Below are 110,654 nucleotides of genomic sequence, written 5' to 3'. Positions count from 1 at the left end.
GGGAAATTACCAAAAAAAGTATTAAACTTATTGCAATTGTGCCAATTCAATCCTAAACATTTTAATTTGGCCAATTTAGTCTCAAACCTTTTGACAATTTGCCAATTCATTCTATCTAGCCAATTTTAGCTGAAAAATTGACAACGTTGACACCAGTCATCGTACGTGATGCAAATGTGGACAACTTTCATAATTTTTTAAAATTTTATGAATTATTATTATTTTTCTATTTTTTTCCTTCTTATTTTCCTCTTTTCAATTGTGGTCGGCGACCTCAACCTTGCCAGAGGCCACGAGGGCGAGCCTCGCCAACCCGGCTGCTAGCGAGGTCAACTTTGCCCATGTCACGACCTACCTCTTGAGGGCCGAACTCGATGAAGCGGGTTTAGAGGTAAGTATTCATAAAACGGTCTGTATGGCATATCATAACAGACGGCTTACCGAAACGTCAATCTTTTGGTCATCCATACGGTCCATTGATCATGAATGTGGATTTTCCCTAAATTCATACTTCGCGTGACAACGGATCGACTTTATCTTTTTTAGGAGTTGCCACTAGCTAGGTCGGGAGTCGGCTAGAGTACCCAATCGAAACGCTGGAGTTTCGTTTTGGTTTCTATGAAAACCAGAGATCATGGGTTCGGTTTATCCTTTCAAAATTTATTTTATGCAATTAAACCCGATTTACGCTTCGGAGACTAAATCGCAAAGAATTTTTGCCCTATTAGCCAATTTGTGAGCCAAGTTAGAATAATCTAGTCAAACCCGGTCGATTAAGCTTGGCCCAATTCATTCCCGATGTCCAATTGGTTTAGTTTGTCCAATTTTCAACATGGGTAATGCCAATTCCATTTCAATTGACTTGTTTTACACAAAATTGGGGATTTTCATCAATTGGTACAATTTGTGGAATTTTTATCCCTAATTGGCAAAAATTAATTCTAATTAAACCTAATTAATTCTAAGAATGATCAATTGGTTCAATTAGATAAGCTTGAAACCTTTCAATATGCTCAAATTGAGGTTACCCTCAAATTTTGGCATTTCCGCATTTATTTCACGGTCATGTCCTCGCACCTTTTTTTTTCTCCTATTGACTTGGTAATCGGAATCACTAGAATCACCTCCAATGTTGTTAGATTCATCATTAGAGTTTTGAGGAGGATATGTACTGTCAAGGCGTGGTCAATTAATAGAAAGTATTGGTGGCGGCTCTTGCCTTGCCTGATTCCCCAGGAGGTTGAAGATTCTTCAATGTCGTTAGATTCATCATCAGAGTTTTGAGGATGATTTGGATCGTCATGGCATGGTCGATTAATATGAGATATTGGTGGCGTCTCTTGCCTCGCCTGATTCTCTAGGAGGTTGACGACTCGCTCCATTTGTTGTTGGAGATCCGTTATGGCACAGTCACGCCTTCCATTGTGTGTTTGCTCCGAAGTTAAGTCTCTTGGAACCTAACCGACCATTTTTATTTATGAGAGTATGAGATAGGATGGCAAATGGGTAACAAAAGGAATCACTCAAAACGTGTTCAACCTTGAACTCTGATACCAAGTTGATACATATGTAGGGTGGGGAATGTGTTTTGAGTGATAATGGATAGATTACGATCACCACTAAGGTATTAAGCACGTGCCACCAACTAAGGATAAAGATCGGGATAGACGATATTCACCACCACCAATGCTTAGAGGATAAGCTTCCTGCCAAGAATAAAAGATTTTGGGATAAAAAAAAGTTCACCACCAAGGCCGAAAGGAAAATAACCAGTCAGGAATAAAGGACTTCTTGATTTATTACCAAGGATAAAGAACTTGGATAGAATTTCGCTCTCTTGAGAAAAATCTCATATATTCACCAAATTTAAGTCTTCTGTCATACAACTGATATTGCAACTCTATTTATAGAGTGATTTTAATAACAAAAGAAAAGACTTCTGAAATCTTAAAAACTGAAATGACTCTTAGAGTATTCACATAATAAAGACTCTTAAAAGCAACATCGAAATAAAGACTCTTAAAACTATGAATTAAGACACTTAATAATTTGGACTAAATGTATTTAACTAAAATTAGAAAAATTCAAACTTGACTTGATCCTCCAAATTTGCGCACCAGCCTTGGAAGCCAAATAGTCTCCTTAGAAGGTGAACAAACAGCAATGGAAATCAATTAGAATACCTCCGGTTGCTAGGTAGTCAAATTAAAGCCTCGAATTAGAAACAAAATAAAAATAAAATTAAAGCCTCGAAGACGACAACAAATCTTGAAAATTGATAACTATACTGCGTAATTGACAACTTGACCCTCGGGCCCATCTAATTAAGTCGTAGCGAAGTCAGCTTTTGCCTACATGAATAGCGAATGAGTTGGTCCGATCAATGAAACACGAGTTGAGCTCAAAAGAAATGGTTAGCATAAGCCTCAATATGTATTAAATTGTAAGTTTCTTTTGGTTAGTTGTTTAAACAGCCATTTCCTTTCACATTAGGATAACGATGGAGGACCAAAAACAAAGATAGATAACACTATTGTTATAGTAATTAAATATTAAATAACGTATTCATCTAATAATTTAGGCTTTTACAACAATTGAGTTCTATCAAAATCTCATAATTATTGTGGCAAATATTTTTCAACTTTTCGTAGTGGGGACGTTCTTTCCCTGCTCAGTCAAACTCGATCGATATAGAAAATTGAGAATACATGGCCGCCCGTCTTCAGCTCACGTTAATCACGGCGAACGAGGGTCTAGGAGAAAGAACATCATAATAGCAACATGGTCTATTGCTGTTCAGTGAACTCCACTATCAATAAAGACAGCCCATACAAATGGACAAGAAAAAATGTATACTATTAATATAAAATTACGGTCAAATATTCAACAGCCTCAGGTTGAAACCTCTACATCTTCGTGCCGCTTACGTTGGGTCAAGCCCGCTTTTTCCTAGTACCTAGTCTAAAAAATTTCTGGCGATAGAGTTCCCCTAGATTCAAAGAGCTTAGAGTAGTGATTATTTCGTGGTTGAGTTATCTTTTTAATTTTGAAAAATAACATAAATGCTCTCTGAATTTTTTTTTAAAGTATAATATGGTCCTTGAATTTTTAATTTATTCAATATAATTTTTGAATTTTAGCTTAATATATAATGTCATCAATGAATTTTCAATTTGTTCAATATGGTCATTGAACTTTTAATACATATTTAGCCTAGTCTCTATATTGTACAAAAATATTCAATATTATTCCTAAATTTAAATTAATGAAAAGACAATATTGAATATTTTTGTACAATCTAGAGACTAGGCTAAACATGTATCAAAATTTTAGGAACTACATTTATGGACAATTCCTCAATATCTTGCTCATTCGCAACAAAATAATTTCTTTGTGCGGTGGTAAAAAAAATATAACAACTTCATCAGTCGATGCCGCCACCACCACCTCCGCCCGACTCCTCGAATTTTTTAACTTTTTTTCCACGCTATTTTGCTTCAACATTAGCGTTCATTGTCTCCATGCCACAGCCCATGTGTCATAAAAATTATGAAAAAGAGCCGCATCGAATTCTTCCGTCGCTCGACCGAGCTAATGGAATTACTTAATTTGCTATTTCGTGCAAATTTCAAAAATTAATTGCGCTTTGTTTAAAAACTTCTAAACTTATTATCCTTTCGAAATTTTAGGACTTCTGGCGTTTGTCAACATAAAAAATCATTGCGGGCGGACGAGAAGAGGCAAAATGATGCCAGAAGCGGTTCTTGGTTTACGTGCGGAGTTCAATAATTGTGCAAAACGTACAAAATTACTCGAGTGCATCGACAGAATATTTTGACTTTTTCGGCTAATGATTCGATCCAAAATCAATTTTTTGGGCACATGAAGAACTTGTATTCTCAAATCATCTTGGTGGGATTTGCAGTCACAGTGGAAATTCCATTTTCCCCATGATTAGCATCTTCCTTATAAATAATAAAAATAACAAAATCTCATAATTTTTTATTAATTCATTTCATATTTTCTTTTTTATATGATAAATTTTCACATTTAGATTATGTGTTGGATGTACTGATACCTTATCACATTCGTCTGGAAATCTTGATCGAAACAGTAGGAGCAAGATTTTCTAGGCATGTGTACTTTAAGTCCACCTACTCCCATCAAACCTGCGAATACAAACAAATTTATTAATATATTTTACATATGTATATACTCATTGGTTGATATTTAAATTGTGGGGGGGGTGGTTTGGTACATAAAACACTATGAATCTTGGAGAACTTCCAATTCATATCAGAAGAACAATATCAAGAACCGATCCTGTCATATGGAGCATCGCTCAGGCCCTCTCAATCTTTGTCATGTCCTCACAAAATCAATCATCATCAACCGCACGCACATGCTCGTTCATGCCACAGCTCTATCCACTCTTATCTACTATAGAGCTTCATTTTTCTTCAATGAAAACAACTCGAGAGTCAAATCCACAACTCTAGCATGGCTCATCATTTTTCTTGCCGAGCTAGTGCTATCTTTCCAATGGCTCCTCAACCAAGCCTTCCAGTGGCGGCCCATCTCGCGGGCTGCCTTCCCCGAGCGGCTGCCGGAGGACGGGAAGCTCCCGGACATCGACGTGTTCGTGTGCACGGCGGACCCAGACAAGGAGCCGACTGTGGATGTGATGAACACGGTGGTATCGGCGATGGCGCTCGACTATCCCCCAGAGAAGCTCCATGTGTATCTCTCGGACGACGCCGGCTCGCCGCTGACGTTGCACGGGATGAGGGAGGCTTACGGTTTCGCGAGATGGTGGCTGCCCTTCTGTAAGAGGTATGGAATAGAGACGAGGTGTCCAAAGGCATATTTTAGGGAAGAAGAGGATGATGAGGGGATTGGTATGAGCTCTGAGAATGAGTTTGGCTCGGAGAAGAAGAAAGTCAAGGTACGCTTCCCCTTTCGGTGATCTTATGTCCATCCGCCTGCCCTTCCTTTTTCTCTTAAAATGTTGGCTTGCTATATTTGTCTCGCTTAAGTGTCTTTGTCATAAAATTAGTCGTCGGATCGTATTTTAATGGCTTCAATTTTGAGAGAGAAGGGATTACTTATTCAATTTCATGTTGAAGATTGGTGCGACGTGATGGGCACAACTATTTGCTCCCGACAATTTGATCAATGTAAAGAGTGTCAGAAAAGTTTTAAAATTATTGCATTGATGCCAAATTAGTCGCAAATTTTGTAGTGCCAATTTAGTTCTAAACATTTTGACCTAAAATCAATTCGGTCCTTTCGGATAATTTTAGCTTGATATTGTTGACGTGAATGCCAGCCGGCCTACATAGCATAGTTGGTGCTGACGAGGATATTTTTTAATAATTTTCAATTTTTTTGTTTTTTGTTTTTTTATTTTTCTTTCTATTTTTCCTCCTCTTTTCTCCTGTGGCTAGCATGGCCATGGCCGGTGAGGGCTGCCCTCGCCTGAGCGACCGGCCAGAGGTGAGGGCTAGCGAGGCTCGAGCCCTTGCCAAATCCGGCAAGGTTGCGACCTTTGACCTTGTGGCCTTTAGCGAGGGCTCAACCCTTGCCTAGCCATGGAAGGCTTGCCGGCCCTCGCCTCTGGTCGGTTGCTGAGGCCCAGCGACTAGCTAGAGAGGAAGAAGGAAGGGAAGGAAAAAAAAAAAGAAAAAGAAAAAGAAAGAAAAGAAAAATGAATGAATAAATAAAAAATTTCGAAAAAAAAATTAAAATATTATTAAAAGTTGTCTACGTCAGCGCCGATCGTGCCACGTAGGCCAGCTGACGTCCACTTCAGTAATATCTGGCCAAAATTAGTCGGAATGACTGAATTGGCACCATTAAAAGATTTATGATTAAATTGGTATAAATACAATAGGTTTATGACTTTTCCAATACTTTTTCCTTTGATAAGCCATACATTGTTTTATAGATTTAGATTATAGCATGTTATACAGCGTTATTGTTTACGGCGAAGGAATGCAATAATAGGGATGGGCACGAAGAACCGAAAATCCGTGCCTTGCCGACCGGTTAAATATTGGCTACGTACGTGGGCATTCACCTTAGGCGTAGATGGAGATTGGATTATAATTTTGAAGTTCGTTTTTCTATGCAACCGCCAATTCACTATCCACCATGGGGGTACACTTAGGCAATGTTTAACTCACGTCATAGTCCGGCATCTTCGATAGCCACATCAGCTGGAATGGGTCGGATTTTATCTAGTAGAGACTAGATTAGACATTTTGTATAAATTGAAAGACTTGATTGAAAATTGAAATTGCCGTAGCTCTTATTAGAAAAATAGTGAAAACTTAGAGAAAGAAAGCACAATTTCTCAATTTTTTTTTCTGCATAGTTATTGGTTGTAACTTATGACGCAAGTTGCCAAAGACCGAGGACCATGATAGTAATTAAATTCAATGCATGGACATAATCTTAATGTGATGTAACTTGCTTAGATTGATCTAACTATTTTTCTTCTTTTAGGAGAAGTATGAGTTGTTCAAGGAACGAGTAAATGAGTATCGAAAGAGGCACCGAGGTGACTCTAGCCACACTGGCCGAGACCATCCGCCTACCATCGAGGTAATTCTAAATTTAAAATTGGAATTTGCAATTCCTAAGGCTTTAACTGGTTTAAACAAATTTAAATAAGTGAGCTAAGAATAGGCTCTAGTAAGGAAATTTTCAAAACATATGTCTCGATGAATATAACAAAAATCGATGGATGCAAAGAAAGGAGCTTTCACTCCTACGAGAGCTTTTGTGACCTATTCCATCTTGTTAGGCGGGCACCGCGGATGCTTTCTTTATTTTTAAGGTGTCATTGCCTGCACACCTCACACCCTCAATTCCCTTTTTGTGTTTGTCTTTTCTGAAAAGAGAAAATACATTCTAAAAGCTTTACATCCGATGATTCCGAGATTCGGATGAGAACCGAGATAAAGCCTTCCAAGGACATGTTTAAGTCCCAAGCTAAGAACAGGCTCTGGTAAGAAAATTTTTCAAAACACATGCCTCGATGTATATGACAAAAATCAATGGATGCGACAGGTGGTCGGAGGAAATGTCCCCGATGAAGTTGTGCAAGCACGCCAAGACCCCATGCCTCAGCTTATATACGTCTCAAGAGAAAAGAGACCTGCTCATCACCATCACTTCAAAGCTGGAGCTCTCAACGTTCTTGTACGCCATTTTAAATTTCAAATCCGAATCAAGCATATCTATATTCTTCTTCTATGTACAGCGGATAATAATTCGCTGTCGCTAAACCCGTGCAGCTTCGGGTATCGGGAGTAATAAGCAACTCGCCTTACATTTTGGTGCTGGATTGCGACATGTACTGCAATGGCCCTTCTTCGGCTCGGCAGGCGATGTGTTTCCATTTGGATCCGAGATTATCTCGATCTCTCATGTTGGTTCAATTTCCTCAAAGATTTCATAATATCAGTAACAACGACATCTACGACAGCAAGATCAGAAAGTACTTCTGGGTAAATGAAAAGAATCATATGGAGTTTTTCAATTGCGCATTCACAGATTCCTATCTTATAGAGTGCAAATTTTCTTTTGTTATCTAATGATTTCTGCTCTGTTTCAGACATGCTGGTATGGAATGGATGGATTGAAGGGACCTATTTTATCTGGGACTTGCTTTTACATTAAGAGAGAGTCCTTGTATCGTAAACCCACACAAGAAGGCAAGTAGATCGATCCATATAACTTTTTTGTTTTCAAGAAAGTACGGTAGAAAAAGTAAATGCAGTAACGAATTAATTCACTCGTTTTCCTGCGAATCTAGCAGGTTCTGATCTCATGGATTTAAAGAAACTCTTTGGCCATTCAAATGAATTCATCAAATATCTTTGGCGAAAGGAGAAGCCAAGCCAGAACACCATTGCCGGTGGCTCTGCAGCATTAAGGAAAGAAACCCAACTGTTAGCTACCTGTGGCTATGAAAATGGCACAAAATGGGGTCAAGAGGCAAGCGTAATTTAAAGAAAAATTATAATTAGTCCTTGTTATTTGCTATAAATGACCACATTTGTTTTTTTATTTGAGTTTTGTTGACATGATCTCAGGTGGGCTTCATGTACTATTCTGTGGTAGAAGACTATTTCACAGGCTTGACCTTACACTGCAAAGGCTGGACTTCAGTGTATTATAACCCATCAAAGCCGCAATTTTTAGGCACCGCGACAACAAATTTGAATGACCTGTTGATTCAAGGCACGAGATGGGGTTCCGGGTTGTCAAAAGTCGGTGTCTCAAGATTTTGTCCTCTGATCTATGGCTCATTGAGGATGTCCATTCTTCAGAGCATGTGCTATGCTGAACTTGCATTTTTTCCCTTCTATTTCTTGCCAATTTGCTGCTTTGCAACTATTCCTCAGGTCTGTCTAGTAAATGGCATCTCTATATACCCGGAGGTAAGTTGACTCGTGGCTCTACAACATAACATTCCTATTTGCCTTCATCGTATAAAATATGCTTCAATTTTGTTTCTCGATTTATTTGTTTGAAAGACTTAATCAATGATTTCTTCATTATCAGGTTTCAAGTTCATATATCATGCTATTTGCCTTCATCTTCCTATCATCACTTTTGAAGCATCTCTATGAAGTTGTCGCAAGTGGCCATTCAGTCCAAACATTCTTGAACGAACAACGAATCTGGATGATCAAGTCAACAACGTGTCATGTATATGGAACCATAGACGCAATTATGACACAAATCGGCATGAGAAGAGCTAGCTTCTTGCCTACAAATAAGGTCGATGATGATGAGCAATCCAAGAGATACGAGATGGGGATATTCGATTTTCAAACGTCAATAATGTTCCTGGCTCCGATGGTGACCCTAGTGATATTGAACATGGCTTCATTCATCATGGGAGTCGCTAGAGTTCTTACTTTGGGAGGCTGCGATGAACTGTTTATGCAGATTGCTCTATCATTTTTCGTCTTAGTGATGAGCTACCCTGTGTTTGAAGGGATGGTATTGAGGAAGGACAAAGGACGCATTCCACGATCAGTCACTATACTGTCAGCCTTTCTTTCCTTGGTATTGTTATTGCTAGGTTCAAGTTTTCTCATGTAATAATCAATGTTGTGCATAGGAAGTTATAAGTCATTTCATATCAATTCCTCAATTATCATAATTGTAGTACATTCTGCACAATATATTCAGAAGTGATGCTTGATTATCAGGGACTACAATTGTGTAAGCTTTAAATTGACTTTCGTGACAATTGCAGCAAGATGAGTTGTTCAACAAATTGATATACGATTGCTTGGTTTGTAGTTCAAAAGATAGAGTAGCAAAATGGAGTCCTCGTGTTGATGCAACTTGCAAATTATGCAATGCTTCGTTGGATGAGTCAAGGGAACATCCGTTCTTTGGGTAGAGATCTTTCCTGGCTTTCATATCAGTAGGCATCGTCAAGGCCGAAGCTCAAAGTTGAACAGGCTATTTGACAATTAAGTGGCAAAAGCATTCCATGCTTAATCGTTCAAAATGGCAGGGATTACTTTTGACTATATGACTTAGAGAGAGTTTGCAGAGCCTAATAGTTTAAACTTTTTTTATCATCCTAGCAATTCCTCACCCTATTCCCTTGTCGGGTAGGCACAAACCATTAGAATCGGTATGTTCACATGAACAAGCAGTAGAGGAATTCCTAACAGACGAAGAAGCATAAGACAGGGTGCTAAGTCAGAAAAGCGACAACTACGATATATGCAGCAATAAGAACATGGAAAAGGATTGAGACCATTTACTATTTCTTGAAGCTCGATCTCTCCCTTCCTTTCTTGCCCAACATCTTCTCTTTGCTTTGGTTGAGCTGTTTCGCTTAATTTATAATCGACTTCCTTTTTTAGTACTCTACCCCTGGGGGAAGTCGAATCCCCCACCCCTGCCTCCTTGAAAGAGAGATGTCCTAAACCACTAGACGACGGGGGCATACTTGTCCAAGCGAGACCAGCCGAGCCAAGGAAAGCAGATCTTAGAGTGTGACGCCTTCGGCATTCAGGGATTGTGGACCAACCATTCCAGGAGTATTTAGCCTTGCAAGGTGGTCCTTCTTGATTCACACAGGATTCCACGTGCCCCCAAGACATTCCGTAGCTGCTTGTGAGCTAGACTTGCTTGTTTGATCCCCGCATCTTCTCCTTGGCAAAGAGAAATTTAACCATTCGACTCTATCTGTGTTTTTTTCGTTTCTCACTACTGCAACTAATGTGGAAGCGCGAACAAACGAAACAATTCGAGCAAGAAAAAAATTGCAAAAATAAAAGCCGAACATTGTTGATTTATGTGGTTTGGCTGCGTGCCTACTCCACGAGCAGAGACCGACGAGATGATTTCACTGTAATAAGCAAAGATTAGAATCGCTCAAACGCTCACACCCAAGTGTTTTCCTAATCTACAGTCCTAGATAACGTCTGAACTCACAAGAATCAATCACAAAAGAGGAATATTATCATGCTCTCAACTCTCTTAGACGGTGGCTCTCGAAAGCACTCCAGAAATCTTGTAAGTTTCTCTACTTAAATAAGTTTGAAATATAGAATTTTAACAAGTCTGAATCGAGGCCCGGCTAAAGCACCGAAGAACATCACCGCTATTGGGCACTGTTTGGGAGCCCGACTAGCTTTGCTGGCGTGCCCAAAACTAGCTGGCAGCATGGCCATTCCTTAGCTGTGCGCTTTCCTGGTGGTCTAGTTCTTCCAGGTGCCAGTCGGCCATTTCCTTGCATATCCAGTCGTTTGCCTCTGTCTCCGGGCCTTTGCAAACACTCCAAGTTCCCGAAAATCATGAGCTTGTGTCCACCAAAAGTCCAACTTTGGCTCAGCAGGCGATGTGTTTCCATTTGGATCTGAGATTATCTCAATCGCTAACATAGGTTCAATTTCCTCAAAGATTTCATAATATCAGTGAGAACGACATCTATGATAGCAAGATCAGATCTTACTTTTGGGTAAGCAAAAAGAATCGTTTGGAGTTTTTTAATGGTGCATTCACAGATTCCTATCATATAGAATGCAAATTTCCTTTGTTATCTATGATTTTTGCTCTGTTTCAGTCATGTTGGTATGGAATGGATGGATTGAAGGGACTTGTTTTATCTGGGACTTGCTTTTACATTAAGAGAGTTCTTGTATCTTAAATCCATACAAGAAGGCAAGGAGATCGATCCTTAATAACGATTTTGTTTTCTAGGAAGCACAGTAGAAAAAATAAACGCAGTAATGAATTAATTCACTCGTTTTCCTGTGAATCTAGCAGGTTCTGATCTCATGGATTTTGAAGAAACTCTTTGTCTATTCGAATGAATTCATCAAATATCTTTGGCGAAAGGAGAAGCCAAGCAAGAACACCATTGCTGGTGACTCTGCAGCATTAAGGAGAGAAACCTAACTGTTAGCTTCTTGTAACTATGAAATGGCACAAAATGGGGTAAAGAGGCAAGTATTGTAGCTAGTAGAGACATTATAATTAGTCCTTGTTCTTTGCTATAAATGACACCATTTCTTTTTTTATTTGACTTTTGGTTGCCATGATCTCGGTGGGCTTCTTGTATTATATTCTGTGGTAGAAGACTACTTCACCGGTTTTACCTTACACTGCAAAGGCTGGACTTCGGTGTATTATAGCCCATCATGGCCGCAAATTTTAGCGACCGCGACAATGAATTTCAATGATCTGTTGATTAAAGGCACAAGATGGAGTGCCAGGTTTTTGCAAGCCGGTGTCTCATGATTTTGTCCTCTGATCTATGGCTCGTTGAGGATGCCCATTCTTCAGAGCATGTGCTACGCTGAACTTGCACTTTTTCCCTTCTATTGTTTGCCAATTTGCTGCTTTGCAACTATTCCTCAGATCTGTTTAGTAAATGGCATCTCTATATACTCTGAGGTAAGTTGTCTCCTAGCTCTAGAACATACCATTCTCATTGCCTTCATTGTATATAATATGCTTCAATTTGTTGCTTGATTTATTTGTTTGAAAGAGCGAATCAATGATTTCTTCATGGTCATGTTTTAAGTTCATATATCATGCTATTTGCCTTCATCTTCCTATCATCACTTTGTTAGCATCTCTATGAAGTAGTAGCAAGTGGCCTTTCAGTCCAAACATTCTTGAACGAACCGCGAATCTGGATGATCAAGTCAACAACAGGTCACATATACGGAACCATAGATGCGATTATGATGCAAATTGGCATGAGAAGAGCTAGCTTCTTGCCTACTAATAAGGTCTACGATGATCAGCAACCCAAGGGATACGAGATGAGGATATTCGATTTTTGAACGTAAACAATCTTTTGCGCTCCGATGGTGACTCTAGTGATATTGAACATGTCTTCATTCATCAGTGGAGTTGCTAGAGTTCTTACTTTGGGAGGCTGCGACGTACTATTTATACAGATTGTTCTATCAGTTTTCGTCTTAGTAATGAGCCACCCTGTGATTGAAGGGATGGTATTGAGGACGGACACAGGACGCATTCCACGATCAGTCTATACTGTCAGCTTTTCTTTCCTTGGCATTGTTGTTGCTAGGTTCAAGTTTTCTCATGTAATAATGAAAGTTGTGTATAGGAAGTTATAGGTCATTTTATATCAGTTCCTCAATTAGCATAATTGTAGTACATTCTGCAGAAAATATTCAGAGGTGATGCTTTCTTATCCTGGACTGCAATTCTACAAACTTCTAATTGATTTATGGTACTATTGCAACAAAATGTGTTATTCAACAAATTGCATGCTTTACGAGACCAATTGTTGCTTGGCTTGTAGCTCATTGATAGAACAGCAAAGCGGAGTCCTCGCATTGATGCAACTTGTGAACTCTGCGATGCTGCGTTGGAGAGTCAAAGAAACATCTTTGCTTTGGGTAGAGATCTTGCCAGGCTTTCATATCAGTAGGCATCGTCAAGGCCGAAGCTCAAAGTTTGAATACGCTATTTGTCATCTAAGGGGCAAAAGCATTCCATGCTTAATCGTTGAAGATGCCATGGATTACTTTGGAATATATGAATTAGAGAGTTTGAAGAGGCAAATAGTTTAGTTTGTTATCTATTAGGACTAATGCAGAAGCACAATCAAACGATATGATTCGAGTAAGAAATAAATTATAAAATCAAATCCGACCACAACGGATTTACGTGATTCAGCAATGTCCTTACTCTGCGGGCAGAGGTTGACAAGATGGTTTTATTGTAATCAAGCAAGAGAAGATTACAATTGTTTGAAACACTTACATCAACTATTGTTCAATCCTAGATAACAACTGAACCTTCAAGAACCAATGACAAACTAGGAGTTTCTCATGCTCTCAACTTTCTTGAGCAAGGGATGGACTAAATTGGCACTAGCATATGTTCGACGTCAGCGCCCGTGGAGTAAGAAAAATTGTGGGCAAATTACCAAAAAAGTCTTAAACCTATTGTAATTGTGCCAATTTAGTCCTAAACATTTTGACAATTTGCCAATTCATTACATCCGATCAATTTTAGTCGAAATCAATGACGTGGATGCCTACTGTCATACATGGCACTGCCAGCACTGACGTGTACAATTTTTATAATTTTTAAAAATTTTGTGAATTATTATTTTTCTCTTTTTTTCCTTCTTATTTTCTGTTTTCAATGTGGCCTCGCTAGGGCTGGGCGAGGTCGACCTCGCAAAGCTCACCCTTGTGGCCTCTAGCAAGGGCGAGGTCGACCTCGCCTAGCAGTAGCAAGATTGAGCCTTGCCAACCTAGCCTTGATGAGGTCGAATCTTGCCGGCCACAATGAAAAAACAGAAAATAAAAAAGGATAAAAAGAGAAAAAATAAAAATAAAAAGTAAAATATTCATAAAATGAAAAAAATTTCTACATCAGCGTCGGTGGTACCACATAAGATGGTTGGTGTTCACGTCATCGATTTTCGGCCAAAATTGGCTAGATACACTAAATTGGCAAATTGTCAAAAGGTTTACGACTAAATGCGTTTATTAAAAGGTTTGTGACCTTTTTGGTAATTTTCCTAAAAAATGTTCATGTCAACGCCAACCATGCCACATAGGACGGCCAGTGTCCACGTTAGCAATTTCTGGCCTAAATTGGCTAGATGGACTCAATTGGTACCAATATGAAGATGTTTAGGACTAAAATAGTTCAATTGAAAGGTTTATAACTGAATTGGTACCAATATAATAGGTTTATAACTTTTTTGGTTTTTTTCCCATTTGGGGAAAAGATGTGCAACACTAGCATAAGAAACAAGGGGCATATGTCCCTGATCTTCCTCTGACTAGGGTGCAAGGTTGGCTAATAGTTTAAGGTGGCTCACACAAAATAGGAGTCGTGCCCTTTCCACAAAAATTATGCCAAGTCATGCATGTTAAAAAAATTGGCTTGCACGCAACAACAGTGTTCAGTAAAAAACTTCCACTTCGCTTAAATACGCGGTTATAATATATCTTATCTATATGTTATCTCCCTCAATTTTTTAGTCCAAGTTTTTAGGTTGAATATTCCAACAATTCACACAAATACGGTCGATCACCGGACAAGTGTAAAGATTCGGTTGCACGTATACACTGTTCAGAACCATTTACATGTCGGGAGATCGACAATGCATATATTTAAGAGAGATCACTAGTCTGGGTTGAATCAATAGAACAAGTAAATAATTCCAGTTCAGACGAACAGTGGGCATCGAGTATCTACTCTCGATCATATCGAGCCGTCGAGGATCATTGCTTTGAGAAAGATGAATCGGGCCAAGCCCCAAAATTACGCAAGAGGTTTGTGCTTCCTTCAACATGCTTCGGAGGCAGTCGACATGCTGCTGTACTCCAGTACTAGTTCGGTGTTAACAAGGTTGATGTCGGGAATCTATGTAATTTGTCCAAGCAGCCCCGGAAGAATTCTCCACCTTGAAAGATGCCCCCGAAAATCTTTGAACTTGTCATGTACAGCTGATTCTCTGTGGCTAATTATACACGTACGTCTCAACAAAGTGATTTTAAAAACAACTCCATGTCGTCGTCGTCCTCTTCGTCGCGATATTTCTTCTTTAATCGCAGGTTTCTTGATGAGTACTTGGACGTCCACGTACAAAGACCATAAAAGTCTCAAATGCAGGCGATACAAGTTATTGATACATACATGACTGTAGTGATGATTTTTCAAGAACTGGGTCAAAGGCATTGATCTAAACTTTCTTTATGCAGAGGAAAATAGGGTTTGCGTTCCAGGGTTCAATTAAGAATGAACTGGCAGTGGAAGCAGTTACAGCACTCATGTTGCTGTCACCGACGATGCGCTCCTCCTTCCATTTGTCTTCGACATAACCCCATTAATTACGAGCTTGATTCCATTTGAATAACATTATCAAACTCGAAATACGCAGCAGCCGTCTTCTCTCTCTCTCTCTCTTTGTGTCGCCATTGATCGAGGACGTGGTCAAAGCTCGAAAAAGAAAGGAAAATGTTGTACGAGATAGATGCCAAAAATTCTTTGAAATAACGCGTTTTGAGGCCGTCTAGGTCTGATATGTCCATGCACGAAGAACCGGTAAAACCCCCCTCGCTAATTACTAATTGGCACACAACCAGACACCAGATAATGGTAGTGAACAACCAAATGATATGGACACAAATGTCTTACGTCAAATCATTCTTTTGAACAACTCCTCCTCGAACCTTATGCATGCACTTTTCTCTTCTTTTCTTTTATAGCCAGCAGACGCTTTACTAATGAAGTGTGAGTTGTTCATCAGTTGAAAGTTTCTTGCCCCTTAATTAAATGATAATAACACTAATTAAAATCAAAAGGATGGCAAATTAAGGACCAACGAGGGTTTTCCAGAAGTGGGTTAAGATAATTATTCCTCGAGTCACAACTAGAAGCAAATGGGTCAAGAGGTTTCTAGGGATATTATGTTCTGTAAATCAAATTACCTATGTACAAATTATCTTCTTTTTGTAGAAAAGATGTACGCTTCAATATTGGAAAGTGAAAACGAGTTGATATGCAGAATCTCCTTAGCGCAAAAATGGACATTTGAGTATGCTGATTGTTGGCAACTTTGGCCAAAGAAGAAAATGTAGCTGATGGTAAAATTCCCTTAAGTTTGTCTGCTTGTGCACGAGAAGTAAGTAATACTGATTTTTTTTTATAAGTTATTATTAGACTTATCTTTGGCACAATGAAATACATAATGCTGCCACGCATTTTAGAGTATAATTTGAATCGGATCATTTTAGAAATTCCCAGTTAGGAGTGTGCACAGAACTAGACCGAACCGTAGCGGGCGGTTCTGGGCAGTTTCTAGTTCCAATTTTTTTCGAATTGGGAATAATCGGTCCAGTTTCACGTGCGGAACCGAACCGTCCGGATTGACTAAGACTGAACTGATATGATTTTTTTTTTAAAAAAATTCCTTTTCTTTTAAAGAGTAAAGAAAAGGAAATTACCAAAATCCTAAACCAGACCAATCCAACTTGAGAATTGGACCAGGATAGGTCCGTTCTTGGCCCTACTGTTCTGGTTCTTGGTTCTAGGGTGGAACTGGCCTAACCTGGAAACCGATCACCTCTACTTCTGGTTATGTTTCAAATATAAACCCCTCAAACTCTTAGTTTTATTTCGACCGAAAAAAGAACTCTTCGTTTTATCGAGTTTGATTTTGAAGCAAAAAGTAGAGTGAAATGTGACGAGAATGACTTAAAATTTTCGATGAACCTCAACATTTGAGTGAGAATACAATTCTCGGAGTGCCTAGTTAGAAATTGATTAGAAAATCTGCTATTTTCAGATGGCGATGGCCTCACATTGGATGAATGAGTACGTGCTCGAACTTAAAAGATTGCTCGCATCACCTCCAATGCTAGAAAAATAAATCATAGGAATCAAACTAAAAATGGGTAGGAATCGTGACTTCATTCCAACATCAAGAGCTTGCTCTAATAGACCGTAGAATAAGAAGGCCCTTTTCTTGAAAAAGAGTGTGAACAAATTCTACGGAGATCAGTTCACATGCAAAATATAGGACTCTTCCCTCGTGCATAGGATTACCATTAACAACACTAGTAGCTGAACGTTGTGGACTACTATATTAGTGTCCTCTCCAAAAAACGATAACTTACACACAGTCACTTGCCCTTTAACTACTGCGTTAAGAAAACTTGGGTTGAAAGCTATATGACAACGAGACGCTAGTGGGGGAGGATCTTCTTCTTCTGTACATGCGAGAGAGAGAGAGAGAGACCCCATCAAAGAGCCGGCCAAAAGAATGGTTCTCGGAACAAAGGCCAAACTTTATGTCTCTATATATACAAATCCGCTAAATCCACACTGGTAATGCCAATGTCTTCTAATTGTCGTCATTTCATACATCCCTCCTCACCTTTTTCCTTCACATAAGAACCCCCTCTCTCTCTTCCTCCCCCTCAACCCACGCCTCTCCTCCCACCCCCCCCCTCTCTCTCTCCAATTGCTATCACCCGTCACCATATTCTTCATCTCCCCATAAATTCTTTCTTGGCGGTTTTGGGACAGCAAATTGCAAAAAAATTGCTCTTGAGAAAGAGAAGAGGGTTTCCAATGGAACCGGGGAAGCTGAGCTCAGAGTCGTCAAGCGAAGAAAGTGATCCGATCGAGCAACCGAAGGAGGAAGGGAGCGTCAAACGGTCCTACGAATGCACGTTTTGCAAGCGGGGTTTCACGAACGCTCAAGCTCTGGGTGGTCACATGAACATCCACCGGAAAGATAGAGCCAAAGGAAAGCAAGCTCCAAGTGCTTCTCCCACTATGAGGAAGATCTACGATCCTTATGTCATCTCATCTAATCATATTGGATCGAAATCGGGCCGAGTACCCCCGGATTACGACCTGGGCAAAGATGACGAAGCACAAAGAAATTATTGCCACAAGGGTCTGCAAGCATCTGCTATGAACCCTAACAATTATCTTGAAAGCTTGCACTCTTTGCAAAGAGGAGATGACATTATATTGGATGCTAGTCTTAGCCTACGAATCGGCCCGTCGAACATGGAGCGCACCTGCGAAGTGAAGCGAGATGAGAATCGGGAGGAAGTCGACTTGGAGCTTCGACTCGGCCGCGACCCGTAATTTATTATGCTTTGATTTAGGTTTGAGAAATTTATAATTATTGAACAGATGATATTCTTTCAGAGTTGCTATATATTCTATAAGGAGTGGGAATGTCGATTTCAAGGGTTTTATGAAGGAGGCTTACAGCATACCATGAGTTGAATCTTGGCTCTGATTACCGTTTTATCAAGGTAATGAAAATGTGACTTTTTTTTCTCTAATGAGTTTTTCTTTTTCATGCTTTGTCTGCAGCACAAGTTAAAAAAAGCGACATACATGTGCTGAGTTTGTTTAACTTATAGAGCAATTTCTTTTTTCTGGCGACACAACTTATAGAGCAATTGACATGATAAGAAACGTGGCATATTTTGATTAAACCAGATGCATAACAAAGATACCCATCAGAAGTTGATTCTTATTTGAAATGGCAATTAGCATCAGACTAAAGTTTGATCTCTTGTTGTGCGATTGCCCCTTTATTTTCCTGAGGGTTATAAGAAGGCTCTGCACTTGAGAATTAAACTACATCTGATTACCTTACCAGTTGCTGCTGATCCAAATTTATGCCAAGTTTTCCAAGAAGAAAAGGTGAAAATCGATGCCGGGTATTCGATCGTTTGCATTCTTCTGTTCATCAACAGACAAGATCAATATTTTGCTTAACGATTTTTGAGAATGCATGTCATTCTCTTGTTTTAAGCATCATGTGGCTGTTGGTCGATCAAAGAGAGATGATTGTTTACCAAGAAGAAAGTGTAGATGCAAAGTATGAGTTCTTAACTTAATCTGAAGTATCTCTTATGTTTTGGCATAAGCAGCACTCTTTATGTGAATGCTGGGAACGTAATAATGACAAAAACAGAAAAATTCACTTTTTTTTTCCTTCGAATTTTCATCCGAAATTCCTTTTTCCCTCAGATAAATTGTTCAAAAATCCGCGTGACTTCCCTTGCATATATAATTTGCTTAAAAGAAATCATATTCTCATTTATGGTTGCATGATTAGTAAATTATGCTTGTGAAAATTTGATGATCGCATGCTGACAGAGAAGTATTTGAGAAAGGTCGATTTCTTCATATTCTCCTAGTAATAAACGATGTAATGGTGTTGACCATGTCTTATGTAGCCGATATTCCTGGATGCTGGCAACTTAATTAATACGTGATAATAGTGTTTCGACACAATATACCAGCTCCTTCTTAAAATGGTAAACCGAAAGTATGATTAAGCTCGTCCTACATTGTGTAGCGCGCGTTAGTGTTGCACGAATGTCTATGTGCAAAATGAAATCTTCATGTTTAAGTTATGAACTTCCATGTGCATAACATTGTAACTTCATTGGATTTAGTCAATGATTATGGTTTTTTTAAGTTGTTACCGAAAGTTGATCAGATAATTAAAGTGATGCATAGAACATGAAATTACTAATTGAGATTAAGATAGCTAGCTAATACCTATGTGTCATCAAACTTTACTTTTAGGGAACCTATAGAGGGGCTAAGATGAATTGATTTTGCTCAAACCGTCATGCCACCAATGTGGAGTTTTTCTTTTCCTTCTTTAATGTGCAAAAAGTGAAGCTATAACTAAGAGTGTGAAATTATGTACGAGGAAACTTTGGCAAAAGTGGAATTGTTCATGGAAGTAAATTATAGTATCTAAATAATATTAATAGAAATAAAATTTGAAGATGAAAACAAATGCCCAACATTTGCCCTTTCTAGCTATTTTTATTTCCCCTTTATTATACCTCTCTTCTTCTTTTTTCAAGTTCTTTACCTATAAGTGCTTTTCATTTTTTCTTGGATTTTTCTTCTTATTGCTAGTTTCAAAATTTCTTAGGACATTCAATTATCAATTAAGAAAACAAATTTTTTTAGGACTAATCCTACTCCAAGCCCACTTCCTTAATTTTGGGCAAACTTAGCTCCACTTTCTCAAACTTGTCATAAGTTTTCATTTTGAACATATATATTTGGGATATCATTCTCCTTTTGATTCCATATTCTACTCCTTTTCCCTTTCAAGAGGGTATTGTGCCAAATGAAAGGATTAAAGATTTTAATTAAAACACTCCATGTTTATCTATTTATTGATTTCTTTTTTCCTTCCATATTCCACCTGAAAATTTTAATCAAAAAATTAAAAAAAAGCTTCATTTTATTATTTGTCCGCTCTTCAAGCAGTATATGGCGAGATACTTGTCCAAAAAGTCCTAAACCTATTGTACGGCGGTCAATTCAGTCCTAAATTTTTCAATTGTGCCAATTTAAATTTATTCCCGAACCTTTCAAATGTGCCATTTTACTCCTAAACCTTTTGAAGATTTGCCATTTTAGTATTAAAACTATTATTTGGATAATTGGCCGGAAGGACTACATTTAACTACATTGGCAGATCGTCAAAAGGTTTAGGACTAGATTAACACAATTAAAATGTTTATAACTAAATGGGCAAATTCTCCAAATATTTAGGACTAAAATTACGCAATTGAAAGTTTTAAGATTGAATTAGCCGCCAAACAAAAGGTTTATGACTTTTTGAATAATTTTCCCGGTACATGACATTAGTGTGCGATGAGAGATATCGGTGCTGCCCAAATTAAGAGTTATTTAGGGTTTTTCGAACGTCGTCGTAACAAAACAAATAAGCACCCAATAATTATCGATCGGCAAGGAGTAATCTGTCCCGGAAGATCAGAACCGGTCAACTTTTCTTCACGGGTCAATGTTGGTAGAGGTCCACCATCGTGACTTTTGCTCTCTCTTAACCAAATCAACCTCAATCGCCAAAAGAGTTATTTAAATAATGCATGTTAATAGGTACATGACAAAATACTAGTATAACCTACTTTTGAATGGGGCCGAGCATAATTTGGCTTCCATCGTCGACTCGAACTGAACCGAATGGTTGAATTCGCTCTAGGTAGGCGATTTCAATAAGTAGATTTATATATTGAACCTGAGTGAAATTTGACAGTTTAGTTCAGTTTGGGATTTTTTTTTTCCAAAACGAACCAAATCGTCAAGTGAATTTTTATTTTTTTGCTATTTTTCTTACTTAAAATCAAGCTTTTTGTCACGACGATGTTGCTTTCATTTTTTTTTCGCTTGGTTTCTATTGGCTTGAGACCTTGACCAATTCAAAACTGACGAAAGTAGATGAAAATCAAGAGCACTAAATAAGAAAAATGAAGAAAAACGCGAAAATGATAAGTTCAATCCGATTCCATTTCAAATTGAACTGCACTAAAAAATTCAATTCAGTTCAATTTCAAACCCCTATTTAGTTTAGTTCGATTTTTCATCCACACCGAACAGAGCTGAACTGTGCTCACCTTGAGTTGTAAATTGGCCTTTTCATAGCGTGACCTGATTTTGTATGGGATTGGGGATTCTTTTCTTCAATTTAAAGGGTATAATTTGTCCACCAATGATCACAATGAAGAAGGCACAAACAGCTTCATTTCTGCAAAATTAATCGAGGAGAAACTACTTGATAGACATTGAAGAGATCGAATGCTTGGAGGATTCATGTTTTGGGGTCACTCAAGCATAGCCTTACCGTATTCGGCCATGCATATATAAGCATTGATTTAAGGATGCTTCCCATTATGTTTTATGTTGTTCGTAAGTTTAACACATTGATGTGAGTGCCTTTGTGGACATACGGTCATATGTAGTTAGAACAACCACCCCAACACCCTCTCTAGATAAAAAAAAAAATTGCTGGAAGACGCAATACCAAGTTGGTAATATCTGATTTATCTTGCAACCGAAAATCGACCATTAATTTAGTGGTAGAGCGCACTATTGATAATTACGCCATCGTGCTTGGAGACTATCGACTAGACACAATGACTTGACCCACCCGAACGAACATCTACTATGCTCCATCTCAAATGGGCTAGCCCTAACTCACAACCCATCGTGCCTGCACCATGACCCTTTCGCGTATTGTTAATATAAGATTGTTCATATTTCTTTAGGAAAGTGCATCAAAAGGGCTTAGGCTCTGTTTGGGAACCACTCTCTCAAGAGGCAGGAGAAAATTTGGAGTGTTTTGGCAAATTTTGTTGGAACCTCTTTGGCAAAATGCTGGTCTTGGCAAAACTAAAAGCCTAACCTGTTTTGGGTTTTTAGCATTTGTGGAAGGCCATTCCTAGGGTAAAATAATATTCCTTCTTCCAAAATTACCCTCACTCATTTTTTCGTTTACCAATTTTTCCCTCGGTATAACTGTTCGTCTTCTATGCATAGATTGCCGGTGAAGCTTCGTTAATAGTTGCGTGAGGCTGGCTGATTACCGTCAATGGTCACGCAACCCCAAGCGGCTCCTCATTAGGATCGCGTGACCTCAAGCGGCACTTGCCTGGGGTCGCGCGACCCTTGCTGGGGCTTACCGAGGGACGCCTAAGGTCGTACAACCTCAAACAACGATTGCCAACACCAAATCTGGCTTGCGGCGGCTTGAGCCCTTCGCTGGAGCTAGTGAAGGGTTTGAGTTTTTTTTTTTCCTTTTTTAATAAAAAAATAAGAAAAGCCCTTTGCAAGAATAATTTTTCTAAATACTATTTAACCCAAAATTTCTTTACAATGGATCGTTGAATTACAATTTAACAAACACTGTTTAGATTTGGAAAACCCCTCTAAAAGTCCTCTATATCTCCCAAAAGCTTTCCTCAAAAGTTTAACCAAACGTAGCCTTAAAGATATATAATTTGAGCGCATTTCAGTCGCAAATTTACATATCACTTGTGCCAGTCGAGTGTCTCTGTTACACCGATTAGTTTTAGGCGACGTAAGAATTTGATATGACCTTTCTTATATAGTTTTTTTTTTCTTTTTATTCTATTTTATATAATTTCAAGACGCTTCGCCCTAATGTCTCGTCAAAAGAGTGCAAAATCAGCCTACAAGACTCGTACCTAATAGGCTTCGTACTAATTAGTCTATACTCGCAAATTCATTATCACTAGCACGAGCTCAAACCGGTTCGACAAGGCATTCGAATCGCTTTGAATTGGAGCTTAATTGTCGCACCACTTCTAGCATTGATGAATACTTCGTACCTACCATCGTATTTTTTTTGGGGGGGCATGACGTCATAATTCTCCTCTTTCTATTTTCCACAACAATACCCAACTACCCAAAAAAGCCATAGAGAAATTCGCCCCATCCTTCGCATAATATTCAACATCGATCGATCGCATCCTCCTAGCACGCAAGCCCAACGCCTCTTCCTCCCCTTCTTCTTCGCCGCCGCCGCCGCCGCTGCCGCCGTCGCCGTCGCCGTCGCCGCCATGTGCACGCTCGAGAAACGCGGCGACGTCTTCTACCTGACCCTGACCGGATCCGACGAGCACCGGCTCAGCCCCACCCTGATCGCCTCCCTCCTCTCCGCCCTCGCCGAGGCCGCATCCCAGTCCACCCGCGGCTCCGTCCTCGTCACCACCTCCGCCGGCAAGTTCTTCTCCAACGGGTTCGACCTCGCCTGGGCCCAGTCCGCCGGATCCCCCGACGAGGCCCAGCGGCGCCTCCACCAGATGGTCGAGGAGTTCAAGCCCGTGGTGGCGGCGCTGATCTCGCTGCCGATGCCCACGATCGCCGCCGTGCAGGGGCACGCGGCGGCGGCGGGGCTGCTGCTGGCGCTGAGCCACGACTACGTGGTGATGAGGAGCGACCGCGGGGTGCTGTACATGAGCGAGGTGGACATCGGGCTGTCGCTGCCGGACTACTTCGGGGCGGTGCTGAGGGCGAAGGTGGGGTCGGCGGCGGCGAGGAGGGAGGTGGTGCTGAGGGGGAGGAAGGTGAGGGGGGAGGAGGCGGTGGCGATGGGGATCGTGGAGGGGGCGCACGACGGCGAGGAGGGGGTGGCGGGGGCCGGCGGGCGGCTGGCGGAGGAGCTGGCGGGGAGGAGGTGGGACGGCGAGGTGTACGCCGAGATAAGGAAGGGATTGTACCCGGAGCTGTGTGGCGTGTTGGAGTTGACCACCAAAGTCATCGCGACTCCTAGGCTTTGACGAGTTGGTCTGGTCTGATGGCAAAAAGTTGCAAGTGCTGGCTTTCCTATGTATGTCGTCTCTTACGTTTTCTTGCAATGTAATGTCGAAACTATGTTCACGCCGATCTATCTATCTCATCAGCTTTGTTGCTTGCTCATGGAGTGATAAGTGTTCATGTTGATACATTTCTCCTGTTTCTTCTTGGGTGGTATTCTGAATCGACCTATGCATCGATTTATCTTTCGATCAGGTCTCTCCTATCAGGTCGGTACCTCGGTGATCGTTTTTGCCTCATGATCTGTGCTCCAGCCGGATCGATGACCCGAACCTTCCATTTCGGGCTCTCGAATGTTTGACGACTCAAGTTATCCTCATCTCGATCTATCATCGTCCCAGCAGGCACATGGATACTTTCCTCGATGCACGGAGTAACCGTACTCGTGGATAGGGTATTAGCTCAGTAATTCGTTAAGAGGGCTTGTTTACACCAAGCAAATGCATTCATGCTTTTTCTGGTTCCCACGGCTTCTCTGGCCCATGTGCTCGAGCAATGGTGTTTCTTCAAACCCTGCTTCTCTCTGGAGGTATGCCGAATTCGGGATCCTGCCCTCCGGCATAATTTGATTTCGCTGCTAATGTTTCTCACAAGGATTTATATTCCTCAAATCTAGAGCACCCTAACTTTTACCAGTCAGGTTCGAGTCTTGCATAAGATCCGTCAAACACAAACACAAACAATTAAAAAGAGAGACCTTTTAAGAATCCTGAACATCTAATGATAAATTCAAACCCTTTGAAGAGTAAGCCTTCGTGAACCGACTGACTTAACCAAAATGACAAAATATCATCATTCCCGTCACTCGAGAATCATCCTAACAACCTTTGGAGTCGAAAAATCACAGCAATGTGTACCAAAAAGAGTAGCCCGAAAATCGTTTTATAACCTGGGGATGCTGCAAGAGATGCCATAACATACCAACTCAAAACCCCACCACCCATATGAAGACCCCGCCCCACTAACTGGAAGCGCTCGAGACCGTTCAATGCACCTCCACTTCTAATTTGCTTTCACTTTTGGGCTCTTCTTCTTGAGTTGCCTCCTTGGAATCGAATTCTTCATCCCTATGAAGAACAGAAGGGCACCGAAAAATGCCATGTTCTAGAAGGAGAGCAGGGGAGAAAGCATCGATTTTAGTGTCTGTCACAAAGTGCAAAAAAAGTACATCAAACAGCCGACGAAAAATAGGCGAGATCGAATGCATACCTGTGTGAAGACATTAAGAAGACTCTCGAACTCGGGCTTGGTTGGGTCATAGTTGTAAAAGTCGTAGAGAATTGGAGTTGTGAGCACCAATTGAAGAAGCTGCGCACAAAAGTAAGTTAAAAAATCGTCTTCAACTTTCACCAACTCTAAAGAAGGAAATCGTATAAGAGACCCACCAGGAGATAAGCCCCAAAGGAGCTACCGAACACGAACAAAATGCCTCCGAGGCCTTTAAGAACGTAGATTGATGCGACCACGTGTCTAGTCTGCATGAAATCCTGAAAAATCAGGGTGTATAAAAGTAAGATAATGCAAAAGGAGGAATAAAGCTAAATTTAAGCAAAAAGGAAGATGAATGGAGCACAACAAAACGACAGAAAACCTACATCAACATCAGGCGTCGCAACTCCCAATTTGGAGGACAGATGGTGCAAGGCAACATCTAACTTAGGGCGCAACTCCTTAGCCGCCGTGGCACCCCCATCAACAGCAAACTCATTGTACCTGCCGGACAGCAAAACATGTTCGATAAAAACCCATTACTACCTAGTAAAACCAAAACATCCAAAAAGAGGACTTTCCACATAGTAAATTAGGCAGGTGAATCCGATTAAACAACCAAAACAAATATCATGAAACTCAACAGTAACAAATTAGAGAGGATTCGTTAACTCCACAAATATGTTGCTTCACGACAAATTCAGATAAAAGTCATGAAGAAGACAAGGGAAGAGGATGACCATGTTCTGGATAAAAGTTGCATTCCTTCGTGAAAAGTAGGGAGAAAAGGCTACAGAAGCATTAAATCAATAGATTTGAACTTGAAAGCAAATCAATAGACAGAATTCCAATTATGGAAAAAAGAGTAATTAGAATCCTCCATGTTAGACATATGGCTACCGCCCAAAGCTACAAAAAAAAAGGTAAACTACCTTAAAGTTCCCTAAAAGCAACTCCATCAGTTCTCAGTTAACTTTCTCAGTGTTTCCTTGTAAATAAAGTTTCAAAATTAAGGGCACTCATCACAAGTATCATGCACACAACACACATTAAGGCCAGGGAAATCAACAACATCCCATAATATGCTTCACAACCTCAAGATCCTGCAATGAATTACATAAACTGTCTATCCATTTGCAGCAGTTAGCTCAATGAGAAAGCAAGCGCAAGTTTAAATTGAATCCTGTCGGTAGGCAGATGAATCAATCTGAACTAGAACAAAACTGACCACTCTTTGTATCGCAATAGTTCTCACCATGAATTATGTAAGTTATGCATGAATTGCATAACCTGCCCTCCTTAAAATGGCGGCTCAAAGGGATCCTCAAATGCATATCCCTAGTCCCATTAGAATATTTTTACGCAAACTGAACAATAGTCTACGCAATACAGGCATCTATTTAATCTACACGTTTGCTTCGAATCCCCCACACCAAACAACCCAATCATCTGTTATCAAGCAAGAAAAGGAAACTAACAGGATCTCAAAATTATCTTTCTGTAATTGAATGTCATCTCTGCATTGTAACTGTCCCTCTGAACGGTCACCCCAAGCCCTATCTACTTGGCAAAACTGGCATCATATTTTTTTCAAAAGGAAACGCAAGCTCTCTTCCATACAATGACTAGCCCCCAACCCATTTCCATGAGTAGTTAAACCTCATTACGAAGCAAAGCAAAACCACAAACACCAGTCACCAAGGCATCGAGTGCAATTTAAAAAGTCATCACAAGAACAAGAAACGCACAAATGTCCCGCCTTTATAAATTTAAACAGCAAGTAGTGCAGACTAACAAGAACCCAGAAACCCAAAACAGGCAGACATCGCGGAAGCGCGAGCAGTTACTACAAACATCACATCAACCCGAGATTCAAGATTCCTTGCGCATCAACTCGTCAAACGGAGAGAAAAAGCGCAACCGCCCACGAAAACCCGCTAGATCCAGCACAGAACCGCAGATCTCGACACCAGTAATGAAGCGAATCCGACCGAGAATCACACAACCCAAAGGGGGGAAAGACGAAAGAGGCAAAAGCCCCGCTCAACTAAACGCTAGATCCAGCAAGCGCGAGCACGCAAGGACCCCGGGCCAGAGCTCATCCCGCCGCTCCGCTTCAGCTGCAGCAACACCCAGAAACCCGAGAACCCCGAATCCATTCGACGGATCTAGAAAGAGCGCGCGCGAGAGACAGAGAAAGAGAGAGAGAGAACTCACATCTGCCATGCGGAGAGGAGGAAGACGGACGCGAAGAGGACCCTTCCGAGGAACGAGAAGAAACCCATCTCTTCCTCGCTATTCCCGCACGCACGGAGAGAGAGAGAGACACGCACAGAGAGAGGGGAGAGAGAGGTCTGAGGAGCAAATCTCGGGTGGGTCTGTCTGCGCGACCAAGGGAAGAGCGACAGAGCGACAGAAGAGAGAGCGCAACGAGGAGGGGACTTCGGAGGAAGAGAGAGAGAAAACGATGGGCTTTGTGGTTGGTGGAATTGCGTGGAGGGCGGTCAAAGTCAACGCCAAGCCTCTTCTTCCCCTCTTGAACTATCAAAGTATATCATTCGAAAAAAAACCAGGACAAAAAAAAAAATTGATAAAAATGAGAATTGCTAAGAGATGTCCTTTTTTTTTCTTTTCTCTTTTTTTATGGTTGTCAAAGAAGGTGCTGAGAACCTGCCTAAATTGTTTAGAAATTGAAGTTGGACAGTTTGAGGTATTTGGGATTTAGACGGCCTAAATTTCTGCTCTTGACAAAATTATATTTGGCCTAATTTGATTTATAATGAAAGATTTACAAGTTATAGGAGGCCTTTCTTTTTCACGACAGCGAAACCCGTTCTAGGTGACCGCATATTTTTTTATCTATCTGCAAGACACGGATATTTTACCGTTACAGTAAAACATGTAATTGGATCTTTGACTCTCTTTTTTTGGGTGGAATGGATCTTTGACTTTAATGTGCTACTAAGTTCTTTAATTTCAATTTGGTCGAGTTATCCCAACGATTGAGATGGCTAAAATAGAATTTTTGAGAAATAAATAATTTGAAATATGGAGGAGAGCATTTCTTAATGTAAAGGAATAATGACACAGATGTCCTTAAACTTTGGCTGAACGTGCAATGTGATCCCTAGACTTTTAATTTGTTTAATATGAATTTAGAATTTTATCTCTATATACAAGTGGTTCCTGAACTTTTAATTTGTTTAGTGCGGTGCTTCTGGACTTTTAGTACATGTTCAATGTAATCCTTGAACTATATGAGAATGCTCAATGTTATCATTCCATTAAATCAAATTTAGGACTACATTGACTATTTTCATATATTTAGGAACTAAATTGAACATGTATCAAAAGTCCAAAGATCACTTTGAACAAATTAAAAATTCGGTGATGACATTGCATATTGGGTTGAAGTTCGGGGACCACATTAAACAAATTAAAAGTTCACAAACCATATTACACGTCGGCCAGAATTCATGAACCGTTTGTGTCATTTTTTTAATGTAAAAGAAAAGGAAAAAGAAAAAGGAAAACCAAAAGAAAATGAAACAAAGAGCAATGAGACAACCTCCGCCTCTTTGTTTTACATGTTTAGAACTTTTGTACTAGTATATTCGAATTTTCCAAACTTTTTATAAACATCTTCGATAATTGCTTCTTTAGAATATTTATTCTTGGCCTTACACTATTGTCGAGAACAAAGGTCCTGTTCGAGATTAAGGATCCTATTCTTTCAGCAAATATCTATTTGCACTCGTCTCATGTTGATGAAATCATCTGCGATTTCTCGACACCATTTTCTTGCCCTAACTTACCAATTCAATTTCATAAGGCCCTACGTACACTACACGGTACACATGACTCGGGTCATAGTCAGATTTAATTGAGACTAGACTCCAAATTCTCTGTGGAAATTAATATGCTTTAAAAATGGATTTTCCGATATTTGGTTGGACTTTTCAAATGAGCTAGAAACCATTTTCATATGTTTACTACTGAAAATTTAAAATGAGGAACCTAACTCCCAAGTCTAACACCCAAGGGTCAAGGTCCCATGGCCAGGGCCGGGCGTCCGGGTGCTCACTTCAATGGCCAACGTCTCGGGGCGGAATGCTGGGTCCCGTGTCTGGGCATCGGGGACTCGGGTCTTAGACTTTGGGCGTAGGGGTCCGAGGACTCGTGAACCTAGCGTTGACTTGATTGACCCTGCGGCATAGTTCCCTGTGAACAGGGTCTCGAGTCTTGGAGTCGAGATCTTGAGGTTTGGGTCCACCCCCAAGTTCCCTTCGCTAGTTTGGGCTCCGTCTGAGAATTGTATTCTCAAGGGATGTTGGGCTCTAAAGTTTCTTAGGCAAATGTAAATACCGTTTGATAAATTTTTTGGAGGATTTTCGGAAGATGGAATTGGAGCAATCTCGACTTTAAGAAATTGAGGTACGATTCGGCGAAATGCAAAAGTTACCGAATGTATTAACGTCACTCATCCATTCCAAGGTTATTCATCATTCCCGTATTCATTCCCACCTCCCCCATCATGATTTTTCCATCTCAGATCTCACTATCCGATCCCCCTTCATTCTGTGCATCCAAACATGATCGCATAAACGGGAACATGGATCTTAATTTTCACGCCCCTAGCTTTACTCACGATCGATAACCAAAACAAGGTATTAGATAAAGGAAAACGAAACGTATTGTTCATAACACTTCCGTTAACTTCGGCCGACACCGTCCAAAATCTCGCGAAACCAACAATGATCATCAATTTGTATCACGTATCGATCAACTTCGTCAAAAGTCTCTCAATCATTCATAAAGAAAATTGCATTGTCCCGTGTACATTTTATAAGCTAAAAAGAACTAGCTTTCCACTCCCCGACATAACGACAACTTCTGCTACCCGTAGCATCTTCCTTAGAACAGCTCGAGGCATATACATTCCAACGTTATCTTCCTTTCAAGTGCATGCATGAATACAAATCCTGAGACGAATCATTGCAGCTATTATAATGTCCGAGATACCCCATCGGAAGGAGACAGTATGCTACTGCTTCTCCCTCTGTCTTCAAGCCCCACATGAAGCATCAGATCGACCGTTATATATGTTTCCAGTTCTCGTTCATTAGTTCATTCATAAACTCTCTTACTTACACTCTTCCCCGGGAGCTTGTTTCTCTGTGTTTTAGGTCTCTCTCCCTCTCTCTCTGTCTCCTCTTTAATCAGTTTATCTAGCTGCTTTTGTCGTTAACTTCCCCGACGCAATTTCAACTCCAAATTAGGCGAGGAAGATGGTTGTCGACGCTGCCCTCGAAGTCGAACGGCGACTTCCCTCGAAAGTTGAGCCGGACTATGACCGCTTGAGCGAGCTGAAACCGTTTGATGAGCCGAAGACCGGGGTTAAAGGCCTGGTCGACACGGGAATCGGGAAAGTGCCACGGATCTTTATCCACGAACCCGAGAGCTTCGACCGGAAATACGGTCGAGGGAGCCCAGACCTCGTGGTCCCGGTCGTGGACCTCGAAGGCGTGGCCGATGATCTGGTGCGGCGTAAACTAATTGTCGATCAAGTTCGAAATGCCTCGGAGGAATGGGGGTTCTTTCCGGTGGGGGTTCATACCTGTTTGCTTCAGTTTGGTCCCTGCGAAACTTACTAACAACCAAACTCGGAAATTTTCTGTTAGATTTGTCTACGGCTGAAGAGAGAACTATATGTTTTGCCTCGAGTCGATGTTGTCTAAATATCAGAGTCGTCGTTTGTGTTCAATCTGTTAAGTTGAATTATAGCAATCTGCATCAAATTTATAACTGAAGATGTGTCATCAGTGAAAAACTCTAGTAAGTAGAAGCATGACTACAGGCATGGAAATTCATTCTAAATGAGAAAGCAAATGAAGATTTTCGATTCGCATAACCTGCTCCCACATATTCTAAAAAAGAAACTGTTCAGATGTCGATGCCGATATCAAAGAATGTGGAGATTTGGGAAAAACATTACGAAATGCTTTCGACTATGAGTGAAAGCAGCTGAGCAGCTTTGGCTTTGAGAAAAGGGCAGGATCTGAGCTCATACTGTTTCACAATAATTCCACCCCGCGACGAACATTCTAATATATAAAGTATGATTAACAAGTATGTTCACTTGTCTTCAGGTGATAAACCATGGAGTGCCAGAAGAGATCATGCAGGAGATGATTGCTGGGGCCATAAGGTTCTTTGACCAGGACCGAGAGATCAAGAAGGCCTTGTACACGAGGGATACGATCAAGAAGGTTGTGCACAATAGCAACTTTGATCTGTATCAGTCCTTGGCAGCTGACTGGAGGGACAACATGTATTGCCTTCTTGCTCCCAGCCCTCCCTCATATGAAGAGATCCCAGCCGCTTGTAGGTATGTGAAGGAATTAATTAAGCCCTAATTTGATGTAAAAGAAACAGTATGTGATGTCTTTCTCTGACATCAACAATGATCATGGGTCATGAAACATTGCAGGGACATCATGCTAGAGTACCAAAAGCAAGTGACCAAGGTTGGGCTCTTGCTGTTTGAGCTGCAATCAGAGGCCCTAGGGCTCAAGCCAAGCCACCTCAAGGACATAGATAGTGCAGAGGGGCTTGCAATGCTCTTGAACTACTACCCTCCATGCCCTGAGCCTGACCTGACCATGGGCACAAGCAAGCACCAGGATGATTACTTTCTCACTGCGCTCCTCCAGGACCAAATTGGTGGCCTCCAAGCCCTCTACAAGGATCAATGGGTCGATGTTCCTCCAGTTGCTGGAGCCCTTGTGATCAATATCGGAGATCTTCTTCAGGTGAAAATCCTTTCTTTTGTTTCATCAAAAAGCGCAAGGAGCTCATACCTATCTCTTTGATACTGTCTTTTTTTGCAGCTTATATCGAACGACCAATTCAAGAGCGTCGAGCACAGGGCCTTGGCAAGCCGGGTTGGCCCGAGAATCTCGGTGGCCAGCTTCTTCACCACATACATGCAGCCATCATCGAAAATCTACGGGCCCATCAAGGAATTGCTGTCAGAGAACAATCCTGCCAAGTACAGAGAAACCACGGTGAGGGACTACACATACTACTTCAACATGAAAGGGCTCGACGGCACTTCGGCTCTCCCGCACTTCAGGCTTTGAACTTTGGATCACTCTTGTTGTGAAGGGCCCTATGATTTTTCATCCCTATCCAATATAGCAGAGGGTCATCAAAACTGTGATTGTACTAGCAAGTGTACTCCTATGTCTTCATGTTCATCGGTGTTCTGTTTGGCTTGTGCTTCAAATGTTATAAATAAATAGTCCTCTTCCAATTTCTGGTGTTTCACATATGATTTGCTGTACAATTCTTCTTTTGTTTCTGGTTCTGCATCAATAGCTACTATTAAGCGATTCATGACCGACCCTTCAGATAGTAAAATGACTTTAAAATTAAACAAAAAATAGCCCAATTTGTTCGTCAATCCTTATAATCATGTCACAGGTGCTGTCTCGCGACACGTTAGGCTTCAGATGTTCTTTAATTGCACAGATCAAATGAGCAGCCGACACAATCTCTCTAGTTTACAGAAAATGTTTGTAGTTTGTACCGTGACCCTGTGGTTATAAGATTACGTACTACCAATTCAATGATATGTTACTTAAGATTTTTTACTTTGACTGATTCAATGAGATTTTACTTATGATAGGCATGAGATTACATGAATGTGTAAAAAATGATGCGGAACTTCAACAGCAGTTGAGCAAAGGCACTATAGTCTTGATCTTTGGGCTCAAGAAAGAAGGTTATTGGATCTAAGCAGTAGCATTTTGAAAACCGGGTGTTTTCTTTGCTTGCCAACCAAGTAAAAAAAAATGTGCATGAGTGATGCATATAAGAACAACCTTCTGATAAATCATGCACATCTCTTAAACCCTAATCAAATTGTCTTCTTAGTGGTACACGTATCAGTCATAAACCCCACTTTGAACCACAATGAAGACTTTCGATTCCAGCGGGTCCAACCGAAAGAAGGAGCTAGAGGACTTTGACGCCAAGAAGGCCGGCATCAAGGGCCTCCTTGACGCTGGAATCACTAAAATCCCGAAGATCTTTGTTAGGCCGACTGATGAGAGAGCTGAAGACGACCTGAACCGCACTCTAAGCGATGCTCAAATACCGCTCATCGATCTTGGCCAAATCAAAATAACCGAGAGCCGTAAGGAGATCGTTGAGGGAATCCGTTCCGCGTCGGCTGAGTGGGGATTCTTCCAGCTGATCAATCACGGGATCACCTCAAGCTTGATGGAGAGCATGTTGAACGGAATCTGGAGGTTCAACGAGGGAGACCCCGAGGTGAAGAAGCAGTACTACTCAAGAGATAGGACTAAGAAGGTTATATTCAACTCGAACTTCGATCTCTATGCTTCGACAAGCGCTAGCTGGAGAGACACCTTGACTATATCTTTGTGGGACTCGAACGATCTCGACCCAACTGAACTTCCATCTGCTTGTAGGCATTTGCGAAATCGAACTGATCACACTTGCCTGAAGCCACTGTTCTAGCACGAAGATTTGGGACTAATTTATCCAAAGTCCCAAGAGATTAGTATAGTTTCCTCTGTTTCCTTACTGTGGTTCTGGTTTATTTATTGGATATTGTAAAGAACAGGTCGATAGGTTCTTTATGTGTAGATAATTGACCGATATGGCCATTCCTTTTGAGCTTGATAAATTCTTGAATCAGCAATTTATTGATGCATTATGGAAATTTAGTTTTCCGATTGTTCGTTGCTACTTGTCTTGAATGTGAGTCTATTTCTAATGAGGTCAAAATACTTTCAATTTTCTGATTTTCATGGTTCTAGACAAACTATACATTATCATTAGAAGGTTAATGCCATACAAAAATCTCAAACTGGTACACGCATGCCCTATTAACCCAAAATTAATTTTTTTGTCACAGAAAACTCCAAACTGGTATATCCGTACCACATTTACTCCAAATTATTCTTTGTCGCTTTAGGGAAATAAACTAAAACCGGGAAAAGATTGTTGATTTCCGAGTTAAGTTTAGGGTGTTTTGGTTGATTAAGCAGAGAAGCAGCTATGGAGTACATAAAGCAAGTGAGAGAGCTTGCCAATTAGCTCCTGGAATTGCTGTCAGAAGCTCTAGGGCTCCAATCAGGCAATCACAGCACCTGATAGAGATGGAGTGCGGCAAAGGATGCAACTTTGTGTGCCACTACTATCCAGAATGCCCAGAGCCAGAGCTGACTTTGGGAGCTAAAAAGCACAGGGACCCTTCTTTTTTCACTATCCTCTTGCAAGACCAAATTGGTGGCCTCCAAGTTCTGCAGCAAGACCATTGGGTTTGTGTCAACCCCATTCCTGGAAACCTTTTGGTCAATGTTGGGGTCTTTCTTCAGGCGAGAGGGTTCACACAATTCCTTTGCCTCTTAATTCGGTCTTTCCTATTCTTGAATTGTCTTTAGCATCATTATTAAAAACTGACCTCGGCATCGGATCGGCAACTCGAGGAACAATTTGGCAACCTTTGAGCCCTTGATCACCTCCTCATCATGCCCCCTGGCCCCCATCTTAAGAATCGAGTCTTAATTGTAGATATGAGTGATGCTAGGTGTACTAAGACTGGTGTACCAAATTGATATATTGAGAGATGTGGAATACTGCAATTGAATCTTTAAATAAGTGAATCGTATTCTGCATTCAATACAAGTATGTTCTGCTACTTAATACACCAATTAACCACATAAGTTCAGTATATCTAACATCATTCTAGTGGACAGAAGGAATTTAATTTAGATATACCCACTGAATCTCTCTCTCTCGATCTCTCGATGTGCAGATCATATCAAACGGCAGATTGAAGAGCGCTGAGCACAGGGTGTTGGCGAACCCAACGGGCCCGAGAGTTTCTGTCGCTTGTTTCGTGGCGGGAAGGATGGGCCCATCGGAGAAGGTCTACGGCCCGATCAAGGAGCTCGTATCGGAAGGAAGCCCGCCTTTGTACAGAGAGTTCCGGCCCAGTGACTATGTCTCCTCGTATCAACGGAAGAAGCTTTTCGAAAATTCTGGCCTAGATCAACTATTGAAGATACAGTAGACAGGGCACCGGATTTATGAAGCAATAGACTTGAGATATATGGAAAAAATGCAGATAATGATGCTCTAACAATTTGTGCTTGTTAGAGAATTAAATAAGATTTGGTTGATGTTGGTGTGTCATGGGGTTCTATATACATCATCTATTAAAACCAACTTGAAAATTGGAAGTTAATCTAGTATTATTGTATTTGCTTTTATCTCGGATTATACGTAGCTTGTGATTTTTCCTAAAGTTGATGCTTGAGTTTCTATTTTCACCTTCCATTTTGTGGCTCCGGTATGACTTTCATTTATATTCGACTAACTGCATCAACTCCCCGTGACACCAGGGAGGGTCGCCGGCCCTCGCCGGCTAAGGGCCGCCATCCTATGGCCTCTTTCCCCGATTCTCGACCTCTCTCTTTCTCTCTTCTATCTTTTTTTTTTTAATTTATATCTTTTTGGCCTTTTTCTGATGTGGCGTCACACTAAACACCAAATTTGCACCATGTATTCTCAAAAGAAGGGAAAATATAAATGACTCGTAGATTTTTATCCACTCAAATCTAACGGAACTAATAGAAGCACTCTCGTGTATGGACTTTGCAAGTTTTTAAGATTCAAAATGAACGGAATAAGAGTTTTAGAATTCAAGTGTACTATCATAAAAAAGTTTTATGACTTCTTATATAATTGTCCCTCGTTGTCGCAACCCTCCCTTCGTAAAGGTGTAGGGCGACGGTTAGGACGGCGGCTTGCCAAGTGAGAGTGGCTAGAGCCTTGAGCGAGGTTGTGTTAACACTTGGTGTAGATTCTCCCAAACTCTACCAATCCGCAACACTTTGGTTGACTTGGTTCATTATGAATAACATGCTTTTCATTTTGGGAGTTGCCCCTAACCCATTTGAGATCAATTAGAAGCCAATTGAAGCTTGGGAGGATGATTCACTTTCCACAAACCAGAGTTTCTGGGAGCAGAAACTTGATTACGCTAATTCGAATTAGCACCCTTTCAGTACCTATTCTCGTTTTATTGCAAAGACATTAATCATGGGATCTTGTCAATTTAAGCCCTAGGCACATCCACTATATGATCATGCATGGATAATTTGCACATTTTGCGTTCAATGATCACATGACCAAAACATAATAAAAAAAAACATTAGGTAGTAAAGCAACCACATAATTGAAACATCATAACAAACGAAAGTAAAGAAAGGACGAGAGGTAAAGTGCGAAAATTTAAAACTCGATACGATGTCAGGCAAAGAACATACATCGCCACATTATTAAGCCCTAGGACAGGACTCCCATAAGCTTTACCTAAAACTAAACGTGCATCTATTTTTCACATATAATTTTTTTGTGCCAATCTTTGATCAGTCCTAAAGATAGCATGATTAAACATTGAACTCACAATTAGGGGTGAGCACTGGTCCGGTCCCAACCCAAGAACTGAATCAAACCGGCGGGTTCTGGGTGGTTCCCGTAGAAATCAATCCGGTTCCCGATTCCTAAAATTTGGAACCGGTGATAATCGGTCTGTTCCCAGTTCCAAGTGTAGACCAAACCATGCAAACCGCCAGGATCTGACCGATAATTTTTTTTTTACAATTCTTTTTATTACAATTCCCAAAAGATGATTGAGGCCAGATGCGTTTGTGGAGCACCCAGACAAAAGCAACGTTCATTTGGATATCCATGAGTTTATAGAAAATGAACTCGAGACCCTGTTAGGTTTGCACAACTAATTCCTTTTACAAGGCTCACTTCTGTTCATATGTTATGTTTTAGCAATCCTTTTGCTGAGGTTTATTAGTTTAATTTCATGTCGTGAATCATGAGGAGGATTAGTTGCCCAAGCATTCGGGCTAACTCTATCAACTTAACCTGAAAGGAAACAACAATGTAATCTTTTCATGGTATAGGGGATACCAACCAAGATATGCAAAATTTTCATGTTAATATTCAAAGATGAAGAGAAAATGAAGCTTTCCTGTATATGGTAAGCCGAATCGATCAGTGAACTTGTCCAGTATAGATGTATAAAATGTTAAGATAGCAAATGGACCCGCGAAGTCATGAATCATAAGGAGGATTAGGTGTAATAGTCCACGTGATTCTTGGATGACCTGAGGTGAATCTCGAATATATATACGAGATATATACGCACATACACACGTATATATATACACACAATTTTCAAGAGATATTTAAGGGCAACTGAAGACTCCAAATCCATGCCGACGACATCGGTGATGTTTGTTGGTTGTGTTTCGGACGTTTCCTCATTCCACAAATTCATCCCATCGTAAATATTGTCGTAGAACATTAAGATAGGGTCTTAAGTCAACAGATGTCGATCAACTCTTAAATTCGGGTGCGCAATAGATTGGAGTCATTTTTAGCCCGTTTCTTAACGGTTTCACTTTTTGTGAGAAATGGTTTGTCTTAGGGCTGTGCAACCGAACCAGACAAAGATAGTAGGTTCTAGGGTTAGTCTGAAGACATATAGGATTTCAGATTCCAAAAATTGAGAACCGGTTCCTACAGAGCAGGTTCCAAGTTTCAAATCTAGAACCTGTCCATTTTGAAACCGATCACCTCCAGTTTGTCTAACTTGGTTGAGCCATTTCCCCGATTTTCTTGATGATTCCGGCTCAGGCTTTGCCAGCTTGCAAATGGTATTATCTTCTTGTTATAGAATCGGCCGTATTTTTGCAGTGGAAGAGACATTTCAATTCCAACATTCTTCACCCGCTGTTGGAGATTTCCTTTCGTTTTCTTTAGAACGAATTGCATGACTTTATAAGACATTATTTGATATACTATTCGCTACTTTGTTATCTTTATGAATTGATAATCTATTCTCGTGTGTGCCTTAATAAACCACTCAAAATCGTCTTGCTATAAACCATGCATCTAGCCTATTTTCCGCGATAGAAAAAGCTTACGTGATATGCTACATATACATTTTTTGCTCATTTCCTAATAGTTTAAACTTATCAAGAAGATCATGTGTCTAAAAATTAAAATTAGTGGGATATTTCGAGAGCATATAGAATTTATCCACTTAAGGTAAAGTTGCACGTCATTTAATATATTTTCCCCAATCATTTAACAAAATTTTATATCTTTTCCCTTACGAAAGAGATTTATCGGAGCAATAAGAAAGAGAGTTGAATAGCTGCGCAATTGCTGGTAAACATGAAATTCACTATAAAAGCAAGCTCCCGGATAGATGTTTTGGCATTGTCTTCTTTGATCATAATTTGCTCTTTTATAAAACAGCAGCACACTCACTTGTCACCGCCTTTCCTATAACACCACAATGGGCATCCTAGATGCTAATGAGTTCGATCGAATGGAGGAGCTAAAGGACTTCGACGACACGAAAACCGGCGTCAAGGGCCTCGTCGACACTGGGATAACGAAAATGCCGAACATCTTCATCAGACCAGCCGATGAGCTCGCCGAGGACGACATCAGTTTTTCTTTAGGCGACGTCCATCTTCTGGTCATCAACCTTAGCCTAATTCAATCGCTCGAGAGGCGCAAAGCGATCGTTGACGAAGTCAAGGCCATGTCGAGCGAGTGGGGGTTCTTCTGGCTGGTCAATCACGGGGTCCCTCGAGGCCTGATGGAGGACATGCTGGAGGGGATCCGACAGTTCAACGAGGGCAACCTTGAGGAGAAGAAGCGGCTCTACTCGCGAGACACAACGAGGAACGTGATATACTATTCCAACTTCAGCTTGTACCACTCGCGGAGTGCGAGCTGGAGGGACACCTTCGCCATGTCGTCACAGGTGTCCGACCCGCTCGAGGTCCCAGCCGCTTGCAGGTATTGAAAATTATTTGAACTGATCAACTCAGGTAGTGATTTTCTTTGCTAAAACGCAGTTTTGACGACCAAAATTGGGTTCATCGCTTAATCTTCATCGCTAAACCCTGGTTTCTTGTGGTGGCCGTACAAGGAAATCTCTCGTAATTTTTGCAACGAAAATAATTTTTGCTCCACGATTACTAATACTATTACCTGCGCTGTCATTAGAACTCGTTTGAAACGACAGAAGTTGCGACGAGCTTAATTTGATCCGTTTGCTTGAACAGGGAGGCAACATTGGAGTACATGAAGCATATGAGAGAGCTTGGAGATTTGCTCTTGGAGTTGCTGTCTGAAGCTCTAGGGCTCAAGCCACAGCATTTGATAGAGATGGAGTGTGGCAAAAAACACAACTTTGTGTGCCATTATCATCCACCATGTCCAGAGCCAGAGCTGACTTGGGGAGCAAGAAAGCACAGAGACCCCTTTTTCTTGACTGTGCTCTTGCAGGACCAAGTTGGTGGCCTCCAAGTCTTGCACCAAGATCACTGGCTTGATGTCAAGCCTGTTCCTGGGAGCTTTGTGGTCAACATTGGGGACTTTCTTCAGGTTTGCAATCGATCCGCACACAACTTTTCTTGAACTTTAAATTGTGCTCCTGTTAGATAATCCAACTCCAAAAAGTTCTGAGATTGGCTTTGCGGTTGAGGTATGGACTTGTGTGTGTAGATTACTGAAAGTGTACTTCCTCGTCATGAAAAAGGAAACTTGGTCAGAATAATTCCCATTAACAATCAACGAGTAAACAAGGCAGAAATACGTGTATTTCTGACCTAGCTGAAAATGCAGATCATATCGAACAACAAATTCAGGAGCGTAGAGCACCGGGTACAAGCGAGTCGAGTGGGCCCGAGAGTTTCAGTGGCCTGCTTCATCACTGCAGGATCGGGCCCATTGGAGAAGGTCTTCGGCCCAATCAATGAGCTCGTGTCTGAAGAAAGCCCTCCTTTATACAGAGATTTTCGACCAAGTGAATATGCTTCCTTGAACTACCCAATCAGCAACTCTGTTGGACTCTCTATTAACATGGGCTAACTTTAAATCCTTGAAAGGCTTGAGGAGCGAATGGGCTTTTTTGATAAGGCCTTGTACTTCCCAGCCGATTTGCGCTCCGCCAGTAAGTGCGCTTATCAGATCAAAATGGTCTGACTCCACTGTAAGTGAGACTTCAATTCGTGTGGAAAAATAAATGAGAGTTTCCACCATGGCTTGCGCCTCTGCCTGAGCTACTGAAGACGCCCTAATAGATCTCGCGAAGCCATCAATTAGTTTCCCAGAGTTATCACAAGAGACACCTGGTCACCGCACCTTCATTTGTTCCAGGCAAGTAGGCTCCATCGATATTAATTTTTAGTTCTTCCGGTTACGGTGGCCGCCATTCGTGGAGGCGGAAGCTTGCTTCTTGTTGTAGTTTTCTTCTTCCCGGGAGCCACCGATCATGATTTCGTTTCATTACGGTTGCTTCACCATTACTTCCTCCGGGTTTGGCTTTTGCCCTCGAAAAAGCAGTGGTTTCGAGTTTTCCAAATTTGCCAAAGAACAAACGTTAGAAGCTCAAAAGTTACCGAGGTATGTTTAAAGTCAGCTAACCACACTTCGAATCGCGTCAAACCTTGAGCGGAGACATTGATGTTCAGAGCTGTATTTTTCCAAATTTTCCTCGTCCATGGACAAAGAAGGAGAGCGTGTTCTACCGTTTCAGGGCATTGATTACAGAGACTACAGAGGGGGTGTGGTAAGATCTTCCTTCTGAAAAGGTTATCCTTGGTAGTAAGAGCATTTTGGCAAGCGCTCCATAGAAATTTTTTTTATTTTGGTGTATGTGTGGGATTGCCTTATCTTCATCCACAGTGATTTGGGGATTTGATAAGAGGAATATGCCTTTTCTGAAGCTTGGTTGGTTGTTTCCTCTCTGCTACTGTTATATGCACTCTTTACCGTAAAACATCCTGATTTTGAATGTGTCCACGCTATTCTATCTTCCATTTCCTGGCTCCCCAAGGCAGTAGCTAAGATTTCATTGCTGCTATCTGGATCAAAAAGTTCCTTTACTAGTTGCTCATTCCAGCATTCCTCTTCTTTTATAATTAGATCTGACACCAATCTAGGGTCGTTTATGTTCGAGGGTCCTCCAATCAAACCTCGTTTAAGCCATCTGTCTTCTCTAATATTAATCTTTTCCCCATTACCGACTACCCATCTGATCGATGGTTGTATGGCATCTCTTCCAATAACAAGGCTTTGCCATCCCCAAGAAGGTCTACTTCCTTTCCTAGCGCACCAAAAATTCTCCCTTGGGAAATATATTCCTTTTAGAAAACGACTCCACAAAGATGAAGGATCTTGTGATATCCGCCACGCTTGTTTTCCCAACATAGCCTTGTTGAAAGTCAACAGATCTCGAAACCCGAGGCCTCCGGCATCCTTTCTATGCTTCAAGGTTTCCTACCTTTTCCAATGCAAACCCGTTTGCTTTATGTTGTTTTTCCATCAAAACGCAGCTATCTTTTTCTCGATGGCTCGGCAAATGGAGACTGGAATTTTGAAAATGAACATCGCATACTGAGGTAGTGCTTGTACTACTGATTTAATGAGGACTTCCTTGCCCGCTTTCGATATCAGATTTTCCTTCCAACCTTCAAGCTTCTTGTTTACTCTCGCGGTAATCCAAGCAAACATCTGTTTTTTCGATTCCCCCCAATCAGATGGAATGCCTAAATATTTGCCCATTTTGTCTATCTCAGAGACTCTCAGTTGTTCTACCATATTTCTTCTTAAATTCTGTGGGCACTCCTTACTGAAAAAGATTCCCGACTTGTTTAAATTGATTGCTTGGCCTGAAGCAAAACAGTATTGGTTCAGAACTGAAGCAATATTTTGGCATTCAGTGATTGTTCCATCTAGAAAGAATATTGAGTCATCTGCGAATAACAAGTGGGATAAAGTGGGGCAGTTGTTGAAACGAATTCCTTTGATGTGTTCATCCCCCACGGCTTTGTTCATCAGCACAGACAGTACATTGGCAACCAATATAAACAGATAGGGGGATAACAGATCACCTTGTCGGATACCCCTCAAAGGTTGAAAGTAGGGCAATGGCTCTCTATTTAATTTAACACTGAAAGTCACCGTAGAAACACATTGCATTATCCAGTTTACCCATTTTGTGCAAAATCCAAATTTCAGCAAGCAAGCTTCCAGGAAATCCCACTCTATTCGATCGTAAACTTTTTTCATATCTAGTTTCAGCACCGCCTGGAACTTTCTCTTTCTCTTTCTCACCCTTAGTTGATGAAGCACCTCTTGGACAATTAGAATATTGTCTTGGATTTGTCGTCCACTAACAAAAGCACTTTGCTCTTCGCATATCAAATCTGGTAGCCAAGGCTTTAGTCTGTTAGCCAGGACTTTTGAGATGATTTTATAAATAAAATTGCACAAACTTATGGGACGATACTGTTCCGGTGTCTCCGGGTTAGGTACTTTGGGAATAAGGACAATATGAGTCTTGTTTAAAATTGGATTTAACATTCCGGACGTAAAGAAATTTTGCACCTCCTTGAATACATCATGCTGAACCTCTTCCCAAAAGTGTTGATAGAATTGCCTATTTAGTCCATCCGGCCCTGGTGCCTTAGTGGATCCCAACTGGAAAACTGCTGCCTTTACTTCCTCTAGTGTCACTTCAGTTGTTAGACAGCAGTTTATTTCTTCTCCAACCAAGTTGTGACAATTTTCTAACACTGGTTGAAAATTGCGAGAGCCCTCTGAAGTATAAAGGTTCTTAAAGAAATTCTCCGATGATTGCTTTAATTGATCAACATCTCGTATCCATTCCTCATTTTCAGATTTCAGCATTGTAATTCTGTTTCTCTGCCGTCTTTGTATGGTGGTAGCATGAAAATACCTTGTATTTTTGTCTCCCCACTTTAACCATTTTATTCTCAATCTTAATCCCCAGTACATTTCTTCCTGCCTCCACAATTTTTCGATTTCTTCCGTCAGCGATTGAACTCTTTGTCGAGCTTGTCCTCCACTTGAATGGTTTGTAAGTTGCTGGATTTCCTTCTTCAGGCTCTTGATTCGTTTATGAGCATTTGTGAACTTGCTTTTACTCCAGGCTTCTAGTTCACCAGAAACTTTTTGTATCTTTGTCAACAAATTCTGGTTTGTATCTTCTGCATTCAGCCAAGCATCCCTTACTATTTCCCCACATTCAAACTCTTCCAGCCAGAAAGCTTCAAACTTAAATTCCTTTCTCCTTTTTGCGTGTCCCGGGGATAGAGAAATTAATAGCGGGCTATGGTCGGACCCAATAGCCGGTAATGCATAAACCTCTGCTTCCGGGAAAGTGACTCTCCACTCCATAGAACATACCGCTCGATCTAGTCTTTCCTTCACATATGCATCCCCTTCCCTATTGTTAGCCCATGTATATGCACACCCTTTGCTCTCTAGGTCCATGAGGCAGCAAGAATCTAAGAAATCCTGAAAAGCCTTCATTCTGTAATTCTCCGCCATCCGCTTTCCAACTATTTCCCATAGGTAAAGAACTTCATTGAAATCCCCAGCACAAACCCATGGAAGGTTGTTGGAGTAACTTATCTGGTACAATTCTCCCCAAAGGTGAAGTCTTGCTTGAAAGTCATTTGGTGCATAAACAAAGGTGATACGCATTCTTCGCCTACTTGCTATCAGCTCCCCAACCACATCCACAAAATGTGGAGAGTGAGACTCCACTTTAATCGATATTCTATCGTCCCAAATGAGTGCCAACCCCCCTGCGATCCCTACTGGATTCACCACAAAAAAGTTCTGATACTGTAAACGTTGCTTTAAATGAAATACCACTTCTTCTTGGTTTTTTGTTTCCATTAAGAACAGCAAACTGGGCCTCTCCTCAGCCACTAGGGCTTGGATGGCTTGAATTGTCAAGGGTGTGCCCAACCCCTGACAATTCCAACACAGAAGTTTCATGTGTAACCCGGTGGCTTGTTTGTGCTAGCCACCAGAGCCCATTGTTCATTCCCTGATGCCAATTGGACAGGGGTATCAAGTAACTGGGTTTCGTCAAGTACCGACATGTTAGATTGTTGAGTATTGTAGGGTTTGTACCTCCTCGCTTTCTTGCCAACTGGACTTTTCTTTTCACAAAGCTTTTTCTTCTTATAGACTGGGACTATGGTCTTAATTGCCTCTGTTTGTGCAAGATTCGTGACAGAAGGTGCGATTACTTCAGTCATTTGGCTGTCCTGCACTTCAAAATTGTAATCTCCAGTAAGTGCCTCCTTTCCCTTCCTCACCTTGATGCTATTTGGTTGCTTCGGTTGGCTGGAGGTCCCTGGTTCATATAGCACCATCTGTCCTGGGTTTGCCAGAGTACCTGGGGCCTCTTCTTCTTCACTGCTAGCTTTATCCTTTCTCCCATAAAAAATCTTCCAGAAAGGGCTATTTTCTTGATCTTCGGATAGATTACCACGAAATTGGCTTTTGAACCCCCCTTCACCCCTCTTAGAGCTTCTTTGTTCTGAAGCAAATGAAGTGTATCCACGTACTTATCTCCAGTAATGAAAGTCGATTCCTTTTCTGACAAAAAAAAAAAGAATATGCTTCCTTGTACCAGCAGAAGAAGATTTCTTAAACAAGTCCAAGAAGGCAAGACCAAGAGTAGAAGACTTTGAGAAATTAAGTCTCCAAATAAATAAACACACATATATAAAGAGTGCAGGGGTCAAGTTCTAATAAGGTTGCTTCAGTGCAACGTTAAAGTTTAGTAGATTATGAGGATGGTTACTTGAATGTATTGATTCTTATAGCTTTTGTGTATTATGAGGTTATTATGTCCTATTTCCTTCCTATTTAATGTGAATAAAGTGATTTGGGCAGCTCATTCACCCCAGCATGATATGCTGCGGCCGGATGAGGTCGCCCAAACCCAGCAGGTGGTACAGTCATGGCTTTCACCTGCTGCTCCACCCTTTCTTTATCAGCCTTCAACGAAAGTTTCTCTGCTCGAAGCTCATTTCTCTCGGCCTGTTATGAAGGAGAACAAAGTAGTAGAGGCCAGCCAGCACAAGTTTCAGATCTCGTAGTAGAAATACAGTCGATGAGATTCTCATTGAGGCCATATTATATTCACCAGTATTCAAAATCGCAAATTGCTATGCTGCTTGCTGCATGAGCTCAAGTTTCAACTTATGTCAGGACTGGAAAAACTTGAACTTCTAAGTGCAGGCCTCCAAGCAGTCAGGAGTAGTTGTCAACAAGACTCGGTTGTAATTTATTCTGCTTTCTATTCCTTAACTATTTTTCTGGATGGAGCATACCTTTGATGACCGTTCAATGCATGTTTAAGCCCCACCCTCAAAAGTTTCTTGGGTTTAGGAAATGAAAATGACGTGGAATTCGACATGTAACACAATTAACAGGTTTTTGCTGATGTGTAACACAATTTGACATGTTTAAGCCCCAATTTTGGCTGGATTTTGCTGACGTGGATATCGGCCGATCACCGGCACTGACGTGGACAATTTTTAATAATATTTTAATATTTTTTGAATTTTTATTTATTTATTTTCTTTTTTTTTTCCCTCTCTCCCTCCCTCCCTCCTTCCTCTAGCTGGTCGCCGAACCGGCGACCGGCCAGAGGCCGGCGAGGCTCACCCTCGCAAGCGACAGCGAAGGCGAGCCTCACTAGGACCTCTTCGGCCCCTGGCGAGGCTCGCCCTCGCTAGCGACGGTGAAGGTGAACCTCACCATGGCTGGGTGAGGCTGGACCTCACTAGATCTGGCGAGGTCGTGCCTCGCCCAGCAGAGGCGAGGCTCAACCTTGCCAGATCCGGTGAGGTCGGGCCTTGCCCAGCCTCCGGTGAGGCTCGACCCCTTGCCAGAGGCCTTCGTTGCGGTATCCGGCGAGGGCTCGAGCCTCACCGGTGGCTGGGCGAGGCCCGATCTTGTCAGATTTGGCAAGGTCGAGCTTCGCCAGTGGCCGGCGATTGGCTGGAGGAAGGAGGGAGGGAAAAAAAATAGAAAAGAAAAGAATAAAAGAATAAATTAAAATTCAAAAAATATTAAAATATTATTAAAAATTGTTCACGTCAGTGCCGGTGACTGGCCGGTGTTCACGTCAGCAAAATCCGGTCAATTTCAAAGACAAAAAAGTTTAGGACTGAATTGGCATCAATGCAAAAGGTTTAAGACTGAATTAGCATAAAAAAAGATTTAGGACTAAATTGGCACAAATGCAAAAGATTTAGGGCTTTTTTGACACTTTTTCCCATCTACAAAGAGTTAATGGGACAGATTTGGATAGGAAGTGAAAGTTTGTGACTTTTACGAGGCAAAAAAAGATTTGGAGTAGAATTGAGATCTGAACTACCGGTTTTTAAGGAAATTAGGAAAAATGTTGGTTGAAGTCGGGGTTCTATATTTGTCGTGTATTGACACCCGTTTGAAAAATGGAAGTTAATCTAATATTATATGTAGCTGGTAAGTTTTTCGAGAGTTGATGCTTTGAGTTTCTTTTTTCGTCTTCGGTTTCGTGGGTCTGATAGGACGTTTATTTTATTCAACTAACTACATCAATTCGTCGTGAACTTGGATCGGGTCACTGGCCCTCGCTAGCTAAGGCCGCCATCCTATGGCCCTTTTCCAAACTCTCAACTTCTCTCTTTCTCTTTATTACTCTCACTTGATCTCACGCTCGCTCAATTCGCACTCTCACCTCAGTTAAACATTATCACTCATCTTCCTTACTCTCTCTCTCTCTATCTCTCTAAATTTGCATTAATGAAAATGAGTCAAAACAAGTTAAAATGGTCAATTTGACTCAAACTCAATCCAATCCACCCGTTTGACGTTTGATGGGCCTAGGCGTAAGAAAAACTTTCCTAATATTGTATAACACAATGGCACCGTGCAACGAAAAAAGAAGGGAATAAAATTATAGTAAGACGAATCGATTGGTGAACTTGCCTTGTATACAAAGTATAAAAATGATTAACACAGACCGACAAAATCGTGAGCCACGAGGAGGATCAGGTTTAGGAGTCGACAAGATCTTGGCATGACACGAGGCGTATCCATTTTAGGAAATTTTTTTAAGTCTTCTCCTATTGATGTGCACATTGTACACCACCAAGTTGGGACCAGTGCTTCACCCATGATTAATAATCTTTTCGTAGATTTGATTAGGCAAAATTCACTCTTTAAACTCGTCAAAGAGAGATCATGTAGGCGGCGATACTAAATGAGTGAGCGCTAATAACTCCGAAATGAATTCAACGTTGTTCTGCCGAGAACCCAGACTTCTACGGGTGGATTAAGTGCGCGTTATAGATTCGATCCATCCGACCATGAAGTGCAAATAATCTCATATGCGGATTACCCTCATTCGAACATCGGTACCGTCTTTCTAATACCAAGTAGATGCGATATATACACCACATTTTTAACCCGTTTCTTAACAGTTTAAACTTACTTCAAGCACACGATTCCATCTCATTGTCGTGTTCCTTTGGTTAGACAAGGTATGCGCTCCACATGGGGGTTGAGCTTTCTGTAACGCTTGTCTTGACCATTCCAGCTCAGCCCATTGTTGAAGATTTCCTTTCCCTTTCCTCTACACCGAATTGCATGACCTTACAGATATCATTTGATATGTTAATTGATGTTTTGCTATCTTCTAGGAATTGATAATTTATCTCGTTTGACTTTATCAGCCACACAAGATCATATCATTACAAGTCATGCATTTACCCTATTTTTTTTGTAACGTGACGTAGTACCATCTACATTATTGGCTCATTTCCTTATAGTTTAAACTATTGGAAAAAAAAAATCACGTGTCTAGAAAATAAGATTATTGGGATATTTCCATAGTGTATACAGCTTGTCAACTCAAGGTAAAGTTGCACGTTATTTAACATATTTTCCCTAATCCTCTTGCCTTGTGAAAGAGATAATTTGCTCTTTATAAAACGGCAGCACGGTTGCTTGTCAACGCTCTTCCTGAAACACCACAATGCGCATCCTAGATGCTAATGAGTTCGATCGAATGAAGGAGCTGAAGGACTTCGACAACACGAAAACCGGCATCAAGGGCCTCGTCGAAGCGGGGATAACAAAGATACCGAACATCTTCATCAGACCAGCCGATGAGCTCGCCGATGACAAGATCAATCTCTCTTTAAGCGACGTCCATCTTCCGGTCATCGACCTTAGCCAAATCCAATCGCCCGAGGGGCGCAAAGCGATCGTCAATGAAGTCAAGGCCGCGTTGAGCGAGTGGGGGTTCTTCCGGCTGGTCAACCACGGGGTCCCGCTTGGTCTGATGGAGGACATGCTGGAGGCGATCCGTGAGTTCCATGAGGGCGACCCCGAGGAGAAGAAGCGGCTCTACTCACGAGAGACAACGAGAAACCTGATATACTACTCCAACTACAGCTTCTACCACGCGCGGAGCTTGAGCTGGAGGGACAGCTTTGCCGTGATGTCGCATATGTCCGACCCGCTCGAGCTCCCAGCCGCTTGCAGGTATTGCAAATTAATTGAACTATCAGCTCAGGTAGTGCTTTTCGTCGCTACAAGGAAATCCCTAGTATCGTTTCGCAACAAAAACAATTGTCACTTTGCAGTTACTAATATTAATTGCCTGGGCCTTTATTCGAACTCGTTTGAACCGAAAGAAGTCGCGACGTGCTTAATTCGATCCGATGCTCGAACAGGGAGGCAATATGGGAGTACAGGAAGCAGATGAGAGAGCTTGGAGATTTGCTCTTGGAGTTGCTGTCTGAAGCTCTAGGGCTCAAGCCACGGCACTTGATAGAGATGGAGTGTGGCAAGAAACACGACCTGGTGTGCCATTATCATCCACCATGTCCAGAGCCAGATCTGACTTGGGGATCAACACAGCACAGAGACCCCTTTTTCTTGACTGTGCTCTTGCAGGACCAAGTCGGTGGCCTCCAAGTCCTACATCAAGATCACTGGGTTGATGTCAAGCCTGTCCCTGCGAGCTTTGTGGTCAACATTGGGGACTTTCTACAGGTTAGGCATGATCATTACACAACTTTTCTTGAACTTTTTTTGTTTTGTCCATGTTAGATAATCCAACCCAAAAACTATGAGGTTGGCTTAGCGGTTGAGACATCAACTCGTGTGTGGATTACTTGCATGGTACAGATTTGATTACTCATACTGTCAAGGGCAAATGTGGAGGTTTATATGGGTTTTGACTCATGTCTTACCTAATTCGTGAAGTTAGCGAGGGTACTTTATGAGCTCAAAGTTTACCTATTAAAAGCCTACTTCCTCGTTATTAGAAAAGGGTACTTTGTTGGGATGATCCCCATAAACAAGCTTATGTGAAGTAAAAACATGTGTGAAGTTAAAGAATATGGAATAATCCACGCGACTAATGAAATGTCAAATGTGACATGAAAACTTAAGTCCGATATTGTGTTAAAAAATCAACCAACATCTTGAACTTTAACATGAATATAAGATCATGATACCCTAGAAGCAAGTCATGCGGGTTCATTATGCGTTTTGAGTTTTGCATCTTCCTTAAAGAAGATTGAGCTCTTGGTCAGATAAGTGGCTCATTGAAATTGGGAAATAATTCCATAACCAATCTAGGCTTTGATATTTGGACCCAAAAAAAAAAATCTAGTATTTGATATTTTGATGTTGCAGCGTCGAGTAAATATTGGTACGAACATCATCAAAGTAAATGACGCTTTTCTTTTGTTAACTCGAAATCTACAAGTAAACAAGTGTCGCGACCTCCCCGAAACGAGTAATCAAAATTTATGTGTCAACAACAAGACACAGATGCATGTATCTTCTGACCTACCGAAAAAATGCAGATCATATCGAACAACAAATTCAGGAGCGTAGAGCATCGGGTGCAAGCGAGTTGAGTGGGCCCGAGAGTTTCAGCAGCCCTCTTCATCACCACAGGATCAGGCCCATCGGAGAAGGTCTTCGGCCCAATCAAAGAGCTCGTATCCAAAGAAAACCCTCCCTTGTACGGAGACTCCCGACCAAGTGAATATTTTTCCCTGTTTCAGCAGAAGAAGATTTCCTAAATAAGTCCAAGGAGCAAGAGAAACTCTGATAAGGTTGCTTGATTGTAACGTGAAACTTAAGTTGAGGATGGTCGCTGGAGTGTATTGAATTGAATGTTATAGCTTTTGTGAATTACGAGGTTATTTCGTCCTATGTTTTTACTATTAAATGTCAAGATAGTAATACATTGCGAGGAAAACTTCAGAATTCCATACTCTTTCTTTTAACACATCCTTGAGAGCCTTGCGATGATAAACGATATGTCATACACGCCCTGTTGAAAGTGTGAATAAATCGTGTTTCAATAGTATTGAAGAGCCATCCCATCATGGTATTTCGGTTAAAGGCAGTTCAGACAACGATAATTTGCAAGCAAAAGAGTCTTCATTTCTGAGAAGGATGAATCAATTGTCCATGCAATGAATGACAGGAAAACAGAAAAGGGGTGGACAAATCCATTAGATGTCCTTTGAACAAATGGATGCCTCACAACTACCAAAAATGGGGCACATGAAAACTTGAGCAATATATACATGACAGAATACGATGGGAACCACGAGTTTATTGTACGGCGAAGAAACAGCGCAACAACCGACGACCTTAACTAAGCAGCGGGAGGCCTCAGCTCATGATCGGATGACGTATCGCGGGCAGAAGGGGGCATGTATTGCCACATTGGAATGAATCCGTAGCTGGGGAATACGGGCATCTTATTCGCCCCAGCATGATATGCTGCAGCCGGATGAGGTGGCACAAACCCGGCAGGTGGGACAGTCATGGCCTTCAAATGCTGTTCCATCCTTTCTTTATCAGCCTTCAATGAAAGTTTCTCTTCTCGAAGCTCATTTTTCTCGGCCTGTTATAAAGGAGAACAAAATATCAAAGGCCAGTCAGCACAAATTCGACCTTTTAACTTTTCAGTTCTTGAGGAAGAAGTACACTTGATGAGATTCTCATTGATACCACATAAAATTCATGACTATTGAAAAACACCGATCGCTCTGCCACGTGTGCTTAGAGTTTCGACCTAGGCCAGGATTGAAAATACTTAAAGAACTTCTAAGTGCAGGCCTCCAAGCAGTTAGGAGTAGTTGTCAACAAGACCCAGTTGTAATTTATTCTACTTTCTATTCCTCAACTTTTTTTCTGCATATAGGAGAGATGTCTTCATTGACCGTTTTAACGTATGTTAAAGCCCCACCTTCAAAAGTTCCTAGAGATGAGGCTGTTCATGTGAAAGGTGAATCACTTAGCGTCGTAGTTTCAATTCAAAGACTTGTTTAAGTTTAAAGGCAAACAACCCACAAAAGATAATGCAAGTGAAATTAGTGCCTCATTAAATAAGCTTTGCCTTGAGGTTCTTAAGGTTTTGTGAATCAGAGTTACAAGTGACAACTTGGAGGATTTGTGTCGCTTAGCTAACTGTATTCCATCATATATCAGTTAGAAATCTTGCCATTGCATTTTCTGCAAGAAAATTGCCATAGCGGCCATAACGGCTTCGTATGAGCTGGAAATAATATTAGAAAATATATCACAGTTCAGCCCAAACTCAATCCAATCAGAAGTAGTTAGCTGAACCATCCAATTGTTCTGGGTTTGCAGAATCCTATAGAATCTCTGATAAATAAATTAACAAACAAGCTGACCTGCATGCTTTTTGACTAATTTTATGCGAACTCCTTTGAGTCTTTCCCTCATCATCAGTAAATTGACAGGGAAAAAGGAGAAAAGAGCAGAAAGAAGCTAGTCTCATACAAAACAGAGTGGAGTACTTCTTTTTTTTTTTTTGGTAAAGCGAGTGGAGTACTTTATATTCACTAAAACTAAACTCTAGGGTTCCCAGCACTAGTATGGCCCAAACTTTTGAACATAAAAATTGATCACATATGTCGCTCTAGCCAACAGTGATCGTAAAACATCATATGCAATTTGACCATGCTATCTGCTCACAAAGTAACATTAGACATCTGTTGCTCTAGCCAACAGTGATCGTAAAACATCATATGCAATTTGACCTTGCTATCTCCTCACAAAGTAACATTAACTTTTGATTAGTATTAAAACTTCAGGGGACTAGGCACTAAATTTCCAACCTCTAAAATCTTAGAGCATCTGTAGCTCTAGCCGACAGTGAGCATGAAATGTCATAAGCAACTTGACTGTGCTCTCTCCTCACAAAATCTTTTGATTAATATTAAAAGAAAAAAAAAACACGCTAATTTCTTCCAGTACCATAGCATCTTAGCTGACTTCTTCAACTATGTTATTTGACAGGGCTCATAGATAGTTTTGTCTCAGTATTTTAGCAAACCTAACCCCATGAGAAATTTCTAGCTCATTTGACAATAAATATTTAGGTCAGCAATGATAGAACAGCAAATACCAAAAGGAAACACAAAAGTAGACGTTTGCCATTTTTACATGCAGATCACATTGATAAGCATTACCAGGGAAGACAAGCATGGATTAACAAAAACATTAAGAGAAACAGAAGAGACACTGATCAAGGTTATATCATCGCCGTTCCATGTTAAATAAAAAAAGGTGACCCTTCCAGAAATTTTCAGACCAACCTTCAGGCATTTTATCTCTTCTTGCAGCTTTTCATTTGTTTCTTTGAGCTCCTCAGACTCAGCTCTAAGCTGGGTCAAAACTCTAATAGCATCATCAAGTATGGCCGGTTTTTCAGTTTTGACTGATCTTCCAGGTTCCAAGATAGAGCTCAAGTCTAGAAATCTGCACACCATTGCCACCATATCTTGGAATCAACCACATAAAATACTTGGAAGAAGAGAGGGAGATGCAATATGACCCTAAAAGGCACATTGTACACAGTGGTCAAATCATTGCTGCTATCCGGCATGAAACATGAATAAAAAAACCAAATTCCTAATTGAATTCCCCTAATAGACACATACATATCCAACACTAAAACCATTCGGAATTCTCTTGACTATCGACACATACCACGCAATCCATACACGAAAGTCGAGATTCAAAATGGCTCGGCCATCAGCGAGAACTCGGAGAAAGTCCATCATTGCACATAAACACGAACGCCAATACGTAGAAGTAGCAGAAGACATAGCTTTCCGGAGAAGTACATTATAAAAAATAAAAAAAATTTATTACAGGCAATCGCACACAACAATTCGAAGCGAAACCTGTCGTTCAGTCTCTCCCTCCGCAATTTCTCGCGGCAAGCTTTCGTGCGCGGCTGGCTGCACGCGTCACCGCGTCCCCTGCGGATCAGACAGAGGCAAACAGTTACGGTAAACACAGCTGGGAAGACGAAAACTACCATAGTAATCAACAAAACCACCCCAAGAGTGGAAGAGAGAGGGGGAAAAGAAGAAAAAGAGGAGAGGGGCTAATTTCCGTCAGGCACTCGAAGCAAAAGCCGAGAAAACACGGGTCCCAATCCAATGCAGCAGTTTTCACCCCGTACCCACCATCAACACCGACGAGCTGCTGCAGCAATCACTCGACAAACACAGCGAAACAACACTCGCAGGGAGAGACGGAATTACCTCTTCCGGGGACATTGCGTCCCGCCGAGCTCGTCCCCCGCCGGGAAATCGACGCCCCCCGCAGCGGCGGCGGCGGCGGCGCTACAACCAGGAATGGCAAGACGGGCGAAATCAATCGAAAAAGCTGTCAAAGCGAGAAGGGGAGAAGTTCGGAACCCTAAGAGAGGCGGGGAGGGAGCGTGGGACGCCGTACCCGGAGTCGTGGGGAGGCCAGAGCGGCGGCGGCGGCGGCAGAGGGGGAGCGGCGGAGGGGGAGGAGGGGGAGCCGCCGACGCCGCCGCCGCCGAAGAGGGAGGAGCAGTCGAGGAAGTCCCAGCAGCTGGGATCGTCGCCGAGCCCGAGCTCGAGATCCGTCGAATCCATCCGTCGAATCGGTTTTCGCCGCACAATGATTGACCACGCAGTCCGCCAATTCCTCTTGTTTTTTTCCTGTCTTCTTTATTTCACTTTCCTTCCGTCGCGTCATTAAAAAAAAAATATATATTTTAAATTTGTCCCCAGGAAAAAAAATAGATATTTTTGGCCTTTTCCTTTTCGCGAAGGACCAGCGCGGCGGCGCCACGTGGAGTTGACTGGGGTGAGGTCGTCTCGCCACGTGGCGGCTCCGGGATGGTGAGCCGACGAGCATGTCGTGGGCCGGGGGCGGGGGGGCGGTTTTGGAAGAAGCCATCGCGGGGTGACGATTTCGGATTTCCCTTTCTGTTTTTTTTTTTGCTTTTTTTTTTTTGTTTAGGATGACGGTATTCATTCATTTCTCAAGTCTTAATTTGCGAGTACACCAATAAAGCATCAACGCAAAGTAGACTCCATAGATCGGGAGGGGGGTAGAGGGTACAATTCTGTGGCAAGGAATTTTTTCTTCGAGCCTTAGCTATCCAGTCTGTCACTTTGTTGGATTTTCTATCACAATGGGTCAACTTAATATCAGAAAAAGTTTTTCAACGGATCTCTGGTTTTGAGGGTCCGTTTTTTCTAACTTTTAAATAATTTTATTTTTTAAAAAAAAAAGTCTCGTGATTTTTCAAATTTGGTTTTTATTATAATGCGAAATGCTTAAGAATTTAATTTAGGAAAAAAGTCATCAAAAACCGCAAACTATACCCTGTGACACATTTGCCCCGAACTTCTCTCCGTGATATCAAAAATCTCAAACTTGTGCATGCGTGACATATTCACTCTCCGTTAAGATTATGTTAATGAATATCGTTAAAAACTTGCATGTATAGGCGCCGGAATACAAACCGTAATAAAAATGACGTTATTTTTGGCTAAAATCATCTCACGGAACCTTGACGGAAGTTAAATGTGTTACATGGGTATAAGTTTGAGATTTTTTATGTCACAAGAAAAGTTTAAGATAAATATGTAATAATGTACATAGTTTGGAGTTTTTTATTCGCCATTAACGGATTCATTTATTATCAAATGCCATAGAACCAAAATTTTTCAACTTGTTTTCAGCCCAAACAAAGGCTATAACACGGTATGCTTTTTTTGAAATTAAATTACATGAAAACATTTTTTAGCTACAAAAAGTTTTCAGGGAAACAAACGCAACCTATTGTAAGTGTATTTTCCATCAAAAAGGCCGAAGCAAAATGAGTTGTTTTGTAACACTTTGCTTTGCACCATGAACGGTATGAATTAGCCGTTGTATCTACTTAGATAGCTGCATTTAAGAATGCTCAGACCATGGAAATTGTATGGTGGTGAGTTTGAAGTTGTGCTTCCTGCAAAATCTTTTTGATTGCCCCATTGTCAATAGATCACTTCCAAATGAAGTCCACTTTTCAGACATATAGATGTTCCTTCTATCTCCTGTGGTTCATCAGAAACAATTCATCACTGCCCTTTGCAAAAGCATCGCCCTTGCCGCTCTTTAACTGACCGAGACATCGGCTGTGCAGACATGAATATCCCACATTTTGAGGATCACTGTAAAATGTTGCTTGCTGTAAGAACTGGCCAAATTGGAGGTAAGAATGAATATGTCAAAGATTGAACTTTATTAAACTGGAAGCATCATCCAATGAACAGATGACATACATGTTGGTGTCCCTTTCACGAAGGGGTTTTGACATTTTCGTTAGAATAACTACAGCAGCTGTTAAACTAGACATATCAGATGACGCGAGCTTCGTTCTTAAGCTTGTCGATTAGCTCGTCGACAGAGGAGATGATGACCCCGGCTTTCCTCTTGGGAGGTTCCATCACTTGAAGGACCTCCAGATCGGACTTGATCTCGACATTCAAATCTTCTGGGGTATACTTCTTTATGACCTTGGATTTGGCTTTCATGATGTTGGGAAGCGTCGCGTACCTTGGCTGGTTCAGTCTCAAGTCGGTGCTGCACAAGATACATGATTCAGAGGCTGTTAGCTACCGGAGATTGAGCACAAATAGGAAGTCCAATAAAGGTCAAAACCATAATCAAGAAGAAACCCATTGGTTTCCCTATCTCAATATTATAACTTCTATTGCAAAAACGATCTAGCCCCCAAACTAGTAAAAGGTTTGCAACCCCTATCTCAATAAGTTGAGAGTTAGAAAAAAAGGATTTGTGTTCTCATTGAAAGCGCAGAAACCAAACCATTGAGTAGGTTCTATGTATACTAAATGAAACATGACATTTAAACATTGCAGTTGCCAAGCTAAATATAAAATTGGCAGACTTTTAGGAGCTCCTAAAGTATGAAATTTTTCCCATCCACCCAGACTAATCTCCGCATGGGAACTTTTTCATCTTGAAAGAAAACGAGGAAATCCATGTCGCTAGGCATATGGTGATTGGTCAGGGTAGAGGAGGACACCTTGCTCAGAGAACACCTACTAATTTCTCAAGATTTAGAAGGACTAAAAAGTATAAGAAAAGCGATGTTCTCACGTAATGACTGCTGGCAAGTCCAAAAGCACAGTCTCGATGCCACCATCCACTTCCCTATCCACAGTCGCAACCTGCTTTTCTTTGTCCAGGGTAACCTACTAAAAGGGCAGACACAAATCATCAACCAAGAAAAAGCACCCAAATGCAAACGTGGAAAAGGACAGACGGCAAGAGAACATAAAGGAAGATGTGATCAAATCTTGGATAAACACCAATAGGAGATGTAACTCGGCAGAAATCAATTATCAGCATACTCAAGAAATCTTATCAACTGAAGTGTAAACTATATCAACTCCTGGATAACATTAGATATCTTTCTTCTTGCCAAACCCCAAGAGAGATAGTTAACTATCATTAGCTGAAAGTTAGAGGACGGTATGAGGCACACATTTACAAAAGCAGAAAAAACAAAAAATCTCCCAAAACAGCAAAATCAGTGCCAGAAGTTAAAATAAGGATGACAAATGGGAGCATTCAAAACAGAAGCCAAATTAACCCCCTCTAGAACTAAAAAGATTAACTGCCAAAGGCAAGTTTCAAGACAATCAAAAGATTCATATCCTTTGGCAGTTTCAAGACAATGAAAAGATTCATATCCTGTGACCATATCCTGTGGCCATACTTTGTTCAGCGGGAGGTTACTGTTCAATTGACTGATACATAATAACCTAGAGTCATAGATCCCTCTAGACCTAAAAGATTGACCGGTGAAGGCACATTGCAAGAATTTGAAAAGATGGATACATTAGTGACCTTAAACCACGCCCTCGTCACCACAAATTAAACACTTAAAGACAGCAGAAGGGGGTTCACGGAAGGAAGTGTGGAAACAAGAGATATGAGACTATTACTAAAGAAAAGGATATAGAGTCCTGAAGATCAATTTGTACTTACGGGACAAAGCCCCAGGAATCTTACACAACCAAACGAAGGATCAGAATCATAGCAAATCTTACCTTAGAAGCAAAGGTTCCTTGTGGCCATTTCAGCAGCCCTGCAAGCATTTGCCCTGTTTGATTGCAGTCATCATCAATGGCCTAATCACAAATCATCATCATTAGCTCATACAGGATGGAAAGCATTATACACAAAGTGAAGGAAGTACATCAAATAGGTAAATGGCTCAAGACTAAACTCTAAATTGATCATTATAACGGGTAATCATATGAAACCAAATTTGGATCCAATAACAACAGAAAGTATATCAATTGATTGAGAACTACTTGGTATCTCCAAATTTTTGCAACTTAGTCAAGATAAAGCAGTGACAATTGCATCTCAATTTTCAGAAATTAATGCCCCAAGCAACATCGTCCTAATAGTTTTAGGGAATGCTTCATGCCAATCATTCAGACACTTTAAAGCTGAACCTGACTCCCTTCTACATAAACTCTTCAAAAGCTGGAGGAAGATCTCAAATCCATGATGATATAACAATTTTAGGAACTAAAGCCAACAACAACTCCAAACATAAAGGACTTCAGCAAAACCAAATAAGAGCTACAATAGAAACAGCCAAACAACATCCCATTCATAATCTTAGCCTCAATTTCTAGATAAAGTGAAGAGCTTGTGAGTGGTCGAAAATGCTTTCCAGACAACATTTTGTCTTCTAAAACACAAGATTGAAGCTTTCGCTTGCTAAGTTGTCTATCAGACACTGTTCCATAAACCGAGCTAAAAACTGTAGCATACCAACAGACAGCCTCAGACTAAATTCCTTTCGTATGAACACCCCGTGCAAAACCCGAAAGCCATCTCTCTCTCTCTCTCTCTCTCTCTCTCTCTCTAAGAACATTTCCTATCCAACACATCATCAATTCAAAGGAGACCATCTTCCTACCCAGCACCATGTCATTCTAGCAATCCATCAAAAACATTTCTTTATTCAATACGACACAAGCTTTTAGCACAGTCGTTCATCGTCAACAAGCACACCCTCAATCTCTCAATTCCCACTTCCCTTTCGATCTTTAGACAAACAACAGCAAACAACAGGGCAAAGAAATCCAAAAACCTGCTTGCCCAGAATGAGGAGCCCGGGCTTCTCGGCCTCCACGAGCGCCGTCAAGACCTTGGCCACAGACAGCGGGTTCAGACCACCCTCCTCCTTGAACTCCACGTGGATCCCCCGGTCGGCGCCCATCGCGAGCCCCGTCCGCAGCGTGTCCACGCACTGGGCGGGCCCGACGCTGACGGCCACGACCTCCGAGGCCAGCCCGGATTCCCTGATCCGGAGGGCCTCCTCGAGCGCGATCTCGCAGAACGGGTTCATCGACATCTTCACGTTCTGGGTCTCCACGCCGGTCTGCGAAGAAATTCACGAGATTAGCAAACCGGGTCGATTGAAGAGGAGGAGGAGGAGGAGGAGAAGAAGCAGAAGCGGAGAGGGGAGTTACCTTGTCGGGTTTGACTCGGATTTTGACGGCGTAGTCCACGACGCGCTTGACGGCCACCATGATCTTCATGGCCCTCCTCCGGCGCTTCGCTCCGGCGAGAGAGAGAGAGAGAGAGAGAGAGGGAGAGAGTTGGAAGTGGAAGCGAAGGAGCAGGAGATGACTCAGAACTCAGAAGAGATAAACACAGTACTAACAAAGAAAGAGATCCGTGCGCGCATTAGGTGGATTAGTTTTGTCCTTTTGTTCTTTCTTTTTACTTCGACAGGACTCCACGTGGCGCCACGTGTGCGCCCAAATTGCTTCGGAACTCGACAACCTTGATTATTATTGTAAGGGAAAAAAAGCCCCAGTGCCTCGCTCATTTATCTTAAATTTTTTATGAGACCACAAATCACAAAATATGCTCATTGCGACACGTTTTATTCTAAATTTTTTTTTTCGTGACATAAATAGCCTCAAATTTATACTCATGTAATACATTTAGCCTCCATTAAGGTTCCGTCATATGATTTCTCAGCCAAAACAGCGTCGTTGTTGTTTTACTTAAGTCACGTGAGCGCCATATCAACAGTATTGCAGGAAGATTTTAGCCGGTCTCCATTGAAGGTAAATATGTCACGTAGATATAAATTCGGGATTTCTGGTGTCACAAAAAAACAGTTCAAGGTAAATGTGTCCTCATGAATATAGTTTGGATTTTTTTTTTGTGGCTTTTGTCCTTATTGGTTAAATATATTGCGAAAGGTGAAGAAAGGAAATATAGAAAATTGAGAATGGTAGACAAAATGATCGTGAAATTAAATTAATAGGGGAGTACTGTATGTTTAACTGGAAGTTGGAGGAAAACTTAGGAGGATTCATGAGCTTTTAAATTTGATGGTCACAAAAATATTTTGATGGTCGATGTGGATGAAATTAGTTTTTTAAACAAGAGAATAGGGATTGGGATTGGGATTTCAATTGACATATTATGGTTGCAATTTCGGGTCGTATTCTAATTCACAACCTCTCAAGTACCATAGCGAAAATCGTGAATAGAAGAAGTTCACGATACCAATGAAGAAGTTGCCACATGGACGATCTAGAATTTTAACCTTGGAACGACACATTTACTAAGGGAAAATGAAATTATACGAAAATTATCCAATAGCATGCATTTGTACCTTTGGATTTCTTTCCTCAAAATCAACCAAATATAATGAAATGAATAAGTTTAATAAATTTAATGTAATGATCCGTGAAATTTTCAAATTAACTTTATTCTAGTAAAAGGTTATTACAAATTAGTAATGAAATAATTTACCTGACAAAATATTTATGCCCGTTTACAACAAAAGTCACGGTTACCGCAAATATTCATTAACTAGCTATGTGATTAGAAGTTATAATTAGGAAATTTCGTGACTATGATTTGCATTAATTCTTTTGGATTATGGACAGACCCAACGAATGGCCATCACTTAAAAGGAAGCATTTGTTTGAGGAAAAGTGTTTTCCCGAAATTAGTTTTCTGGACTTCCACCCGTTTGGTTCGCTAAAAATGATTAGTCAATCAAAAATACTTTCAGGTCAAGGAAAATATTCATACATAAAGGTTGTGTTCGTTTGGCGGAAAATGTTTTCTAGGAAAACATTTTTTCGGGTTTTCTGGTGTTTGGGGGCGGAAAATAAATTAACCCCAGAAAATATTTTCCCCTGAATGAGTGAAAACATGATGAAAAGTAAGGAAAATGTTTTCCGCTTTTGAAAAGCGGAAAACATTTTCTACCGGCCTCCTTCTTTTCCCGCCAGCCATTGGGGCCATTGCCGCTGGCAGCTGCTGCCGGTAGCCGCCGCCGGTCGCCGAATACCGGAAAATATTTTCCAAAACTTTTTTAGATTTCAGCTGAACACCGGAAAATTATGCCATTTTCCAGGAAAATGACTTCTCGGAAAACATTTTCCAAAAATGTCATATTTTCCGTCAAACGAACGGAGCCAAAATTAGAAAAATGAATTCCTATTTTTAAGAAAGTGAAAACAATTTCGATAATTGCTATTCTTGAATTTTTTTAACATTTTTTTCTTTTCGTTTTCTTTTCCTTCTTCCTTCTTCACGGCAACTGGCCATAGGCACGAGCCAACGAGAGCTAGCCTCGGGCGAGGTCGAGCTCGAGCCTCGTCGGGATCTGGTGAGGTTGAGCTCGCCCGAGGCTAGCGAGTTTGAGCTTCGCCAATATTTGGTGAGGTCGAGCCTTGTTGGTCCTAAGGCTGGCTAGGTCGGTCCTTGCTAATGGCTTGTCGCAGCCGTTGCAGAGGCCCAGCAACCGACGGAGGAGGAAAATAAAAAAGAAAGAAAAGAAAATAAAGAAAAATAAAAGAAAAATAAAATTAAAAATTATTTAAAATTTAGATTTTTTTTTTGTCTAAGATCAATTCATGAGATTGAAATCATTTTTCAAATAAGATCCAAACAGCAGAAAATGTTATCAGTTGCACATCATCAAACAAAGGAAAAATGATCATTTTTTTTAAAATAATTTTCCGAAAGGTATTTTCCTTTATGATGAAGTTTTCCCCCAAATAAACCACCCCAAGTTTGGCCTGATTTTCATTTTAGTGGAATTAGCATTCCTATCTTATGATATGTCTCGTTTAATTAAGTAATTATCCATCATCACGTTGAGCCTGTGCAGAAATTGCACTGCTAGATGTAGAGAGAGACAAAAGCAAAATTAACAATAGGATTTTTTGTAAATTAAGTGGGACGTCACTTTGATTTGGACACGGGATTTGTTAGATCCAAATCAAATGCTTAATCACTTACTTAACATTAAGGACTCTTATGTTAACAACTACTTGGCTTCTTTTATAAAGTCACCAGGCCAGGTATTTTTTTGTACTTTTATTCTAAACATAGTGGATTTGCCTGAGTGAAATGAATAATCTATATGGTGCTTGAAAGAAAAAGCTAGCACAATGTGTCATATGTCAAAACAAAAGTACTTTATGCGTCTATGATGTAACTTCAACGTCGGACAAAAAGCTTTAATAATTCACATTAGACCCTACTCACATTGGACCTAGTGCCCAGGTCTTAACTAGTATATTAAAATTAGAATAAAATAATATTTCTTAATATAAAAAAATCAATTTATGAATTCTTTATTGTTTTTTTCTTTCTTCTTTTCTTTCCTTTATTTTTTTTCCTCAATTGTGAGCTAGTGAGGTCGCCGACCACAAGCGAGATGTAGGCGAGGGTCTCAGCGCCCTTGCCCGCCACATACAAGGGCGTTGGGCCCTCGTCCAGATCTAGGAGAGGGCGCGGGGGCACTCCCCTAAACCAGGCGAGGGTCATCGGCCCTCGCCTATGGTTGGCGATGGTCTGTCGGTGATCTCACTAACTCAAATTGTAAAAAAAAGAAAGAAAAGAAAAGAAAAAAAAGAAGAAAAATTTGATAAAATAAAAAAATCATTAAAACATTTTAAATTTGTAAATTTTGTTTACGTCAGCGCCGGTCACTTGCCACTTAGAATGGCCGGGCATCTATGTCAGCAATTTTCTGCCTATATTGGCCGAATAGATTGAGTTGGTACCAATGTAAAAAGGTTGGGATTAAATTGGCATACATGCGTGTTTATTTCTTTGATTCACACGCACGTGAAGGGAGAAAAGTGATTTGTTATCAATGTGAAAAGGTTTATGACTAAATTGATCAAATCGAAAGGTTTAAGACTAAATTGGCATACTTGCGCGTTTATTTCTTTGATTCACACGCACGTGAAGGGAGAAAAGTGATTTGTTATCAATGTGAAAAGGTTTATGACTAAATTGATCAAATCGAAAGGTTTAAGACTAAATTGGCATACTTGCGCGTTTATTTCTTTGATTCACACGCACGTGAAGGGGGAAAAGTGATTTGTTATCAATATGAAAAGGTTTATGACTAAATTGGTCAAATCGAAAGGTTTAAAACTGAATTGGTACAAATACGACATGTTTAAGATTTTTTTGATACTTTTCCCCCTTCACGTGCGAGTGCTCGGCTACTCTCATGTGCTTTTATAGCCAATCAAAGAGATGAACGCACATGTAAGCCATATTATTTAAAAAAAAAAAATCTCAACTCAATTTGTTATTTGCAAAAAAAAAAAAGAAAGAAAGAAAGAGAAACACATGGATTTACTTTAACATGATAAATATGATCACTTCTTATGACGAAAAATCAAATAACTGTGCATCTTCAGTGTAAAATTACATTCAAACAATAAAGTACGTAGATCATGATCTAAGTGACCAGAAGGTCACATCTTCATTCGAGTGTTTTCCACAAAGATGTCCCTGCAGAATGTGCTAATTTTCACCCCTTGGGAGGAATGATCTTAGAAAGAACAAATAGGGAGACAAAGCAGGATTAATCGTCCTAAGTAATCTCCATGTCATCATCAATCCAGACATGCCGCTGAAAAGTCCAAACGATTTTGCAGAACTGAAGGGACGCATGGAAGAATTCAAAGGGGGGGGGTGTGGTTCACTGCAGTTGAAAGAGCCGTCGCCTTCACCACACAGCGACCTTTCGGGCCGTCGATGGCTTTCTTTTTAGAACTTTCTTCTAAGGCACGTGCGGCTGTTCTCAGCCACCTCGTGTGTTTACCCGTTCGTCTCGATCGCCTGGTAAATTCAAATTACAGGTGGAGAATCAGATATGGGATGAAGCCAGATTATAAAAGCGTTGCTTCTTTCGACGCAGCCATGCAGGACAAACACAAATGGACGACGAGAACCCGAAAGGATTGATCAAACACGAAGGAGGAGGAGGAGAAGAAGTTGGGGTACCTCAAGTGCGATACAAAGGCGTCCGGAGGCGGCCATGGGGGAAATACGCGGCCGAGATCCGTGACTCCACGAGGCGTGGCGCTCGGGTTTGGCTCGGGACATTTGGCACCGCCGGGGAAGCGGCTCGGGCCTACGACCGTGCCGCATACGCCATGAGAGGTCACACTGCTATCCTCAACTTCCCTAATGAATTCTCTTTAGGATGTACGGCGGCCAGTTCTTTGCCGTTGCCGTCTTCTTCTGTTTCTTCGTCACCGAAGAAGCAAGGCGGCGATAAACGGGTAGTGGAATTTGAGTGCTTGGACGATAATTTGTTAGAGGAACTTCTTGAAAACGAAGAGAAAAAGAACATGAAATGAGATTGCTGTTCCATGTCCTTGTCAATGAAATGTTGGGTTGTCCAAGTGTTTTGTGCTTTGAATAGAATTCAAATTTTGAAATATTATGAAAAAAAGTTCGTATATTGCTTTATGCATCGACTTTTGTCTATTGTGAAAGTTTCAAGTGTTTTGAATTAAAAGCAGTCAAAAAGCGTGAACTACAAGATTTAAGAAAGGCATTAAGAAATCACTTAATAAATGAGCGATTTTGCAAACTAATTTAGTACGTGGAGTATTACTTTATTTTGTTCACTTATTCTTGAAATTTTTTTCTTTTTTGGTTTGATATCATTGCTTTTGGCGATTGCCCCTCATCACGGAGGCTGCTTTAATAGTTTTTTAAGCCAAAAAGGCAAATATATAGAGTGCCAAAGAAGAAGTCAAATTGCACTTGTTCTTCTCTGTGGAAAAGTGGCAGCTCTTAGAAGAAAATATCGTTACGGCAGTTGATGTCCAGATCCATCGCTGATTATTAAAAACCTCGGAGTATTCTTTGAATCTCAGCTGTCTACTTCGACAATCTCTTACAATTCATAACGTCACCTGATGAAGTGTTCTTTCTTGCTACTCAACAATAATACAATATATACCCTCGGAAAGTAGGAACCGCAAGGTTTGGGATCTTGAAATAGAGCAATTTCGATATCGAAAGAAGTCGAAATGCACGGTCTATTAGGCAAATCTACGACATGCTACTCTCATCGAGAGTTGTTTGATGCTTGTGGCATATGATTTTGGAGCTTGTGGTTGAATATTTCTCGTGTATGGTCAACAAATTTGTGATCACATGTAGGATGACCAACAACATGCGTGCTGATAATTTCTCGATTAGTATCATGCTGATCTTTGTTCACTTTTAATTTGCTAGATTACTTATATGATTCTTGGTGTCATCGTTTATTCAGATATTTATGTGAATTTTTAACTTGGGTTAGTTGCCTGAACATATTGAAAATTTATATGAGTTTCCCATGTGAACTAACTAATTTATGAGGATAATTTTAGGGTTTCAACCATTTTCCAATGACCCAACACCAAGAATTACACTTGGAATGCCTTTTTCCCTTAGAAGAACCTGAAACGAGCTTTGTACGGGTAGCTTTGTTGCTAGATTCTTGAGTGAAAAAGTTTAGATTTAGGCCCCATAGGATGTAGCACAGATGAGTGGTGCTACTTCAATCCCACCCGTACGGTGTGAGTGCGAATCCTTCACCTGGCGTTGCACCTTCAACTTCAGCTAGGGGTAGGGGCGATCCCAGCACCCCGTGAGGGGTTTACTTGCCACAACTAATGTAAGTAAGGACGATGCGAATGCCACTCGCGGTTATAAAAAAAAAAGCCTAGATTTAGAAACGAAGAATCGAAGGTTGAGATATAGTCAAAATAACGCATTTATCACAAACACACACACGGAGCGCACCGCGTCCATATACATCCTAATCTCATATCATGTACTAACATCAATGACACATACGCTTCGGGTTGGTATCCATCCGGATCACCTAAGAATTCTTCACTTTTACTGCACCACCGAGATCAAATCCACTTTTGGAAGAGCATCGTGATCTTCGCTTTTGGAAGAAAGTCATTCTAATCACTATAGTGACGGTACTGTAGATTTAAAGCCCAGATTGGCTAGGCAAACATGGAAACAGGTTCTCTCTGAAATCCTACCGCTCTTGCACCTGCTAGAGATTACAATTTTCAGTCATTTTATGATTCAATCTGCCTCACCATCATTAAGATAAAATTTTCCATAAAATTTATCCATGTAATCTTTAGCAGATTTATGTAAACCTTCTTAGCATCTAGTGGGCTCTGGATCTCTATACGTTTCATCTGGACATCTTTTAAACTAAGGTATATATTGGTGATTAATGTAGCTGGGGATGAATGAATGTTTCCTCTCTCTACCAGCTCTTTTAACCCCTACACTATAAGGGATTGACAGCAGCCCTAAGCCGCATTCAAAAGGAATTTAAAGCCGGCATTTGGTCCATCCGCCTGAATTGTGTCTAACACCAGTATTGACTTTACTCAGCTGGAAAGTTGATGCAATCAAACACCAAGAACAAACTACACAACTCTTGTCTGCTGTTGTGCCTAAGATCTTTTGGTAATTAGACTACGTGCGTTGAGCTCCTCTTAAATAACGTTGTCGCTGTCCAACAATGCGTTAATTGTGCAAAATTTATTCTCCATTAATTTGCATTGGCAAAAGAGAAAGAAATGGAAATACATCAATTGTAATATCCTAGATCTAGAGGTTTTTTTCCCCCCTCAAGAACCGGTTAAAAACTCCAACATGATAAAGCACAATAGAGAGAAGATTGCTTTTGCATTTACGGCTTCTCTTTTGACTATCTCCGTTCGAGATAGTATGATAGGTGTAGTCGTATAGCCATCTCCTTCTCCTTTTACTGAAGATGCAGACGTAGTTGTTGTTGGATTGATTCTTCTTAGGACCATGTCCCATTCCTCTGGATCTTTGGATCTAATAAAGCCTTCATTTTATTCTTCCAGAAGGAGATGGCGATACAATTGCACCTATCATACTATCTCGAACGGAGATAGTCAAAAGAGAAGCTGTAAATGCAAAAGCAATCTACTCTCTCTATTGTGCTTTATCACGTATTGAGTATAATAAAATTTTGTCTTGTGATACAGCAAAAGAAATATGGGATAGCCTTTATATCACCTAAGAAGGAACGTATCAATAATTTGCATTGGCAAAAGAGAAAGAAATGGAAATACATCAATTGTAACATCCTAGAGCTAGAGGGTTTTTTTCCCCCACAAGAACCGGTTAAAAACTCCAACAAAACAGCATCTTTCGATGACGAAAATAAGAAGATATAATTATGTCTTTGCAAGATTCAATCTAAGAGATGCAATTAACTCTTCCAAGTAATGCATTATTTAATGCTTAAATATAAAAAAAGCTCATTAAGATTATCTCTTGATGCACCAAAAGACTCTTGCAAGTGGCTTTTAGACTAGGGCATTCCTTCTTTTTTTCTTTTGTTGGTTCCTCAAATTCAGGGGGTCATAATATGCTTCAACCCCACACACAACATTTTGAAATAATTTAGATCGATCCGTTGCTATTTTCCTTCATTTTTGCAATTTTTCCTCACTAATTGGCAGTCACCACCGAAACCCTAATCACCCAAAGTGAAGTCAGAAACAGAATTGGCTTAGCAACACGCCTAAAGGCTCCAACCAGAATCAAATTACTAGTTCATCGATCCAAAACACACGCACACTCCGTTACCACAACTGATATGACCATTACTGGCAATGATCATCACGAAGAAAGGAGAGAGAGAGAGAGAGAGAGAGAGAGAGAGAGAGAGAGAGAGAGAGAGAGAGAGAGCTAAAACTTTACCACTCACTTGCTTTTCCTCTCTTCTTGTTCGAGGAGATCCTCCAGAACCTTATCATCCAAACACTCGAACTCGAAAACTTCTTTCACTTTCTCACTAGAGCTACTTCTCTTGTGATGAGAACTCTCCCCGTGATCCACGGACGAGGGCAATGATTCTTCAGGAGGACGTGCAGATTCTGCACCTTGAGAGTACTCCTCACTGGGAAAGTTAATAATAGCTTGATTACCCCTCAACCGTATCGCGGCGCGGTCGTAAGCCCTAGCAGCTTCTTCGGCGGAATCGAACGTCCCAAGCCACACACGAGCTCCGTGCCTCGACGGATCTCGAATTTCAGCTGCAAACTTCCCCCACGGCCGTCGCCTCACTCCTCGGTAGCGAACCGATCCTTCTTTTTCTTCATCTTCCCTTGCCTTTTGAGGGTTTTCCATGCTGTTTCCCTTTTGTTTTTGTCCTTTAGAACAGCACCGGAGAAACAAGAACTATCAAGCCGATGTTTGAATTATTGGCTTCTTCTTTCCTTTTGTTGGAATTTTTTTTTGTGGAGGAGTTTAAAGATGGAACGCAGTAGCAGGTAATATAAATGATGAGTGGCGGAGTTTTATATTTTAGTCAATGTTGAAGATGTTGATGTTCTCTGAAACGTGGATTGACCATCTAGTACTTTCAACGCAACTGGACTAAGAACCATATTCACATGTGATGATCTGCTTCTCGGAAAGTTCATAAAGGTGGGTAATCAACTCTTTGGGACCATTTCTTCTGTGAATTCAACGTTGTTCGGGGCTGCTCTTTGAATTACTGTCGACCGCTATTAGTGTTTATGTATGGTTAATATCTAATCGTACTGTATGATGTGAATCCAAGGGTCATGGTTCTTGCGAATAGATAATTGCCTCGGTAGAAGGATTGGTAACATGTATGTCACACGACACGTATTACGTAGCAAACTCTGAGCACTTCCCATTATTTATCTACTTCATGTTCCCACATTTGTTGTTGTTAGCTATGGAGTTGGATTTGACTATCCACGATGGACCAACTCGATCTAGACCACCTAGATCATAAATATGCATAGAAAGAGAATTTGACACATGATTTTGAAATTTGTTCTCTAAAGATATCTTTAAAATTATTCCCTGCAAAAGGGACGGGTGATTTCCATGAAAGGCCTTTGCACAAACTCGTACATTTGCCTTTTGGGCTCCTAAGGCAGGTATATATAGGCAAGCCGTTTTGCTTATGATCACCTGCTATAAGGATGTTACCAAAGAAGTAAAGAAAAAAGAGTTGGTAATTTGATGAGAACTTCAGGATTTGTCTATATAGCTTCAAAGAGACATTTAAGATTGCAAATAATAAACTTGAGAAATAACTTGTATTAAATTGTCGTCAACATACACTAGATTAAACATGTAAGAACTTGGTTTATGATTCACTAATTATTCGGGATAAGTACAAACAAAGTCCTAAAACTTATCATGACAATATAATTAAGTCCCAAAACTTTTAATTGATTGCATTTCTGTGATAAGTTTTAGGACTTTATGCTTTTGTCCCTAATTATTATTACATTTTAAACGCTGCTACTCTTGACATATTTCAATAAGAAGATCCTTAGCTATGGTTTATTGTTGTAATCTTCTTGACCTTGAAAGAATATTTAAGATAATTTGCAATCTACACATATGTAAGGATTGCTAAGTTCGGTTAAAAGATAGTTGAAACCATTGTGGATAATGAGAGGAAAACCCAAAAAAAGTTGAAAAGGGATTGCAAAGAATTGAGCTCGAGTCTTCTAACTCAGATACCAACTTTAAATTAAGGGTCTATATGTTTGAAAGATAATTGTTTCTGGGAAATTATCTTTTGATTTTTTAGTATTTGGATGACATAAAACTAATCGATTTACAGAAAACGTTTTCCATGGACTAAAAACAATAAGCTTAGAACAATAAACCACCAAACAAATGAAAACTAGTCATTTTTCTTGAAAATAAATTTCATGGTAAATATTTTTCTTTATCATAAATATCCCAGAATTAGTTTTCTGAACTTTCACCTGTTTGGTTTGTCGAAAATAATTAGTCAATCGAAAACACTTTCTGGTCAAGGAAAGTATTCATGCATAAAATTAGGAAAGCGAATTCCTAAATCTAAGAAGGTGAAAGCACTTTCCAAAATTGTTCCTCTTGAATTTTTTAATATTTTATTTTTTTATTTTTTTTTTATTTTTTTTATTTTTTTTCTTTTTATTTTTTTTCTTTTCTTTCTTCCTCCTCCGCCGGTCGCCGGGCCTCGGCAACCGGCCATAGGCACATGTCGGGAAGGGCCGGCCTCGAACGAGCTTGAGCCTCACCGGATTTTGGCGAGGTCGAGCCCCGCAGGCCTCTGGCGAGGCTGGAGCTCGCCGAGTTCTGGCAATCTCAACCTTGCCTGAGGCCGACCATTGCCGAGGCACGGTGGCTAGCGGAGGAGGAAGAAGGAAAAAGAAAAAGAAAGAAAAGAATAAAAAGAAAAGAAAAAACAAAATAAAAAATTATTTAAAAAATCAAATATATTTTTTTTGAGATAAAGTCATGAAATTATTTTCCAAATAAGATCCAAACATCAAAAATTATTTTTGATCACATATTACCAAACAAAGGAAAACTAATCATTTTCCCGAAAAATGATTTTCCAAAAAGTATTTTCCTTTATCATGAAGTTTTCCCCCAAGCAAACGCACCCTAAGTATGCAAATCACCTTCTTTAAAAGTTTAAGCAATTAATTTGTGGGCTTCTTGCAGTTTATAGCCTAGCAAAGATGAACAAAAGATAAACTTTTGAGTTTGATTGATACATATTATCATGAATTCCCATACTACTTTTCTGCCAATGCTTTCTTTCTCTCGAGAGCACCTTGGCGGTAGCATATGGAATGTAGTCCGACCTTTGAAGCACATCATTGGTGAAAGATCATGTTCATCATGTGTGTACTCGACATATGCTGTGCGCTTTGTCTTTCCAAATAATATGGGGGTACATGGAAAAATGTTTCCCCATCATCGTTTCGACATTGATGGAGAAACTTGTCAAGGTCGAATCTCTAGAGAGTGAAGAGTCCAGAACTATGACGGTGACCCTTTCATACTCCACGAAGGAAGAATGGAGCAACGCAATGAGATGAGAATTCGATTAGATGAGGCAGAACCAGGATTGGAAATTAATGGGCTCTCGATCTAACTAAGTTGCGAAATGAATGTGGATCTATCAAGAAGGATAATGGGCAAATTTGATGGGGAAGGGTCATACACAAGTTTGCTATGATAATCAAGCTACGATATGTGATCAAGAGGTCCAGTTTCTGGCAATCAAGGGCGCGCATGGAATCCATTCTACTCCAGAAATCAAATTCTTGCCAGAAATTGATTTATGAAATTCTTGCCAAAAATTGATTTTTGGAGAAGAAATCTGTTTGATAAAACAGGACTAATTCTGCTCCAGAAATTGATTTCTGGAAGAGAAAACTGTTTGATGAAATAGAAGGAAATTTCTGCTTTTGGAGGTGCCCAAAAATTTAAATTTCACTCAAAGTGGGTAGGTACAGGTATTCTAAGCCATTCTGTGAATTTTTAAATTTTTTTATTTTTGATTTTTTTTTGGCACCACAAAAAATTTAAATTTCACTCAAAGTGGGTGGCCACAGGTATTCTAAGCCATTCTATGAAGTTTTGAAGTTTTTTTATTTTTTGATTTTTTTTCGGGCACCTCAAAAAATTTAAATTTCACTCAAAGTGGTTGGCCATAAATATTCTAAACCATTATGTGAAATTTTGAAATTTTTGATTTTGAAATTTTCTTTTGGGCACCTTAAAAATTTTAAATTTCACTCAAAGTGGGTGGCCAAATGTATTCTAACCCATTCTGTAAAGTTTTGAAATTTTTAATTTTATGATTTATTTTGGGCACCTAAAAAAATTTAAATTTCACTCAAAGTGGGTGGCCACATGTATTCTAAACCATTATGTAAAATTTTTTATTTTTTTATTTATTTTGGGCACCTCAAAAAATTTAAATTTCACTCAAAGTGGGTGGCCACATGTATTCTAAACCATTATGTAAAATTTTTTATTTTTTGATTTATTTTGGGCACCTCAAAAAATTTAAATTTCACTCAAAGTGGGTGGCCACATATATTCTAAGCCATTCTGTAAAATTTTTTATTTTTTTATTTTTTTTGGGCACCTAAAAAAATTTAAATTTCACTCAAAGTGAGTGGCCACAAGTATTCTAAGCCATTCTGTGAAATTTTGAAATTTTTGATTTTTTTTGAGCACCTCAAAAAATTTAAATTTCACTAAAAGTGGATGGCCACAGGTATTCCAAGCCATTTTACAGAATGACTTAGAATACATGTGGCTACCCACTTTGAGTGAAATTTAAATTTTTTGAGGTGCCCAAAAAAATCAAAAAATAATAAATTTTACATAATGGTTTAGAATACCTGTGGCCACCCACTTTGAGTGAAATTTTAATTTTTTTAGGTGCCCAAAAAAAATCAAAAAATTAAAAATTTCAAAACTTCACAGAATGGCTTAGAATACATTTGGCCACCCACTTTGAGTGAAATTTAAATTTTTTGAGGTGCCCAAAAGAAAATTTCAAAATAAAAAATTTCAAAATTTCACAGAATGGCTTAGAATACCTATGGCCACCCACTTTGAGTGAAATTTAAATTTTTTGAGGTGCCCGAAAAAAATCAAAAATAAAAAACTTCAAAATTTCCTAAAATGGTTTAGAATACCTGTGGCCACCCACTTTGAGTGAAATTTAAATTTTTTGTGGTGCAAAAAAAAATCAAAAATAAAAAATTTTAAAACTTCATAGAATGGCTTGGAATACCTGTAACTACCCACTTTGACTGAAATTTAAATTTTTGGGCACCTCCAAAAGCAAAAATTTCCTTCTGTTTCATCAAACATATTTCTCTTCCAGAAATCAATTTCTGGAGCAGAATTAGTCTTGTTTTATCAAACAGATTTCTTCTCCAAAAATCAATTTCTTGCAAGAATTCCATAAATCAATTTATGGCAAGAATTTGATTTCTGGAGTAGAATGGATTCCATGCGCGCCTTTACTAAACGCATTTTTGTTCCAGAATGCAAAAATTGCTTCAGAATGCATTCCGGAAATTTTTTAACAAACGCATTTCTGTTCCGGAATGCATTCTGGAGCAGAATTTCTGCTCTAGAATGGATTCCATGCGCGCCCTAAGTGTGTGCGTGTCCTTATAATGATTGAGCCACTATAACTCGAAAAAGTCCAAATCATATATGACCTATTTAGAAACGTCCAGTAAGAATACACATGACCATGCAAAAACAAAGAGCTGATAATTCATGTAGTGTTATGTTGTGCCATGCCATGCCGTGTTAATTATATAGTGCTGAAATAGTGGTATAACTTGTCTAGACTCATTTCAACACGATTCCGGTTGATTTAAATGAGTGATTTCACTTCATATTACATATAAAGTGTATTATAGAGTTAGGGATTCTAAAGTTCTATGTCTCTTGTATCCTCGGTAGGGATTATTTTACCTCTCATCATTCTTAGTATGTGCGTTACCTAAAAGTTGCAACATTGATCTAAATGACCCACCCAAGCTCATCGGCGGCTTGAATGTTGGCCGGATGACAAACACGTGCAAGTCACTTCACCAGAACCCACAAGTTTCCCAGGGTCAAATTCATTGTAAAAAAAAATAAAAAAGTGGGTGAAACCCATGCCACATTAAGCCCAATTTTCCTAATTAAACCCTCAATCCTCCTTTTCACGAGAGTCGATCTATGTTTTGTTCATTGAAGAGGTCTAGCCCTTTTCTTCCTGCTCTAGGAAAGCAGGGCACCATTTGGGGCTCATAAATTTGAACTAGTAGAGGCATCGGGTCATGTGAATCATTACTAAGGCTTTGTTTATATCGCTCAAAATGACCTTTTTGAAAAATATTCTCCTAAATATAATCGCATGTATTGCTTATAAAAAATGAACGAACAAAAAATATTTCATTGTCAATAAAGATGTATAGATATAAATTGTTGTCGATAATGAAAATTTTCCACTGACTAATTATTTTAAGTGACGCAAGCGATCGTTTTTAAGGAGCCGAAAAAGTCTTAAACGTATTGTAATTGTGCGACTAGTCCTAAACTTTTTTTTTGTCATTTGAATCTTAAACATTTTGTATTTATGCCAATTTAGTCAATCTAGTCAATTTTGGGCAGAAATCGCTAACATGAACGCCAGCTATCCTATGTGGCGCAGTCGGTGCTAACATAGGACAATTTTTAATAATATTTAATAATTTTTCAATTTTATTTTTTTAGTTTTCCTTTTTTTAGTTTCTTTTTCTTTTCTTCTTCCTCTGGCCGGTGAGAGGCGAGGAAGAAGAAAATATTTTATATCGCTTGCTTAAAAACTTGACTCCACTGGTGAGGTCGTCTAGCCTTACAATTCTCTGGTAGCCTTCGGATGCTTTACTCTCTAACAGCTTTTGAATGATAATTTAAACTTCTCTCCACAATCTACACATAGTTCAATCAATCCAACTGTCTCTCTAATTCACATTCTACTTCATTGAAACTCTCCTCAACGTAAATGCAGATCGGTTTCTCGTTCAAATGCAGTGTTTGTGCTGGCTTTGCCTGATTCTGGCGAAAAAACTTGTACCCCTCACCGGTGCATGGGTGACGGTGGTGGCCCCGTTGTCACCTTTGCTGCAGCTACCCCTCCCATTTTTTAACTTAGAAAGAGAAAAATGAGAAGAGAGAAATATGTTTGCTAAGAAACATCTACAAATATGCCAAATAAGAAGTTACTAGCATAAAGAGCGAACCACTCGAATTCAAGTCTACAAAGCATAGAAATATACACGTCTCATGCTCATTAACTTGTCCCAAATCTAGTTCGCTAGACCCACTCAATACAAACCATGACCACATGACTACGAACGACATGAACAAGACGATATCGATATCAAGAAAGCATGACAAAGTGATTAAATCCAAGCTCTTATTCCAGTGCACAACATTCTGCACGAGCCATGAGACAAACTTGGCCACTTATATTTAGTTAGAAGCCGGTGGGTTGTGAGGTGGTTTGCCAGTTGGTGGCTTGTGGGAGTCCTCAACGCCCACCGTCCATGGCGGCCAAGGTTTCGTCCATTGGAGGCTTCTTTTTCGGCGGCGGCTTCGTCTTGGGAGGCTTGCCGCCGTCCAAGGTGGTCAGGGTTTCCTCGCCAAGGGTGGTGTTTTCTTCCATTGGAGGTTTCTTTTTCGGTGGTGGTTTCTTCTTGCCACCATCCGAGGTGGTCAGGGTTTCCTCATCAAGGATTGTGGTTTCTTCCGTCGGAGGTTTCTTTTTCGGTGGAGGCTTCTTCTTGGGAGGCTTGCCGCCGTCCAAGGTGGTCAGGGTTTCCTCATCAATAATGGTGGTTTTCTCCAATGGAGGTTTCTTCTTGCCACCATCCAAGGTGGTCAGGGTTTCCTCATCAAGGGTGGTGGTTTCTTCCATTGGAGGTTTCTTTTTCGGTGGCGGCTTCTTCTGAGGTTTGCCATCGTCGGCGAGAGTGGCAGTGGTCAGCACCACTGTAAGCAGGAAGAGCACTAAGATGGTTTTTGGAGACATATTTTCTACGGTTTTTGCATGGTGAGAAGAGAAGTGGAGGAATTAGGTTATTTATAGGACGATTGGACCTATCTCGTCTTGACACGTGCCGTTCGATTTTCTTTAAAAAAGTTTCGTTCGCATGGCCCTTTATTTCGAAATGAGGACACAGAAAAGTGTAGGGTGTCCCACGCACCGAGCTGAAAAGTTGGACTTAGCTGGCGTCGATTGTTGAAGTTGCAACTGGGGCAGGTAAGTAAGCTTGACAATGCTCTTGATCTCCACTGTGTAGTGTAAAATGTAAACCGGATATGTTTGATCTCAAGGAAAATATGCAGGAGCTAGCAGTATAGAAGGTATCTCACTTTCGAAAGTTAGTCTCGACGATCTTGCTCGGATCGGGTTTAGTCTTTTGCTCTTGATCTCCATCGTGTAGTGTAAATTGTAAACCGGATATGTTTGATCTCAAGGAAGGTATGCAGGAGCTAGCAGTATAAAAGTGATCTCACTTCCGAAAGTTAGTCTCGACAATCTTGCTTGGATTGGGTTTAGTCTTTTGTTGTCGTCTTGAGACCAATGAATGGAAGGGCTAACTATGTATGAAAAATGGAAGCGGAGATTGCGAATGGATGGAGGAGATACTAAGAAAGACGATATAAAGATGCAGGACAAAACCTCCATATCCATATAGGACCGACGTTACCATTTACGAAATGATCATGAAAACCATCTTCATATGCAACCCTTCGTTCCTATACATGTTCGTATTTCAGGCTTCCTTATATGCAACATTGAGGAAGAACGAGGCAAACGTGAGGTCGAGACGAAAGGTCAATCATTTACGGATCATCCGTCTGAGCAGTGTGACTAACTAACTATATTATTCGCTATATTTGTATCTCAATTAATTTTGCAATTTTTTCTTTGTAAACTCTAATACGTGAGTGACTTGTTCCTCTAAGTTTATTTGGACTTATTTTAAATGAAAAAAAATGCCTATTTCTATTTTGTAAAAGTTAAAAGTATAATTTAAGGTCCGAAATAAATCAGCATGTAAGTTAAGAAGATCTAAACAAACATTGAAAATAAAATGAGAGGAAGAGGCCATGGGGAGTATTCGCGAATGACTTCAAATTGCCATCTAAAAGGACAAAAGAGGGAATTGTGGGTCCCATCCCCAACCATATATTTTATTATATTATATTATCCGAAAAACACTAAGGACTATGGACAAGGCCGAGTTTAAGGCTATGAATATCGCGACTGTCGGCCCAAACCTCCCTCTCTCTGACTTGCCAAATAGCCATCTTATCGTGTGATGATAACAACTATGTTAGCCATTTCTCATGCTAGCTTTAGAGGCCCGTGCATGCAATCTTGACGTATTTTTGCAGGAAAAGGAACTCCTTCAAATTGGCAACGTTGTTTCAAATGATCCCCCATCTCATCGACGGCAAAAAATATGCGCCGGACGGCGATCACGTACGAGTCGCACGACTGTTTTCGCTCTCTCGACGAGGACATTTCCCAATCCCGAAATGCATGAAACAAAAGGACCTCGAATTGAGCCGTAAAGCCCTAAGCCACCACGGCGAGGACCACCTCCACCCTCGGCATGCCACAAGTGCCACGCACAGTCTCCTCTTCCTCGGACGGGATGCATCATGAAACCGCCTTGCTAATTGCCAAGATTAGCGAACGCAGATTACATAGTGAAAGTTGCAGCCCTTTCACCTTTAGCACAAAAGATTATACAGCAACTATTGCATGCGATGGGGATCGCTCAACACTTGGGCTTTGCTTATTCCTTAAGCAACATAATGCTCTTGATAATGGTTAATTATTGAAGCTCACCAGATAACATTAAAAATGAGGCCGCAAACACTTGTCGCATGGACTGTTGGTTATCTAGACGTGACGCTCCTGGAGTTGTAATCCCCCCACGTACGTGGCGAGCGGGGAGGAGGAACTTGCAAGGAGAAGAACAAAACGACAACCTCAGTAGCTAATGGCGATTTCGAGAATCACAGATTGCCAGCAACAATGATTGCGTCTCCAAAGTTCATCATGTGAAGCATATGATATTTGTCCAAATGCATCGACCGCTCGAATATTCGACCAGACAGTGCCTGTGATAGTTATGTTAGTGTCTTCCTGCGCGTATCGCGAATACATCGAACCCCACTAAAAACCGTCCATGGATGACCCACAGAAAAAATGATTGCATATGCAATGTCTGTTCTGGTGTTTTTGGGCCATCCATGTCACGTGAAAATGTGAGGAAATCGAAACAAAAACAAAGGGAGTCATAGTTGTTGCTGTTTGGCTTGAATTAGGGTTGCTTGCTTTCGTCCTTAAGTGTCTTTGTTCACGCCTTTTAATATCTGGTCCTGACTTCTGGGTTTGGTCGATTTTATCGGTCTTCTCATTCAGAATTGTTGTTGGTAGTTGATATTTAAGCCAGGAGTCTTGATCATAGCTTTAGGTGTATTGAGCAGATTAATATTAATCTCTGTTTAGAAAATATTAGGATGATTAGGTATCGTTCGACTAGTGGCATGATCTTTGATTGGGTTGCTTGATCATGATGCATGAGGACCTTATAGAAGTCAATGGAATTTTTTACCGTGAGAATGGTAGGCAGTCATGCTCGTATGTATTCTTTGTTGACCGTCGTAAATGGCATCCTTGGATCACCATAGTTAGAAACTAGAAACACAGTAATGGATTAAAGCGATTTGTGCATCTGATTTGGAATTCATCGTTCTTGATGTGAAATGGCAGTGATCCAAAGCACAAGCGTTTCTCCTTTGTAACCCTCTGTATCACTGGCTCAATGATAGAGATTTTGTGCATCATAGTCAGAGGAGGGACTTCAGCTCTATTTATAGAGTTTTCAGTCAGCCTCTCTCATCACAGGCCGAGCTCAACTCGGCCCACACAAGCCAGACCTATATTAGGCTAGTTAAGAATCTTTATATCTTACCTTATTAGACTAAGCTCGTAAAACAGTTAATTACAATCTCAATTAATGTAGCCCACATCAGAAAAACTTTTATATTCTTTTTGGTGAACGAATTGTATTTGCTCTAACTTTGATATTTGATTAGACTTTGTTGGTTTTATTCCCCAGATAATGATCTGATTCTCATTAGACAGAAAAGATAACTACCATGTTTGCTAATATGATCTTTATATTGTTATGATGCATTCCAGCTTCTTGAGAGAGCAGTTGAAGAACGTGATAATGACTTTGGCAGATTAACTGCAAAGCAAGCTCATTTCAATCAAACTCGGAGAAATTGCGTGCTTGTAATTATTTTTAACCAATGCATACGCATTTGTTTCTGTTTGTGTTCACGGGATGTGGAACCTAAACCGATCAATTTCAGATATTTGGATCATTAGAAAGTAGAAATTGGGTTATAGAGGAGGAAGGAATACCTTCATAACTAATTAACCCAAGAGGACCACCTTCTTCAATTTGCCTTGTGGCATGTGAGAGCCAATGGATGGGATGAATCTCTAATTTTGCTTTGACCTCAATTACCTGCTTTTGGGTTCTCTTCATCACAATCTTATGGTGCACCCTTTCTTCTTTTCTTGGCGGGCTGGGGCATGGATTTGATGCTTTCATCCTGGATTCACCTTCTCCTCGGATTTCTCGATGATTACTGATGGTTCCTCAAGATTTCTCGATGATTACTGGGCGTAAACCCTTGCTCTTCTGTAGAGTCTTGTTCTTACAGTTTTATCTCGTGATGCCACGCTAGGTGAACAACTATGCAGTCTAAATGCATCTGAAGCAAGCTCAGCAAAGTTTGCATGTCATGCCGGTAGTCTAGTTGTGCTTGTGTGTAATTGTATTGTGATCCTGAAAGTTGCTTGCACAAATGCAATATCGCTTTTTTTTTTTCTTATAGATTTTGTTACGGGCCTTGCACGGACATTTCAAGAAACTTGGTGAGTAAACCTTGCTCAATCACCAAGCTCTCATATGCTCGCTTCATAACCATTTACCGTCACCAATCGCTGTAACTGTTAGAGCCTGGCTATAACCATAAGGATGATCCTCCTCCATTGAAACAAAAGCTCACAAAATTAGGCAACCAAACAATTCGGACAATATCTATTAGAACCTTGGACGGCTAATAACGTAAGCTTCTTGATTCTACCCGAGGTAAGGCGTAGCAACATTAGCTTTTTATCTGGTGGTCTGCTTTTGATTCTAATGCAAACTAGGTCCACAGCATAAACCAGAGTTAAGAAGCCCTGGGAGAATCAAAACTTCGTCTGTGGGAAGATCCTTGCGTGTTGTTGAATAATTTATGTCGCCATGTGACTGAGTTTTTTCCTATATAAGAGCGTTGAATCAATTATCTTCCTTATCTTCCTATATAAGGAAGATAATGCTGATTTTGTTGTTGACAGTAGCTTTAGAGAATGGTCTTATGCTCATAACTATATGTACAGCAGCTTAGGTCGACTTTGGATTCTGTGGAAGCCATCTATTCTTAGGTTAACGGTGTTGGAGGCTTCTGCTCAAGTCATCCATTGTCAAATTGATAAACCTGGGATGGACCCATTTTTGCTTTCTGCCATCTATGGTTGCAATACGGAAGTGAAGCGTGGGAATATGTGGCGCAACATTTTGAATTTTTCGAACAGAAATCCCGGAAACGTGCCATGGTTGCTCATGGGGGACTTTAATGAAACAAGGGATATCAGCAAAAGGATTGGCTCCACGATTCGCTGGACTGCGGGTAATGGAGGAACTAAACAACATGATTGAGGAGCTTGCATTAATCGAGCCTCCATCATTAGGCCCGGTCTTCACATGGACTAACAAAAGCTCTGGGACAAATCTTAGAGCAAGTAAAATTGATAGAGTACTGGTTAACGCAGAATGGCAGAACAAGTATGAGCACTACTCAGTTGAATTCCTACTTTCAGGGGTATCAGACCACTCACCCTGTTTGGTGAAATTAGACACCACTAGCAGGAGAAGGAGATATTCCTTCAGATTCTTCAATTTCTGGACCTCAAGTCCGGACTATCTACCTATGATTTCCTCCGGCTGGCAAAAAGAAGAAGTTAGAGGATCATGCATGTTTGCAGTAGTGACAAAGCTCAAAAAACTGAAACAACAACTCAAGAGCCTGAATAAATCTCAATTTGGTGACTTACAAGTTAAGGTAAACCAGGCTAAGGAAAGCTTGTATCAAATTCAACAAAAGCTGGTGATTGACCCATTCGATGCCATCTCTCGAGCAGAAGAAAAGGCACATTTGGAGGAATTTCTGGCTTTAAGTAAACATGAAGAAATTTTGCTCAAACAGAAATCCAGAAATCTTTGGCTAAAGGAGGGCGACAATAATAGCAAGGTTTTCTTTGCTTCCATGATGCGAAGAAGTGCTCAGAACAGGATAAATCATCTCATACTTGAGGATGGATCCGTTATCTCTGAAGAGGGGGCTCTTAAGAACACAATCTTATCATACTATCAAGCCCTTCTTGGTAGTTCCAGGGGACCTTGTATCCCTTATGAGAGGTATGTCCTTTTTTTTCATGAAGATATCAATGCTTTAGTTACTTTCACACCACCTCAGAGAAAGGATATTCTTCGAGTCCTAAAGGGTTTCAATGATTTCAAAGCACCGGGCCCAGATGGTTTTAACAGTCGTTTCTTCAAAAGTGCTTGGCCTATCATTAGACACGACATCGAGGAAGCTATACTGGATTTTTTCTCATCCAAAAGATTATTGAAATCTATAAATTCCACTCTGATCTCTCTTGTCCCGAAGGTTCCAAATCCCTCATCCCTCAAGGAGTTCATACCCATATCATGCTGTAATACCTTGTACAAGATCATATCCAAACTCCTTGCAGAACAAATAAGCGGAATGCTCCCCTTGATTGTTGATCTAAACCAAACCGCTTTCATCACCGGACGACAAATCTCAGAAAATATCCTGTTATGCCAAGATTTACTTCACAACTATCATAAGGGAGATAAAGGTAAACGTGTCGCTATAAAAATAGATCTCATGAAGGCTTATGATATGGTCAGATGGGATGCAGTCATTGGGGTCCTAAAAGCTCTAAATACACCCCAGCATCTGGTTGAATTGATAAGTGAGTGCATTACTACCCCGAGGTTTTCAGTGAATTTTAATGGCGAACAGGTAGGGTATTTCAGTAGCACTAATGGGCTGAGACAAGGTGATCCTCTTTCTCCATATTTATTTGCTCTAGTTATGGAAATTTTCAATAGAATTGTAAGAGCAAAAGTTGCTGGTTCTTCCTTCAAATACCATTGGCGCTGCAAAACGCAAAGGATTACACACCTTTGCTTCGCTGATGACCTGTTCTTATTTGCCCATGGAGATGTAGACTCTGTTCTATGCCTGTTAGAAGCTCTTGAAGGATTCGCCACTCTCACTGGACTGCGGTTTAACCCTGACAAATGCCAAATATTTTTCTCTGGGTTAAATGAGGAGGAAAAGCTTCTTATATTGGACCACACACCTTTTCCCGCAGGTACTCTCCCTATCAAGTACTTGGGTGTTCCTCTTATTACTAAAAGACTCACCCACTCAGATTGCAAAAGCCTTACTGATAAGATATTCAAGAAAATTGAGAGTTGGGGAATGAAGCATATGAGTTATGCGGGTCGGTTACAACTAACCAAATCGGTCCTTATATCTATATGCATGTACTGGATGCAAATGTTTCTTCTTCCGAAGCAAACTATCTATGAGATTGAGACAAAGATTCGCCACTTCCTATGGGCTGGGTCTTCAACAAATCGTGGATCGCACAAAGTTGCATGGCATGTAGTATGCTCACCCAAAAAGGAAGGTGGGTTAGGATTGCCTGATTTGAACCTATGGAACAAAGTGTTATTAGGGCGCACAATGTGGAATCTTATCAATCATCCATCTTCTTCACTTTGGAGCTCCTGGGTCCATAGTACAAAATGCAGAGGAACCCCATTTTTGCAGATGGACATGAAGGGTAGTATGGCCTGGAGTTGGCGATGTCTCCTCAAACTACGTCATGTCCTAACCCCAGTCATGTCTAATCCAAGATATTGCCGCCATGATGTCTTGGATGAACTTAGACACGAGAGTCCGGCTGTGGAGTGGTATAACTTAATATGGAGTAACGGCGTTAGCAAACACAATTTTATTGGTTGGTTAGTATGTAGGGATAGGCTTCCGGCAGCAGAGATCATATCACGGTGGATGACCTCAGTCGATGTCCAATGTACCTTCTGTAGGGCAAGTATAGAGAACAGGACTCACCTTTTCTTCCAATGCGAATGGACAAGTAGCATCTGGCGCAATATTCTTGCGCAACATGGGATCAGGTGTAATATATGGGGATGGAATGAAGAGCTTCAATGGATGGTTAGAGCAACAAGAGGCAAAGTTTTGGTAGCGAAACTCCTCAAAGTATCTTTCCTAGCGATTGTATATTGCACTTGGATGGAGCGCAACCATAGGCGGTTTCAAAACAATCCAACTGACATTCAGATTATTTTGGCGAAGGTGCGGAAAAATGTAAGAGGTAGAGCTTCGCTATGCCAAAAAATCAAACCTTCGCAAGCTAACGTTGTTTTAGCTACTTTATGGAGACTTCCTACTTTCATATTCTCGAATTATTAGTACTAGTTGTAATGCTGGGGAATGCCCCTAAGCTGCTGTACATCATCTGTTATATACTACTTACATTTTACACACAAAAAAAAGAACGTTGTTTAGTTATTGTAAATGGCAAGAGGATCGAAATTTGCTTGGCGTTTTGTCCTTCACTGGGTGTGGCGGGATAAATGATTTATCATCTATTAGTTTTAATCTCTTATTGGATCTAAATCTCAGAAAATAAATCAAGAGAAATTACATGAATATTTTATCTTTTATCGACTTTAAACTTGAAAATAAGGATAAATTAGAAAAAAAACGTTTTTAATTATCCTCTATCATCTTACAATTTCTATATTCTATCTATATATAGTTTAAAAGTTAGAAGATGGGTAAAGAGAAAGTATACCAAGATTTTGTCACTTATTAAGTTCAAACTTAGAAAAGGATAAACTAGAGAAAGTATGTTAAAATATACTCTTGGCTGACATGACTTATTTCAATGTAGTTTCTTTAATATATTATGAACAGCAAAAATTTGAGATAAACACAGAATGCTGCAAAACATTTCAATGCTCTGCAATTCTTATTTCCAAGCATAGTTGTCCAATCAAATTAGGATATGTATTCATGATACAACAATTAAATTTGAATGAAGATATTGTTGAAATAGTTTGTTATCATGAAAATATGTGACTCTTGATTATGAAAAGAAGTGATTGTTGACATGAAAAGTGGTGATGGATCATCATGAAAATGGGTGATAGTAGGGATAAGGAACATATTCCCAAGAGATATGTAGATTGGTTGTTTGTAAATTGCACCAAATTATACATTATTCATCACAATTGTTCAAAACAACAACTTCTTCGGAACACTCTCTTTTTCTCTTTTCATACACACAACTTTGATAACATATTCAAGGTGAAATTTCAAGAGAGAAATTGAGTGATTGCTGAACTCATTTCTCTGTGGCTTTGGTGTATATCCTATAGGTATATTTGTTCTAAACTGAGTAGTAACAATAGTGGAAACAAATAATAGCTTAAGGATAGTGATTGTCATCACGCATCAAAGCATCAAAGATCTATAACTACTGCTCTATCTTCATCAACAATCAAATTTCCCCAACAAATATTAGTCGAATAGATGAGTTAAATTAGATTAGCATTTTATATATCGAATTTAAAATGGATTTGATATTTATCTAAATCAAAGTAAATAATGTTCACGTGGCTCAAACTTATCACTAAAAGAGTGTAAAAAATTAAGGCGCATATTTTTTGGGCCTACATAATAAAGGAGCATTTGACCAAGACAAAGATTACGAACTCATGGACCCAAAACATGTGCACTTTACAAATTACAGCTGCTAAGACTTGATGACACAGCTAAGATATACGTCAGAATTTAATCGACGACGAGATATCTAAAAACTATAGCTAGTACTACGATTTAGGAATTGAATTTGCTTGTTTTTGTGTGCGAGGAGAGGGGGGGGGGGGGGGGGACAAAAACATTGGTATTTATAGTACTCACAATGTAACTGCCCATAAGCATATCTTCAGTGGCTCTGGCCATGCTTTGACATCTCCGTATTTTGGCTCTACCTTCACATTGCCACAATTTTTCATCCGTGGATGGTTATTCTTTAAAATCGCATCTTGACCCTCCTCTTTTGCTCATCAAATGGTCAACTTTTAAATGATTCTCCGTTTGACTGTTTATCTACAACTTCAATCAGTATCTTCCTCGGCCAATTTTGTTAATCGGCAACCAGCTTCTATCGTATGTTGATAACTAATCATGGTCATCGATAAGCATAGCTATCGACAGAAGTTCTTGCAATCGGTATGGCCATCGATAAAAGGCTTATGTATTGGTGTCTTACCAATGGTAACACCTTGTCCAAGTCACATGTTTATTTGAATCAATATCATGCCGATGACTTAGTTAATTTTTGGTGTAAATAGAAAGAGAAAAGTGAGGAGAGAATCAAAAAGTTCTAAACTTATTACACTTTTGTCAATTCAATTTTAAACCTTTCAATTGTGCCAATTGAGTCCTAAATCTTTTCAAGTTTTTTCAATTGAGTTCATCTGGTCAAAATTGGCTGAAAACTGCTAATGTAGACACCGGCTGTCTCACGTGGCACGGCTAGCGCTGCTGTGGGTAATTTTTATTTTTTTTTCCTTTTTCTCTCTTTTCCTTCTTTACTTTTTTCTTTTTTTCTTCTTTTCTTCTTTTCTTTTTTCCCTCTACCGGCCATCGCCAAGCCTTGTCGATTGCCGATGGAGGTCACTGGCCTAAGGCGAGGGCTGCCCTCGCCAAATCAGGTGAGGGCAACCCTCTCCCGGTTCGGTAGAGCGGCCCTCACCTGAGCCCGACGACCTCCGCCAGCCATCGATGAGGCCCGGCGATGGCCAGTGGAGGGAAAAAAGAAGAAGGAAAAAAAGAAAAAAGTAAAGAAGGAAAGAGAAGAAAAGAAAAAAAAAAAAGAAAATATAAAAAAATTCAAAAAAAAATTAAAATATTAATAAAAATTATCAACATCAGCAACGACCATGTCACGTAAGACGGCCGGCATCCACGTCAGCGATTTCCAGTCAATTTTGACCGGATGGACTCAATTGGCAAAACATGAAAAGATTTAAAACTCAATTGGTACAATTAAAATGTTTAGAACTGAATTGGCAAAAGTATATTAGGTTTATAATTTTTTGGAAAATTTTCCCGACTGGTTTAAGACATGTTTGGCCAACCGTGTCGTGAGCATAGAATACGAGGATGAGATAAAAGTTATTATCAACGACAGGCATGTGCCCATGTCACTGCTATGAAACATCTGCTATGAAATTATGCGAAAGAAGAAGTTATTAACAGAAAGAACGAGCCACTCATATTCAAGTCTACAACGCTCAGAAGATAGATACACGTCTCATGCACATTAACTTGCCCGAAATCTAGTTTGTTTCCAAGCTCTTATTCTAGCACACCACCAAGCTCTTATTCTAGCACACCACGTTCTGCATATGCCATGAGACAAACTTGGCTCCTTCTACTTAGTTCGAATGGGGTGGCTTGCCACCACCACCACCTGGTGGATGGTGGCCTGGTGGATGGTGGCCTGGTGGACGGTGGCCGGCCTCAATGCCCACTGGTGGCTTGTGCGTCGGTGGTGGCTTTTTTGGCGGAGGCTTTATTGGCGGAGGCTTCTTCTTGGGAGGCTTGTCGCCGTCCAAGGTGGTCAGGGCTTCCTCATCAAGGGTGGCGGTTTCTTCCATGGGAGGTTTCTTTTTCGGTGGTGGTTTCTTCTTGACACCGTCCAAGGTGGTAAGGGTTTCATCAAGGGTGGTGCTTTCCTCTGTCGCTGGGGGCTTATGCGGCGGCCGCTTATGCGGAGGGCGATGGTCGGCGAGAGTGGCAGTGGTGAGCACCGCTAAAAGCAGGAAAAGCACTAAGATGTTTTTCGGAGACATTTTCTACGGTTCTTGCATGGTGAGGAGGAGGAGCTAGGTCATTTATAGCGGGATTGGACCTATCTCACCTAGACACGTGCCATTCAATTATTTTTGAAATGTTTCATTCGCATTGCAATTTATTTTGAGAGCAGGTAAACCGAAAAAGTGACTGGTGACCCACGCGCACTGAGCAGAAAAGTTGGACGCCCTGGCTAGCTAGGGTTGATTATTGCTGAAGTTGCACTTGGGGAAGGTAATTCATCGCTTCTCCGGCTGTGTTTTCTGTATCTTTCACTTTCCTTTCCACTTCTTGATGGAATGACAGGACAAAATATTGCAAGGATGGTGGACCAGACAATGTCGTATCTGGACACCCTCATGTCGTTCAGCAGTGAGGGGGTTGAGGCGTTTTCAAAATTTATGACAGGTCGGCTCAAATATGACACATATCGCTTATTGAGTAGACGGGAAAAGTGTCAAAAAAGTCCTAAACCTTTTGCATTTATGCCAATTTAGTCTTAAACCTTTTTTTTTGTGCCAATTAAGTCATAAACATTTTGCATTTGTGCCAATTAAGTTCTAAACCTTTTTTTGGTGCCAATTCAGTCCTAAATCTTTTGTATTGGTGCCAATTCAGTCTTAAACCTTTTGTATTTGTGCCAATTTAGTCCTAAACCTTTTTTTTATGCCAATTCAGTCATAAACCTTTTGCATTAATGCTAATTCAGTCCTAAATATTTTACATTTGTGCCAATTCAGTCCTTCAACACATGAATAGCTATTAGCCAGAAAGACTGAATTGTCACTAAAAAAAGGTCTAGGACTAAATTTGCACCAATACAAAAGGTTTAGAACTTTTTTGATACTTTTAATTCTCCTGAGTAGACTTATGTAAAAATGAGGTGACACCATTTGTGTACACTATTTTCTCGGAATGACATGTATTAGTTTGGTAGACCCGTGATGCACGGGCCCATTGGCCCCAAGTTATTCCTCAAATTTTCCTTTGAGGTAATATCAAATTGAATTTTGATTACCTTAAAAGGGTCAGTAAGCTTCACAATGCGCGCGCTCTCTCTCTCTCTCCATCGTGTTGTGGAAAATGAATTGCAAAGACTTTTCCAAAGCTGCTTTATCATAAAAAAAAAATCGCCTCGTAAAAAGCTAATAAGGTCCTTAAATTCCTAACTTGGCATCTTAAACGTTCACTTGTCATCATTCTCATTCTAATAGAAGTTCTTTTTTCCCGGAATAGAAGTTCATTAGATTTCTAATTGTGTAAACTGGATATGTTTGATGCATTATCAATTGAGAAATTATTAAAATATTATCCCACATCGCTTGACAACGGATTCCAAATATTCTTTATAATCAAGTGGTCTCTCTCCATCAATCATCTTAAGATTTTGGATTGGACTTCCTTACATAAATTATCATGAAACCATCTTCATCTTCAACCCATCATTCCCATATATGCAAGATCGAGGAAGAGTAAGGCAAAAAGCATATAAGTTTGGGGAAGTGAAACTATTGGGTTCCATCAGAATATGTAATTCCAAAATTCCACTGATTAACAATTGATGTCCGTTTATTTGGACTTGTTTTAAATAAAAAAACCTACCTTTTTTTTTGGCAAAAGTTTAAAATATTATGGGCATGTTTGATTTAGTATTTGCAAATGCCAATAGCGTTTGGAATTTTTTAGGAGAACTTTGGGAATATGCAATTGCATTTCTAAGGCCTTTGGCCTAAGATAGGTCTGGAGGTACTTTGACAAGTTCCATTCTTGGAATGCAAGTTCACTATACATCGCACTATTCATTTTCCCTGTGATTCACCTAGAGAAGCAGGTCCGGAGGCCGACGACTGCCGCTTGGGGTCGCGCGACCTAGGCGACCCAGGCAAGCATTGGCCTGGGTCGCGTGATCCCAGGTGACAGTCGCCTAGGCCCGGCCTCAGGCGGCATCACCTAGGTGGCGCGACCCAGGCGACGCTTGAGATCACGCGATCTCAGGCCACCTCGCCTAAGGTTGTGCGACCGAGGCAAGCATTGGCCTGGGTTGCGTGACCTCAGGCGACCGTCGCATGGGCCCAACCTTAGGTGCTGCCTGAGTTGCGTGACAGAGACGATGCTTGAGGTCACACAACCTCAGGTGAGGCTAGTCGGCGGCCGGATCTGGCCATTGGTGGTTGGCCGGCGGCCGTTTTGGCCCGCCGGTGGCTGAGCTCCACCTGAGACTTTAAAAAAAAAAAAAAAGCAAAAATCCTCTACGAAATATAGTTTTCACCAAACGGTATTTAGGTCAAAAGTGCTTTCCAATGTGATTTTAAAATACTCTTTACCAAACACTACTTGCATTTCGGAAAACTCCTTTAACCCAAAAACCTTCCCAAGGACATTTCCCGGAAGCCGAACCAAATGGCCCTATATAAGCTCCAAAATAAGGTAAGAAAATTTGAAAAAAAGAAAGAAAAAAGAAAAAGTAAAATGGTAATCGGGAATATTCGGGAATTACCGTGTAAATTGCCGTCACAAAAGGACAAACAGGAGACTTTTCTAGGTCCCGCCTCCATCCATTTATTTTCCAAAAGCACCTTGACTAGGAACAAGGCCATGTTTACGGCTATGAACATCGCGACCCTCTCATTCTCCCCGACCGTCAGCCCCAACTTTTCTCTCTCTCTCTCACTTGCCAATTAGCCATCTTATTGTAATTATATATAACAATTTTGCCAGGCCGAGGTAAAAAGCAGTTGAATTAGCCATTTTCCATACTAAGCTTAGAGGCCCGTGCAAGATACGTGACATGCTTTTGCAGAAGAAAAAACCCTTGAAATCGGCGACCTTATTTCAAATGATCCCCATCTACGGCAAAAAATATGGGCCAGACAGGTGATCACGTGAGTCACATGTCCATTTTCACTCTCTTAACAAGGGCACTTTCGTACCAAAACATACGAAACGCACATGCCAATCACATGGGATTGATGGGAAACGAAAAGACTTCGAATTGAGCCATCAAGCCCTAATCCACCAAGGACCGCAACCGTCATGCGCGTCTCCAATTCCTCGGGTCGAATACATCACGACAATGCCTTGTGTTAACTGCTCAGATGAGCGAACGCAAATACATCGTGGAAGTAGCAACCCTTTCATCTTTAGCACAGAAGATTAAGCCGCATCTCTATTGCATGTGATGAGTCGCGTCTTCCGTACACACAACATTTCAGAAGATCACTCATGACCTGGGCTTTGCTTATTCCACAAGCAACTCCAAACTCTTGATAATGGTTAATGTTAATTAGTGGTTAATAAAGCTAACTAGATAACATTAAATATCAGGTCGCAATCACTCGTCGCATTGGATTGGTTTTAATCTTTGACGTGACACTAGTGGAGTGTAATCCCACAGGTACGTGGCGGCGTGGAGGAGGAGGGACTTGCAAGGATACGAACTAAAAGACAACCTCAGTAGCTAATGGCGATTTCGAGAATCCCAGATTTCCAGCAACGATGATTTTTTTCTCCAAAGTTCATCATGTATGATATTTGTCCAAGTGCATTCCACTCGAATATTCGATGAGACAATGCCTGTGATACTTACATTATTTTCTTACTACACGCATCGTGAACACATCCAATCCCACTAAAACCGTCCATGGATGACCCACAGAAAAGTAATTGCATATGCAATGTCTATTCTAGTGTTTTTGGGCCATCCATGTCACGTGAAAATGTGAGAAAATTGAAACAGCAATAAAAAGAAAAGAACAAAGTCATAGTTGTTGATGTTTAGCTTGAATTGGGGCTGCTTGCTTTCGTCCATAAGTATCTTTGTTCATGCCTTTTAATATCTGAACCCGACTTCTGGGTTTGGTTGATTTTATTGGTCTTCTCCTTCAGAATTGTTGTTGGTAGATGATATTTGAGCCTGGAGTTTCGATCATAGCTTTAGATGTATTGAGCAGATTAGTATTAATCCCTTTATGGAAAATATATGGATGATTAGGTATCGTTCTGCTTAGTGGCATGATCTTTAATTGAGTTGATTGACTGCACATCATGATTCATGGGGACCCTATAGAAAGTCATCAAATTTATTTATGTGAGAATGGTAGGTATTCATGCTATGTGTTAGAGATAATCAGGATATTTCTCTAGGATATTTTTCTATGTTAGAAGTTCTCTAGATCTTTCAAGATTGCGCATATTTTGATTTTTATGTTATCTTAGATAATTATCTATTAAAGCATAATAGTTATTTATTAAAGCCTATAAATAGGTTGTGTATTCTTTATTATGGTATTATTAAAATATACGAAAATTCTTTAAATTTATTTTCCGCTCTATTCTTAACTTGGTATTAGAGCTACAAGATCCTGATGTCAATGCACTCCCGAGCGCACAACGGCGCACACTTCATCTCGCCTCTCATCATTTTTTTTTTCTCAATAAGTCCTAATATCCTCCCATCAAATTATTCATATTGTTCGATAGTGACATCAGCTTCCAAGTCAGCCTGTTTTGTTGTCACGTAGCCTATACAACATCCATCACAGCTTGTCCGCGAAGACTAGCTCCTACACGACGATAGCCTCCTCTTGCTGCGACGATAGCTTCCTATGCGACAGCAGCCTCCTGTTGCGACGACAACCTCCTACCATGTAGCTTGCACGGCAGCCACAACAACCCACAACAGCCACGTAAGCAACCACGTCATCGTCAACTGGTTCTCTCTTCAACACATCGAACCGCTTCGGTGGTCGACAAGGAGTTTTTCAGATATTTTTTATCCACTTCTAAGAACCTTGAGTTTGAGGGAATGTTAGTTATAATTATGATATTTTCCTATGTTGGAGATAATTAGGATATTTTATTAATTATTCATATTTATCAAAATTCCGCATATATCTCCGTCTGATTATGTATATTTTGATTAATATGTTATCTTAGATAATGATATGATAAAACTTATAAATAGGCCGATGTATTCTTCATTATGGTATTATCGAAATATACAGAAATTCCTTAAATCTATTTTCAGCATTATTCTTAACTCTATGCTATGCACGTATCTATTACTGTGAATGTAAATGTATTTGCTCTAACTTTGTTAGTTGATTATACTTTTATTGGTTTCATTCCCCAGATAATGATATGGTTCTCATTAGAAAGAAAAGATAACTACCATGTTTGCTAATATGATCTTTACATTGTTATGATGCATTCCAGCTTCTTGAGAGAGCAGTTGAAGAAAGTGGTAATGACTTTGAATTCTGCTACTGGAAGCTTGAATGAGCCTCAAATTTGGGTTTAAGTTAGTCACAAGGTGAAACTTTGAAACTTGGCAGATTAACTGCAAAGAAAGCTCATTTCAATCAAACTCGGAGAGATTGCTTACTTGTAATTATTTTTCACCTACATGCATTCGTTTCACTTTGTGTTCGCGGGTTGTGGAAGTTAAACCGATCAATTTCAGATATTTGGATCATTAAAAAGTTATAGAGGAGGAAGGAATAACTTAATATCTAATTAACCTGAGAGGACCATCTTCTTCAATTGGAGAAATTGTCTAATCAGGTCTAAACATAATGTATCGTTGTCAATTTAGTCCTAAACTTTTCAATTTTACCACTTAAGTCTTGTCGCGACCTTCCTGGAGGTGAATCAAGAAGGGAAAGCTAAACTAGAACAAAGGTTCGCAACTTGGTACTTGATTCAACATGCAATTTATCTTACCTTTTAGAGCCGCCACTAATCGGTGATAAGTCGATTAAACACCTAAGTAAAATGTGGGAGTACATTTTACTTCTGCGAAGTAGAGATTCACAGATATAGAGACTTGGTTACACTAGATTAAAAGATTACGCATTAATCCTAGAAGTCTACAAATTAAAAGATTACTCATTAATTTCTAATCATGCATTAAATTAACATTAATAACCTAGGTTACTATTTGATTGACGAAAGTGCAATCTAAGTACTAGGTGCAAGATGACAGTTTTATTTCTAAGATAATGGATACATGCAATTCTAAGTTAATTAACATGCATGAATGACCTAAGAGAAATCACAAATTTATTCTATGATGCAAAAACTATATGAAGTGCTATTTTTTTTATTTATATTTTATGAAAACAGTAAATTTAAATACTAGGATTCTAGTGCGACTCAATGAACTAACCATTAATATGCGACTAATAGTTGAATAATGCGATGCTAATTTATTATTTTATCTATCATGCTATATGAACCATATGCAATGCGGATAATGCATGTGATGCGATTAATAACTAAAATTTTCTATATGATATGATTATAAAAAATCAACCCTAAGAATATATGATTTTCTAGATGACGTTCGTTACATGATATGAGGCTAATTAACCCTAAGTCTACATGAAATCTAAATGAAACATAAATAACATTTTTATTTTTATAAAAAACTATGTATTATTCTAAGATTTTTATTATAAGATTAACATGCATTGCCCTAAATAAGAAAGTATTAAAATATAAATTATGAATGCGCTCTAAACTCTAAACATAACATATATGTGTGATGGTCATTAAATTTCACGTGACATCAAAACATACATCTTACTGGAAGTCTATTGCTATAATTCTAAGACATATTATTTGGATGTATAAAAGATTTATCTAATTTAATCACGCATAGAAAAACATATGTTATAAACCACGAATGACGCAATGAGGCGATACTAAAGACCCGACATTTAGACCCAAATGTCTAATTAAACAATCTAAAGCTTCACTATTAAATAACAAGCATTTTTTCGAAGGAAAGAAAAGCAAAAAAAAAAAAAACTATATGTTAAGCTACCACACGAAAATCGAACTTACCTTGCACAAGATGAGAGCCAACGAAAGGAACCGCAAGCGAAGCGAAGTCCAATGTTGGAGATCGAACAAAATGCTGGTGAAACGGATAGCCTCCGGTGGAGTGGTGCAGGCTCGCGGTAATGCTTCTCCGAGAGATAAAACTGGTGGAGTGGGAGCAACACCAGTTGGGGACTGTGAGCCCGGCGTGGTGGCAAACTGACTGGAGCATCACTCAGGCTGCAAGGGATGCGCCGGGGATGAGGACGGGTGCCGGGGTGAAATGGGACCAACGCCAGGGAGACCTGCAAAGAGAAAAAGAGCGCTGGATTCGCCGGAAATGCTAAGGGAGCGCCGCCTGAGGATTGTTGGATCACCACCAGGCGCGGCGGTTGCCAGCGGTCTTGCCCAGGGGCGGCACAGCAAGAAACTGACCGACTCAGCGGCAGTAACAACTGGGCACCAGGAAACACCGGGAAAGCTGAGCATAACGCTGGAGCGGGATGAACGCCAGAGAACTTGGGGGCACGCCTGAACTGCGGGAAGGGCACCGCCGACTCTGTTTATGCCACTTGGAAGCACGCTGATGCTACTGAGACGAGCTGGATTATCGTCCGACGGCGGCAAGGTGAGGCATTGGAGATTGCGAGCTGTCGGACGTCGTGATTCCTTCGCAGACGTGGCACCACCATTGGAGCAGAACTGTGGGGTAAAGAACGATGGTGACTTTCTGATGTGTATGGTGCAGCCTCAACGTGAACGTGCAAGTTTCTCACGTGTATATTGCTAGCCCCTCTCTTTTACCATCGTCCCTTTTCTTTCGAAAATCGCTGATTTTCGGCTCTGATTTGTCACCAAGAATTGGCCGTGAATCTCTCTGATCATATGATCAAATATGCGTCCCTTGTTCACCTCTCAATTTTGCAAAAATTAGTGCTTCGGATCTCGTCGCTCCTTGGTCGAAGATCGTACTTTCCTTAATGGAAGTTGGTCGAACTTTCTTGCCCTTCACGATTCGCTCAATCCCATAATGCACTCAGAGCTGTTGACCGAACTTCGCGTGCGGATATATGTTCAGCCGCAACTTCCTTCTCGCTCATCTCGGACAAATATTGCACAACGTGAGTTCATTCAGCACTTTGAGCTAATTCCAAGACAATTAATGAACCGACCGACTCAAATGCAATTTATGTGCACCTATGCAAACTAAAATATTTTTGTTTGTGGGTCGGATCGATCCTTAATTTGAGCTATGCAACGAATGACTTCATGGGTTACCAAAATTTAGGTGTCAACAAGTCCTAAACATTTGAACGAAATTCTAACGTAGTCCTTCCGGCCAATTTTCACCGAAAATCGGTAGGATAGCTGGCGATGACTGGATCGCCATGTCAGCAATTTAAGGTGAGAATTGACCGGAAAGACTACTGTCGCGACCGAGCTCCCGAGCCCTTTTTTATCGAACATGCAAAAAAGGGGGGCTCGCCTGGTACGTGCTAAGTCTAGGTTCGGGACTTAACTCGGGCTCTCCCGAGCCCATACCATATCGCGACTTAGGGTTTAAGTTTTTAACATACAAGTGGTTTATATCAAGGAGTCACCACTAATCGATTTGGGGTGGGTCGATTAGAAACCCAAATAGGGTGATGGGAGAATCACCCTATTCCTACGAACTAGAGATTAAATGAATTCGGGGACTTGGTTACACTAGTTGGATAACTAATACCCTTTCGGTACCATTTTACCCTGTTCATTTCTAAAAACATTTGTCAGGCAATTTGGATTGATTTTAGGACCTTTCTCCTAACATGTGAGGTGATTAAGCGAGTGCATAATCAGAAACGATTAGCAATCAGGAACACAACAATGCATGCATCCTAAGGTTCTAACCTTAACTAAGTCAGATGACATTCAAAACACAACAGTTCATGTAATTGTATTAAAAACATGCATAACAATACAACGGTAATAAAAACTAACATGCAAAATATTACCGTGCAATCTCAGACTTGTCTAATTTAAACAAGACAAAAATATGCATAATAATACTACAATAAATTAAACATTTAGAATATATCACACAAATTTTTAAAAAAAAAATTAATTTTTTTTTCAAGAGAAAAAAAAACAATACAGAAAAAGAAGAAAAGAAAAAAAAATTAAAAATTTTTTTTTTGAAATTTTTTAATTTTAAAATAAAATAATAAAAATAATAATATAATATTAAACCGGGTCGGGTCGGATCCGACCCGGGTCAACGGATCCGACCCAGGCGTTGACCCGGGTCGGGTCGGCTGATCCGGGTCAGTCTGACTCGAATTCACAGACCTGCAGGGGGAGGCGCCGGCGGAGCCAAAAATGGCCGTCCACCGGCCGACCCAGACCGGCACCGCCCCCAAGCCTGCTTCCTGGTTGAACGCCGAGCTTCACCACTTACCTGGACTCACCGTCCGGCCACCTGTTCGCCGGCCGGCGACTAAAACGAAACCAGCCTCACTGAGGCATTTCGTCAAACAGTTGACACGCGTGCCAAAAACTGAGGTGTTTTGCCCTCTTCCGACGAACCGGTCGGCTCCGGCGGCTACGGCTGGTTCTCAACTGAGACTAGGGACCGGGACCGGCGACGGCATGGACCGGGAATCACGCGACACGGCCGGCGTGAATCCCGGCCCGACCGTGTCAAAAAAACAGAGTAGGACAGGGAGTCTCGGCCGGGGGGGAGCTCACCGGTGACGGCGCGTCGGGGCGGCTTTCTGGCTATTCCGTGGGCGACGGCGATGCTGCTGGTTGTCCTTCCTGCTCCGGCGTGGCCTCTGTTTGCTCCCTCTCTCTCTCTCTCTATTCTCAGCTCTCTTTCTCTCTGTTCTCTATATGCTCTGTTTTTCTCTCCCTCCGGCCGATCGGGCGGCTTTGGCTGCTTCACGGCGACGGCGACGCTGATGGTTCGCTCCGGCGTACTCCCGACCTGCTTTCTCTCTCTCTATTCTCAGCTCTCTTTCTCTCTGTTCTCTCTATGTTTCTCTCTATGCTCAAACCGACCGAGAAAAGACCGCCCCCTCTCTCTCTCTCTTCTGGCCTGTATAGGCCGACGACCACGCTCACTCTCTGCTCCGTTGCGTCTGCTGACGACGGCCTGCACCGGCCTACTCTGGCTCGCGACTTTCGCGACCGTTTAGGCCGGTGCAGAGGGGGGTCGATTCTGTGAGGACGCAGAGAGAGAAGGAGAGAGAGAGGGAGCCCGGGAGATAGGGAAGACGGGACTGGCCTTAATGGCCAGTCCCTGTGGCGTGTTCCCCCGGCCCTCCTCTGGCCTGATGGGGACGGCGCGGAGCTGCTCCGCCGCTCGTCGTTCTGCGTCAGCTGCAGGGGTGAACAGGGAAAGAGAAAGGGACGTCGGCGGAGGAGAAGGTGCTGGGCCGGGCCAGGCCCAGCCGCGCGGGGGGAGAAAACAAAAGAAAAGGAAGTGGGCTGGGCCCGCATGGGGGAGAAAAGAGAAAAGAAAAAGAAAAGGGCCAGGTCGGCTCGGCCCCGACTCGGCCCAACTCGAAATTTTTTTTTTTAATTAATCAATGCAAAATGTGCCTAATTTCTATATGCAATGCATTTAAATTGAAATATTTTTGTTTTAGGAATTAAAGGAAATTAACTCCTAAATTTTGTGTAATTAATTTTTGGGGATATTAAAAATAGGTGTCAACAGCTGCCCCTCTTTGAAGGTGAGCTCGCAGAGATTGAGCTCGCAGAGGTTACGTTCAAAGATAAAATGACACCTAAATTTGGCCCATGCATGCTCAATGAATTCTATTTTTGGCGAGATCGTGAGTCCCATTTTTATGATGCGATATAAGATGATGCATGCTAAAGCAAATAAAAACATATCTGGGGCTACTTACCTTGCCGAAGGGTAGAGTAATTCCAGATAATTGATATTGTGTGTTGAGGAACCGAACCTTTCTTCGGTCGCCTTGACTGGGGAAATGGTTTGTCTAGGACCCGAACCTTTCTTCGGTCGTCTTGACGGGGATTGCTTTTGTCTAGGACCCGAACCTTTTTTCGGTCGCCTTGACTAGATTTTGTTTGTCTAGGACCCGAACCTTTCTTCGGTCGCCTTGACTGGATTTTGTTTGTCTAGGACCCGAACCTTTCTTCGGTCGCCTTGACGGGGATTGCTTTTGTCTAGGACCCGAACCTTTCTTCGGTCGCCTTGACTGGATTTTGTTTGTCTAGGACCCGAACCTTTCTTCGGTCGCCTTGACGGGGATTGATGGTTTGCCTAGTGGGTCCTCGCCAGCAGGTCTTGGAGAGACTCAAACGATGAGCACCTGAGGGTCCTCGCCCGAGGATTTGATGTGAACATGGGGGTCAGTCCCATGCTCAGAGGGTGAACAACGGGGTCAATCCGATGTTCAGAGAGTGAACAACGGGGTCAATCCGATGTTCAATTGGTGAACAACGGGGTCACTCCGATGTTCAGAGGGTGAACAACGGGGTCAATCCGATGTTCAATTGGTGAACAACGGGGTCACTCCGATGTTCAGAGGGTGAACAACGGGGTCAATCCGATGTTCAGAGGGTGAACAACGGGGTCAATCCGATGTTCAGAGGGTGAACAACGGGGTCAATCCGATGTTCAGAGGGTGAACAACGGGGTCACTCCGATGTTCAAAGGGTACCATAACAATCGTAGGTACATGGATTTTTGGAATCAGGTATGGGTAAAATGTACTTACCTGGGCACGTTCCTACCTCTTAAGGGCGTGTCTCCTGTCAGACAAGTTTTTCATGCAAAGACATACGTATTCATCGGAGAAATAGACAACTGAGGCTATTCTTGAATATCGTATGAAATATCTTGACCAGCTAGTCAAGATGCTTTTCTTTTTCAAAGAAACACTCCGTTTACCTTCTGGATAGTTTGAAAAGAAATCTGATGAAATACCTGGGATTTCTTATCCGGAGGTTTGATGTATCATCTGCTGAATACCCGACCTTTTTCAGGGCATCTCTTTTGGGATGATAATGAGGGCTTCTCCAGCGCCCGAATTTTCGTGTTCTATCACTGGGGATTAGAACTCTGAGCTGCAAAAGCATGCTATGTCAATTCCGCTTGGGGAACAGAAGGAATTTTTTGTGACATCTTTGGAGATGCTCCAGAGGTCATATGTTCTTTAAGTCTTTGAAGATATTTTACCTGTCAAAGAGGGTTAGCGCAAACATGCATGCATTCATCGAGGATAGACAAGCTAGGCTATCCCAGAATGTGTATTTGAAAGTTCATGCATGATGATTTTGCCATGTTTGCATCACCAAACATCCACCGAGGGTAATTATCAATCAAGACAATATTCGCTCGCAATGTGAACTTCTCGAGATGCTGAACGAGGGATCCTCAGTCAGAAAGGACTTTCCACTCGCTCTCATTGAAAAGGGCTATTTGTCCCGTCCATTAATGCGGAAACATCGAAAACACTCAATCTGACCGTTATCACATCCGCAAGGGTCTGAGTTTTCTCGCAAGCAGTACGACGCAGCCAATCTGAGAGGTCTTCTTCAGGGTCGTAATGTAGGCTTGGTCAATGGCTTAACGAAGGAGACTGTCCGAGTCAAGGCCATGAAAGAAAATATTCTGCAATCATCTCCGGGTTTACAAGTCAAGAACCCTGCAAAACGAGATAGAAATAATCTTGCTCACACTTTCTCGAGCGTTGTTTATAAACATTTGAAATTCCATGTTAAATCAAGTGCCCTAATCAGAAGAGACTTCATGAGGGATGTAACGTGGGTTCAGTTCACAGGTTGAGAAACGAAAGGATCGTTAGGCTCAAAAATGTGTGTAAGGGTGAGAGTTGGTGATCATCTTGGCATTGTCACCTGTCTTTTTCTTCATCATCAGGATCCTCTTGGACAACTCCCTGGGTAATCCCGTGTTTTAGCATCTTTGACAACATTTTCTTGAGGAGCTTCTGCATCAAGCATTTTCCTGGATATCATTCTATCTCTATTCCAATTGCTTTCTCAAGAATAGTTTCGTCTTCATCTACCATGTGACAGACCTTTGTCAAGACAGAGTTCCTAAAGTAGGAATTTGTATCGAAGAAGAACTCAAGTTTAACCCTTTGGGGTCGTCTTTTTCATCGTTTTTCTTCTTCTCCTTTTTTTCTTTTTCTTTGTTTCTTTTCTATTCATGGGCATTGGCCTTGCTTTTATCAGGCACACTGCTTTTTCATGCCCCTAATTTTCAGCATTTTATTGCTGCTCTTTTGGTGTTGTCAGGACTAGCCTAAACAAATTTGAGCAGAACAATGTTATTAGGCTCTTGGAGTCTTCATCTTGATTCGGTACTTTGGACCCTGATGCTCAAGCTGTGGTGACTTTTGCTTTGCCCCGGTGTAGGGGATGATCACCAACTGGGTTGGTATGAAATGAAATCGCCGGCTTAATTGGGCTAGCAAGGGATATAAGTGTATGGGATAGAAAAAGAATTGCTCTTCGTCATCCTAGGGCACTCAAATTATCGTGAGAGTTCATCTGCAATAAAAACACTCAAAGATTAATGCAAGTGAGAGCAGGAAAATTTCTATTCATCTTTTCATCTTGTGCGAGCTGTTGCAGCTGATGATCATAGAAAATTCTAGATATTACAAACTCCTCATCCTTCTTGTCTTGCTCAGTGAAAACATCATTGTTATCAATAAGATGTTGGTATTTTGGACATGCTTTAGTTTGCTGCTTCTCTCTTGACAAAGCCCTCTTAGCCTCGACTGTCCGGCCGTCGATGGTGTGCTTGTCTTGGAAGACTCTTTCGAGGACCACTGGATCCGTGAAAACGACGAGGCCGAAGTCACAGGGGCGGTGATCGAAAAGGGGAGGAACACTCATCTTGCTTCCTCTGCATTGGAATCCTCCCTGTGATGCCGATTTAACTCAAGCTGCCCCAATGTGGGGTGGTTCTTGACAGGGGTGATTTAAAAAGAACCTCCAAGTGTATGGGCTCAAATGGTCAAGCAAAGGATTAATGGTAGTGTATGGGGCAGAGAAATGAACTGCCTCTCGTCATTTTGGCTACCGTATCTTATGCGAGAAATCTCTTTACCTTGTAGAAGTGAAACCTTTTCGCTTATCTTGCAAGGGTTTGTTACGTGAGAATGTGTATAGACTAAGGATTGCCTCTCATCATCCTGACACACCTCATTCAATACCTCGGAGTAGTTCGACACCATTCGTCGAATTGTCAAAATTTTCACAGAGAATTGGTGAATTAAACAGGTAAAATTACCATGTGAAATTCTTTCCAAAAGACATGCAATGCACTTGGGGGAGGGTTAAGCATTTATTTGCTTTAACGTGTTTCCTCTTCCTTTGTTTCTTTGTACTCTTATGAGAGAATTTTTTAGAGAAAGAGATACTTATCTATGCTGCAGCAGCGACGAGGCAAACCTGCAAGGCAATAAGAAAGACCGTGCTAATGAACGGCTCTTTGAGGAAATAGGAACTGGGAACGATACAACATTACCCTTCGTGATTCCCTTCATTTGAAATTAAATTGACAACTCCTTAAGTTTCCTCGGATGTCTATAATTCCCTCCTAACAAAAACAGGAGCTTATGTTAGAAATGAGAAGATTGAGGGTAAATTGAGAACGATACAAATTACCCTTCTTCCATTTTGCCTTCAAAGCTAGCAGAGTCTTTTCTCCTCTTTACTTTGTTCAGCCTTCTTTGTCTCAGTCTGCTCCTCCATATTCTAGGTCTCGAAGCTCGAATGAAATCCTTTATAGTTAGGGGTGCTCCCGAATAGAAGGTTGTATTGTCAGCGCATGCTGTGTCAATGCAGTTCCAGCATGTTGAGGAGTTTCTTGTGGATGCTCCGATTCTCGACTGCACAGGCCTGTGCAATTGCTTGCGTGGAGAACTTCGCAGCAAAGCTAATCTCTGCTTTAAAGGTCTTTGACGAACATGGGCATGACTACCATTGAGACTTCCGTGGTTGCCAGGATCGGCCTTGACGCAAGTTTGTCATGTGTGAAACCCTTTCCGGTTAGACTTGCTACCATGAGTGTTTTTTACTCAATTTTGTCCTATGTAAAAGGAAAAGACATGTCATTTCTATGCTAAAGTGGATGAACTTTAGGAATGAAATACACCCTTTTTGATGGACTGGGAGATCGCATGCCCCCTAGTCTACTCTCCCAATTAAGCATTTTTTCGTCATGTTTCATTCGAGAGGTCCCAACATTGGTGCTCTATCCGGCTCGCTAGCACGTCAGAGTCTAGCATGTTCCCCAATTCATTATCTGCAAAAGAAAAGGGATAGAATGTCATTTCCAAAATTTGTTAAGGAATAAGACATACCTTTTTCTTTCAAAAAGGGCAATTTTTTCTTGATCTGCCCCCGACTTTTGTACGAAATGATGTTTCGCTCATCATGGGGTCAAGGAATGGTCAGCATTCTCTTTGACTTTCTGGGGTTGATATCACCCACTGGTAGTAGTGAGATTTGTCCCATGTTTCATTGAAGGTTGGATGATCTTCGCTCAGACTGCCCCTATCAGATGAGTTGGTCCGCTAGCATCATCAGGGTCTGGTGTGCTCTTCAGCTTGTGTCATTTTCAAATGTCCCCTTCGTAATAACAAATCAAAAAGGAGTATGCTCTAAGACACGAAGTGAGCAAGTTAGAAAAACAAACAGGGCTAACATCATGCACGCTTTTCCACCACCGTTTTTTTTTTGCCCTTTTGAAAAATGATAAAACGTTTGTTTTATTTTCAAAAGCTTAGAAACGAGGAAACATGAGGAAGCCCGGGCCTCAGAGCACTTTCCTTTTCGTGGCTGGATATCATCAACGGGCCGGTTTGGAGTACTTTCTCAGGCCCTCAAAATAAAACATTTGTAATTCTTTTGAATAATTCAGGCGAATTACATTTGTTGGAATGGAAATTGCAATACTAAAATTCCAAGCATAATTACAAATTCAGAAAACTGGGAATTCTAGAAAACAGCTGAGACTTTTAGAAAGCAAGAAAAGCTCCCAAGTATGGGAGGATTCAAACTATTAAATATGCCTCTATTCTAAGGGAGGAAAATTGAGTCTACAGTTTACTCAATGACGACATCCGCGCCTCCTGCTTGATTGGGTGGTGCATTGTGGAATGAAAGCATCTTTGCATCCAATAATTTCTGGACCTTATTTTTCAGGACGACACAGTCATTGACGGAATGTCCTATTTCGCCCAAATGATAGTCACATGCCTTGGAGGGATCGTAGTTGGGGAAACGCTCAGGATTTTTACGCTTTGGCTCTTTAGCAAGTAACCTCTTGTCCAGGAGAATAGGCAGGATCTGAGACATAGGCAAAGGGAGTGGCGTGAATTGTTTTTTGTTATTTCACCTTTGGGGCGGAGGGATACCGGGTTTATATTGTTCACGTTGCATGAACTTTGGGCATAGGGTGCTCAATTCCTTAGGATCAGGGGACTCGTGGACATTGTCAACTATGACATCTTTACCCTTCTGGTTGACACTGGATGGCTCCATTTGAATCATCACCCCTGGTCTTGGATAGCGAAGCGGAGTCATGGTGAGTTGGTCTAAGCGGACCGACAGATGTTCCACTTGTTTTGAGAGTCGTTGAAGAAAGGCGAAGACCTGCTTCATTTCGGTTTCCATGTTATTGAGACGGATGTTTTCGTCTGCCATTTTTTTGTAACTACCTGAGAAAACGCTGATATGAATGAGTATAATGCCCAATAAAGAATCATTCTATGACTTAGTCATATTATTATTGCATATTTTCTTTATTTGCAAAGAAAAAATAAGCAAAAAAGGTTTTTATTAATATTAACATTACAGGCGGCGTCCCCGGGGTTCGAACCCCGGTCACCTCGGACCGTTACTGCTCATCCCCGGATACCACCGGGCCGAAGGCCGCGGTGGTGTCATTAATGGGCAAAAAATTTTATTTAAAGCATAAAAAACGGCCCGAGTTATAGTAACATTTGTACAACCCATAAACATTTTTACAGGAGATAACCAAAACCCCTGAACATAATTACTAGGAAATATAAAAGACAGAGGCTTTTAACAAAAGGGTGCTCTTCCCGGATACTCATTTTATAAACGATGGAGAAATCATGGTCTCTCGGAGGCGCTTATTTTTACGGACAAGCTCCGCAATAAGCGTATCCCTGGTATATAGACTGCAATCAACAGGTGGCCTAACATTAACAAATCAAATAAATAAGTAGGCTGAATAATAAAATGAGAAGGGACAGAATATATACCTTTCCTTGAACCATGGCAATCACAACGACATACACATGAGGAGTGAGGTTCGATTTCTATCTAGATTGGCTCAGCAAAATGAAATTAAAAGGGTGCCTGACCGTCGCAGACTCGCGTTGGTGTCAAGTCCTTTTAACCTCGGCCAAATCGAAAGGAATATCTTATAGTCACGCGGACAGCGGCTAAAGATACTTCTTTACGATTTTTAGAAATAAATTTCGGGGAAAAGAAAGGCAACCTCTACATCGCGGGCTCGCGTTCGAGGTCGTATCTTTCTTAACACCATCCTAGAATGCCCTATTGCGGCCTAGGTCCGGCAGCGTGGTTGTGTGTGCAATAGTGTAGTGCTAAATCATTAAGGCATACACAACAATTTACAAACAATCAATTTGAACCTGCAAGAAAAAATAACATCTTAATGTCAGGATCATACCTGGAGTCTTTGCTGCCAAATAAAAATTATTTTGAACAGGATAAAATTTTTGGCCTAAGTCCACTTTAAAAAATGCAAGTCCCCAGCGGAGTCGCCAGTCTGGCGCGACCGAGCTCCCGAGCCCTTTTTTATCGAACATGCAAAAAAGGGGGGCTCGCCTGGTACGTGCTAAGTCTAGGTTCGGGACTTAACTCGGGCTCTCCCAAGCCCATACCATATCGCGACTTAGGGTTTAAGTTTTTAACATGCAAGTGGTTTATATCAAGGAGTCACCACTAATGGATTTGGGGTGGGTCGATTAGAAACCCAAATAGGGTGATGGGAGAATCACCCTATTCCTACGAACCAGAGATTAAATGAGTTCGGGGACTTGGTTACACTAGTTGGATAACTAATGCCCTTTCGATACCATTTTACCTGTTCATTTCTGAAAACATTTGTCAGGCAATTTGGATTGATTTTAGGACCTTTCTCCTAACATGTGAGGTGATCAAGCGAGTGCATAATCAGAAACGATTAGCAGTCAGGAACACAACAATGCATGCATCTTAAGGTTCTAACCTTAACTAAGTTAGATGACATTCAAAACACAACAGTTCATGCAATTGTATTAAAAACATGCATAACAATACAACGGTAATAAAAACTAACATGCAAAATATTACCGCGCAATCTCAGGCTTGTCTAATTTAAACAAGACAAAAATATGCATAATAATACTACAATAAATTAAACATTTAGAATATATCACACAAATTTTTTATAAAAAAAATTAATTTTTTTTTCGAGAGAAAAAAAAACAATACAGAAAAAGAAGAAAAGAAAAAAAATTAAAAAATTTTTTTTTTTGAAATTTTTTAATTTTAAAATAAAATAATAAAAATAATAATATAATATTAAAACCGGGTCGGGTCGGATCCGACCCGGGTCAACGGATCCGACCCAAGCGTTGACCCGGGTCGGGTCGGTTGATCCGGGTAGGAACCGACCCGGGTCAACAGGTCCGACCCAAGCGTTGACCCGGGTCGGGTCGGCTGATCCGGGTCAGTCTGACTCGAATTCACAGACCTGCGGGGGGAGGCGCCGGCAGAGCCAAAAATGGCCGTCCACCGGCCGACCCAGACCGGCACCGCCCCCAAGCCTCGCTTCCTGGTTGAACGCCGAGCTTCACCACTTACCCGGACTCACCGTCCGGCCACACTGCTTGCCGTAGGCGACCAAACGAAACTGCCACCGAGGCATTTCGTCAAACAGTTGACGCGCATGCCAAAAACTGAGGTGTTTTGCCCTCCTCCGACGAATCGGTCGGCTCCGGCGGCTACGGCTGGTTCTCAACTGAGACTAGGGACCGAGACCGGCGACGGCATGGACCGGGAGTCACGCGACACGGCCGGCGTGAATCCCGGCCCGACCGTGTCAAAAAAACAGAGCAGGACAGGGAGTCTCGGCCGGGGGGGAGCTCACCGGTGACGGCGCGTCGGGGCGGCTTTCTGGCTATTCCGTGGGCGACGGCGATGCTGCTGGTTGTCCTTCCTGCTCCGGCGTGGCCTCTGTTTGCTCCCTCTCTCTCTCTATTCTCAGCTCTCTTTCTCTCTGTTCTCTATATGCTCTGTTTTTCTCTCCCTCCGGCCGACCGGGCGGCTTTGGCTGCTTCACGGCGACGGCGACGCTGATGGTTCGCTCCGGCGTACTCCCGACCTGCTTTCTCTCTCTCTATTCTCAGCTCTCTTTCTCTCTGTTCTCTCTATGTTTCTCTCTATGCTCAAACCAACCGAGAAAAGACCGCCCCTCTCTCTCTCTCTTCTGGCCTGTATAGGCCGACGACCACGCTCACTCTCTGCTCCGTTGCGTCTGCTGACGACGGCCTGCACCGGCCTACTCTGGCCCGCGACTTTCGCGACCGTTTAGGCCGGTGCAGAGGGGGGTCGATTCTGTGAGGACGCAGAGAGAGAAGGAGAGAGAGAGGGAGCCCGGGAGATAGGGAAGACGGGACTGGCCTTAATGGCCAGTCCCTGTGGCGTGTTCCCCCGGCCCTCCTCTGGCCTGATGGGGACGGCGCGGAGCTGCTCCGCCGCTCGTCGTTCTGCGTCAGCTGCAGGGGTGAACAGGGAAAGAGAAAGGGACGTTGGCGGAGGAGAAGGAAGGAGGAGAAGGTGCTGGGCCGGGCCAGGCCTAGCCGCGCGGGGGGAGAAAACAAAAGAAAAGGAAGTGGGCTGGGCCCGCGTGGGGGAGAAAAGAGAAAAGAAAAAGAAAAGGGCCGGGTCGGCCCGGCCCAACTCGAAATTTTTTTTTTTAATTAATCTTCTCTAATATACCCTATTAATGCAAAATGTGCCTAATTTCTATATGCAATGCATTTAAATTGAAATATTTTTGTTTTAGGAATTAAAGGAAATTAACTCCTAAATTTTGTGTAATTAATTTTTGGGGATATTAAAAATAGGTGTCAACAGCTACATTAGAATTTCATGCAAATGCTTAAGACCAGAATTACAAAATTGAATAGTTTAGAACTGAATGGCATCCGTACAATAGGTTTGGGAATGATCGGGTAATTTTCCATCTTTAATTTGCCTTGTGGCATGCAAGAGCCAATGGATGGGATGAATCTCTAATTTTTTGCCTCGACCTCAATTTCCTGCTTTGGGCCTCTCTCTTCATCACAATCTTATGGTGCACCCTTTCTACTTTTCTTGGGATGGTTAGGGCATGGATTCGATGCTCTCATCCTGGATCTACCTTCTTCTCGGATTCCTCGATGACTACTGATGGTTCCTCGAGATTTTTAGATCCATCGTGTTGTCAGGGGTCTCTGGATCTGCCTTCTTATCTTGTGATGCCACGCTAGGTGAACAAATATGCACTCAAAATGCACCTGGAGCAAGCTCAACAAAGTTGGCATCTCATGCCGGTAGTCTCGTTGCGTTCGTGTGCAATTGTATGGTGATCCTAAAAGCCGCTTGTACGAATGCAATATCACATTGTTTTATAGATTTTGTTGAGGGCCTTGCACAGGCATCCCAAGGAACTTGTTGAGTAAACCTTGCTCAATCACCATGCTCTCCTTTGCTCGCCTTATAACCATTTACCGTCTATAACTGTGAGAGTCTGACTATAAGGATGATCCTCCTCCATTTATACAAAAGCTCACAAAATTAGGCAACCAAACGATTCAGACAATATCTACTAGAACCTTGTACGGCTTGTACGGCTAGTACCGTCACCATTCGCTATAACGTAAGTTTGTTGATTCTAACCTTGTACGGCTAGTACCGATACCATTCGTTACAATTCGTTCAACGATGTTATACGGCGCTAAATAGGTGCCATATTAAACCATATAAATGAAAACAGAATTGAGAGAGAGAGAGAGAGAGAGAGAGAGAGAGAGAGAGAGAGAGAGAGAGAGAGAGAGAGAGAGAGAGAGAGAGAGAGAGAGAGAGAGATGGGGTCCATTGCAGCTGCCATAGCACAGGCTCATGTTCTAGCTTCCGACAACCATGGATGTTCAAATTCAGGTTTGTGGACACCATAGCAACTTGAGCTTCTAGCTATAGCCACTTAATTTGAGCTCGCAACGGCCATGGCCGCAAGATTTTTTGAGTAGCGAAGCACGCAGTAGGCACATCCACTAGATCTTTTCGAGCCACGAAGGTCGTGGCCGCCATGACGCTTGAACTTCAAGCTAGTGGCGGCCATGGCCACTTGAGCTTCAAGTCACGAAGCTCGAGGCCATGGTTGCATGATCTAAGCTCTCAATCATGTTCGCTCAATTGGTACTCGTGCGAATAGCTCGAATCACAAGTTTTGTATTGTTGTGGTTATTTTGTTGGTTTTCTTCACGTTAATAATTTTCCTTATCTAGTTTTTATCATATAAGGAATTTCACTGTCATCCCAATAAGGGATATTTTCCTTTCAAATTTCTCAGAAAAACCGGCTAAGCAATTTAACCAGTTTCTTTGGGAAATTGAAGACAATCATTTCTCAATTAAGCAACTTAAATCCACTCTCTTTCATTCTCCCCGGTTGAGAATACACGTCCCAAAGAAGCAGATCAAGCATGCCAAATGTCAGCATTGAGACCATCAGTAAACCTAGTCGAAGGAGTCATTGTTTCCTCATTCAGATTACAACACATCATCGATCCATCGAACCTATTCATGTAATCTGCGGCGTTAAGGGACGATTATCTAAGATTCCAAGTTTGATCCATGAATCGTCTTCCATAGTAGCGAGGAACGTATTTCTCTTTTAGTTTTTTTGCTTTATCTCAGCCTAAGTTGCTACGGGTTGCTCACCAATTCGCTCTAGGTTCATCAGACTAGAGTGCCAATAACGCTTAACGAAGCCTGCAAGTTTCAGCTTTGCATAGTGAATCCTACTACTCCATGCATTTTAAGCAAAGCATATACCATGCATTTTAGCAAAGCATTTTTAACCCTGACAAGTGATTTGAGAATGTTTGAAGTGTTTATGCAGAGCATAATCCATGCATATATTGTGCAGTTAAAGAACTCCATTCCTTGAGTGTGGCGTCCTCTTGTTTAAAATTATTGGGTCGAATTTGGCATGAGAAGTAAACGTATAAAAAAGTAGCCATCTAAAAATCTTTCCGTTTTCTTATAAAGTTATGTATCTATCTATCGAAATAACCTCGAATTATAAGAGATAACTCACAAAAGTCTTCCATCAAATTTCGAAATGATGCACCATGATCTGATTTTGGAAAAAAAAAGGAAAATTGAAAGGATCTCGCTATACATTTAATAATCTTTTCTCACGTTTGGTACGGATAAATAAGTGATCCCTTATAGTAAAGATCTATGAATCTACTACTTCCACTCTAGATTTTTGGTCTCCGTCGCAACGGTCGGATCCCTAGAGAGAAACACCCGGAGAACTCTATTCGATGCCGTAAATGCGTGAGAAAATTTGTCGAAATCTCTACTTGATCTGTGACCGGCGCACTCCATGGCTGGTCACTCAAGTGCCCTTTTGGACATATAATCCTGGCAAGGGACTCCATTAACAGGAAGTGATTGATATTCCAGGTTCTTATCTGTTGCCTGTACACAATCTTTTGCATGACACTTGACGACTAGGAAGACAAATAGAAGAAAACCAGCAAAACGCCTCAATTATGCAGAGACAAGAAGCGTTTGACCACCCCTCATCATCATCCTCTTAAACTCGTCAAAGTTGATCCTCCCATCTCCATCCACGTCCACCTTCCTTATCATCTCCTCGCACTCCTCCGTCCTCTTCCCTTCCCTCATTCCCAACGATGACAAGACCAGCCGCAACTCCTCCACCGTTATCACCCCATCCCGGTCCCTGTCGAACACGTCAAATGCCTCCTTCAGCTCCGCCTCCTGACTGTCACCTTCGCCGAAATCACCGCCCACCTTCATGGCCTCCCTCTCGTCCCCACCACTGGCCGTGGATATGGACTCCAGGAGGCTGCAGAACTCGTCAAGGTTGAGACGGCCATCACCGTCCGCGTCGGAGCCGGTCACCGCCTCCTCCAGCTCCGCATCCGACACGGAGATCCCGACGCCCCTCAGGGACTCCCTCAGCTCCTCTCTCGTGATGAGCCCATCGCGGTTCCTATCGAATGTCGCGAAGACCCTCTTCACCTCTGCCCTCCTCTCAGCACTCATAGTCGGCCGCTCCTTCCTCTTCTGCAGCAACTGCTGCTCTCGGGCCGTCGCCGCAGCGCCAACTAAATCGCCACACGAGCCTGAAGCGGGTTGCAGACTCAGGCGCCCGGCGAGGAGAGACTTGAGCAGCGTGGGGAGCTTCTTCAGGGGAACGCGGAGGAGTATGTATGCGATGGAAGCGACGAAGACAAGGAACAGCAAAAGTGCATTGAGCAGCATGGTTTTTCGTATGGGGGGTTGTAGGGAAGGAAAGCGCTTGAGGAAGATGAGAGGAAGGAGAGAGGTGCTGATGAAGAGATAGAGAGAGTGAGAGAGAGACACACACACAGAGACAAATTTTTCTTATGTGGATATGGCGTTGATGACGAGGAATAAGTTATATGGGGGTTGGACGAGGAAAGGCTGGAACATTAACGTCCAACAACTTCGGCGGTACGCTGTATGTGGCGTGCGAGGGGTTATCCCATATGCGTGGAACAAAAGCTAAAGCAGCCAATCACGAGAATGGAATCTTGGTAAGCGTGGAGGGAGAAGAAATGTAGTGCGAAAGATTCATTTTCACTCTCGGTACGACCGTCATGATGAAAAACTCCAATCAAACTCACACTACACTGCCGTACCGTCATGATGAAATACTCCAATCAAACTCACACTACGCTGCTTCGCATAGTTGATTGGAGCGCCGGTGTATTTCCAGTTTTAAGTGCTGGAGGTCGTCCGTTCGAATTTTTATAGATTATGAGAAAACTCATGTGAGTCGCAACCGTGTGCACAAATTAAGGAATTGGATTTATTTCTTTTAAATTCGTGAGGCTTGTAAGATGTTGCATGAATTTTCAG

The 110,654-nt window shown here is 41.1% G+C and overlaps 11 protein-coding genes, 1 long non-coding RNA gene and 3 pseudogenes across 13 annotated transcripts; 8 read left to right on the top strand and 7 right to left on the bottom strand.

Moving 5' to 3' along the window:
• The first annotated feature begins 4,276 nt into the window (after positions 1-4,276).
• LOC115688405 (cellulose synthase-like protein G2) lies at positions 4,277-9,298 on the top strand. Its single transcript, XM_056310098.1, has 8 exons — positions 4,277-4,945; positions 6,508-6,606; positions 7,075-7,206; positions 7,302-7,514; positions 7,622-7,724; positions 7,823-8,004; positions 8,103-8,450; positions 8,575-9,298. Exons 1-8 carry the CDS (start codon positions 4,331-4,333, stop codon positions 9,118-9,120), a joined length of 2,238 nt encoding a protein of 745 aa, XP_056166073.1. The 5' UTR covers positions 4,277-4,330; the 3' UTR covers positions 9,121-9,298.
• A 1,038-nt stretch (positions 9,299-10,336) lies between these two features.
• LOC115688367 (cellulose synthase-like protein G2) lies at positions 10,337-12,606 on the top strand (annotated as a pseudogene).
• A 4,900-nt stretch (positions 12,607-17,506) lies between these two features.
• LOC115688368 (transcriptional regulator SUPERMAN-like) lies at positions 17,507-18,353 on the top strand. Its single transcript, XM_030614168.2, has one exon. The coding sequence runs from the start codon at positions 17,623-17,625 to the stop codon at positions 18,148-18,150; it is 528 nt and encodes a 175-aa protein (XP_030470028.1). The 5' UTR covers positions 17,507-17,622; the 3' UTR covers positions 18,151-18,353.
• A 4,902-nt stretch (positions 18,354-23,255) lies between these two features.
• LOC115688387 (enoyl-CoA delta isomerase 2, peroxisomal-like) lies at positions 23,256-24,803 on the top strand. The gene is made up of 2 exons (XM_030614187.2): positions 23,256-24,205; positions 24,402-24,803. Exon 1 carries the CDS (start codon positions 23,436-23,438, stop codon positions 24,153-24,155), a length of 720 nt encoding a protein of 239 aa, XP_030470047.1. The 5' UTR covers positions 23,256-23,435; the 3' UTR covers positions 24,156-24,205; positions 24,402-24,803.
• On the bottom strand, positions 24,776-27,905 carry LOC115688388 (uncharacterized). 2 transcript variants are annotated; one of them, XM_030614189.2, is made up of 5 exons: positions 27,619-27,905; positions 25,788-25,905; positions 25,578-25,667; positions 25,402-25,500; positions 24,776-25,296 (listed from the first exon to the last, which is right to left on the bottom strand). In XM_030614189.2, the coding sequence occupies exons 1-5, from the start codon at positions 27,684-27,686 to the stop codon at positions 25,195-25,197; spliced, it is 477 nt and encodes a 158-aa protein (XP_030470049.1). In that variant the 5' UTR covers positions 27,687-27,905; the 3' UTR covers positions 24,776-25,194. The 2 variants fall into 2 exon arrangements, with proteins under 2 accessions (XP_030470049.1, XP_030470048.1); XM_030614188.2 differs by having other exon boundaries at positions 25,578-25,679; positions 27,619-27,900.
• A 2,644-nt stretch (positions 27,906-30,549) lies between these two features.
• Positions 30,550-32,749, top strand: LOC115688369 (1-aminocyclopropane-1-carboxylate oxidase homolog 1-like). The gene is made up of 4 exons (XM_030614169.2): positions 30,550-31,004; positions 31,551-31,789; positions 31,892-32,213; positions 32,292-32,749. The coding sequence occupies exons 1-4, from the start codon at positions 30,690-30,692 to the stop codon at positions 32,541-32,543; spliced, it is 1,128 nt and encodes a 375-aa protein (XP_030470029.1). The 5' UTR covers positions 30,550-30,689; the 3' UTR covers positions 32,544-32,749.
• A 629-nt stretch (positions 32,750-33,378) lies between these two features.
• Positions 33,379-35,544, top strand: LOC115688370 (1-aminocyclopropane-1-carboxylate oxidase homolog 9-like; annotated as a pseudogene).
• A 3,277-nt stretch (positions 35,545-38,821) lies between these two features.
• Positions 38,822-40,410, top strand: LOC115688371 (1-aminocyclopropane-1-carboxylate oxidase homolog 12-like). The gene is made up of 3 exons (XM_030614170.1): positions 38,822-39,333; positions 39,603-39,924; positions 40,165-40,410. The coding sequence occupies exons 1-3, from the start codon at positions 38,822-38,824 to the stop codon at positions 40,408-40,410; spliced, it is 1,080 nt and encodes a 359-aa protein (XP_030470030.1).
• Positions 40,411-48,397: 7,987 nt separating this feature from the next.
• Positions 48,398-50,631, top strand: LOC115688349 (1-aminocyclopropane-1-carboxylate oxidase homolog 12-like; annotated as a pseudogene).
• Positions 50,632-50,947: 316 nt separating this feature from the next.
• LOC115688351 (transcription factor bHLH104-like) lies at positions 50,948-54,341 on the bottom strand. Its single transcript, XM_056306052.1, has 5 exons — positions 54,248-54,341; positions 53,979-54,135; positions 53,613-53,690; positions 53,022-53,184; positions 50,948-51,301 (listed from the first exon to the last, which is right to left on the bottom strand). Exons 1-5 carry the CDS (start codon positions 54,339-54,341, stop codon positions 51,050-51,052), a joined length of 744 nt encoding a protein of 247 aa, XP_056162027.1. The 3' UTR covers positions 50,948-51,049.
• A 1,614-nt stretch (positions 54,342-55,955) lies between these two features.
• LOC115688350 (electron transfer flavoprotein subunit beta, mitochondrial) lies at positions 55,956-59,459 on the bottom strand. The gene is made up of 5 exons (XM_030614149.2): positions 59,262-59,459; positions 58,880-59,170; positions 57,819-57,899; positions 56,863-56,957; positions 55,956-56,325 (listed from the first exon to the last, which is right to left on the bottom strand). The coding sequence occupies exons 1-5, from the start codon at positions 59,328-59,330 to the stop codon at positions 56,100-56,102; spliced, it is 762 nt and encodes a 253-aa protein (XP_030470009.1). The 5' UTR covers positions 59,331-59,459; the 3' UTR covers positions 55,956-56,099.
• Positions 59,460-63,422: 3,963 nt separating this feature from the next.
• Positions 63,423-64,449, bottom strand: LOC130139996 (uncharacterized). The gene is made up of 2 exons (XR_008818000.1): positions 64,078-64,449; positions 63,423-63,912 (listed from the first exon to the last, which is right to left on the bottom strand). It is a non-coding gene; the product is annotated as an uncharacterized LOC130139996 (long non-coding RNA).
• A 3,399-nt stretch (positions 64,450-67,848) lies between these two features.
• On the bottom strand, positions 67,849-68,394 carry LOC115688352 (ethylene-responsive transcription factor ERF098-like). The gene has a single exon (XM_030614151.2). The coding sequence runs from the start codon at positions 68,272-68,274 to the stop codon at positions 67,849-67,851; it is 426 nt and encodes a 141-aa protein (XP_030470011.1). The 5' UTR covers positions 68,275-68,394.
• Positions 68,395-75,010: 6,616 nt separating this feature from the next.
• Positions 75,011-75,511, bottom strand: LOC115688353 (early nodulin-75-like). Its single transcript, XM_056306000.1, has one exon. The coding sequence runs from the start codon at positions 75,509-75,511 to the stop codon at positions 75,011-75,013; it is 501 nt and encodes a 166-aa protein (XP_056161975.1).
• A 33,314-nt stretch (positions 75,512-108,825) lies between these two features.
• On the bottom strand, positions 108,826-110,420 carry LOC115688394 (calmodulin-like protein 7). Its single transcript, XM_030614198.2, has one exon. It carries the CDS (start codon positions 110,031-110,033, stop codon positions 109,293-109,295), a length of 741 nt encoding a protein of 246 aa, XP_030470058.1. The 5' UTR covers positions 110,034-110,420; the 3' UTR covers positions 108,826-109,292.
• Between the last annotated feature and the right edge of the window lie 234 nt (positions 110,421-110,654).

Source organism: Syzygium oleosum, unplaced genomic scaffold (genome assembly GCF_021117445.2).
Source record: "Syzygium oleosum isolate NSW1041296 unplaced genomic scaffold, Sole_v2.1 Sole_v2.01, whole genome shotgun sequence".
In the NCBI taxonomy this organism is placed as follows: domain Eukaryota; kingdom Viridiplantae; phylum Streptophyta; class Magnoliopsida; order Myrtales; family Myrtaceae; genus Syzygium; species Syzygium oleosum.
The sequence above is the reverse complement of the archived record's forward strand: the minus strand, read 5'-3'. Positions and strand labels throughout refer to the sequence as shown.

Excerpts from the sequence above, each read along its gene's own strand:
- LOC115688405 (XM_056310098.1), top strand. The coding sequence starts at position 4,331 with ATGGAGCATCGCTCAGGCCCTCTCAATCTTTGTCATGTCCTCACAAAA. Across the intron at positions 4,946-6,507 it reads CGGAGAAGAAGAAAGTCAAG|GAGAAGTATGAGTTGTTCAA; the intron begins GTACGCTTCCCC and ends TTCTTCTTTTAG. Across the intron at positions 7,725-7,822 it reads TAAACCCACACAAGAAGGCA|CAGGTTCTGATCTCATGGAT; the intron begins AGTAGATCGATC and ends CTGCGAATCTAG.
- LOC115688368 (XM_030614168.2), top strand. The coding sequence starts at position 17,623 with ATGGAACCGGGGAAGCTGAGCTCAGAGTCGTCAAGCGAAGAAAGTGAT.
- LOC115688387 (XM_030614187.2), top strand. The coding sequence starts at position 23,436 with ATGTGCACGCTCGAGAAACGCGGCGACGTCTTCTACCTGACCCTGACC.
- LOC115688388 (XM_030614188.2), bottom strand. The coding sequence starts at position 27,686 with ATGGGTTTCTTCTCGTTCCTCGGAAGGGTCCTCTTCGCGTCCGTCTTC. Across the intron at positions 25,680-25,787 it reads TTGCGACGCCTGATGTTGAT|GATTTCATGCAGACTAGACA; the intron begins GTAGGTTTTCTG and ends CTGATTTTTCAG. Across the intron at positions 25,501-25,577 it reads CCTTTGGGGCTTATCTCCTG|CTTCTTCAATTGGTGCTCAC; the intron begins GTGGGTCTCTTA and ends TTTTGTGCGCAG.
- LOC115688369 (XM_030614169.2), top strand. The coding sequence starts at position 30,690 with ATGGTTGTCGACGCTGCCCTCGAAGTCGAACGGCGACTTCCCTCGAAA. Across the intron at positions 31,005-31,550 it reads AGGAATGGGGGTTCTTTCCG|GTGATAAACCATGGAGTGCC; the intron begins GTGGGGGTTCAT and ends ACTTGTCTTCAG. Across the intron at positions 31,790-31,891 it reads GAGATCCCAGCCGCTTGTAG|GGACATCATGCTAGAGTACC; the intron begins GTATGTGAAGGA and ends GAAACATTGCAG.
- LOC115688371 (XM_030614170.1), top strand. The coding sequence starts at position 38,822 with ATGGGCATCCTAGATGCTAATGAGTTCGATCGAATGGAGGAGCTAAAG. Across the intron at positions 39,334-39,602 it reads GAGGTCCCAGCCGCTTGCAG|GGAGGCAACATTGGAGTACA; the intron begins GTATTGAAAATT and ends TTGCTTGAACAG. Across the intron at positions 39,925-40,164 it reads ACATTGGGGACTTTCTTCAG|ATCATATCGAACAACAAATT; the intron begins GTTTGCAATCGA and ends CTGAAAATGCAG.
- LOC115688351 (XM_056306052.1), bottom strand. The coding sequence starts at position 54,341 with ATGGATTCGACGGATCTCGAGCTCGGGCTCGGCGACGATCCCAGCTGC. Across the intron at positions 53,691-53,978 it reads ACGCAATGTCCCCGGAAGAG|GGGACGCGGTGACGCGTGCA; the intron begins GTAATTCCGTCT and ends TCTGATCCGCAG. Across the intron at positions 53,185-53,612 it reads AGGGAGAGACTGAACGACAG|ATTTCTAGACTTGAGCTCTA; the intron begins GTTTCGCTTCGA and ends AATGGTGTGCAG.
- LOC115688350 (XM_030614149.2), bottom strand. The coding sequence starts at position 59,330 with ATGAAGATCATGGTGGCCGTCAAGCGCGTCGTGGACTACGCCGTCAAA. Across the intron at positions 59,171-59,261 it reads TCCGAGTCAAACCCGACAAG|ACCGGCGTGGAGACCCAGAA; the intron begins GTAACTCCCCTC and ends ATTTCTTCGCAG. Across the intron at positions 56,326-56,862 it reads GACTTGCCAGCAGTCATTAC|CACCGACTTGAGACTGAACC; the intron begins GTGAGAACATCG and ends TATCTTGTGCAG.
- LOC115688352 (XM_030614151.2), bottom strand. The coding sequence starts at position 68,274 with ATGGAAAACCCTCAAAAGGCAAGGGAAGATGAAGAAAAAGAAGGATCG.
- LOC115688353 (XM_056306000.1), bottom strand. The coding sequence starts at position 75,511 with ATGTCTCCAAAAACCATCTTAGTGCTCTTCCTGCTTACAGTGGTGCTG.
- LOC115688394 (XM_030614198.2), bottom strand. The coding sequence starts at position 110,033 with ATGCTGCTCAATGCACTTTTGCTGTTCCTTGTCTTCGTCGCTTCCATC.